The 140,875-nt window shown below is 45.2% G+C and overlaps 5 protein-coding genes across 7 annotated transcripts; 2 read left to right on the forward strand and 3 right to left on the reverse strand.

Annotated features, from left to right (window-relative positions):
• Nucleotides 1-39,088: 39,088 nt before the first annotated feature.
• On the reverse strand, nt 39,089-47,779 carry LOC118795684 (protein mono-ADP-ribosyltransferase TIPARP-like). Of its 2 annotated transcripts, none has more exons than XM_036554345.1 (6): nt 47,613-47,779; nt 45,305-46,210; nt 41,560-41,746; nt 41,229-41,416; nt 40,454-40,759; nt 39,089-39,920 (listed from the first exon to the last, which is right to left on the reverse strand). In XM_036554345.1, the coding sequence occupies exons 1-6, from the start codon at nt 47,642-47,644 to the stop codon at nt 39,473-39,475; spliced, it is 2,067 nt and encodes a 688-aa protein (XP_036410238.1). In that variant the 5' UTR covers nt 47,645-47,779; the 3' UTR covers nt 39,089-39,472. The 2 variants fall into 2 exon arrangements, with proteins under 2 accessions (XP_036410238.1, XP_036410239.1); XM_036554346.1 differs by having other exon boundaries at nt 47,597-47,778.
• A 5,214-nt stretch (nt 47,780-52,993) lies between these two features.
• LOC118795777 (translocon-associated protein subunit gamma-like) lies at nt 52,994-56,713 on the forward strand. The gene is made up of 5 exons (XM_036554505.1): nt 52,994-53,201; nt 54,012-54,138; nt 54,263-54,361; nt 55,309-55,440; nt 56,541-56,713. The coding sequence occupies exons 1-5, from the start codon at nt 53,069-53,071 to the stop codon at nt 56,605-56,607; spliced, it is 558 nt and encodes a 185-aa protein (XP_036410398.1). The 5' UTR covers nt 52,994-53,068; the 3' UTR covers nt 56,608-56,713.
• A 1,364-nt stretch (nt 56,714-58,077) lies between these two features.
• LOC118795742 (voltage-gated potassium channel subunit beta-1-like) lies at nt 58,078-94,396 on the reverse strand. Its single transcript, XM_036554447.1, has 14 exons — nt 93,893-94,396; nt 75,448-75,491; nt 72,371-72,408; nt 70,343-70,422; nt 69,466-69,510; nt 68,084-68,128; nt 67,066-67,109; nt 66,343-66,429; nt 62,975-63,060; nt 61,643-61,763; nt 60,739-60,833; nt 60,384-60,504; nt 59,737-59,825; nt 58,078-59,405 (listed from the first exon to the last, which is right to left on the reverse strand). The coding sequence occupies exons 1-14, from the start codon at nt 94,111-94,113 to the stop codon at nt 59,316-59,318; spliced, it is 1,206 nt and encodes a 401-aa protein (XP_036410340.1). The 5' UTR covers nt 94,114-94,396; the 3' UTR covers nt 58,078-59,315.
• Nucleotides 94,397-108,567: 14,171 nt separating this feature from the next.
• On the reverse strand, nt 108,568-118,415 carry LOC118795678 (GMP synthase [glutamine-hydrolyzing]-like). The gene is made up of 16 exons (XM_036554335.1): nt 118,274-118,415; nt 116,362-116,543; nt 115,731-115,845; nt 115,081-115,178; nt 114,665-114,768; nt 114,154-114,347; nt 113,341-113,506; nt 113,044-113,195; nt 112,630-112,803; nt 112,109-112,214; nt 111,532-111,647; nt 110,934-111,059; nt 110,459-110,574; nt 110,168-110,298; nt 109,829-110,001; nt 108,568-109,620 (listed from the first exon to the last, which is right to left on the reverse strand). Exons 1-16 carry the CDS (start codon nt 118,298-118,300, stop codon nt 109,519-109,521), a joined length of 2,082 nt encoding a protein of 693 aa, XP_036410228.1. The 5' UTR covers nt 118,301-118,415; the 3' UTR covers nt 108,568-109,518.
• Nucleotides 118,416-119,921: 1,506 nt separating this feature from the next.
• On the forward strand, nt 119,922-126,567 carry LOC118795723 (acetyl-coenzyme A transporter 1-like). 2 transcript variants are annotated; one of them, XM_036554417.1, is made up of 7 exons: nt 119,922-119,979; nt 120,938-121,691; nt 122,433-122,632; nt 122,955-123,139; nt 123,422-123,539; nt 124,194-124,409; nt 124,660-126,567. In XM_036554417.1, the coding sequence occupies exons 2-7, from the start codon at nt 120,947-120,949 to the stop codon at nt 124,822-124,824; spliced, it is 1,629 nt and encodes a 542-aa protein (XP_036410310.1). In that variant the 5' UTR covers nt 119,922-119,979; nt 120,938-120,946; the 3' UTR covers nt 124,825-126,567. The 2 variants fall into 2 exon arrangements, with proteins under 2 accessions (XP_036410310.1, XP_036410311.1); XM_036554418.1 differs by lacking the exon at nt 119,922-119,979 and adding an exon at nt 120,302-120,609.
• Nucleotides 126,568-140,875: the final 14,308 nt, after the last annotated feature.

Consider the following 140,875-nt stretch of genomic DNA (forward strand, 5'->3'; position numbering starts at 1 on the left):
ACATAATGTAACACACCCAACCCTTCCCCACACCATCATTCCCAACCCTTGTCTCAGTGTCAGCCCTTCTCCCACAAACTAAATGTCAAGCTTGCTCAGAGCATGGTGAACCAAAACATCCAACTGATGATTCTTAGCATGGTATGGTATACTACTTTAAATTTTTTATTTAATTTTTTACTTATTTGCTTATATGTGGTGGGCAGTTATGAAGATCACACTATTAGAAGAGTGCCGGAATTGCATTCACCCATGTCTGACTCTCAAAACCCATCAGCCCACGTTTGCCCAGAGGACACCATGATTCAGTCTGCTCCTTTTGATAACCTCCACAAGGCTGGAAATGATGAGCCAAGTCACTCCCATTGACTTTCGACGACTTGCAGACTCATGAAAATCTTCACTTAATTGCATCAGAAATTCAGCATTCTTCACATCTTGTTCAGCGTCAGCTGTTGCGAATCACCACAATGCGCGTCGGGGGTGATTTCAGTCATCTTTTCTCTCCCAGGCTCTCTCAAATTTGATTTAAGTGTCAGAGTTTTTGAGAAGAGATTTTCAAATTATCACAAATTAATCATCACAGTGACCTTTTCCAGGGCATATTAACACAGCTCCCTCTGAAGTCATGATCGTCATCTCTTGTGATATACATATTGTGTACTTGTTGTCTTCTTGCTATTGACCTACTATGCATTTGCTATATACTTGTTTTACCCTTGTTATTTACTTGTTATGTGTACGTTATGTGCTTGTTAGGAACTTACTACCTTCTTGCTAGATATATCTTTCCCCAGAATTATTGTGTTGAGTGAGTGGAAAACGTGCTGAACTTGGGCTAACGCACCATGAGTCATGCGAATCAGTTGCAGACATGACATCATCATCACACATCATGTCATGTCATGGTAGTGGCACAAAATGATGCATTTATCTATGGATTATGTTTTGAAATGTTAAAAACATATGTGTCTGGTATTTTGGATTTCATTTTTTGACGTGTATTCCTTTTTTGTGAAGTCGGGTCTTTTGAATGGAATTAGGCGTGAATTGTCACCCTGTGCTACACAATCCAATCATCTAATTATCAGTGTAATAACATTATTATCTGCTTGGAAATTACACTATTACAGTTTTTTTTGTTGGAAAAATGAATGAACAACTCAAACCATATGTTAAATATTACTTAAACATATCTAGGGTGTTGTAACATATTGTCGTTGGCTCTACAGTGAGATGGCTCTGTACCAGAGAAGAGGCAAAACGTCGGGTTTAGCACCTCATTTTGTAAAGATGTAATACATTTCAGTCCCATTTTTTACCAAACAGATAAGCATATCAAAACCTATGTCCTTGCAACAATACTTTAAAGTTACTTGCAGATGTCTGTCTGAGTTTGGTGTATTATAGAGTATTTTCTTCACTGGTGTTTTTCATAGACGGCTATAGGCTGAGAGGGAGAGGGTGGAGAGCTGGGAGGAGAGGGGGGGCGGGGCCGGGGGTCACTCATACTGCCAGCATGCTGACTGAGACCGGTTGCATCTGGTCTGATCGGAGACACATGCAGACCACCTCGCTCTGACCTAGGAGCTGCAGAGAAAGGAAAGCCAATAGATCACCCATGTGCAGAGCACTCGCACGTGGAACAAAGACCACACCAGCCTGATCTGACGCTTGATACAGAGCTCCCATTATTCATCCACTTGTTACCTGGCACCAGAGGTGGTCATTAGTTAGGCTCCACCCTCGGCTCTGCTTGTAAAGAGACTGGGACTCATAATAGTTCAGTCTTTTTTTTCTTTTTAATACAGCAGAACAAGCAAGCATGACATTGTGACGACGCCTCGATTTTCCTTTGAGTCATCCTAAAATAATTGGTAACAGGCACTTTTACTGTAGAGCGGAGCTGTTCCATTTTCCCTTAACCATTACCTGCTCGCTGCCCTATTTCCTTGTCCTGGTCTGGAAACTGTAACAAGCAAATCCGCAGATTCACACCCCTGCCCCCCAAACCGGCACTCAGCAAATCACTGGTGGCAGAGCATGTGGTTGTGGCAGGTTGTTTTGGACCTGGCAGCTCACCCTGTTAATATCGCTCAGAGAGATCACTGAGAGGAGCTGGAACACATGGGTCCAAGTGAGAACACAAAGGGCGTAGATATCAAGTTTACACCCTTAGGCCACTGATCTCCATTGTAGCACTGTAGATCAGGAAGAATCATTCCAGTGCTACTGGATTTTCATGGTCTTGTGCAATTCAGTGGTCCGTTGGTCCAAAATGGAGGGTTGAAGTCCTTCCTAAAGTTCTCTCAGGTGACCCAGAGTGACTGGTAAAAGCTGTTTGCTCTTTTATGTCAGTGCAGCCTACCTTTGGAGAGGGAGTGTAGAGGAGACAGGATCTGTATCAGAGGCTGAGAATCCAGGAAGTGTTTACAAAGAAAACTCAAAAGACATAGCAATCATATTATGTGCAGAGACAGGATAGGCCTAAGATTGACTGCAGTTCTTGAATAGCCTGCAGTGTGTGAACAGACTCTGAGACCCTGAGAGACTCAGGGCCTCTTTCAGGTAACTCAGCAGAGTCAACAGCAGTCAGGGAGCGTTCAATCACCTCTTCCACTTTGAAGTTGTCTCATTGGGTTTGGTGCGCACAGGGTAGTGAGGAGGACAGGCCATTTTTTCTGGCTCTGACTCGGCAGTGCTTCCAGACTAAAAGACACAAGCTGGCATTTATCAGCAATGATGCATTCCACGAATACATATATGAGTCAAAGAGAGATACGCTCAAACTGCGGAATGCCGCGGCCTTGCCCGTCCACTGCGAACCGTTCCACAAAGCGAGCCGGAAAAATTGAAAACATCTGGAGGTGGAAATATTTAGACTGTCACGCTTTGCAGGGGAGCAGAATGAATGGGTCAGTTCCACGGTGCTAAATGTGTTTTGAGTGCTTGCCGGGGACCACTGGAAAATTGGGCTACGGAGAGGCCGCCCTGGGAGCCAGCATGCCCATTGAAGTCGCATAATTAGATAAGCTCCAGCTGTGTGGCAACAACGGCTCAGCGCTGTGTGCTGGATGGTCAGGTCTGGTACCGCTCAGTTCGTCTGAGGTCCACAGCCCGTGCCAGGAATCACTATAACCCAACAGTGTGTTAATGTGTAATGTGTTGTTATCCATCCTTGTGTTATCAGAGAAGTTGTTGGAACCATACTGTTGCATTACTATAGCACCTTAAAGTGAGCACACACAGACACACACACGCAAACATGCACACACACATACACACACACACTCAAACAGGCACACACACATACACACACACACTCAAACAGGCACACACAGGCACACACACACACGAACAGGCACACACACACACCCACACTCAAACAGGCATTCACACACATACACACACTCACACCCACCCATACACACAAACACACACAAACACCCACACACACACACACACTCTTGAACACATACACATACACATACTCACACCCACACCCACACACAAACACGCACACACACACATACACACACTTGAACAGGCATACACACATACACACACTCACACCCACACCCATACACAAACACGCACACACACACATACACGCGCACGCGCAAACGTGCACACACACAGGCACACCCTCCTCAGTGGCTTGCTGTGTCCCTCCCTTCTTATAACCCCACAGCTGTTTTCCTGCTCTTTTAATGAGTTCCCAGAGCTCTCAGTGATGGACAGCAGGAAAGTGAACGCTTTGCTCATGGAATTACAGCCTGTCAGAACAGCCAGAGGTAAAACGCCATAACAGTCATTGCCTGGCTGCTGGCAACCCTTCACCTCTGCTCAGTCCTCAGCATCGCAAACCATGTTGTTCAGAGGTAGTGTGGGGGGTACACATAACTCTGCTCTCTAAGTGTGCTTATGGTCCACCACATATCAGCATGTGTGCTGTTGTATATATGTATGTAACTGTATATAATTTATCTTGTGAAGCATATTACTGGGAAGCTTGGTTTCAGCTTTCTGTTTCAACTGTGAACCTCAAGAGTTCACAGTTGAAACGGAATATCTTGTAAAGGTTTAGTGTGGTGATACTGGAGTTTGCAGCTGAAGCAGAACACCTTGCGCAGGTTTATTGTGGTTATGTTGGCATTTAACAGGTGAAACGGAAAACCTTCTACAGGTTAGTGTGGTGTTTTGGAGTATAACTCACCTTTTCTGGGGCAGCATGGGGCCAGAACAGGGAAGAGTTTCACAATCTGTAAACCGTGGGGCAGTCCTGAATGAGACTGGTTTGCGAGCCAAGGTCGGGGTGAACGTTGAGTGTGTAGCAAGAGGGGCTGGGGTGAGGGGTTCGTATCTGTGTTCTGAGCTGAGGATAGATGGCCGTTTGGCCATTAGTCTCTCGCACAGGAAGGCGGTCTGGGTCAGCGCACGGTGATCCCTCACCTGAGTCTTCCTCTCCCCAGGGAGCCATGGGCCAACTGCCATCCATCCTCTCATCAAATCGTAATGGTACGCATTGGCTTTCTGAATCGCCTCACTGAGGGTTCAAATTACAAAAAAACACAAACACAAATGACCCCGGCAAATGGTAGTTTTCAAATTAAGCTCTATTGATTAGTGTCCTGTTATTAATCCAGAAGGTCATCAACCATAATTCTTCTGGTCATGATATACATACACACTCACACACATACACACACACACACACACAGAAATGCCCACAACCCACCCCCGACCCCAACCCTCCCACCACCACCAGAAAAAAAATGAAACATGGTTTCTAACTAATGCTCCCCCATGGACTGCCGACAGAGGCCATGTTTTTACTGAAGCTGAGCTCAATTTTCTTAGCTTGCCTTTTTACACAGCGTTATGGGGAAACATCACAGATGGGGGCAAGGGGGTTCTTGCCAATTCCTAAACATCAATGACTACAGAATAATACAGAGATAAAGTTTTACAAATATAACCCAGAGAGCACTTAAGGAGCTGGAACCCTACCCTGACAGCAGCATATGTTTGTTATCTACCATAATAGATACATGTATCTGCAATGTATTTTTCTGTATGCGTGCAAATGTCTGAACTATGAAGTATCTAGAATGAAGTATATGTTTGATCCATGTGTGTGTGTGTGTCAGTGCTAATGCCCCCTAGCTGTACTGTTTTTGTTTTTCACAGTCCATGTGCATTTGTTTTCCTTGTGTTCTAGCCCTGCCCCGCCCCCCGCCCGGTCTCCACCCCCCTGCACACCTGCTTCCCATCCCCTCGTCAGCCCTGCCCTATATCTTCCCTGCATGTCCCTGTCCTGTTGCTTGCTCGTAGCAGTGTGATTTTCGCCTGTTTTGTCCCCGCCGTTTCTCATCTGTGTGCTGTTTTCCGTGTTTGACCTGCCCGTTATTGACCTGATTCCTGCCTGCCGCTCTGCCCTGTTCGCCCGATACTTCTGCCTGCCCGGTGTTTGACCCTGCCTGTTTCGGTTACTTATACCTGGATTTTCCTTCGGACTGCCTTCCTGGTTTAGAACCTGCTTGTTCACCAATTACGTTCTTGTCGGCGTTATTAATAAATTTGCCGGAAACCCGACGCTCCTGTGGTCTGCGTCTGAGTCCTTGCTCGAGCCCTGACAGTGTGTGTGTTTTTGGATATGTGTGTCAATGTGTATTTGTGCACAGGTGTGAAAGCATCAAAAGACACATTTGCCCACACACTTTATCCCTGTAAACTGCCTCTCTTTACCAGTTCACAACTTTGCAGGCTGAGTTGATGCAAAAGCAACTATACATCCAAAAATGAGTGAATACTGGTTGTGTCTCTCCTCCACATTCACACAATTCAGATGGCTAGAAACGGGTGTGCACGCAGTCCTCCCTAAACACAGGCTCTCCTGTAGTTACATCCCATCTGGGCCGATAGGCTGATTTATCCACACTGCCTCCTTGTGAAAGAGCGGCCAGCGCTCAGAGCCCTGGGGGCTCCTCATCTGTTCCGAATCGCAGGCGCGTCCCCAGCGCGTCCTGGCACCGTTACAGCGTGCCCCACCGCGTCGTGGAGATCCATTTCCCACGACGACCCACGACCACGCGGGGCTCAGCAAGCGGGCAGGGTCACACCGCACGAGTGTGGTGCCGCGAGACGCGTCTTGGTCAGTCGTCGAATGGCCGTAAGCTCGCCCTGGCTGAGAGCGGACGAAAAACATCTGTTTCTGTTTCCAGCTTTATTTGCTGGGGTATTCATCTTCCTGCTGATAGCAGGTATCAGAGTGGAGTTACCTTTTATGAGGAAAGGGCCCTTTGTAATACTGTCTGTGGGGGGTTGGGTAGTGTGACTCCCGGTTTACTTATGAAATCCTGAGTCCCTGTTTGACGTGTCAGGTCATTTCGGGGATATTTACACATACAATGCAATTTCCTCTCAAGCAGCCAAAAAAAAAATCAGTCGGTCAGTACCCTTAGAAGTTCTAAAATTAAAAAAAGTCTTTCGCGGTGTTCATTGTTCTCCCCACTGGCTGTTCTTTGGTCTTTTAAGGCGATGTTGGGCAGGCCTGGATGATTATGGATGGTAGTGGGGCGGGAGGGGGCAGGTGTTTGGAGAATCAGAGGAGCAGTTGTGGTTGCACCGTGTTCCCTGGGAAAGGGCACACTGAGCATTAAGGTAGCGCTGGGAAAAGAGGTTCTGACCCCCCCACCTTCTTACCGGGGACAGCTGCAATCATTTCAACTTGAAAGAAAAATCCTTTCGGGTGTGCTGAGGTTTCCTAACGGGGCTGTGAATAAATACCATGCTTTCCCCCCCTCTAATTAACGAAGAGAACAAATGAACAAAAAAGTAAAAGGAGGTCTCAAAGGCGGGGGGGGGGGGGGGGGGGGGCAGCCGCGGCCTCCACCATCTTGAAGGCATTAGAGACGTTGTTCTGGCAGTGACGAATCGCACGGCCTGTGTCGAGGAGAGCGGTATAGATAAATGCATGCACTAAGCGCTGTCAGAAAAAATACAACAATAGTTCCTTTGTTTGTCTTTATCCTGGAAGAGGGTGAAGGAGTCGACATTTGTGGGTCCGCCTCCGTGGCGTGGGCCACACGCACACACTTAACTGAGGGGGCGGGAGGCTACAGTGGGGATCGGCTGAGGGTTTCGGGGAAGGGAGGTTTTCAATCCCCCCCCCTTCCGCACACTCACACCGCAGGGGAGCCTTTGCACGTTTTGGCTGGTTAGCACCCTCAGGCGTGTGACTTCGCCCCCATAAAGCCCTCCATAACAACAACACCAGGGCATGCTGTTTCTGACCGTGACATCACACAGGCTGGCATTTCCTGTTGTGATGGTGGGGGTTGAGGGGGAGGTGTCGGTGCACCTCTCTGGATATTCCTATTGCTCATTGTTCGATATTTCTTAATTGTGGACAGATTGCCCAATCCGGGTGTCATAAACTGTCACTTCAGTTGCTTACCAGAAATCATGTGCTCATTCAGTATCTGTGTAACCAGAAAGGCTTCCTGTCTTATCCCTTTTTTTATAAATTGTGAAAATGGGGAAAAGACATAACCAATAAGCCTGGAGAATTACCACACACACACACACTCACGCAGAGATCCACATATATCTACACACCCACATGATACACACACATGTGTGTGCACATATCCACATAGTATATACGTATGCATCAACACACACAGAACATCTCAGCAGTGTTTAGATTTAAAACTATTTTCTCTTGATTAGATTTTACTTCGTCAAGGAATGCAAATGCAAAGACCATAAACAAAGAACCAGATTTTGACATCTTTCTTAGCTGTCACAGTTCAGTGGTGTTGCTTGGCACTTGATGTGTTTACATTGCTTTTTGGAGCATTTTTCTTCAATAACAGGCAGTCACAGTAATCAGCTTTATATCCTCTCCGTCGCGCTTGCAGAAGTTTGCGTAGATTTAGAGTGAATTGTGTAAACAAACTGGAGTGGCTGAAAATTCCCAGAATGCCTGGCAGGTAGCACAGGGGACGAGCGGCAGGTGATGAAGTCCATGTGTGTCTTGCATGAGTTCCAGACCTGTGACAGCGTGAACCCAGCCTGCCCTGTGAGGAGGGGTGAGTAGGGTTACACTCACGAGTGCTGGACCTCACATCCTCACCTTTTCACCCACGACACAAACACACATACACACACACACACACACACACACACACACACACACATACACATACACATACACACACATCCTACAAACACATGCACACAAATACATACACACATGTGCATACAAACAAACCCATATACACACACTCACGCACCTACACATCTACACTTACGCACACACTCTCACAGGAGCACTTTATGAAAAACCACCCATACACACAAAAATACACACACACATACCCATATATATATGCACACACACACAGACACACAAATTGACACACACACATAAATACACGCACATGCTTGCGCATAATTACTTTCAAAGTTTTGAATGATTAAGTGGCATTCCCAGTAAATGACCGGATGATGGATGTATCTCAGTAAATTATTGCATGATTGATGCATTGCAGTAAATGTTTCAATGGTTGATGTATCACATTAACTTACTGGATGATATACTGCTACTGCACAGGTCCCATCTGAGTGAAGCCCAGACTTTGCTGGAGTGACACAATACAACATAGCCCGTTTAAAGTGAGGCAAACCATGAACAAATTGAATGCTTTCAGAAAAATCTTATTCCCTACACTTTCAAAGCCAAAACAATTACTATTCCACAATACAGTGTAAGCGAGAGCTCTGACCAACTGCAGACATAGTGGTAATCAAATGAGCTTCACCATTGAGCTTCAGTACCACTCTATAATGTAAAAACACTGCAAGGAAGAAACTGAGCCAAAGTCCCAACGGAATATCAACTTCATACCAACAATTAAGATTACAAAGATTAAGGAATACTTGATCGATATATTGTGCTACAATTTAATTATAAAAATACTTTTCTAAGAATATTCATAACCTGAAGAGACATGGACACCACTGGTCTTGAATATAATTTTTTTGGGGTGTAGAGTTTCGGGGTGAAATATGTCAGCAGGATCGTGCCTTTCCTGATCGTGAAAACTGTATATGTGTAGTCTCCATTAAGTAAAATATAGCCTGTGCTAGCCAATCTGCTTCTTATCAATGGTACCTAAACAATCAGATTGTACCTCATGTTCTGGCCATTTTTTACACTATTCACCTCTAAAACCTTTAACAATTTTGATTATGTTTCCAGTGTCCAAATGATAAGTGGCCCACAATGAACTAGAGATACATTGTACATGTTAGAAGGTGCTTAATCTTTTCAACATTGTATTCCCAACATTTGGAATGGGAATGATGCTGTTTCAGAGGAATGCAACATGTTTATGAAATATAAACGATGTACTAGTCAAAGTTTATAGACACCCCCCCCCCCCCCCCCATAGTTAATGATTGCTGAAAATGATTACTCTCAAAAAACCCTAGTTTATTTGTGACACTCTTTTTGTGTCACAAGAATTACAAAGGAATACAGATGAATACAATTTAAAGTCAATGCCAATCACAGCCATAAAAATCTTCCCATATCAGAGTTATGAGTATATGTATGAGTGCAGACTGTGCTGAGGTGTGTTGAGTGTTTTGAGGGGTATATGAATGTGAGCTGACCGTATCAAGGGGGTATATGAACGTGAGCTGACCGCATCAAGGGGTGTATGAATGTGAGCTGACTGTATCAAGGGGTATATGAATGTGAGCTGACTGTATCGAGGGGTGTATGAATGTGAGCTGACTGTATCACAGGGTGTATGAGTGTGTGCTGAGTGTGTTGAGGGGTGTATGAATGTGTGCTGACTGTATCAAGGGCTGTATGATTGTATGTGAGGAGTGCTGACATAAGCTCTGTCACAAAGCCAGAGCATAAACCATTTACACATGGCCCAGGCAGGCTGTCTTCTGCTCTGACATGGGCCTCTCTCTTTCTTTCTCTCTTTCCCTTTGTCTTTTTGTCATCTCCTCTTTCTGTCTCAATCTCTCTCTCTCTACCTCTCTGTTTTGATCTGTTATTTTTCTTTTACTGTCTCTGCTCCTCTTTCACTGTGTTCCCTCTCCTTTTCACTGCCCCTCTCTCTCTCTCTCTATCTCTTAGACAGCTAAATAATTAAATTCAGTGAGGCTGGCTTGGCTTTGACTCCGGCAGGTGAGGCTGAAGGGCTCATTTGAAAGCTGAGCTGTGAAAAACCGTTTACTTTTTCACTGCTGATCTCGAGGGACCTAAGGATCAATAAGGTGCTTGTACAGCAAAACAAACTTTAAACCGAAGATTTCAGTACAGCTCAGGTACAGATATGGGGACACCTGCAGCTGAGAGATTACACCATCAAAGTAGAAAGTCTTGTTTGGGTGGGTGATTATGATCCACAAAAGGTTCCTGTAGCTGCAAGTTTATTTGATACCCCCAGCCCCTAATCAGAGCAGGAGGGTAATATCTAATTGGAATTGATTACTCAACAAAACTGACCCATTTGCTTGCCTCAGTTACACAACTGCCTCTCAGCAAAAGTTCAAATCAAACAGTAATTACACAGAAAAGTGAAGTGAAAGCCTGTGTTTCCCCCCTGCTGCGTTTTATGGTTTTGAGGGAGGGGTGCTATTTGCGTAAACCAGCACCCTCCTGGGGGAGGGAAACTGTACTCTCTCTCTAATCCGTTGCAGTGCTCTGGAGTCCACACCCCCGCCCCCTTCCCCCTCTTCACCCCCAAAAGCTCCATCTCCCTCATGCTGCTTCTTGTCAAGGCCTTGTATTCACTGAAGTCTCTCGTTCTAAAGGGGAAATTTATATGATGAAAAGCCTGAAAAAACATGACAGTGTACATAAAACAGGAAAACATTTCTATTCTGATCGACAGAAATATGTAAGCTGAACTCCCTACCACATTAAAATGAATAAAAGTGTGTCTGTGTATATCTGTCTGTTAAACCCAAAATCCTGAATATGACATATTTTTCATATTTAAAAAGTCTACATTACATTACATACACACTGCGTTACTAGTATACCCTTTCATGTCTGTATATATGAGATACATTTCCATTTTTCCACGCGTATTATATAGTCGTGAAAACAACCATAATATTGGCTGAACATCTGAATACAGCTCCAGGTCTTAGCAGCTGAGTCAGCTGTAAGCAGGGTCTCATGTCAGCGCTGTGAGGGCCTGTGGAAGACGATCACGGGCGAAGCCGGCACTGCCGTAGCACAAGGAGTCCTTTCTGCTGCCGTCATGCTCCCACACAACACTCTCCCCCTGGGCGAGGCATCAGCTCAGAGTGCATGGCTCAAGTAGCCCGCCGGGAGCCACTGGGCACAGTTCCCTCTCCTGCACTTGCTATATAGGCACAACTCTTGTTTCCTTTTTTAAAAACTCAGACGTAAAAAAAACCCAACCTGAAAAAACACAACCAGTTCCCTTCAGGCTATACGCCCGGTAAAATCGGATTATTGAATATTAATTTACACCTTTAGGAGACAGCTGGAGAGTCGTAAAACACTTGCACGCATGTTGCGGACCCAGGTTTGGTTCTCAGGTCAGCGATAGGTTGCTGTTTTACATCGACAACCCTGAAGTGGAGTCGGGATAATGTTCTCAGGCTCATGTTGACGTTGAATTAGCTTTACAGTTGTCAGCCAGAAGACTAAACTTTTCCTAAATTTATGAGGCTGTGGTTTGGATTTGGAGTTTTGATGTGTACAACTGAGGAGATGCGGAGAGTTGAGCAATACTGAGAAATGCATAAATTCTGTAAATCATTTGACTCTCAAGACACCCTTGCAAAATAGTCACATGCATTTAAGATATGAAATTCATATTGTGAACGATGCGTCTTGGATATATGTGTACACTGAGTGTATTACAAAATATGTCAGGCTTTGGCCATATTTAATGAACTCTGTCTGCCCTTTAAACAGCAACAAACAAGAGATACTGTGTAATAACATGTGTTAACTCAAATGTAATTTTATACATTTTTGTAGCATTTCACAAGCAAGTGAACAACAGATAACGCAATTCTCATTGTGACGTAAGAATTGCTCAGAATCCGCTATTTCTACACAGATGTTTTGCCTCTCCCATTCAGAATGTCTCATATCATCTTTCACTTCCTCTCCTCTTGTCCACGATCTGTTCTTTTTCATTCTTGAATCAAGGCAATTCAGGGCTTAAAGGGAAGACAACTGAGATGCCCCTTTGTCAAAACGCTTGCTAGGTTCCTGCAGTACTTCAGCTTGGCTGGGAATCAACAGGAAAATCAGTCTAAATTTCATACGCTGTGGGACGCAGTGGGGTATAATCCTTTATTGTTCTTTAACATTCAAACATTCCCCTCTCTGGCCCCCCCCGTTTGTCAACTCTCACCCAGTTTAGTCATTTTCATATTTCGCTCCATCCTAGATTTATGAGAAAAATCTTCAGAGGACCAATGGAGCCTTCGCCCTGTGATAAGCTTGATTTTGCCCAGAGGAATTCATTAAAGCTGAGGGCAATAAAACCAGTCCCAGAAAGGGTCCCCGCAACGCAACTGCGGAAGCAAAATGAATCATCACAGTTCATAAGCTGGTATATAAAAAAAGGAAACCCGACTCCCCAAAGAAGATGAAAAAGAAAAGGAAAGGGACAAAGGAAAAGGAGCCTAAATTAAGCGCGAGGTCACCGAACGCTCAAACAAGAGCCATCAGCACACCGCAGAAAATCTTTCATCAGCCACAAAAACACAAAAACAGAGTGTTGAGGTCAGCCCTCCACCAGAAGCCCCTGACACTGCGCCAAGCAAAACTGAAAAGTCAAGATAATACAAAAATAACACACTCGAGTCTAGCCATGAATGAAGAAGTTGTCATTTTTTTTAGGTTGTAAAAATATGTTGAAAAATGCTGTCAGCTTTTTTTGTTCAGATGTGAAATTGGATCGATAAAATAACTGAATTAACCACAACTGTGAGTGTTTATTGTTCATCTTTCCTGGAACACACACAGGATATTTTGTGGCTTGTGGCTTTTACATTTCTCCCTGGCTTTGGGGGTAAAGAGATGCACAGCTGCGCCCACCAAAACGAAAACTGCTCCCCTCCAAACGTCGCCCCGCAGTTAGCACATCCTGAGGATAACTGCAAGCGCCGCGTGCTGAACGTGCGCTGCGGACCCCTCACTCAGGCGTGCCGGCCCCCCCTGCGGGTCGGGCTGCACGTTCTCCATTTGTTCTCGGCGTGACCGTTCCCTAACATTCCCGGTTCCGCAGCCTCGTCTCTGCCTGTGGAATTCCAGGGTGCGCTGTCACTCCGCAATCAGCAGCAGGCAGAAAACGTGACTGTCCGTCACTCCAAAGCCAGAACTAGCATGAGTTTCTTTACATTACATTATTGACATTTAGCAGATGCTGTTATCCAGAGCGACTTACATAGGTTACAGTTTTTACATGTTATCCATTTATACAGCTGGACATTTACTGAGGCAATTATGGGTTAAGTACCTTGCCCAAGGGTATGGCAGCAGTGCCCCAGTGGGGAATCGAACTGGCAACCTTGCAGTTATGAGTCCTGCTTCTTACCACTATGCTACACTGCTGCTCCTTTTTAAAGTGCCACCCTCATTCCTACTGTATAATGTCTAATGTAAGAGAAAAGCTAAAGTTAGTAACGTAAATCTAAGATTTTTGGCTTGTGCTTGTAGCTCTATCTCTTACCTTGTATTTTTTGCACGTTTTTGCCTAGGTAGTATAGCGGCACTTTATTGTCCCAGTGATTGTATTCGATACATGTAACAGATCAGATTAGCTTTGGTTCACTACACCGACCTTGTGCTCAGCTTCAGCACTATCTGCATTGTATGATCTGTACACATCTTGCCCTTGTGCCTGTTTGCCCACTATATGCACTTTTTTATGTCGCTTTGGATAAAAGCGTCTGCTAAATGAATAAATGTAAATGTTAAAGCACACAAATTCTAAAATACATTAAGCAATATAGTTGTTAAAGTATGAGGTGGAGGAACACAAAAAGTGGCAATAGAAAATACCAAAAACAAAGAAAACAATCGCAGTCTTATAGTGAGATTTTAATAAGTGTGGTGTCAGAATACAGGAGCTAATAATTATCTGACGTGAAAGATCACAGAACATGCAATACATTGGCAATCACACATTAACACAGTCTTTCAGCCTATAGTCTTCAACTGGCAGCAACAACGCACATGTAAAATTTGCAATGGAATTTGCAAGATATGCTGTTTACTTGGACACATGCCAAAATAATTCTTTATATAACCTTATGTATTCTTCATTTTTATACTCTTACAAAGGCTATATCACTGTTTCAAGTGGGGATGTTGGCTGATATCCTGAATAAATTTATGATTTAATATGTTTTCTCTTTTTATTTGTCTTTCATAATGTTTTTAGCATGAAGCTACTGCAGAATCCTGGTTTATTAAGACCAGTCTGAATGCAGTTTTTTTTATTATACCAGAATTCAAGGTCAGGGGGTGCTTTTAAAAAAATGTAATGTTTCTTTTCTTTAGTCTACAAGGATGATGGAGTCTGGACCTCCTGGAGTCTGGACTGTCACAAGGCCCTGCTGCATAGCGTAATGGAATGTAACAGAAACGTTTCTGGGGCTTGATGTCACAGCGCAATGTGACGGGCCAGGAGCGGGCCGGTGTCAGTGACGCCTGAAGGTCACCCCGCTTCCTCTTGGCATACCGGCGCAGGAAGTATCCCCTTTCTCTGTCAAGGTGCTGCTATTTGGAGAAGGGGGAGGCCCCAGCAGGGCCACCTGCTGGCCCCTCACGCTGTGGGTTGTGTGTACCACTGTGAGCAGATGGACTGACGGAACAGCGTTGGGAGGGCGGGAGTGGGAGGGGTGCGACTATTGCCAGGACAACTGACTCAGCAGGATTCTTTTCAGAGCGGCTACATCTGGATTCTGCCCCATGATCAACCCTACATCCTCACCGCCACCACCTGCATCGGTCTGATCTGTCACAGTCTTTCCTTTGCCTCTAAATCTTCAGGTACTGAACTCATGGAGGTTGGAATGTGTGCATTTTATAGGTATCTACATGCACTGATGTGTTATTTCATCTGACTTCAAAATTCTCATTCTTTCCTGTCTCCTCTTGTAGCTGCCAGAACTATGTTACCATTGCACCCCTGGGACCACATTTATAATATGGTATTTTCAAAGATAAAAATAGAACTCAGCTGTGGCTAGTCCTGGGAATAAGAGTAAACCTTGAAATAAGTGTAAGAATTGGTCACACAGTTCATTATAAAGCCTCCAAGGCATTATGATTTCTTATGAAACAGCGAAATGTATAGGGAATGCCAGTAATATGCCAATGTAAACTCCTTATGACTGGAGTGCATTCAGAAAGCTGAGACTTCATATATAGTCATAAATGACCACCATTTCCAAACTAATTTTCACACTAACTCGCTCTGTAATTATTTAATATGATGATACCGATTAGATCAGACAGGCATTCTGCTAGTGATGACTTTAATTAGACTCACTGACATCACCGCCAAAAAGAATTAATGCCGCTCCCAGATTAAAAGAAAACATGCAACACTTGGCAAACATGTACAGTAGTTGTTTTGATGTGGTTTCTGTTTATATTGTACATTGCATAAACACATTTCTGTCCAGTTGCTGTTAGCAGAAACAGTGAATGTGAATTTATGTAATTCACAAGACATTCAAACAACACATTTTGTTTCACTTAACTAACAACCCACATTCCTTTGTGCAATTGTGCATGAACATATTTAGATGTCTACCGAAGCAGTTAGTGTAGACACGTTTATGGTGATACTTGAAATTTTCACAGGATGGGAATATTTTCACTGTGTTATTCCTTATAGCTGGCTGAGCATGGTTACAATTACTGCTGTTTCTCGTTAACATCGAAAGGAAAACCATACCTCCATGCCTGGAATGCAATGTCAGGAACATAAACTGGCTTTTCTAACAACAGAATGCAGATACCTTTCATCCTTTCACTCTCAGGTCATCTCTGTTCTCTATTGTAGGCAACTAAGAGCATCTTTATGAATGCACTCCATAGCGCAGTTTTTAGGTGATAATGGATTTCAAGGTTTAAGCTTAATATTTGAACAGAGAATTTTTATGTATAAAAACCTTCAAATCACATTTTTTTCCAAATGACTAAGATGATATAATATATGATGTTATAATACATATTTATTTAATTGATTAATTTTTTTTATTATATTGTTTCATGCTGTGATTGTATCGTTTATTTGTAGTCTATTCCAGCTGGCACAGTCAGTGACACCGAAATCGATGAAACAGGGGGGAATTTATCTGACCTGTAGAACGTTGTTCCTCTGTTACGCAAAATTTCCACTTGAGATGTAGAACTCATATTTCGATGTTTAAATTTGCCTTTGAAACAAATGATCCAGGAGAATAGTTTGACACCCACCGCCAAACCTTCTTGAACGGATTTTATGTCCTTGTCAATGACAGGCTGCATAAAGAACACAGAGCCTATATGTTTACAGTATAGACAAACAGCTCTTTGTTTGATGTCATCCAGCTAAAGTTAGAGGGGGGAGGGCCTATTGCTTATTTTGGTATGGCGATGCGTCGGTACAGGTCAGCGGCTTTGTTAACATGTGTTAGGCATTAGGTCTACAATTAGGGTTTACTGTGTTAATCTGAGGTCAAAGGCAGCTGTAGCCACGGGGTCGTTTTGATGCGTAAACAGAGGAAAACAGCAGAGGGGGAAGCACACTGGATCTGTGGGTCAGCCGGGGGTCGGTGGTACGCCTTAGACATGTGTTTATCGTAAGAGAGACCAGTAAACACCATAGCCAGAGTGAGCCACAGCCATAAGTCTCTGGATGTGAGGCACATCCCATCCCACTGGCAGCGAAGCCACAGGCCTCAAACAATGACCCCAAAGCCAATTGCAGAACAGGACTGAGGACTAGAGCCACATGCATAATTTTTTCCCCTCCTACTCTGGTACCAGATATTACAATCATCTAACTATGACATCTCCTTTAAATAATATATGGTGGGGTTTTTAATTCAGTTTTATCATGCAATTGTTTTTATGCAATAACATTGCATCATTGTCTTGAATTTGCACATTATTTGTTGCTATGAATTATGTGCTGCTATTAATGTTACCGCTTTGGCGGAAGCCCACAAGTATGGACACACAGATAAAGCCTAACAATTGAAAGCTATGTGACGCATCATCAATGAGATTTGAACAAGACATTGTGATGTTAACTTCTACTTTTATGTTGTTTACACATAGTGGAGTAGATTTCTTGTAAAATTCTAAGATGACATGATGTAATTTTCACAATCACTTGCAACACAACTTGACTGCTTTTAGATTATGCCTGATGCACAAATTATATGAAATTATATCTTTTCTTTCCTTGAGATCGTATCAACTATACATACCACCAAACCTTACAAAAAGGTCTAATGATGAATACATGAGTAGCCGCAAGACAGGGATTTACTAGTTAGCTATGCCTTTACTTTGTCAACATCTGTCTTTCTGGGCCTGGTGGTCTAGATTGGCTCCAGTTCAGTTTTGGAATGCAGAAGTAATTCTCAAGCACACAGGGGTCAACGTGACGATTGAAGTTCTTGTGGTTAAACACACGCAGAACCCTCTTATGAAATGGCTCTTCAGGTATTGCCTTAACCAGGGCAACCTAAGAATGATCACACTGCAAAACAGGCATTCATTAATTTTCTTTGGATATAATTTGGCAGTTGTTCCACAAATACCACCAACTATCATTTGTTTGTGGTTGTGCACCCTGACTGCTTGGTCCCATTGTTCTCAGTTTCACTTGAGGAAAATTCAGTTCTTTCTGACTCTCACTTTCACAAAATTATTGCTGACATACCGGCTCAAATCTATAGGGTTGGACTTCATCCTCCAATAAATTATGTTCGAAAAGATTATTTTCATTGACCCGGTCCATGGAACTCACAGGAGTACATGCCATTGTTGCTGTCCAAGAATTTTTTTCTTTCTTTCTTTCTTTCTTTTTGCTTTTTTTGCTGCATAAATATTGGTCCCAAAGCGCTAGGAAATTCCACCCTCATCTGAATTTTGTTGGAGGGTGCCGGAGAGAGGGCATGAGAACTGTATTGCTCTGTATCATGTGGACTCAAGGGTTCACTCAGTGTGCTCCCAATTTGAGATGAAATTTTATTAAATAATTTAATCATCAACTAAATATGGATATAAAAATGGAATAGACATTTTTCTAAGGTGACATGATGCACTTTATTTGCATGATAAATATGGTGTAAAGTAGTGAACATCATGAAAGTAGAATTGTTTGAGGTCTAGTGCAACATTTAAAGCTGAGCAAACATGGATGACAAACTTGCAGAGAGGTGTAAAACAATCCTCAAAGGGCTTATATATACAATGCTACTGCATTAGATGCACATAAGAACTTCTAGCACACACTGATCCCAGTGTGAAGATATATACTGAACATCTGGGCCTCAGAACTGTGGATATTGCTCACTGAAAGAAGTGACAGTTTATCCCAGAGATGCTTTTGTGGTTGGTGATCTAATTTTCACATTAGGCACCATCCTGTGAGAATAAACCACTGCCCATGTACACACAAGCATGTACTCATACGCAAGCATACACACCATTGCACATATGCACATGAGCATGGACTCACATACATATGTATTCACACTCAAGCATACACACGCACACACGCACATGCACGCACACAAAAACATGAGTATGTACTCACACTCAAGCATGTACTCACACACAAATATGCACACATGCACATACATATAATTATGTATTTACACTCAAGCATACACACACACAAACACATATGTATTCACACTCAAACATACGCACAAACAATTGTATTCACACACAAACATGCACACACAAAGAAACATGCACACATGCATACTTCAGCATGTATTCACACACAAATACACACACATATACAAAAGCATGTATTCACACATAAACATCCTAACACATACAAGTATGTATCCACACAAAAACATGTGCACACACACAAGCATGTATTCACACATAAAGATACACACATGCACAGATACATTCTCGATTGCCAGAGTTATGTACATTCTCTGCCAAAGCCAAGCTGGTTCAAAGGGAGTAAACACATGTTTCCCATCTCACCGTCCCCAGTCTTCACTATTAATTTACTGAGACCCTGCTGGGCAGCACATGCCTATTAATTACAAGAAATTTCGCTTTAACAAGCTTTTCCTTTTAATTGAGCTTGTATCGTTTCAGGCTGGTATTGTAGGGGTGCACACACATAAATGCATAAGGGCTTGATTACTGGGAATAGAATGCATTATCAAAAATCTCTACTATTTGGAGGCAAGAATTTGCTTTGTGGGCAAATTTTGTGCATTTTGTACATTCTTTAATATTCATTTTTTGACTTATTTAATTGTTTTATTTTGTGTAAGCCTATGGTGCTTGTAAAGAACCTTCGAATACAACCAAAGAAATGCATTAGGGTTCCATTGTTTGAGTTAAACCCTATAAACTACATACTTGCACTCATATTTATAACCTGTGTATTCATTGTTTTGTTCTGCAGCAAGCCTAACCTGGGGTTAGGCAATAAGGATGTTAGCTAGCGCTATACTTTAAAACAAGCTGAGAAAGGGCCAGTGCAAAGAAATTGTGATGCAGAGAAATAGACACTGATTCTGTGTGTAATTGAGTGCCATCTAGTGGTGTGAAATACGCAGTGAGGCAAAGCCTTGCACCAAAGAGTTCTTGCTATATGACTACCGAATGTCAGTGGTGAGCATTTAAATCAGTCTTTCCTAGTCCTGGTCCTGGGCACCCACTGTGTAATCTGATTTTTATTCTTCATTCCTCAAATAATTAGGTTTGATTGCTCTCTTAAATGAGTACTGATCTCTATTTGACTTCACTTAAATATGCTTTCACTTCTCTGGTACATATATCAGTTAAATATGTTTGTTCTCACAGAAGGATACATGTCAGATATTTCTGTATTTTCCTTCTATTAGGTTAAGTTCCTTAAAAAAGTATCAATACAAACAAGTATTCACCGTAATTTATTAAAAGAAATTAGCTAATACAATTCCCTTTTGCAACCATATAGCAGGCATCTCTGCATCAATACACACAATATGTGTTAATATGTACAATATAAATTGTCTACAGTCTGCCCATTTATAGCATTGAAAGTATCACTTTGTGGTTGAGTGAACCACAATCACATATGAATATTTACCTTGAGTCATATCCATTGGTGAGGCACAGTATGCAGAGTCTGCAGTCTGGAAACTGTTTCTTGACATCATTGAGCAGGGTAATTCCATGATTCAAGGCACATTGTGAAAGTGCCCTAGAAATAGAGGGTTATGAAGGGAAGGCAAAAGGGGAGAGCTGTACTGAACTGGGAAAGCCTCTAAAAAATCAGCATCATGATAACATTCTCTCAGCAATGCATACTGGTTCCTGTCTGTCTTTTTCTTTTTTCTTTCTACCAGGACTAAAATTCATGGGGTTAAAAAAAATCTATTTCACCTGTACCCAGTCATTTCTCTAAATGTCTAAACATGGTAATTCAGTGCTTATGGAACATTGTTACTTGACTGTTTTAAGGTCAGTTATGACTGATTGAATGAATCCATTAAATGTCAACCACATCCACACAGAATCCATAAACTTGATTTATCTAAACATATGTATACCTTTGCTATACATGTGCATTTCAAATATGACCTAATATAGCAAGTTGTGTTTCAACTGATGTCATGTCAATTATTCAAATACAACATCTTTGAAAGTTTATTTGGTATTGCCTAAAGTATACTATATGATATTCATTTGTAAACAGATGAATAACATTGCAGGCCAAATTACTTTGTGTGGATACCCACTATCGTATGATGAAGAAAAAGGTCCTTATGCTTAGAAAAAACACTGTGTGAAATGTTATCTGCACAAAAGGTTTCCAGCGTTTCTGTAAACGTGTGGAAAGTTTTCACCTCTCCTCCAAATGTAACAAGACCAATGACATGGTGAAAGTCATATGCAATGGTCCTATCCGTAAAGCAGCGGAACAGTTGTTTGACTGCCTCAATCCTTTTCATCGATTCATAGCATTCATTTTTCATGGAGGAGCTCGAATCCACAAGCACCTGAAATAAATGTGTAGATAATTCTGAGAAAATGCCCAGAAAGATCTAAAAATCAATCAAGCCTAAAAAACTGTAATAGAAGGGCAACAATAAAAACATATATGCAAAGTAATACTTCAAAAAAATGTATGCTTTATTGCTTGGAATAGTCAGCTTGGAATCTGTGTGTGTGTGCATTTCTATGTGTGTGCACTGCGCCTGAATTACCAGTATTGCCTCTCGTGGTACTCTGGTGGTTCTGAAGGTGTGGTCACTTCTTACATCCCTAAGTCTAAAATAAAAAGCAACAAAATGATCAATTTAGTAATTCTGAAATGATAAAATACAGTCAACACAATTTAATCATAGTGAATGTATTAGTATCTCTCAATTTACAAATGGTTAAGTACTAAGTTTCATTCAGTGTTGTTGAGAACTAGAAAAGCCCATTCATGTAAAAGTAATGGATGTCCATAGGATAGTGAAGAAATAAGCAAAAGTTGAAATACAAACCATGAATGAGGCACATCTTTGAAGACTCCCTACTATACAGCAACAATTACATGGCCACATCTGTCAAATTATGAACAACATCCTGCCGCCACTCTAGGCTGTCTTTTCTTTTCCCCTACATTTTTACATTGTTTTATAATAATTTCTGCTTACTTATAAAAATTCTGGGAAAATCTTCGAAGAAAAATGTCTTTAAAGTGAAAAAGTCCTCTACTTACTCATTGGCCAGTTCATCCACATTTACGGTTGTTTCTTTCCCAGTGAGACAATCAAAAACTTTCACTTGCTGTGGAGTCAGTTTGTTTTTACTGAGGTAAATCCCAATGTTATCTGAAGAGGAAGAAGGGGGAAATTTATTACAAGATAATGAAATAGCAGTAATATTCAATCTGAATTTCTAATTGTAACACCATTTTTTTCAGCTGCATAAACTGATAAAATTGTAACTTACTATGTAAGTTGTTCTAGATAAGTGTCCTTAACCACTGTGCAAACCAGGATCCCCTGTACTATAGCTATTATTGAAAGTTTAATTTTTTTTGCCTGTCATATGATCTGTAAAAACACAAAAGTCTCTTTGGAATTATTTGGTGTATTTAGTAACACATACTGAGAATATGTTGTATATACATGTTGCACAGAACTAAAAGCTAACGAGACTGACTGTCTCGTTAGCTTTCAAATAAATCCAGAGAAGACATTTGATGAGATGACTGAAGGCTATTGTCCAGTTCTATGCATTCCAACTTATGAAAAAAAGGTCATTTTACTGCTCCTGCATGCATTAAAAACAGTCAGTAGAGGGCACTAGAGTACAGTGTGTATGTCAGAACAGCAACAAAAAAGAAAATGGAATAAAAATACCATCTGACTATGTCTTTAGCCAGCTGGGAAAAGTTTCCCATTCTGATTGTAAGAAACAAACAGGGCAGGAGTGTGAATATAGATTGACTGCTGTTTCAGAGTTTTGTGTGGATGTGAACGCTAGCTGAGACATTATTTCCATTATACCAGCGCTGTACAAAGTCTGCATGACAGATCTTTCTCTCTCTCTGTCAGTACAGGCTAAACACTAAAATATTAAATGGGAGCATGACACTGACAAAATGGAGAATGCTTTTAAAAAGCCCGCGACTGCAGGCAGCTGACATATCCTCCCACGGTTCCAGTATCAGGTTGAACCGCCTGGTTCAGACGGCGGTCCCTCAGGCCAGGCTGAGGGGATGATGTCATCCACTCTTTGCCATCAGAAACATGTCAGGGAGGCAGACAGAATGACAGGAAATCTGTCAGGACTGATATTTCACTGATTCTACATCTCAGTGCTGTTCTGCGTCTACCAGGAGCACCCCCTGGTGGCCAAATGGAGAAACATTTAAAGTTAAGGCTGTTTCCACAACTCATTTGTCTTCTCGTTTATCTACCTCCCAACAAGATGGCTGGGTTCTTACAGTGGCTGAAGGACACAATAGCAGTGATCTATCTGGGAATTGAACCCACAGCCACCACAGATGGAAGTCCAGTGCTCTCAGTGGCATATGTGCGTGTGTGTGTGTGTGTGTGTGTGTGCGTGTGTGTGTGTGTGTGTGTGTGTGTGTGTGTGCGTGTGTGTGTGTCTCCATGTAGTCAACTGCCACAGACATTACATAGTTTAGATTATCAGATTAATTTTTCTCTTCAAATATAGCATTGACTTTCACAACAGTTTGCTTAAATAAGTGTTGCCACATTTGGTGTTAACAGGGAGGGGACTAATTACCACCCCTCAGCTGAAAAACAACATATAAATCCCAAAGCTAATTTTCCCCTGGAAGAAACATCCCCCCACCTTTACAAACATTGGCCAAGAACCACGTATCACCATGGTAATAGACAACACAGCCCTTCACTGTACAAACAGATGCAGGAGTTCCCAATGTTATGTTTGGGATGTAGCCTGTGTGTGCATGTGTGTGTTTGTCTGCCTGTGTTTAATGCGTGTGTGTTCGCAGGACAGCTGCAGCACGAGAGATCTTTGAGCCCTCGGCTTCACATAGGCCTCCCAGCACTCCTGGCCTTTACCACTCTGAATCCAATGTGTCTTTTCAAATGTGCCTTTTCCCGTGTGCCTCGTGCCATATCATACAGTCTTAACATTGCAACAGCATGAGCATGTGTACAGAGGATTGCAGTATCCTTGTGAAAATGTCAAGTGTGGGCTGGGTATGGCCAGTGAGGGACAGCATGAGAAGGGGCAGTCTCAATCGCTCCCTGTGTACCTCTCTTTATTACCTGTATAAAAAACCACATCACTTTTTAATTGTGTGATTGTCTCTGTCTGTCTCCCGCTCTCTCTCTGTCTTGGACATCTCCACTGGACTGCTAGTTGCTGTGCAACTAAATGTTAATGATTTGTCCACCAGGTCTCCCTCCTATTGGATGGTCAGTCTCAGACAGACATGCAGTGAGCTGCATGCTCATGCTGCTAGAGACGCAAGCTCCTCCCCGTAGTGACCTCCCTGCCAGACGCGTGGCATGTCCGGGCCCGGTCTGGTCAAACAGCTGAAGTCACTTACGGCTCCTGTGGCCACATCATAGCAAAGATCTGAGCTGCTGAGAGAGAGGGAGAAAGGGAGAGACAGAGGGCATTGGAAGACAAGGGGAGAGTTTGCTATGTCTGTCAGGTACTCTGTCTTGCTCTCTGTCTCTCACTCTCAAGGTTAGCTTAGGCTTTGGGCTGCTATATGGTCTGTTTCACTCACTCCGCCCTTCCCAAACACATACACACACCTCTTCAGAAGGAGACTGAGGAATGAAGGTGGAGCACACCACCCTCAGGTTCTATGGTTCATTTTGGTGGTTTTGTCTGGTTTTTCCTGACCCTGTTTGGTTCTGTATGATTTTGTTCTATTTTATTTCATTTGCATGAGAAGGCAGAGAATTCTCTGACACCTCAGTGCTTACCATCATGAAGTTAAGACAGTCAGCCAGATGGTGGAGTCAGTGAGTCATATCAACAGATACTGCATGTGAAAAAAGTCCTGTAGTCTTGGCAAGAAGACACTGTATACTGCATTTCTATTCTAACACGTTTAATTTATTCCTCTCCTTTGTCTTTCTCCCTCTCTTTCGCTCAGTGGCACCTAAATGACTGTTATTACTCATTCAAAACACATTCTGAGGAAAATTCACGAGGTTTAAAGTTTATGACAAGAAACTGTCATCAATTAAGAGGACTGCCTGCAATTTTTTCTCTCTCTCTCTCTCTCTCTCTCTCTCTCTCTCTCTCTCTCCCTCTGTCGCTCTCTCCCTCTGGAACTGTTAGAAAGATGCAGGGGTGTTCTGCAATCCAGATGTCAACCTGATTAGCATATTGCTGCTTTGGAAACGTTTCCCATGCTGTAAACAGAAAGAGGTGCGAGGGGGAATGAGGGAGAGGTGCACTCTGTGGATTCTGCAGTGGCACCCTGTGTGTGTGTGTGTGTGTGTGTGGTAGCGCAGCAGAGCAGAGAGGCTGACTCTGTGTGATAATTAGAGGGGAAGTCTCTGTGGTTCTGTAATGGGGTACAAACAGAGCAGGAATCCCAGGCACGCCAGCCCCTCTCCTGTCACACGCGGCACAACGGCCGTCGCCCCGGTAACAGCCACAACTGTGCGCTCGCGCAGCCTTTGTGTTGACTCCGGGATGTGGGTGAGCCAGGCAAGCTCTCATACATGCAAATGTGCATGGCGCAGTGGAGTATGTTAGCATGCTCACGTTCACACTACCATTAGAGGTCAGGACCCTTCACTGGCTGGAAGGGAAGGACACTGAGGCCAAGCGAGAATCAAGCAAAGAAACAACAGCCACTCTGACCCACCTCACAGGTGCAAAATTTACATCCCCATATGGAACTGAGGGGACTGCAAATTCTACAACTGTCATGGAGCCCCATCGGTAGTAATATTACTGTAAATCTACTGGCTCTGTAATAATCAGTCCCTATCCTACTGCTGTCTCTCACCCTCCCCAGTGTGTAATTGTGTGTGTGTGCGTGTGTGCGCGTGCAGACACGCGTGTGTGCAGTACATGATCCACACGTTGCCTTTCTAACCTGCTCTTTGCTCACACAGGAGATTCCCCCACAAACTATTTTCTGTTCACCTCAAGTAAAAGGATAATAAATGCAAAAACATAAGCGAATATTTGCATTTAGACTGAAACAGTGAAATAATATCCTCCCTGATATTATTAATCAATGCAAAACAGCAGCTGGCTTTAACAATGCAAACTGTTCTGCCCGCATTCATTTATTAATTTGCCACATGCTCATCTTTGACATTATCCTATTAAAAACATGAACAGGAGACATACCTGAACTCACCTGAAAGTGGAGCCTTTCTCTTTGCCATTTAGAGACACAATGTAACTGGAGAATAGGACACTGAAGCTGTGTGATTTGTGTGTAACACACTGCAAAATAGGACACTGAAGTTGTGTGGGGTGTGTGCAATACACGGCACAGATGTACCTTGGATCTTATTTCTCTCACTGCCTATGAACACACCCATATCTGATTTCCTGTAAGTGTAAGTGTAAGGGATAAAATTGAAATAAGGTTCTGTGGCTGTTATGCTAAAAAGCAGTCTGACATAATCTGACACTGCATCAAAATTCCAGGTCTAACTCAAGCTGTGAGTGATGCAGCGTCATTAGAGACATGTCTCTGTTAGTTAGACCCCTAACAACAGCATCATTACAGACATGTCTCTGTTAGAGACAGATTCCTAACACCAGCATCATTACAGACGTCACTGTTAGTCAGACCCCCTAACAACAGCATCATTAGAGACATCTCTGTTACACTCAGACCTCGTAAGACCAGCAGACATAGAGACAGACATGTCTCTGTGAGAGTCAGACCCCCTAACACCAGCCACAGAGGAAGAAGAGTGAAAACACACAAGTTTTCTGCTTGCATTTATGACACCATTTTGACTATGGGAACTGAAAGGCATAAAGAGCAGTATCATGGCTGTCACTGTAGGGATGGTAGAAGGCATTGCTGAGGGCACCCTGCCTGTGTCAGCCTGACACCTCTCTGCGAGGGGGAATGTTTTGCTGTGAAGCAATACGGTGATAATTGCCTTCTGGTTACTGTGACCAGACAAGTGCGAAAAGCTGAGATACAGAGGTGCATCCTTCGCACTGAAAAAGCCCCACTGTTCCATCTCCCTCACTCACCCAGCTGGGAGGTGGCCTGTTTATGTCATGTCAGCAAGTTGCGACTTGTAAAACGAACCTACTGTTGATAGTCTTCTAGCCATCTGAGGTACGAAAGAGTGTGCCATTTAAATTAGTCAATGCACAAGGTCCCTGAGCCTTAGAGTAGAAGCCAGTTAACAAAATGAGTAACACACGCAAAGAGAGATGCACATGGACAAACATAACCGCACACACACACACACACACACACACACACACACACGCACACACACAGACTGGGGATATTCTTCTTTGTGTGTGAAAACTTCTCTTGGCAGTGTCTTCCTGTCTCAAACTCCACCCTCTAAAGTTTTTTTAATAATGCTACCTGATAGATCACAGTTTTAAAAAATGATTTTAATAAGGGTAGGAAGCACACAAAGTTCTTTGGAACACCGCAGGCAAAAGATAACCCTTTGTGCAGCAATGGTTCATAATCTCTTACAGTAAATGGAGAAGAAAGAGCGACCGAGGTGGCTGGAACAATAGTGACTGATTGCCGTGGTTCACTGCAAGGTCACGGTAAGCAGCTGTAAGTGTGAAAGACTCATGGAGCCGTCTGACTGAAAGTAAGCCAATCGCAAAACTACATACCTCATTTACATATTCGCTCATATCAGGGAAAGGCAATAATGCAGTGCGGTTAGACCAGGTTCCACCCCTCCCCTGCACACACCATACACACACCACATAAACACACACACACACACACACCTGTCCCTGCACCTCAAAGCAGACACACCTGCCTCTCTACTACGCAGGTGCTCCACGCCACACACTGCACCTTAAAACTTATTTATCTGGCCAATGTTCTTCAGGCAACAATACAAAATCAGAAAAGATTACCTTTTAAGCCATTAAAGGAGTCCTCCTAGCAGTAACGTGTTCCTATAGCACTGTGTAGCTGCCGTAGGTTCCTGTAGTAGTATTTACCTGTAACTGTGTACTACATACCTGTAACTACAACACCATATGTGCTCCATCTTTTTGCCCTAGTAGCCTTGCTGTGGTACCTGCATACTCAGATCAGATGGTCCCTGAGGCTGCAGGATTACTTATTTTAATGTATTTCCTAGAAAATGCATGGAAACCTTTGTCTGGTGGGGGGAAGGGGGTCTGCTTTCTATCTGTATATTCACACCTCAATATGGACAGCATCCCACATGCACCACGATGTTCAGGAGGGCTCAGTTCCCAAAGGAGCTTGTATCACCTCTCTGTTCCCTCCACCAAAGGGTTCAAACATTTGTCAGGTTATGAATACACAACCGTGAGGTCACTTCCATTTAACAAATGGGACCCATCACGTGAACTGTGCTCACTTTTTTTTCCTGAGAGAGTCAGACAGGCTGCTAGGAGCTTGCTTGCTTACATTGAAACTTCAAGTCTTATTTTTAATGAACACGCAGGTGGGGATCATCCATCACTACTCAGCCAAGGATAAGACCTGACAGAGGGAAAAAAACACACACACACAAAGCAATAAGTCTGCAGGACAGTGAGGGGCGAGATCAGGAATGAGACAGCGGGGGGGACCGTGCTCTGGGCGACAGGGCGTGATGGAGAGGCTGGCGTATCTACGGTGACACGCGCTGACACCATCCATCACATAAATCCACCGCGCGCGACAGGGAGCGCTCATTTGGACACGGGCCTCCCCCAAACTCGCAGCAGATGTTTCACCTGGGGGTAGCCTGCTGTATGCGGGACGGACATTCCGTGAGTCAGGAGGTATGTACAGTACCACGAGCAGACTATGCAGTCATCTGAAGGGCCTTACTGTCCCAGGGCGCTTGGCTGGAATGACAAACACACACACACAGATGCATCTGTGCATACACACAAATTTACAAAGACACGCACGTAGGGCTTTGCTAAACTAAAACAGAACATTTTCTTCGGTCCTCATACACTGTTCCTTATCTCCAACCAGCCTTCTGCATGCTGAGTTCAGCTGCACCCCAGCTCCCCAGAACGCATGAGGAACCCTCTGTTCAGTGCTCAGACATTCATGCTACAGAATCTACCCTTTGAGAGGGGGACAACAAATGACATTTGAAGGCTTATTCTCCTCTCAAGCTATGCTTAAAATCCCGAATGCCTATTTGGTTGAAACAAACGCTCAGATGAACATCATTCTGGGAAAAGCGCAAATTGTCTCAGGCCCACCTGAGTACTTTGATGAGTGACATCAGAGAGGTGACCACTGTGGTTCCTGGATTTTCAGATGCTTTTGTCACAATCTGCACTGTAGCTCTGTGACACAGCCGTCTCTTCAGTTTCCCCAAAATGACCTGAAAGCCCACCAGCGCACAAGGAACTGGGTCAGGCTGATGCTCCCCTCTGCTCCCCCCCCCCCCCCCCCCCCCCGCCTCTGCACAGCGGAGCTTTATCTCCCACTTCCTGTTGTGCCAAATGTTGGTTTTTCGTTGTGAGTGCCCACTGCTGTCGGTCGACACCACCGGCATGCAGGGGCACGCTACACCACCGCAACCACCTCCCCCGGGGAGTCCTTTTCTCTCTCTCACACTCTGTCTCTCTTTCTCGCTCTTGCTGTGTGTCTCCCTCTTTTACCCTCCTCCTCTTGGCTCTGCCTGTGTGCTGTTTTCTTGTTTCCTTTGCAGTTGTTACAGTCTGCACGCTGGTCACAGCTTCAGTTTTGGAGGCGTCTCTCTCTCTCACGCTCGTCAGCTGTTTTCAAGAGAAGGAGAAACAGAGTGAGACAAAAGAGAGAAGAAAAACAATAAACAGAACATAATTCATTGCAAGAACAATACCCAGCACTGGCGTATGGCAGCAAAATGAATTCACAGAAGACTGTGAAAATCGTCATAGACAAAGTGTTTATTCCACACTCCATGAATCCAACTCAAAACCACAAAGGAGTAACAACCATGTGACAGAAAGGCATTATATTTTCAAATATATTTTCCAGCAATACATTAACAAAAATGGAATAGACTCATGACATTAATAATGAAGAACATGTTGTTTCTGGGCACAAACTAGAGTGGCAGTCGCACTTCACTGACATCTAAAACAGGAACCATTTAAGCAGTAACATTAATATTTCCTCTGTGTCCCACTTCCTCTAATGACCTGAGATACAGCAGCTGTGATCTACCACACAGCATCACGGGTGAGGCAGATAGTGTCCTGCATGCTTACACAAAACGCAACCACTGAAAACACACAAACGGTAAACCAGTTATTTTTCTTATTCTCACTCTCTCCACCTTCTTTCCCTCTGAGCGAGATGAGGGGCAGCAGTTTGCATCCGTTTCTGTTTCACCTTGAATCTGCTACATTTTCATTTGTATACAGCTATATTTAGCCTCCCCAGGTGTTTGGTCTTTTGTTTGTCTGGAAAGTTCAGCTGACAGGGACAGAGAGCCCCCCTGTACTCACAACACTACATCCTCGGCATGTTTCACATTTTTAGAATGCTTCCTCAGAATCCCTGACAGGCTATTATATTTATTTAAATCAGCCAGAAATACAAATAGTGCAGCATCCCCATTGCCGTGTTGAGATGATGCTAAGTCATGCAATTTCCATTACATTTTTGGCAGTACTACCTACATTAAGGTAGCAAGAACTGCAGTATTGTGTGTGTGTGTGTGTGTGTGTGTGTGTGTGTGTGTGTGTGTGTGTGTGTGCGTGCGTGTGTGTGTGTGTGTGTAAAAAATGATTGCCTTTGTGGATTTCACTCATCAGACATTCACAGCAGGGATCAGAGAGATCTAGATCACATCCCTCTGCTCTCTCTGTGAAGACCCTTTCTCACGCTCTCATTAAAAATTAAACAAACAGGGAGAACACATGGAAGTCTGCCCTCCCAACATAACAGAAAGAAAAGCTCTCCTAGAAAAGGCTGGCGTGTAGTAAGCAATGACCTGGCCTTTGAAATACTGGCAGAATAACAGCTTGAAATTGTTCTCGCAGTTGTGTGAAAATTAACTCCTCTTCCAGCAGAATCACGGGGGTATTTACTTTGCCCTTATTCCCTGCGCCTTGCGATGACAGAGTGTAAAGCAAAATAGCACTACATTTACGTAGTTTTACTGCGTGAGGGGAAGCGAGCAAAACATTAGCAGTCGCCCTAGACACAAAGGTAATTTCAGGCAATAGGACAGAGGCGTGAGCGCCTGAGTACGAGAGCGTGTCTGACGTCAACAGCCTGACACGCTAACGGTGACGAGATGAAAGTCGCTCCGTGGCGTACAGCATGTCTGACGAGGAAAATCACTCGAGCGTGTGACTCGTGTGTGCACATACTGTACTGTTGCATGTATCTGGATTGATTCGATTTTGTAACAATATCGGCAATACTTGAGGGCAGACTTCGCTCGAATACGAGGACACCCGGAGTATTCTGCTTCCCTCCCTGCTCCATTCTGTGAGCACTGTGAGATAACACAGTCAGCGGAACGTGTGTGGTCATGCTCTTGTCAGTGCCTACTCCACAGTCTAGGTCATTAGTATTTAAAATTATTTAATCCATTTCATTTTCTCATATTGCCGCTGTGAGGTCTATGGTAATACGATTAAATGAAGAAGAAATCCTCCAGTCCTCATTTTAAACGCTAAATCGGTGACTTAATGTACTACGAATTATACTACTAATACTAACACGACTAATAATAATATCATTCGGAACATCAAGTTCGTGTCATAATAGCATGACCGCCATTTAACCTCTGTGCTTCTGTGCTTCCACGGTTTGATGGTTATTTTGCCGCACGGAAGGTTTGCAAATATTGAGTCCATGTCAGGCACGCTATGCTGTGAGGGGAAGAAAGGGAACAGTGCGTCCCAGAATTACAGAATTATTCACGATTAGCCTACGGAATATTTCGGTGTATGCAGAGTTATAGTACTCCAGATGAAACTGTTACAGTTGACGTTTCATTTCGAAAATACTTAAAATGAAAACATCATTAGCCATCCTCATTCACTACGTTCGTGTTAATTTACGAGTGCGTGTTTTCATTGGGACTCCAAGGCACAATTTGACAACGAGCCCCAAGGACTTCTTGTCCCCCTGAGAACCTTGGCATCAAATGGCCCTGGCGGGCTCAATGCACGCGAATTTTGTCGTGCATTTCGCGTGTAACACTTGTCAACTCACGGTAATCAATCAAGATGGACTGCCGGGATATCGCGTCTCACGTCTGACCCTTCCCAAGTGGCAGTTGCGTGACTGACCTGCTCTCGCCTTATCGTGTGTTTCGTGAGAAGGAGTTATGAAGTGTTCTCCACTCTAAGTACATCTGACGTGGTCCCGCGGCTGGGCTTTCCTGACAGAGGCACAACTACACGGTGGCCTAGTTACAGAAAATAAACGTTCACATATTTACCGTTACTTATTTGATGTATTTTTTACACGACTGCATTAGGGATGGGAGCTCTGGGTGTCGTAACAGTGTGTTCAGTTTTACAAAGCTATAAAACGGACTTTGCACGACAATTGATGTAGGCTGCAAGGATCCGTTTCCAGATTATTTTTTTATCGATGATGTGATACGTTATCAACATCATAAATATATTTCTGTCTTGTTTTTAAAATAACATTTGGTTTGTCTCCCCTTCAATTCACCCGTGATGTCACCTTTGTCTGTATGACAAAGCAAAAGAGATCCATCTTATCAATAAATGCTCCGACAACCTCTTGTTGCCACGTCACAAAGTGACCTATAGTCGGGGTGACTAAAGAATCGTTTATTTTGAACGCTTTGTTGGTCTTAAAAAAAGAAGGACCCCGTTTGGTCAGAAAGCCCCCAGTTTAGGACAAAAACGACAACATAGACCAGTTCAATGACCACAATGCGACCAAAAGCAATGTTGCAACCAGCGAGACTGATAGATCCGGACCAGCGACAAAATGTGTGAAAATGTGTGCAAAAGAAGAAGGTACATGCTTTGGCACATGTGCATTTTCAGCCATTAATTGCACACGTCCCTAAATTCTCACACAATACGATGAATAGATTATTATGATTAATATTACACTAGGGTATTGTTTTACTTTAAAAGATGGGTATTCAGTCGTTCAGTGACTACGACCACGCGTGAGTCAAGGAAATCGGAATTCGGAGAGCGTGCGGGAGCGTGACGAGAGAAGTGAAACCTCACGGAGGAGTCATGCGGAATGCGTGTCTGACTGCCTCGCAGTTCGGCGCGTCACGAAGCCAGTCGCTCAGAAAGTATGAACTGATTAACTGACTCGCCGAGCAGCGGCTGCGGCCCAAAGCCACGGTCGATACCGTGTCTCACCCTCTCTCTCTCCCCCCCTCTCTCTCTCTCTCTCTCTCTCTCTCTCACCCCCTTGGGCGGCAGGGACCGCATTTCAGGAAATTCTTGCTGCGAGAAGCAATTAGCAGAGTTCACTCGCCAAGCGGGTTGCGGCTGAACTCTTGACATTACAAGCCCAGATGTCACGTTTTACTCGTTTTTTCGTATTTATGAAACAGCTCATCCTTACACACACACACACACACACCTCGTTCCTTTAACCTGGGTTCCTGTTTATATTAATGAATATAACAACATGAATACTTACATACATATTGGCTGTTATATAAATATAATTAATCTTTCAAAAAGGGTCTCTATGACCCAATCAGATATAACGAGGCAATATCAAGGAGGGGCATGCCGGCAGTTTCACTGGACTCATAAATTCAATGTTTTTTTACACGGTTGTTACATATTTGTATTTGTCAAACAAATCATGAATTTGGCTGTTCCTGAAATTAAAAAAAATGTGGTGTGGTGACCCAAAAATGTAACGCTTGCCTAAATTTATTTTTCGAAGTTGAGGAAAAAGCTTGCTGTATTTAAATGGAATCTGGGCCCTAATCCAATCGACCATAAAAAGCATACAAAAAACTACAGTTGCTGCATGGATGAAAACAGACGTAGACCCCCACTAACTGGACACTTAGTCCACCTTGTCGATTGGAAGATTTAAGTGACTGCCCTTAAGGATCCTGTATACAGGCTTCTGTTGCTCGTAGGGTCAGAGGTCATCTTGATTTATGTGTGGTGTGATGCAGCTTGAAGTACAAGCACACCCTCTGGAGAGGATGTCAGTCTATCATTGGACCATAAGCTGTCTGTCTCTTTTAACATCGACTGACAAGTAAAATGCAGTGGGCAGCATTTTTAACGTCTTTGGTATGATTCAGACACTCTAGCAACGAGGCCACTGAACTGGTAATAGTTCATACCACCTGGAATTTCCTGGCAGGGTAATATCTGAGTTTTAACTAGAGGCTTCTTAGCTTTTGAGATCAGACAAGATTGGACAAGTTCAGGGTGGTATGGCAGTGAGCCAACGATTTCTCTGTATGGCAGAGAAATTTCTCTGTACTTGACCAAGAGTGCTGTTCATCTACCTAAAAAGTTGCACACTTACATGTAGTCTTCACATGATGTTCATAAACACTGCTGCTAAAGCTGTACAGCCACCAGTTATGTAAATAACCAAATCAGCTAGGAAAACATGGTACAAGCCTGTGGGAATCGACATCCATTGTCAACTGTGCAGCCACAATGAAATAAAAAATACACAGTTGCTTGCGGACAGGTTAGTCTGATCTATCGACTATTCATTTGAGGTGGCGCAACGGCATTCTGTGTCCATCAGATTTCACATGCAGTATAATGTAGCCAGAAAGATTTAGAAATACTGCATTCTTCTGTGCTCCTTGTGTCTTGTGGCCACATCTTCTCCAGGGTATAAACACTCATTGCACCATGAAAGAGAGAAGCAGAAACAATAGCAGGAGTGGTCCTCTGTCTTCTCATATTATCCATTTTCAGCTGCTTTGAAACAGATAAGACTCATAGGGTGGGGTATTACTTTCTCAATGTGTTTGAGTAGGCAGGGCCTCTCACCTGATGTGTTTGAGTAGGCATGGCCTTTCTGCAAATATGTTTGAGTAGGCGGGGCTCGTCTGTCAATGCATTTTGTGCGCGCAGAGCTTCTCTCCCGAGGTCCTCGAGCAGATGGGGCCTCTGTCTTTCCACGTGTTTGAGCAGGCGGAGCATCTCTCCCAATGTGTTTGAGTGGGCCGTGCTCCAGATCCTCTCCATCTGATTGGGATAAGCTTGCTCTTTGCTGGGTTATCTCCTGCAGGACCACCCCAGGCGAAAACACACCCCTCCACTGATTGAACACAGGGCTTTTCACACAGACGCCAGGTCTATTTATTTGTAATCAATATATAAAGATGGAGAGATAGACATGGGTGAATGCATTTTTAACGACTGTGATCTGATAAAGAGAAGGGACAACATAACACACAAGGTCAGGTGGGTCATTTGTGCTGCAAGGGTGCATATTTTTTGTCTGTTTGTTTTGAATGTCTTCTTTACTCTGACATCAAAACTTTTTCAAGTGCTAACAACAAACATTCTCACTGGCTTCTCCTCCAAATTTTGCTGGATATGGTTACATGAACTCACCTGGCAAGCATCAAAATGACCTGAAATGATAACACAGTGCTGTGGGTAGGATTTGGGCTTGGTAGAAGCTGGGTATGAGTATATAAGTCTGTTCAGCAGACCCCCTTTTCCAGGGCAAACTGCAGTCCACATTTTTATATTGCTGATATTTAGATAAAGGACTCCAATGCCCTATCTCAAAACCTTAACTGTTGCCCTGACCACAACTGCACACTGCTGCTGTGATTGCTGCTCTGTCTGTGTGTTGAAGGGCTTGTGCTTTGGTTTTGTGTGTGTGTGTGTGTGTGTGTGTGTGTCTGGGCATCTTGACCACAAAGGTTCCTCAGAAACAATATAATCTTATCAGCCACAAGAAAGTGCCCATTCCTAAAAAGTAATAAACTTTCAAGTAAAAAAACATATAGGATAATAAATATAAGAAAGCTATTTGGAAACTAGGAGAAGGGAGAGGAGATATGGGGGCTAGAGGGAAAGGGGAGGGAGAGGGAGTGGAGTCGCTGGAACAAAGCCAGGCACTTTGGAAATCGGTAGACGAGCAAGTCTCAGGGATGGTTCCCAAGGAAACAAAACAACAACAATAACAACAAACAGCAGCAACATGCCTCACCTCACCACAACACAGCAGCAGCCGCACAGGATGGCCCAGCGGTGCAGGGCCAAAGGGGGGAACACGTGGAGGTGGTGACACGGTCACATGCTCACACTCACGCACACATTCACCCAGAGACACACTGTCTCACACACACTCACACACACACACACACACAAACATACACACACTCACTAACAAACTCACACACACTCTCACACATAGACACACTCTCACACAGACACATCACACTCACACCCACACCCTCTCTCTTTCTTTCTCTCTCTCTCTCTCTCTCTCTCTCTCTCTCTCTCTCTCTCACACACACACACACCCTTTTTAATTTCACAGATCCTCACATTATCCTCCTAAAGACAAAACCAATCAAACACAAAGACTCCAAAGGCTTTCCCATGAATGATTAAAGCACTGCTACTGGAATATCGAGGATATTTCCCTTAATTCCTTTTTACACAAAAGCCAAAATGTTTCTGAGAACTGATTATCTTAGTGCATTTTCCTTCTGGTTAACAATGCACTAAGACACACATTCACATGTGCAGTTATACACATACACAGCTCTGGGCTAGTGTACCACACATTCTCTATTCTATTCTCCCACTGCTTTATGAAACACATTAGCACACAGTGGAAAGAGATTTCCTGCAGAATACCATATGGTAGACATAATTTTGGCTTTTTCCAACACTTACCGTATGTGACTGCATTTTAACCATTTATTGTACAATCTTCCTCTGACAGCAAGAGGAGACTGCAGGCTGTTACCCACTCAAAGCTTACTGAAAAATAACACAATCTTTTGCTAAAGGCGCAGGTTAATTCACCACTTCAAATTTAAAAGCTCCTCAACTGCCTCCATTTTACGCATTTGCCTCTCTGAGCACATTCTGTCACAGCCCACACTCCCACTCTGCGGTAGAGCACATTCTGTGGGCTTCCCCTTTAAGGCATTTTTGCGCTGTAGAAGAGGAAACGTGCGAGTCGTGCAGCCCTGTGTTCCTCTCGTGTAACGTGCTTCCCGGGTAACAGCGTGATCCTGTTATGCCCGTGTTCCACCAGCCCCAGCCTGTATGCAGCGAGGAGCTCCACTCTCATGCGCGCCCCCCCGTCCATAAACCACACAGCAGCCACGCGTCGGTTTGTGTGTGCTCGAGTGCTGCGCTGTATACGAGGGCCAGAGAGAAGTCCCCTTTCTGCTGTTTTTATCTCCACCTGTGCAGGGCAGGAATGCATCTCGCCCCTCCTCCACCTCTCCTTATTCTGACACTAATCTGAAATCATTGATAACATTCAGCGCAAACCAAAGTCCACAAAGTCCAGCTAAAAGCCTCTAAAATTCACTCCTCAAACTATCTAAAAGCCCAGCTCCATGCTTATGCTGGTAATATGTCTCAAAGAATTGCATTCTGTAAAGATGCAGAGATCAGATGTAGAGGTCATCTAAAGCTAATGACTACATAGGTTTCATCCTGATTGCCATGACAGTCTCATTACCATTAGAGCGGGGGTCAAGTACATTTCAATTCAGTCAATTCAATTCACTCACTGAAAGATCTTTATAGAAAATAATGGTCAATTTTTCATTTCATTCTCTAAATTGAGTGAATTGAAATGGAATTAACTTCCGCTCTTAACTCCAGCATTCAGGTAACTATTGAAATCATAGAATACGCAAGCCAGAACGAATAAAACCAAGAATAAATTCTTTGGTTAAAAAATTCGGAGTGCCACTTTCATGGAAGATGAAGCTTACTTTCACACTCAAAGACATTGGTTTTCTGTGCAGAGAAGGGCTAACTTCAGATCAGTCCCTCCCTGGAAAAGGTCACTCACAAAGCAGACTGCTTTGAAGGTCAGTAGGAGTTCAGAGCACAATCCTTCCCAAACTCAGCAGCCTGAATACTTAAAGGCTTATGGCAGAAATTTGAAAACAGTAGACCTGGAATGTTCATTGTTTGCATCTGGGCATAATTAAATGGCTTCAACTGGCTGGGCAATGGCTGAGACACAGAGAGGCATCCTGGCACCCCCATCTGTCAGGGCCCCGATTGAAAAAAATGAACAGATATATGTAATCAGCCATTATTCACTTTTTATTCAGCAGGTTTGCCCTTGCTATATTGAGGTCTCCCCTTCCTTTTTGGCCCCGAGTAGTCCGTATTATTAAGACCACAGTCGCATTCATGGATTTGCTGAACAGGAACCTCTTGCAGGGTGAGAGGTACTGGACCGTTAAGGTGCATTACAGCAGGGGAAGGGGGGAATCGCACACACTCCTGAATTTAAAAGCCAATCAATGTAAAACAGGAGTCTTGGTCCCTGTTCTGAGTTCACAGTTTCAGCAGGCTGACAGCCATGCTTTTCTTCCTCGTGGCTTCGCCTCTCCTCTCCTCTGCGCTTCCCTCCTCTCTGCTGTCTCTGCCGTCCGGCCCCATGAAGGACTGAGGCTGTTAGCCAGATCATTCCACATGGGCAGTCAGGCAACAAATGGGCCTGTCTTCCTGTCCGCTGTGAAGCTAAAGGATGTTGGGAAGGTTTCTGAACCGCCTCAAGGTGGAAAAAGACAGAGAGGCACAGAGAGAGCGAGAGAAGACCTGCAAGGGGAGATGCCGACCTGCACGATCTTGCTTGCACACAAGGAGAGGAGAAAAGCGCGCAGCGCTCAGAAGCAGCATGGAAAAAAAAAAAGAAATCAGCAAAGATGCTGACAGCAAAGATGCTAGATTTTCTTCACAAGGCTGTTACCCTTTTGTGATATCACACCCTGAGTTTCTACGACAAATCTACAGCCTTCAAGCCAGCTCACCTCAAGGTTTAAAAACCAAGTCTCAAATAAACTACAATATTTATAACAAAATTTTTTTTTTATTGTGTTTTTTATTGTTTTTTTTTTTTTACTGTAAACATAAATAAACACTTCAGGACCATAAAGGCACAGAGCAGTAATAAATGAAATAAAATGAAGGAAAAAAAATGGACTTCCAATTAAATTTTCATTCCAAGGAGGCAGGAGATCAAAAAAAAAAAAAGAAAAACAGGAATCTACCCTGGACGTGCATTTAGAGAAGACTGTGGACATACAGCCACACCACTCAGAGCACAGAGATCAACAGATCAACAGCCTGTGACAGCCCCACCCCTGCTACTTACATCTCTACCAGTCTGGGGCATGCAGCTACACCTCCAAGGAGCCAATGCTCCACCCCTATGGGATAGCCCAAAGTGCTTCCTCTCACACTGGACTCAGGCCAGGAGACTTAGAGGGGGGGGGGGGGCAGGAAAGGAGGGTCATACTAGTTCTCCACCTGTCGTTGTAGCACACAGGAAGACTGAACAGTTGAAATTCACCTGGGGTCATGCCAAAGTCTCCAGGTAAACCCCTCCCACAGTACAGTTCAGACAGACACGGTGTTGGAGACCTCCTCGTACTGGATGATGAAGTAGGGGTAGGTCTGGTCGTCGTTGAAAATGACGAATATTTGCGGGTCGACCCAGTTGTCCACGCACGAGTCGAACAGGTCACTAGAGGGGTCGCCGAGGCGGAGGGCGGGCGGACGGCGCATGGAGGGGTTGCCCAGCGTGAACCTGCCCGTCAGGACCTTGGCCAGGAACATGTAGTGCACGCCCTTCGGTGAGCGCCGGGAGAAGTTGTGGGAGTAGATGGCCTTGCGGGCGAAGTAGCTGCCCTGGCCGAACATGGTGGCGTGCTTGCCGCACACGCGGGGGTCGAAGTTGTGCTTGCAGATGCCGTCGACTGCGTCCTGAGAGGTGCCATGGAAGAGGTGGCGCTCGTTCAGGCCGCGCTCGGCCTCCGTCATCCTCCTGGACATGTACTCCTTCTTCCTGTGCAGGGAGAGGAAAGGCACGTTAGCATCGGTAACATTCTAGAACCCCTCCTGCTCAATTATCTGACAGTGTGAGCCTAGAACATTCCGGAACTCGGAATCTCAAGTAGACCGGCTGCTGGACAGACAGAGGAGGGGGCAGTTTTTTGAGGTCACAGATGATGATCTCAGAAGTGCAGGGGATAGTATAACAGTCTCATGCAACAGTTCCCTCCGGACTTTTCATGCCACTGACAAAGAGATTCTGTCAAAGACTTAGACAGATTGTTTGCCTTCATGCCCATCCATATCTAGACCAATGAAGGATGGGGACATTCTTCATCTTGCAGTCTTACACTATTACATTACATAACACTACATGCATTTAGCAGACGCTCTTATCCAGAGCGACTTCCTGCACAATAGAACATACATGTATCTATTCAATTTAAATGAGCAACACACAAACTATAAGGTGACCCTGAACCTTCCCCGTTTTAACCTCTCCTAAGGACAGACAGCCACAGCCACACCCGCAGGCCTCTCCCTCACCTCTTGTACTTCTCCCACAGGAAGGGGTTCTGGACCCGCAAGATCTTCAGGATGCGGAAGCGGGTCTCCGACACGGTCCTGTGGAACAGGCTGTAGACGGTGCGGTAGCTCCGGTCCTCCGAGGACACGGGCACCTGGACGAAGTCCTGGCAGGATCCCATGGGCAGCCAGGTCTCTGGGAACACCCGCGGCGTGGCGGGAAAAGCTGGCGTAGCGGGAGGAGGCAGTGCGGTGCGTGGAGCCAGTGCCATAGGGGAGGGGGGTGGTGAGCTAGAGCTCTCTGTAGAGCAGAGACCACCGAGTGTTCTGAGGGGGGCAGGAGAGATAGACAATGTCAACCACAATACATATTTTACAGCAACAAAGTACACAGCAAAGCTATTCCCAAAAGATGACTTCAGCTCAGACTAAATCCAACTGATATTCACTTTATTATTGAATTTATGTCATGAATTCATTATTTTTTGCATTCAGGACATCTGGCAATGCCTACACAGAAATCATATTTATTCGTTTTGAATTTTTGCTGGAGTGATGTAGGTTGAGTCCCTGGCTTAAAGGCACAAAGCCACAGTAGAATCCTATCCAGGGCTCAAATTTCTAAACCTCAGTCATAGAGACCAGTGCCCTATAAACAACTGCACAAGCAGCACTACAGAGCTTTCCTATGCACAGCAGAGGAGAAACACTAGCACCAGGACTGCACACACTGTTGGCCGTTAATAATTATGTGTGAGGGGAGGGTACGCTTTCATTTTTGGGTAACGGAACTCACCGCAAGTAAGGCGTGAGCAGCACAGAGGAGAGGAAGAGCGGCCTTTTCCTGATCTGCCGGCGGAACCCGAAGACACCATTTTGCTGGAACCCGTCTCGGATGTTCAGGACATACTGGTTCTGGTGTGTGACAAAGCGAACTTCCTTCAGACCACGCCCACTGGCCTCTTCAATGAGTCGCACCACCGGCTGGTCACCATGGCAATGGTGGGGGAGGGGGAGAGAGAGCCATGAGCCAAACCTCCAGCGCACCAAAAGGTTCTCATTTTTTGTTAAACAAATCCATTTTTGTTTGACCTCCTGAAATATGAGCTCTGTGGCAGGTGTCTTACCTCAGAGTACTCTCTCCACCCCAGGTTATCTTTGCAGTAGTACTTCCACACTGTGTGGTAGCTGGCGGCAGGGTTAGCATCAGGTGGTGCGGTTGTGGTGAGGGAAGGTGTGGAAAGGCGCCTGACCTGGTCAAACTCAAGGTCACGCACCTGCATGGTGCTGAAGTCCAGCATGAACACACGCCCCCTGGAGGCAGAAAGGGAACATAGCTCAGTCACATGACATATCCCAGCACCTGAATACAACTCATGCTGTTAGATTTAACTTTTAAATCCATATGGAAGGAAATATTTTTTAGAACTTTCTACTAGACTGAAAACTAAAGTAAAGTATATCAGAAGCAAACAACTTGATCAAACACTACAAGCCATTTTTCCAGGCACAGTTCAGGTTTACAGGATGTTTTTTCAACTCAGATATTCAGAAGTGTGTATATGAGCTGTGGTGTATATGGATTAGGGCAGAACAGATCTGACATCAGTCAGAACACAGACATCATGCATACACAAATACACACACCCAGCTCACACATCATCCTCTAGCAGTAATTACGTCAGGTTCGAGAATAGGCACACACAGTTCCACTTCTCTGCCCCGTCACAAGTGAGCCACACCCACTTCCCCTCTGAAAGCCTGGCCCCTCAGTTTCACATGGGAGTGAGGGACAGAGAGTGAAGGAGCGATACTGATGCTGACTAATGCCGAGTCATCCCGGCATACTTCACAGCTGAGTGTCTCTTGTCAGCGTTTTTGGGTCCCTCTTCGCCTCGTCATTCTGAGAGAGAGCTTCCTTACTGTATCACGCCAGGAGCCTGACCGGATCTGTGTGCTCTGGCTGTGACATAGAGCTGACTCACTCTGAGTATAGAGGAAGATAGAAGCTTCTGTAAGAGAATCTGTCTCTTACAGAAGAGAGGAACAGTTTGGCTTCACCTAAATTCCCTCCACTTGTCACAGTCGCTGCCATGTTTATGGAAGTGTGTGACACATGAAGGAGTAGAGATATTAGGAAATTTTATTTTGAGGGCAGTGAAGGGGGGCCCTTCTGTAAGTGTGTACGTATGCCAACACATCTATGCGTGAGAAAGAAATACCCTCTTCAGACACACACACACACACACACACATACACACAAAGCCTTGACTGACAGTGTGAAGTGCTTGAGGGCTGTGTGTCAGACTGTCAGGTGATTACACAGCCACCAGGCAGGGCGTGAGGAGCACCTGAGCCAAGATGAGACAATCTGGGGCAGGGGGTGTGACATGGGACACCTTACATGTTTTTACCATGGGGCTGTCCCTTTCATGACCCTCATCGCTCAGGGCACAGGGGAAACAAGTCACCCTCCTCAAACAACCAACCGCCATCACTGACCAATGACTCCATCTACCACACTTATTCACCTGCATTCTGAAAACCAAACTTTGCCAGTTAAACTTGTGCACAGAGGACTTTGGCCTGCAGTCCTCATGCTACTCCCCCTTGCCTCAGTGACAGAACAGCCCTAACAGTCACGAACTGCTATTTCTGAGCTGCTACCACAGACTCATGTCTCTCTGTCAACCACATCAATGAGAGAGGAGAAGGAAAGCCTACAGCAGAGAACACTCACTTTACCCCGCTCAGTGTTGGTGCGTTTCAGATGTCGCTCTGTTAAAAATAAAAAAAGAATTCAAGACTAAAAAAAAAAGGAACCGAAAATAATTTTCATTTGCCGCAAGGCAACAAATCTTATCTTAAAGTCTGACTTAAAAAGGAGTGTTAAAAGGAGTTGTCAGTGTGGTAGAAATGGAGAGACAGAATATTTCTGCAGTCTGTATGAGAGTGCTTCAGAGAGTCTGCAAAAGCAGCAGAAAGAGTCACATGGGTGGAACTTTCATACAGCCCTCGGATGGACCTTTCACACATTGCCGAGGAAAGTGCACAAACACCAGTGTACTGCTCATGGGCAACAGGTGTCATGGTGACTGTTGATGTGGCTTTCACCTGAGCCAATGTCGTCACCATTGGCAACGGTGCCCATGGCGACGCGCAACAAGCAAAGATGGGCATGAGCCTGCAGGACGAGCCTTCCAAAGCACTGCCTTCACCTTTTAACTGCCAAATGAGTTCAGACGCAAAGAGCACTGTTAATGTGACCCAGCATGTGTAGAATGCTATCGTTGCAACACTGCTACGACATCATGGAAATGCTGTGAGAACTTGGCATGTCGCTCCCTCCGACTCTCTCGCTCCAATTTCCACGACCGGTGTATTTCCAAGAATAAAACCGGCACTTGGTGTCCTGCAACTGTACGCATTGTTTCCTCACACATTGACACCAGGAGACTACGGGACTACGCAACAGTAGCAGCAAAGAGGAGCACTTATGCTCAACCACAGAAAAAAACCATTCGCAAAGGTTAGATCAGTGAACTCTGGACTAGAGCATTACCAGCCTGAGTCCTGCTTGGGGAAATGATCCTTGAGTAAGTCATTACAAAGCTTAGAGTACAGCTGCACTCATTATCAATGAACTGCAGCAGTTCAGGTGAAGCACTTCGCTGAAGGGCACAACAGAGTTAAACACAGATTACTGGCAACAGCGAGGGGCCAAACAGGGCCGTTGCCGTGCCAACGGTGAAGTGTAGCTGTTTGTTTGCAAGCCGCCGCAGCGCCGTTATCTGCATCTCGTTACTGTGGGAACACAAATGGCTCTGGTGGTGCGCTGCATGTGTGGAGAGCAGGGCGGGACGGGACGCCCAGGCGAGGGGCAGGGGGGTTGAACGTGTGGGAGCGACCGTTTTTATCGTGAAAAGGCAGGTGCCTCGGGGCCCCGAGGGAACACGTTCGGAGAACACGGGCGCAGCGCTGTGTCACCACGACCTCTCCGGAGTGCCAAAGGAGGCCGCCGCAGATGCAGAAAGGAGGCCGAGGGAGCAATTACGAAAAGCAACACTGGTGTAAACTCAAAAATAGGTTTGAGCTCAAAAACAACGCAAAGCTCACCAAAAAGGATCAGCTGTGCATGATAAGATAAAGGTCCACTACCGGCTGGAGGCCTTTCTCAAGCTACTCACTCTACTTAGACAGTATATTCAAATATATCCATACTCTGGTAAAATAAGGTTTCTAATGCAAATAAGGTTTAATAAATCATATAGAAAGGAACCACACAAAGAAGTGTACCATCAGCCAGTGTGTTTGTGTGTGTGTAACCAAGGTCAGCTGGTTGCTGAGTGGGGTATGTCCATGCTCCCACAACCATACTTCCTGTTTTCAGCATCACGCAGTAAGTGCAAGTGAAGCCACAACTTCACACAGAAAGGTCCCCTGGGGGCCACCAATAGAGAAGAGACTAGCAGTGATCAGCGAGGTTTTCCAGAATCTGACATTTTAAAGCGAGGTGACTAACTGCCAAACCGCTGTACGAGTATGACTGACTTTCAGAGCCTCCTACGTTTCCAAAACGTGCAGCTGAATCTGAAAACCTACACAGTCTAAAGATCAGCACTCTCACAACCAATTCCAGGTCCCTGGTGCAGTCGGGGCCTGCTAGTCATGACACGGCATGACATGGTCAGCAAAACTAAAAATCAGTGTCACACATTTTGGGGGCTCGTTTTTCCATTTGAGAGCACTCATGGGAGTACGCCTTTTGACCCCAATCGGCTCTGGGTGAATTAACTTTTCCCTCCCTAGTGCAAACACAAGCATATGAGGGGATCCAGTGACCCAGATGGAGTGGAGAATGAAGGTACTCACTGGTACTTGAGTCGGACGTCCTCGTTGTCCGGGTTGCAGTAGAGCCTCTCCAGCTGGTCCTGGGAGTCGTCGGACACGCTGTGCCAGACGGCGGTGTCGGCGCGCCGGATCTGCCAGTGGTACGGCAGCACGGTGTGGTGGTGGGCGCAGTCGCTGCCGTAGGCGCATGCCCCTCGCAGGAAGTCCATGCAGATGGGCACCGCGTCTGCCTGGTGTGTGTGGTACTGCAGCTGGGTCAGGAGGTCGAACACCAAGTCCAGAGAGGCCTCCTCGCTCTTGCCCTGGAAGAGCCCATCTCCCGGGCAGCTGGCATCCGTCTGCGGTGCCTCGGCCGTTTCCCGCACGCCGCCTCTGGTGACAGTCACCTCGCCCCCCGGAGACGAAAGATGGCGAGCGTTAGCCACCGCTACCGTCCCACAGCCTCCGTGGAGTGGCTGCTCGTCCCCTTTGCTTAGCCCTGAGGAGCAGAGCTGGCTGGCTACGCTCCTGTGTCTGTCCCCAGATAACAGTCCCGAGGTTGTGGCTTCGCTCCTGGAGCACGTCCGCCTTCTCCGGGGTAGTTTCTGCCCCGCGGCCGAGCACAGGTGCCTCTGCACCCTCAGTGGCGTCTGAGGCACGAACACCCCGTCGCCCCCTACGAGCGTGTCCGAGCCCAGCAAGGACGTCAGAATGGTGTCCAGCGCCCGCAAACACTTGGTGTCCACCTTCCTCTGAATGAGCTTCTTTTTTAGGTAAGGCTTGACGAGGGGGATCCGGTCTGGCAGTCCCACCGGCTCCGCAAACTCTCCGCTTCCCGCAGTAAGATCCGGAGAGGGTTCTTCGTGAATCTGCTCCATGCTCTCCGCCGGCTTCGGAAGGGGACCCGAAGCTTTCTCCATGGCAACACTGGAGCAAGACACCTCAGATCTGTTCAGGTACAGAGAGGGAGAGACATGCTATTCAGGTATTCAGAGGGAGAGAGATGCTATTCAGTTATGCAGAAGGAGAGGGATTCTATTTAGTTACACAGATGCTAAAGGGTATGGGTACAGGGAGGGAAGAGATGTTTTTCAGGTAGAGAGAGAAAGACACTATTCTCTTATTGAGAATGACAGTCATGCCATTCTGCAATTGAGAGGGAGAGTGCTATTCTGGTAAGGTGGGAGAGGTATATGTGAGTATGGAAAGGTGAAGAATTCCTATGATGGCAACAAATTCTGACAATTTTAGAGACAAACTTGGAAGTGTCAGGACTCCCTCTGTCCCACATTAAATGCCAGATATAGAGAAAGAATGAATGCAATTCTCCATTGTTTAAAACACACTCCCACTCCCTTCACACCTAATTCTGCACTAAATCGGGTTATAAATAGAAATTACGTATTTAATCCTAATTCCAGGTAACCATATTTTACATACTTTACAATGTTATAGATTCACCACATTCATTTATGAAAAAAATTATATCAGGAGCAACGTCTGCACAAGCGACTTGAACCCACAACCTTTGAGACGACGATGTTACCTCAAAAATTAGTATCAACCAAATAATACACACACGCACATACCATATCCCAGGCTATCAGGTGCACGACATAACACTTCAAGAAATTCAATGTTTTACTATACAACATTCTACATTACATTACATCATACTGTCCACCATTTGACACAAAACATTAAAGAGATTAATTTAGTCTTGTCGCTGGTAGAAAAACATGTTCAAAACTAGCCTCTCAAATATGTGCGCTGCCAGCCCGACGCGCACTGCATGTGACCGATGATTAACTTGGAAACAAGAAGTTAGACTGAAACCAAATAAATCAGCCGCCGGCTGCTTCTGCAGAAATAACTTTTCTTTCTCTCACGGGTGGCATGGTGTAATTACAATCTGCGTATGCGGACTGATACGATCTCTGCTCAGCTGTAGCAGTCTGTCCCCACGGAGTATTTTGATCGTTTTCATCTGATACTCCGAGTTTGAAGTGTACGTGCCAGTTACAAATCGCTGCTCGCGCAAGTTTGCACGTATGTCCTTTTGTTAAAGCGATCCCCACGTACTGCAGTTCTGATGGGCATTGCGGAGCCTTCTCGAGTAGCCTATCTACTAGCCTACCCCATCGCCTTTTAACACAGCTTTGTTGTACGAAATCGTACTCCTGCTGCAAATGTTGCATGTGACACAAGTCGATATTTGCATGACTCCGAACTCATCTGTTGGACGGCTACAATAAAATGAACACTTAATTATAATGTGTCTGTCCAGTTTATGTTTAGGCCTAGCAATCTGTAAAAGCACAAAGTCAGAGCTACCTGTCCTGGAACGAACCGAGTTGTCTTTTCCGTTGTCCGCCTGCTCATAGGGGAATCGTGACCTCCGGTATCCGCTCTAATATGTACTGAGGTGCGGTTCGTGCGTAACGAGTAATCCCCATTCAGCGCACAGGCTACACCAGCTCTGGTGGTGGACGAAGCTCAACCACAGATACACAGCTGTTTAAGAGGACTTTCTGTTCCCTTTCTCGTCATCCACTCAGAGCGCCGGGATTCCGGGCTGGAGGCGGGCTTTGACGCTGAAATGAGAAGAGGGAGAGAAAAGAAACCGGTCTATCAGTACTGTGCCAGGAAGTGGCTGCCCTACGAGAGCAAGATAACTACGTGTGATTGGGTCTCCGGACGGGCGCTTCAGTTTCGTTCTCGTTTGCATCAACTAGATCGTATTCAAAACACGTTTTCCCGTACAGGAAGAACAACAGCAACTGCAAGGGGTTTGTATGTGTATGTATTGGGGAGAGGGGTCGGAGAGAGAAATAGCCCTTCATACTATTAAGAAGGTCATGAATACTTGTTGCAGAACATTTTGTGAAATAAATGTGTATGTGCATTTTACAAAGCAATTTTGAACATTTCTTCCCAACCACTAAAATAGACCACCTCACCTCTCGCTGTTCAATAAGAGGAAGAGTTTCATCGCAAAGGCTTTCTGTAGGCACACTGCATCAGATTTGCAAATGTAAGTGTTTTATTTGGTTACTATGTGAAGAATTAATAAATAAGCAGAAGTAGTGTTGGCATAGACAGATATCAGTGAAGAATCTGAAGCCACTTTTATCCTTTGAGTATCTGAAGAAAATGTCATAATCTGAGCTCTCCCATGCGTTCTGCATCATATGCAAACTTACAGCCTGAATTTAAATAAAATGCCTATTGCAGCTGAGGTCACTGAGCCGAGGAAAGAGTCCTTTGCTAAAGGTCATCTACAGTGAGGGAAATCTCAATAATGGACACATTGTCACACAAATTAGTGAAGTTCACACCCATGAAAGGTGAACTAGGGTGTGAAAATTGAAAAACTCTAATAACATATACTGTGGTGAATCCGCTGCTCTTCTATAAAAATGTGTGCCACTTTTGTGTATTATATTTGTGTGTGTGTGTGTGTACGTGCATGCGTTTGCATGTGTACGTGTATGTATGTGTGTGCGTGTGTGTGTGTACGTGCATGGGTCGTGGTGGTGGGCAGGGGATGTTGAAACACAAGCTCACAGTAAATACGACAGAAAGCCGTGCTGAGCGATTCCTATCTATGTGCTCTGAGAGCCCAAGGTTCGCCTCCCTGACAAAGATAGACGATGGACAGGAGCCAACACGTCATGCTGAGGCACGAGGGAGAGTGAGAGAGAGTGTGTGAGAGAGAGAGAGAGAACTGTAATGAGCCTGAAACTCACTCAGCAGGTTGACAGTGGTGTGGAGTGCAGCAGATGTTTCAGCGTTGAGTGATCAGAATGAAAACGGCACAGCAGTTTTGACATGACTGTCTGTGTAAATTAATTTACATCTCGCAGCGCAGCCCACCAGTTGCCCCCACTGACCTGATGCATTCTCTCCCCTGGGTGTGATTTGTAAGCTTCTGTATTTCAAGCCTTTTCAGGATCAATGACAGAGAACATGACATATTCAATCAAACTGCAAAAGGATCCCAGCAAGGGAAATCCAGACACCTTTCAGGCACCCCATTAAAACCTACCACTACAAATGCTCTCCCTTGTTAAATATCAAACTGCATATTTTTCACATAGGTAGCCCCCACCACTACCAATACATATACACACACACACACGCACATACACACACACACACACACTTGCTGATTAAGTGTCACACCACCTGTGTGTTCCATGTCACAAACAGGCATAGCCTCCTGTAATGACTAAGTTGAGCTCATGACCTTTGACCTTAACCCTGATGACGAGAGTGAGACTGGAGTTCAGGGAATGACTGTGATGGGTGGGGGAGGGGAGGGGAGAAACTGTTAGCTTTCTTCCTGTGACTATGGAGCTCAGGAATGCCTCTTACAACACAGTGCAAATCAAGACTGTGCAACAGCATCATCTGCCACTTGTGATAAATCTGTTTAGCTTTCAGTAGGTTTGAAGTCCATCTGCACCTGGTTTTGCTGAAACAGAAAAAAAATCCCTAAAATGAACATTTCCCACTTGCATAATCTGCACTTTCTAAGTGTCATCAGACTGTATTGATTTTGACCACCTCTGTTCTTTTATAGGAAACCAGAACTTTGCATGTGCAGAGAAACTCTTTAAGTCAGTCAGGTCAGTTGATTTGGCTCTGTTCCTGTACACATCATCCAAGACTTCCTGAAAGTTCGCCAGAAACCATTCTTCATGATGGATTCACTGTACAGGTGGGTTTCCATTCTGTATGACTTCAGATGATTCCACACCCACCCCTAACACACCATCACACACAATCATAAGCATACTTGCATAGCCAACCACCCTTTGACCTGCAAAAAAAGCACACTTCCCAGCATTGATCTCAATGAAATATAACATGATGGTGTGTGCATTGCTCTGGGCAATGTGTTATCTTCTTGTTAATGACTATATGACAAAATGACAAGTGTGGCAGTTCTTAGGCCCACTGCTATATTGCTGGCCAAAGACCGTCTCCAAGATAAAAACTGTGCCAAAGAGGGCGTTCGTGTGAACTGAAACTGTCACTGCCACAGGCACAGAGGTAAAGGCAGAGCAGCAGTGCGGCGATAATATGCATATCTCACAATATGTGTGGCACATGTTTGGATGAATTTATATATTTCTATATCCCTTTAACTTTATTCTTCATATAGGTGCGATCTGATAACTGTGGCATTGTGTAGCAGAACTCCAAACAGACGTGAGTATTCTGAGAGCGACTCTGGTAAATCCGTTTTTCCGGGCTGAATTCCGTCAGTGGGTGGAGAGCAGATACCCTCTCTTCTTCCTGTCATCAAAGGAGCTGACGTGCAAGGAGACCGACAAAAGGTCCCCAGATAACACAATCTGGTCTGGTGTCACCTGGACTACCGCACGCAAAAGGAAACCATTTTGCAAATAAATACGAAGTATGAACGTAAAGCATGAACAGATATCTGACATGCGATGTAAAATGATATGTTGTTTCTCAGTGTTATGTTGTCTTCATGAAAGAAACCCGTTAGTCTTTTTTGCGTGTGAGCGGTACCATTTGTGACGCGTACGTAAAGATGACAAAAGCGTCAGTTCTGTCCCACTGGTCGCCTTTGTTAGTGCCTCTCGAAACCCAGGAAACATGAAAGAGGCGAGAGCTGCGGGGCATGTAGTAACGAGCGCGTCATTTGCTTAGAAGCCGCTCCTAAACGCAGCTGCGCTGACGTTGCCCCGGGTGGCGATCGGAAATCACGCACTCCCAGCACGTTTCTATCATGGTTACAGTTCTGAAACTTTATTGAGTGGAATTGCAAACTCGGGGATGTATGTTCATTTAAAAAAAATAATTCTAATGGAAACAGCAGGAACTAATTCCAGTTATGATACATTTTAAAAACTGAACGTCCTAGTTATCCTGCGCATGTCGTTCAGACTACAGGGCGGCAAATCAAACCGGACACTTTCACTGGCAGACAACAACAACCTTAAGAGCCCAGAGGGAGAACAAAATAAAAGTCCGGAACAGAGGGAGAACACAGACTGCTTTTAAATGAGGACCATCGTGTGTCGCCAATTTCCGAGAGCATCAGACGCAAAGAGGTCAATTCAGTTTAGATGTCTGAACTCAGAGAAGCAAACCTTGACTGACACTGAAATGATCTCCTTTAGTATCAGTGTTACAAGTTCGCAAAGATGCACAGTCAGTACCCATGCAAAAGCAATGTGTGCTTGCACTCAGGATCTGAAGGAGAAAAACAACACACAGACATCCTTCGTGTACCTTCCGGCCAGGTCTTTTGGTATACGTAGGACTCCGCTACTAGACTAAATACTTGGTCCACGATACCAAGCCCTGTCGAGACTATGGCACACAGGTTCACGGTATTTCACATCAGCCAGCCACTGGGGGGCACTAGCGGCACTGTCACATGTAATAAAGTGCAGACACTACTGGCGCGGAAATTGTGCTTTCATTCATCAATTACTGTATCAATTAAGAACTGGGGTTAAAATTAGGATCAGGGTTAGAGCAAGATCTGAAATTAGGTTTAGGGTTAGAGTTAGAGTTGAAATTAGTCATAGGTCTGAAATTAGGGTAAGGGTTAGAACTGAAATCAGGGTTGGTTTATGGTTAGGTTTACTATTACTACTACGATGATGGTAACAGTTGCGTTTTGATTACAGGTTAGTTACGACTAGGGTTAGGGTACGATTTAGTCTTACCTTTAGGGATGGAGTTAGAATTAGGATTAGACGCACACAATTAAGAAGGAGGAGCCTTTGGGAGGAGCCTCTTTGGCAGAGTTCGTTAACAAGGCTGGGGTAGTAGTTGGTTGTACATGCTAATATGAAGATTCTGGGTGCATAATAATGGGACAGGGGGCTTAACAGAGCGCTCCTGAGGAAATAAAAAGAGAGAACAAAGGGCATAACCCAGGTGAATTTTTGGTTTGGTGGTAATTTTAGGCCTAGGGTTATGATTAGGGCTGAAATAATGTTTAAGGTAGGGTTAGTGCTAGATTTAGGGGTTGGACACTATCATAACTGTAGCCCTGTGTTGAACTGAACAGTCAGTTGTAGGACTTTGTTGTTATCTTTAATTGACTTGGTCCTGAGTTGATGATTTGTAAAATCAATCCATTGTTGTTTAACTGCTTCCACTTTTGTGGGTCATCATCAACCCGTACCGTGACATTTATACACTAACGTCTTTCCACTGTTGGGCAATGCTGTCCATGTATCTTTATTGTATGTGCAGATACCCCTTTCTTTTTGAAGTGGCTCGGTTCAAGAGTGCTTGCTAAATGACTGGAAGTAAAAAGCATTTGAGTGTAGATGTCTCCCTCTAGTGGAAATGAGTCTACATCACACACTTAAATGAATGAACTTTCAATAAAGAGTCCTCTGATTTTCTAGAGTTCGTTGTTCAGTCAGAGACAGTTTATCGGTGGCGAGAGCACACGGTCTGCTTCAGGAGTTTCAGTTACTGAATGGTTGAACCTAACCTAAGGAGTCGTGGTGATGCCACAATGAATCCACAGTGAATCCACAACTCAGTCGCAGAACCATATCATGGTAAGTGCACACAGAGTATGTGCTGCAGTACGATACAATAGCCGTCTTGCAATTGCTGCAGTTTTAAGTACAACATTTATGGTATCCGGTCGAGAGTTTTCTACTTCCGGTTTTGTGCTGACGAGGCGGAAGAAAAAGTTTCATTCAAACTCTTACGTGTCCGCCGGCTTTACACACGCGGAGTCGGATCGCACGGGTGGTCATTAGGTAGCTAGCTGGCTAGCAAGGTGACTGTCTGAGCATGGCGCCAAGAGGCAATAGTAAGCAACAGTCGGAAGAAGACCTCCTGCTACAAGACTTTAGCAGGAACCTCACCTTCAAATCTTCGATACTTTTCTACGGCAATGCCCTCATCGTCTCCGCTTTGCCCATATGTGAGTAGTTTTTAACTTGCTGTTATATTTATTGTGAGCTAGCTAACTGGGTGGCATTGGCCGATAGAGATGCCATGAAGCAACAGCGTTATCTGACACTGTGTTTTTGGCAAGCCTTTTAGCTAGCCAGTTGTCTAACAGCATGCGTACGTTACATTTGCAATATTATCTACATTTATAGAGTGGTGACTGCGTTGCTTGTAGTCTACCTATCAAATAGCGTACTCTGAGAAGATAGCTGGTAGTTAGATAACTCGTTTAAAGTTCAAATTCCAGTTCTCTCTCCTGAGAACATTGTGGCTTGTTGCTTAAAAGCGTTTAAAGTTTTTATCTAGCTAGATTAGCTATGTTCCTTTGTTGATTACTACCTTAATGTCTTTGGTGGTCAAAAACGTAGTAGTAGTAATATTACTAATATTAATAAAATGATAGTTGTGGTTGTGAAACAGTGAGTTGGATGGGTTGTTAAGGAGAGCCCCCACTAATTAGTTCACATACAGTACTTTTTATTGGTAAATGAAGTGTGCTTAGCTACATAGGCAAGTTAGCTCAAGTGTGCTGAGTAAACGTTGCAATGTTCTCAAAGTGCATTTCTACCTTTGTTAGTAAGAGCAGTCATGGTACGCATGCATGTGCAGACCCATAATACAAACACTAGAGGAAACTGTAGGTAGTTCACTTTGATATGTTGTTCAGTATAAGTAGCTAAGCAATTCTGTTTCAAAGAGTTCATTGGTCAGGGGACGGAAAGTCATTAAGTGGGCAGTGTCTGTGAGCTTGGTTATCTGAACTGTGACTTTAATCTGTCAGGGCTCTACTGGAGGATATGGCATATGGACCTTGTCCAGTCTGCAGTTCTCTACAGCGTCATGACCCTCATCAGCACATACCTGGTTGCCTTAGCTTACAAGAATGTCAAATTTGTCCTCAAACACAAGTAAGTGTTCAAAGTAAGAATTTAAGGAACACTTCAGAATCTAAATACCATTATGGTCCCGGTTTTGTTGGACGTTAATGTTTGTATGAGGGTAACGAGTGTACCTTCTCTCTCTCCCTTCAAGAATCGCCCAGAAACGGGAAGATGCCATTTCCTATGAGGTAATCCGCAAGCTGTCGGAGGCAGACAACAGGAAAATGTCCCGCAAGGAGAAGGATGACAGGTTGGGCACTGTGATTGAAGAGATTACAACTGACTGTTCTTTGGTTAGACATATTGCTGAAAACAGTGGTTGGTTTGTATGAGAGAGGCTATTGATCCTGGTCCTGATTGGTGAGATTGTGGATTTTTTTGGACTTCATCATTGTGACTGAACTGAGGAGTGTAAGTTTCTTTGTTTTGCAGTATGAAATCGGCCTGAACAGGCCAATTTCATACTGCAAAACGAAGAACCCTGCACTTCCTCTGATTTGATATTATCCATGTGATACTTTTGACCCATCCAAAGATTCAGACCAGAATTACTCATTGTTCAGTACTTCACAGGGTTGCCATGGATTGGGGGGTGTCACTGATTGATCTGTATAGGTCCATTTGTTCTGTTCTGTGTCTGTGGTATAGAACTCCTGTCACCTGCTGGGTTTTAACCTAACATTTCTGAGCAGAAGACCACAAGAACAGCATGTGCTATAAATGCATTTGTGTGCTGCTGTGAAACAGAATGTGGTACATTGCTGTTTGCAGTTTGCTGCTCATTTATAAACATAACAGGCCTTGCATGCTACATTCATTGTATTACACAATGTATGCCTGTCATAGGTCAGAACTAATACCTGCTGTCCCAGTTGCCACTTCCACTCAGTTTTAATCATATAATGTTTTAGTCATTGTTTCATCCATTTTTGTCGCCAGCTGAAGGAAACGGCCCTCAAATGGCACTGTCACCCACACAGTGTCTGGGCAGCTGCTGTAGTAGCAGAATTTTACCACTAGGGGGTAAGATCAGCAAAGATCAGCAAAGTACTGTAGTTGCACCCCAAATGACCAGTGGCTGGTTCGGCTCTTGTTTAATAGACTTAGAGGCCATGTTTATAATTGAATGGCTCTCAGTGTTGTGGGGGGTGAATAACAATAAATGGATGACCCTGTTCCTCTCCATTCCTCCAACAGGATCTTGTGGAAGAAGAATGAGGTGGCGGACTATGAGGCCACAACTTTCTCTATTTTCTACAACAACGCCCTCTACCTCATCCTCATCATTGTTGCCTCTTTCTTCTTGCTGAAGAACTTCAACCCCACTGTGTATCCTTTACTGCCTCCAGGTCCTTCAAGCAACGTATAAAACATTTGCATACAGTATGACGTTGACTTTTCACATTCACCCCGGAAGTAGTCTGGGTATATGCTTCACTGCACTGTGAGTCCATCCCACCTGCTAGTGCACTTTATTGTCAAAATTAACCAATTTAATATGGGAAAAGTTATCAATAGCAATGACTTTGTAGATTTCTGTGTGTAATTGAATGCAAGCTCTTAAGTGTCACTCTTTGGAGGAATGCACAGCAGACAAGGGTTGACTATTGTTCTGCATCAGATGCACGTTTCAGGCACTAGCTTAATCTCTGGCAGGTGTATTAGCAAAGTGTGTTCATTGTGGCATTAGTGATGCAGTCAGTTAAATCAGTGATTTTGTTAGTGGATAGATGCGTTTCAGTTTGGCTGCTCTTTTGAGGTGGTTTCCAGGACGCAGACGGTAAGTACTGTCACAAGCTGGAGCTGGACTGGTTTTCAGGGGCCTGTGTCTGTGAATCTGGAGTTGGAATATGGTGCTTAGCCGCTCAGCTAGGTGCTGGCTATGGGATAATTCAGTTGCCCTGGCAAAGGGAATCTGCCAGGCAACACAGCAAAACCTTATTTTACATTTACATTTACATTTATTCATTTGGCAGATGCTTTTATCCAGAGCGACTTACAAGTGAAGCAAAGTACAGCACCAGCAAAAAGCCATATAAAGAGTCAACAATATTAGAAACACTGCATGACCTACTTTCAATAGCCAGACAAGGTACAAGCTAGTAGGTAGGGATATGAGTACATTCATTTTAAATAAGAAAAACAAAGTTTAAGACTTAAGAATGTGCTTTACGTTGTAGTGTTTCAGGTGATCAGGTGGGCACAGAAGAGCTGTGCCTTCAGATGTTTCTTGAAGATCGTGAGGGACTCAGCGGAGTGTATGAAATTATTTTGAAGGCTGCCTTGTTTGTACTTGTATGTAGATTAACAGTATGAGTGGGATAATGTTGTTGTCTTATAAGCACGGTGTGGCAGAGTATCAGTGTTCTCTGTTCATCGTTGTGAGTGTCACTGGATTTAAATCATTTTCCTTGACAGATTCCTTCCAGGAACTACATCCTGTCTATCAGTACTGCATCTGGACTCATTGCCCTGCTGTCCACTGGCTCCAAGTGAGCCCAGAGGGAATTTGTTCTGAAAGTTGAGGGTTAGGAGAGAGGGGATTTCTTTTTTGGGGGGAGGGATGGGTGTGGGTGTGGGTGGGGGTGCTGAGCTTGGATTCCAGCCATGGTCATAAACACAGAGATCACTCCAAGGCAGTATGACAATAAAACGTATTAAACTTTCAAGAAGTTTTGTGTTCTTTATTTTCCTTCAACGGCTTTGATTCTGTATTGGTTGAGAGGATTTTGTCAATGTTCTGGGAAAGTCAGACTACCAATGACCAAGAAAATAATGAGAAAAAAACATCTGCAACACCATAACTTTATTTAATCAAGCTAAATAATATACATTTATTTATTTATATTTATACTGTATATATTTACAAAAGCTGCTGTTTCGTGGCAAAGAAGATCCAAGAGGTGGTAAGAGACAATAATGCTTGTTTGTTTGGTAGCTGTTTAAAACAGCCCAAAAAGCCAACATTTATCAATCTTTCATAAAAGCTGAAACTTTTTAGATGACATATTAATCATTTAAAAGAGCAAATTGGTGTAATTTTAGTCTTAGGAGAAGCACAGAAGACAAAGAATTTCAATAACTTCCGTTTCCAAAGTGTTTTTCATGTTTCCATTTCCGAACTTCAATGATGGAGATATTTCAGAAAACTCAGATTTTTTTTCAGATTAGTCGTTTGAATCATTCATCTTTGGCGCTCTTCTCAGAGCAAGTTGCAGTCTTGGATTGTGGGTGATGGAGTTTGAGGCTGCTCACATCATTGGCAGAATGTTTTTACACTAAATCCCAACAATGCATGAATGAAAAGAATACTGACCTTTGTCATACAGTGGGGTGTGTTTTCATGCTAGGACCACAACTGAACCTCAGCAGAAAGAGAACCACTAAGAACCAATCAAGAGCCACAGAGTGTAACAGAAATGAAAATCTCTGCCCCTGTTGCAGGTGTAAATAGTGACCATTACTTGCATTTTCATTTCACCCCAGAATCCTTTGCAGCAAGACTGGGAATCTTGCCCCAGTCCCCACAAATACGTATACCCCTTTTCCACTCAGGGGACTGTGCTGTGCCAAGCCATTCTGGAATCTGCAGTGTATGGGCCTGCCTGGCAAGGCTTGGTTGGTTTTCCATTACAGTACCCGGCCACAAAAAATGAATAGCTATTTGCTGTAGACTCGTAAGCTGACAAAACATCAAGATATATTGAAGCATCTGTTTTGTTAATATGAAAATTTGCTAGCTATATTTTATAAGAATCCCTCTCAGAGCGGGGTCACTTTTGGATCCTCTGTAGGTATAGGGTACATCCCACCAACTGGTAAGTGATACCTATCATCCCACAAAGGATAGCAACAGCTGTCTATGTTATCAATGATAAAGGGCAAATTAGTGTAGCTTTAGATAGCTGTAGCCGTGACATACCTGCATTGCTTAGGATGAATAAGCTAATATTTGACAAAAAAAAAGTCAAGTCAACTCAAGACTGCTTAAATGACAGCTACAGTCAAGCATTTAAGTCCATCAAGGTTCTTATAACATTTTATCCCTCCTGACAGCTTTGGAACTGAACAATACAACACAACCATTTAGTTTGCCAACTCTGCTTCTGATCTGCTTGTAACACAGCCAGCACCAGAAAACCTCTCCAGACTTGGTGAGTCAGCCTGGTCCCAGCTCTACAGTGGAAAGGGGCCTGACTGCCCATAAGGGAGATGCACCAGGACACCATAAGCATCACATTTCACTTCACAGCTGCATGAATGTATTTTGCTGGTGCTTTTCAATTTTTGTAAGAAGTCAGCTGATCCACAAAAACTGAGACACACTCAAAATACTACTAGTAGGACCCACAAACTAAGATCTGAAGTGGAACCGATCGTCACGTCAGAGAGGAGGCAACAGACACTTTATTTAAATATCTAATATTGCATTTTCATGAAGGAAGTTGAGTTTTAGCAGATCCGACCCCTCAGAGAGTTTTATCTTTTCGTGTTGCTATATTTGGTCTGTATTTAGTTTCAGATACGGTCAGGCATAGTAATAATCATTTGGTTTTCAGTTCTCATTTGTTATTTGTCATGTAGCAGCTTGTTCCCATCACTTCATCACCAGCTGACACTCTTTGCTAAGCACTCTGGCAAAGGCAAAGTTCCCTTCAAAAGAGATCCACAGAGCGCTTTGCCCTCTTTCAGTTACATGACAGAACTGTAGTTCCCTAGTTGGCCTGAGGGGGGAGACACACACAAGCAATGACAAGCGGATCCATTCTCCTCAGGGACGCAGACTCCACTTTACTAGCATCAGTGATCCCTCACTGCCAAACAGGAAGTCCACTCCAGGAGGTCACGCAGGGGTCACGGTTCACACTGACGCACAGGGTGGGGCTAGATGAGCGGACCTTTAGAAGGTAATACATCAGAATAACACAGTACGAGGAGTTACACTGCTTGGATGAGGATTTGTTTTCCAGACACTTTTTTCTGTGATTGTCTCTTGGTTTGATTTGCTGTATAAACCCATTTAGGACGCACATTATGACCCCTCCCACAAAGGCATGCATTTGTCGCAGAGGAGCTCAGCATGAAATGTGGAGTATTTGCAGGATCTGTGTTGGAGACGCATAAGATCACCATGACAGGGGAACACGGCGGGGGTACAGGTACCACAGAGGGGCCCTCCGCCCCCCACCCTGGCCCCCAGGGTCCTATGAACGGACATCCCTCTTGCTGTGGGGCCTATTCCCCAAGATGTGATCGATGTCGGATGCCACGTCAGACGTTATCTTTGGAAGCACCTGAACAAGAAAACATTGTCACTTGACCTTTAAAGACGAGGCACCGGTGCACTGGCTCTGAAATGTCCTCTCCCCCATCTGTTCATGTTAAGACATGAGATTTCACACTTCAGTTTACAATGTGGTATCTCAGCTCAGCAGCTAACTGTACCCCTCAAGCATTTGAGATTCTCATGAGAGTCAGGTGTCTTAGAGGTTAAGGCACAGAAAAATGAGGAGAAAGACAGGAGGGCAGGGATTGTCAAGGAAACACACAGCTACCGGTGTCAGGAATCAAAATTTAAACAAATGTAATTAAATAAAGCCCAGACCACGAAAAACAGACACTCACCTGTATAGCGCCCAGGTTCTCTGTCAGCTGTTCTGGGTTTGATGTTCCCAGGAGTACTGAGCTCACCCCCTCGTTCCGCAGGCACCAGGCTGGAGAGGTAAGTGACAGAACATGGAGAACAGCAGATGACAGTATTTCTACCATAGGAGAACTTTCATTTTTTGGAGACTTATGCTTGAGACATGCATCTTTGTAGACTGGCGGCTGCCGTGTGTCATAATTATGGGGGAGGTGGGAGGGGACATTTGTCGGTTCTGATTGGTCAGGTCCAGGGCTTGGGCTAATACTAAATGTTCTCACAACACCTCCACAGTCTGCAGTAATGGTTTTTAGCTGCAAAAATCAACTAACTATTCTCTTTAAATGCACCACAGAGAAATTACACCTGGTGTCCAGTAGATGACAGCATGTGCATAGCAAGAGCTATGGATCTGAGCAAGAGGAATCACTGGAAAACCAGAACATGCTCTGTTGCATGATGAAAACGAATCTCCTCAATGGAAGCACTAATTACTAATTTCCACACAGCACATCCATGAGCAGTCCTTGAAATTACTGCTAATGGCTACTGCTAGGTGGCAGCACACAGAATGTGAGTCAACCATGACAGCAGTGAGTAGACATTCTGCTGTGCCCCTTCTGCTTACCCACAGCCAGTTGAGGAAGGGTGCAGCTCAGCTTCTCTGCGATGTGGGCCAGCTCCTTCAGCTTGGCCTGCTGCTTCCTCCCATCCTCACTCACGATCTTGTCCTTCAGCCACTGGTATGACTGGGGGGAGAGAGGGTAGAGCTTGAAACAGACCAACGATAATGACCCAGGATAGCAATCTAACTAATCTATCAAAAGAAGAACGTAAAGGGCCACAATCCAATGCTATCAGTGCACTTCAGTGCTGTCGGAGCAGCAAACAGGCAGAAGCAATCAATTCCCGCTGTAGAGTGGAGGTCACTGCAAGGACAGTCAATGAGCAGGCAGAGGGGTGTCAGCTGTTTCCCACCATACCTTCATGGAGGCCCGGGAGGATTCTGGGACGCCGTTCTCGTACTTCCCCGTGATGATTCCGCAGGCCAGCGGAGACCACGAGACCACGCCCACACCTGCAGCCACACACACACACAACCACAGGTGAGACGGGAGCACCCACAGCCAGGAGCGGAGACGCACCACAGGTGAGATGACGGAAGAGGCGACGGCGCAGGAAAGACAGCGCACCGCAGCGCGCGCAGGCCGAACAGCACCTGCAGCGCAGAAAGGTGGTAACAGAATGCGACACGTCGCTTTGACCAGCTGCTTCAGCATAACAGGGATGCACCGAGTGTGTGAGAGGAAACACAAAGCCCAGAGCAATGCGTTCTCAGTCACAGGTGTGCCTAACGCAGTGCTATTATAGGGAGCTGAAGAGCAAAACTCCTTTATTCTTCGTGGAAAGGCGCAAAGGCGCTCGGCAGCTTGTTTAGGTATGCTGATTTCTTTATTTACATCTACATTTACATTCGTTCAGCAGACACTTTTATCCAGAGCGACTTACACATCAGAGGGCATTCTTTGCATACAAGGAGTGTAAATACCAACTGTAAAAGAAACATCAGCAAGCAACATTTCAAAGAGCTGTTAATACATTCATAGCAAAGAATCCTTGTCTGTGAAAATATGACCCAAGGCTACTTTACAAGTATAAGAGTATTCAGATTTGAATCCCCGCTGGAACACTGTTGTCATTTCCTAGAGCAAATGGCTTGAAATATCCAGCTTGAAATATGTAAAAACATATGTACAGTATAAATGATAATGTGTAAAAAATGTTATATGTAAATGTAATCTGTGGTGTCTGCCTTTTTCACTGCCTCTGACTAGCGCCAACATTCAACACCTGACACCCAGACCAACAGCTTTGACTGACACCTGCCTATCTTGTGGTAGAGTTCGGGCAGCTGCACCTCGACCTTGTCCCTCTGGAAGAAGTGGTACTCGGCCTGCTCACACACCGGCGGGATCATGTTGAACTGCCGTGCCACGGAGTACGCCTCCTGAAGGGGCAGAATGGGGGGGGGGGGGGGGGGGTGTAGAGGATGAGAGAAAAGTAGACAAGGGAGAATTTCCTTGAACACGACACTTTTTCTGTGAATTATTCATGCCGTTTCAAGAATCCAAGAAGCCCAGATGTGCTTTTTAAGAAACTGCAGAGGCACCGGCTTACCTCGGAATCATCGCAAAAATACGAAAAAGAGACAAAAAGACAGAGACACTCTTCTGATGATGTTCCAAATTTCCTTCCAATCTCCCGCAGCCTTGATTATTTGATTATTTTAATTTGTGCGTGATACCCCCCAGTTCTCTTCTCTCCAAAGCCCTTAAAACCCTCAGCAGAAGTGATTTTTATAGCAATTTCCATTTAATCAGACAATACAGGCAGTCCCCGTTTCGCGGTGATCCGGATCCAGTGATTCTGACATCTATAAACACGCTGCCACGCATTGTTCTACACGAAATTTCCCATTTAAAACATGAGAATGGCTGGGGAGCGAGGGCGAGCGCGGAGAGAGCAGAGACCAGCGGTGTGAGCAACGGCGTGAAAAACAATCTGTGCCGCTCTTTCTTATTTCAGTTTGGTGTTGTTTTGTATGCAGTGAAATCAACGGGGGACCTAAGGAAAATGCATCTCCTGCATCTTCTAAGTGTGTCCGCTACATCGCTCGCCCAGTAATGAACATCTGTGATCATTATGCGTCTTGATATCCTCCATCACAGTGCATGCCACAGTAATGAACATATTCAGGACAAACTCATTTTGACCCATGGCACTCTTTCATGCTTCAAAAACCTTTGAATAGATGTTAATCACAGCGTATGCCAGGACATAATTTGCATTGTATATCAGAATCCATATGCATATTGTGATACGTTGGTTATTTTCTAAATACATATGCTATATGATCAAGATTGAATGGTAGTCAGTGTGGAGAATGAGCAGACATGTTTAAGCTGTACAGTGGTTGTATTGTGGTGGAGTGTAGGGTTTGTGGGAGCTGTACAGTGTTAGTATTGTGTTGGACTACAGGTTATGTTTAAGTTATACATTGGTTGTATTGAGTTGTAGTGTATTGTGAGTAGTTGTTGTGTTTAAGCTGTATAGCGGTAGTATTGTAGTAGAAGGCAGGTTGTGTTTAAACTGTACAATGGTAGTATTGCAGTGGAGGTTGTATGGAACTTGTGTGGAGTTGTGTTCAATTTCTCTCACCATAATCTCCATAGCTGTCCACCGAGATGTCCCCCAGTACATGGCCATGCCTTGGTTTATCACATAGGTCATGGCTCTCACAATCTCTGTAAAGACAAGACAATCAGTCAGCAAACCTATTTATCTGGCTAGCGAACTAGCTATTAATGAATCTTTTCATCAATCCCCATATATGAAAATATCACAATTAATAAATATGAGCAAGAAAAAGCGAGATACTGTAATTATATGAAGATTAATTAGATATATATGGAGAGTGCAGAAATACAAGCAACATGTTAAATCCATGCTGCATTAAATCAATTTGTACTTATTACACATTACATTCCAACAGAAGAGAGTGAAGTGTTTTCTTGTTTTTACATATAAAACAGGAGGCATGCGGTAGATATAAAAAGTCTTCTGCGGGGATGTAGACAGGTATACAACAGCAGGCAACGCTTCAGCTCACTTCCTCTTTGCTTAAAACCATGGAGGGGCTCACCGCTCGCTCGGAATTAAAATATTCACTTTGATCACCGCGAGCCATTCCACAAACCGGGAGAATTAAGGGATTTGGGAGAAATTATAATTTTTTGCAGACAGATTCTCATCGCATTAGTGCTTCTCCACTGAAAACTGGGCGAAAAAAAAAGAGAACAGCCTTGGAGCTCCTTTGTGTTCCCCTGGGGCCAGCTGTCACTCTGCCTTAATGTCACGTAATTACACAGAGAAGGTCTTAAAATATCCGGCTCCACGTGCGGCGGAGGGAGGAGGAGAGAGGTCCGCAGCACGTACGCGGAGCTACCTGAGGGGCCCGTGTGAGGCGCGGGCTTTGCGGGTGCGTCTGAAAAGCACCCCTCCTCTCCGTTCTCAAAGAAAGCCAAGGCTCTTGAGTCTCTGCTGTGCAGAGCCCTGTGGACAGGTGTGGGCCCCGGTCTGAGTAGAGTGAGACAGACTGTGAGCCAACAACGGTAGGCTTGAATCCCAAGTGAGACTGTGCTGTTGTACCCTCGAGCTCAGGCCTTGATCACACAGTTCTTGTCCTGGGGATACAGCCCGATTTTTGTTCCTGCTGCCTTTAGTTATTTTTGAATGAGATGTTGAATATGTCCTGATCTGGTTTTGATGTCACCTGAAAGGTATCTCCTTCGGGCAAACGAGAAGAGGAAGGGTGTTGTCAGAGGTGCGTTCATGTAAAATTATTTCTGACCATTACTGGCCCTTAAACAAGACTTGCGCGGCTGTTTCAAGCAAAAATAAATGATAGTTTAATTCATTGTTTCAGGCCTGAAAACATTTACTTGAACAAGTAGTTAATCTTATGCAATAAAGCTGAATGCTAACCAGTATGACTTATGTGATTAAGGGACAAATTGTTATTAAAGTTACTTGTGTCTTTTACAAGCACATTAATCACAAAAAACAGTCAGTATTTCACAAAGGACTAACAGCACATCCAGTCAAGTGATGTCAAATCCCAGAACTGAATGAGGACCAGGCTTGGGAACCATTGCTCTTCCTGATATGCTGTGCATGTGTAATAAAAATGAAGCAGTGAGAGGTCCCCTGGAATGGTGTGTACAGATAGGTAATAAGCTGTCATAAGCTCCACTAGCCAGGGTCAGCCTCGCTTTCATCCTCTCGCTCCTCCGAGGTCAACCGGTACCGCACCGAAAAAACAAGAGGTTAGCTCAGCACTGCGACGGGGAGCAAACAAGAGAGGCAAACATATTTCAGTGTCGCACGGCGAGGGACAGCAACCTGCCTTGCGGAAACAAAAGACGAATCTGTGTCAGGCTGTTCGGAGAAAAAAAGTCTCTTTCATTAAAAACTTGTTTTCCGTGCTAAGCGCTGAGCAGTGCGGGAGACAGGGAGAGTGTGTGGGCGTTGCAGGTGCGAGGCAGAGAAGAGAATCGGTCCGGCGTGTTCGGGCGGCACCTGTGCGCGTGGAGAGAGCGAAGCTTTTCAGCAGGAGGTTATCCTCTTACCATCAGGTGCCCCACCTGCCCTCACAGGAAGGAGGAAAGAGAAAACGTCACAGAAGCCTTACGATGTAGCCTCTGTGTTATGGCAACCCTGTGGGAGCTACACGTGTTGGCAAGGGGTGTACGAACTGCCAAGGGGTCATGCAAGTCTGTTTTGTTCTTCTTCAAAGACAGATGTAGCCATCCAGGAATCATTTCACCCAGAATCTCAGTTACCTCAGGAGACCAAACAGAAAAGAGCCCGCGCTGAGACCAAAGAGGAAGTAAAGAACACTGACACCAAACAGAAAATAATCTGTAGTTAGACCACAAAGGAATGAACCAGTAACGGGATCAAAGATGAAATAATCATCACCAATAGTATACCACGAGCCAGTTTCTCTGGAGTCAGCAACAGCAGAGAGGGAGGCCCTGTAACTGTCACATGTGTGTAGGAGGGAGAGAGGCTGCAGGAGCTGCACTGGGATTCAATGTCCAATGTCTGAAGAAGAAATGACAGTAATGGGAAGAGGCTTTATCCCATACATCATATACATCATGCTGCATGTCCCCGGGGGACTGGGCACTGTGACACACCGTGTATGTGTGTGTGTGTGTGTGTGTGTGTGTGTATGTGGGAGACGGGGGTGAAGCCTTACAATACATACACACACACGCTGCGCAGGAGCTGAAATAACACAAAGAAACACAATCCCCTTGCGTCTTTAATTAGCCGCTGTGAAATTTCTCATTGAGAGAAGGACGCAGCGTCAGGCTCACTATCAGCAAATCTACCTTTTACACAGACATCTAATGGAGCACTCAACATTTACAGCAAAATGCATTCACTCAAATGACCTGCAACATGGACCCGCGTCCTCTTCCTGTTTGCGTGGGCAGCCAGCTAATGACAGCATTTTACATGCATGGCACAGCGATAGCCGAGGGGTGTGTGTGTGCGTGAGTGGGAGGGCGATGATAACACTGTTTGATTTGATTCAGTGCAATAACAGTCTCCAGTCTCTCTACCTACTCTGTATAGTGAGCGCAAAAGGTCCACGTCTGGTCCAAACAACTAGGCTGATGTGGGATAAATGACGGCAGGGGAGTGCCCATAGGTCTCCAGTTGGTGTTAGAGGCGTTACTTAACATTGAATGCACTTCCTTTCCCCCACCAACAAAATCCTGTCTCTCCATACTTCTGAGTGGCTGTTAAGACTAGCTAAAAATACCCAGCATCCCCTTGGGGGGACTCTAATCCAGAACATCCCGTTTTTAGCAAAGCGAGGTGACACACTTTACCCAGGTGCCCTGTACGGTTCTGATGCCTGTGACAGAGGCCTGGAGCTCTCTCAGCGCAGAGCGGGAATCGTCACGGCACCGCGGGGCGACAGAGCAGGATCACCCCCCGCCACCACTTACCCTCCATGGGCGTGTTGTTGTCGGGGCGGTTGGCGAAGACGACATCCACGTACTCCAGCTGCAGCCTCTGGAGGGAGCCCTTGAGCCCTGAGGAGGTAGACAGGAGCACAGCGCTGCTCACTGAGCCTCTCGCTACACCTCAGAGCCTGCCCTCGCTGACTTGGTGCGTCACTCGAACTGTTTGTGACACCGTTCTCTGAACTATATGTCCCTCTGGACAGATTTCTCCTGTTTAATTGTGCTGGCTTCTGGCCCTACATTCTGACAGCGTCTGGGGATGGTGTAAGTGTCAGTAGATGCCTGACTGCATGAAGCAAGCTGTGTGTGTATGTGTACGTGTACGTGCGTGTGTGGGTGTGTGTGTTTCATCTGGCTAAGCTCTCCTTGAGCTATCATGTAATCATAATCAGACACCACTGAGGTGTTGTTGTCATCTGGCCATCATTAACGCAACACCACAGCTGTGCCTGAATCTCTCACAAGACCAGCACTCTCTCACAAAACAACACAAGACCAACACTCTCGCACACAGCAACATGAGAACAGCACTCTCTCACACAGCAACACAAGACCAGCACTCTTACACAAGGCAATACATTAAGACCAGTCCTCCCTCACAAGGTTCAGATTATGGCAGAGGGCGCAGAAAAGTAGGAAGAGAGCGAAGGACAGAAAGGAAGTAGGTATGGCAGGAAACCTCATCCAAAGAAGAAAGAGATTTACCTTCTATAATGTGCTTCCTGGAGAGTCCTCTCTCTGTCTCCGCTCTACAAAAACAAAGAGAGGGAACACACGCACACACGCGCGCACGCACACACACCCAAAACACACACACACACACACAGACACACACATACACACACACATACACGGACATGCATGCACATACAAACACACATGGACATCAATGTACATCCACATATATGAACATAGACATATAGACACACACACACACACACACACACACACAGAGACACACACATCATTAGAGTGTTGCAGCAGTCTCTTAAGAGGCTGATTGAGCAGTGCAGAGCAGACGGCAAGCACAAAACCAAATCAGCACCTAGCATAAAACACACTTGCTCTGTGATGTCTGCGAGCCCTGCTTAATCTGTCACTTCAATCTGACAGCATGCTGTTACCATTCCCTGTGCGCTTTCAGAGTTTATTTATTTATTTTTACTCAATCTTTTCATTCTCTTTCCGACAGGCGAAGGCGTTGATTCTCATGGAGAGAGGGAAAAGGAGAGATGAAATATGTTTTTTTCCTCCATGCTATCCATCCCCACAGTGGTGCTTGTGCTCTTTGTACATTGTGCTGCAGGAGTTTTATAAGAATGACAGCACTCGTGATCAGTGTATTTTTGGACTGGAACAGGGTAAAGAATAAGGGTTATGCCATGCCAACCCATAACTTGGTGGATAGCATACCTGTCATCCCAATACAGCTTTTCGTGGAGCGAGGTTAGCAGTGAAAAGTGGAGGTTAGGGTTTAATACAAAACCTGGAGCAGGTTTAGCAGTGAGAGTTGGAGGTGGGGATGTATATGATTCAAGTTTAGTAGCGACTAGCGAGAGGTGGAGGTTGTGTATGGTGCAGATTTAGCAATGAGAGGTGGAGGTGATGGGCATATATGGAGCAGGATCAGTGGTGAAAGACGGAGGTTGGAGCTGTATATGATACAGGCTTAGCACTGTTAGGAGGGAGGTGAGGTTTGAACACGACCGATGGACAAACTTACTTTCCCCCCCAGTACAGTTTGGTGGTGATGACCAGACTGGACCTCCTGGCAAACAGAGGGAGAGAGAGAGAGAGAGCAGATCTGTTCAGTGTGGTGGAGACTTCCCCTTTTACTGTACACAGAAAGTAACTACAATGAGCACATAGATCACTGGCTGTGAGCCAAGCTGATCTGAGCTAAACAAACATGCCACAATCATACTCATACATTTTCACTCAGAAACATCATGCCATTTTGGAAATTGTTACACCATGGGGATAAGGAGTGCACACATACACCAGCCACAGTATCTGTGATTACTGTGAAGAAGTAGGAAGAATAGCTGCACAGCAAATGATTGAATATGAATATCGTTAACTGAGGCATTACATCAGTTTGTGGCTGATGTAATGCACAACCCATGTACACATGCATAGCATATAACAAAGACTTAACACACAAATACTGCACATGTATATGCATGTACATAACACACACTCACATACACACACATGCATTTAATATTCATTATATTTAAAAACTATGTAACTTATCTTAATTACCAAACAACACCAAGGGACATGCATTTCAAGCCGGTGCAAGTGAAAACCAATGAACCCTCGGAGGGGATTTTAAATGAAAGTCTTGTGATGGAAGGAGAGCAGCCATAAATTAATTATCTGGGCCTTCTAATCCCAAACATGGAATAAATCAACAGTGGGTAAATGGCTTCAGTAAGGGGGACAGCAGTTAAATAAATGAGCCTGTTTAGTGAGTGTGATCTTCTGCGGAGGAGCATGTCTACAGCTGATCCCCCATGCGGCAGCCCCTGCATCCCCGTGTATGATGTCATGGTCTTAAACTCTATATCAGGTTGTCTGATGTCATCACTCTAATCTCCAGATCAGTATGTGTGAGGTCATGGTCTTAAATTCAACATCAGCCCTGTGCAGCCTTTTGTGTCAAACTTGGCAATCATCTGGTTGCCACAGTTACTGTAAAAGACCTATATAGAGGTGAAGCGAAACAAAACTGCTGGTGTTCATCACTTCACAAACTTTTAAACTGGTGCCACATTAGAGCAGCAGCACAAACACATGCATGCACAAAAACACACATATGGCACACGCACTCAAACATGCCTACATACGTTTAGAGATACTGTACTTACACACACACACTCACACACACACACATACACACACACACGCACACATGCACACACACACTCACACACACACGCACACACACACACACACACACATACTCACACACAGGGAGCACACATTCAAACATAAACACATATACAAACATGCACACAGACATGCACACTGACACACACACACACACACACACGCGTGCGTGCGTGTACACATGCAGATACACGGTAATAACAGCAGTACCTCCAGCACTTCTTCTTGATAATGTTCCCAAGGATTATCTCAGCTCTGCAAAGCATACAGCATGAGGATTAAACTGGGTGTTGTTCATTTTATGAATGCATATATTTTTAACTCCTATTATATGTCATTTCCACTATACATCGTACAAACCTGTACTAACATGACTATTCTTATAATATACTACAAATCTACATAATTACACATCATTTTTTGGACGTAACACATCCTGTTTGTCTTCAGAAAAATAACTGGTTAGATTCTATGCATAAATATTTACAGTCATTCCAAATCACTGGAAATGCCGGGTGTGTAAAGTGAATTTAAGCATGCTCTGGGCCTTCATTCGGCCTTAGATTCCCCAAGCAGCCCAAAGGGAAGTTGCCTGTCTGAAAGAACATCTCAGAGAAGCAGCACTAACCGCCTGAGCCAACAGATGGTAGCGCCTGAACTGATTGATGAATATTTGGACAGCCACTGTGCTGTGTGAATAAATGCCAGTTACCTCAGCAATGGGCTTTGGGCTCAGATGGTCCTGTGAATGGTCACCATATAGTTATGTGGGTTAAGGCTACTGAATTCATGGTCACTGTGTAGTGATCTGAATAACAGTGGCTGAGTTTATGGTCATCCTGTGGTGACCTCAACTTGAGGCGGTTGAATTTTTTTACCCTGTGTGTTCAGATTTGGGTCAAGTCAGTTGAGTTCATAACTGTTGTGTTGTCATTAAGGGTCACATGGTGACTGTGCTGCAATTTGCACTCAGGCATTTTTTGTTTTATAAATATTCTGATTTGGGTCAAGACGGTCAAGTACACAGTGACAGTGCTACGGCTACAAATTTGAGCTTGCATAGTTGAGTTTGGACAGATTGACTCACTTTCCGGCGGAGTACACTTCTGCAGTGTCGAAGAGGTTGACCCCGCTCTCGTAGGCGATGGTCATGAGCCGCTCTGCCACCTACAGGGGAAAGAGATACATTGCAACAGAGTTCCTTTCCTGCATGTGCTGAACAATGCTGTGCCATCTACAGGAGTAACAGGAATAATACAGAAAACAGAGTAACACTCCTCTCCAGCTGCACAGCACCCAATTTTATTCACACAGTTGCAGGTTTACCAAAGTGATTGCAAATCAGTTTCCTCAATAAAGGCTCTGCCTACAATTCAGCTTTCAATGCATAGTTCAACCACAGCACTTACCTTGTTGCTGTATATAATACCCTGTGCTATTGTGCTATTCCTACCTATAACACCTATATGTCTGCCTATAACACAAAATCCCATAAGGCAGCTCAGTATTAATTACTTATTTTACTTTCTGCTTACCCTTTTCCTGCATTTTACATTTTATACTTGATGCTTGCCCACTTGGTTTTTCATAATTCCTGTACTCTCTAACACTCAAGTGAGAGTACAGTGGAATAGTAGAGAATCTTGCACTGAAACTAATGACATTGTGTATCTCATATAACTGCAGTTCCCTCCCGAAAAAACTTACTGTCAGAATGGAGAGTTTATATGTAGGTTGTGAGTAAAATCTCTCTGTAAGCAGCTCTGTCCAACAAGATGTATGTACCAGGATCCTCTAATGTGCCTCACGTGTGCTACAGATGGACTTCCCTGCATCTTAAATCGTAAATCAGCAGGAGCAGTCAGAGAAATCTCTCCCCGTTTCACGCGCCATCGCAGGGCTGTCAGCTTTACTGCCCGTCCTGCTCCACGAATGCAGGTTTGCTCCTTACGTGGGAGATGACTTTGGAGGGAAAGTCATTTACTTGCAATACAGCCCAATCAAATACCGCTCCGCTCCTGAGCGATTCCCGAGGCCCGCTGTGAGTTTCTCACGAATGCACTGCAGAGCCTGGCGGAGCTGCATCGAGGTCGAGCCGAGGAGCTTTAGATTTAAAATCCCAGAGCTGCTCGGAATGGATAATGTTATGACTGCGGTAGCCTCCTAAATGCCGCGCATTAGAATGAGAGAGTGATGGGCCGTTCAGGAGAAGGATCTGGGCTGTCATTCACAAGGGATTTCAGATGTTACAGCTGAGGACTTCAACCATGCGCCGAACATCAGAGTTCTGCTAATCCCACACATCACTGAAGTTAAAAAGATGGTCCCCTCCCCCAAACCCCAAGGTCACCTCCCCCTCCAACTGAAAAAAGAACATGAAAGTTTTTTTTCATGTTCACTTTTTTACTCATCTATCATCGATCTGGACTGTTCCTGAGATCGATCTACTTGCCCTTCATGGTTTTGTGAATCGTCTCACAAAGGCCGTCGTCTCCCATGGACGGCATCACCGGAGGGACGCTCTTTCTAATGCTAATCGTAGCGCCCGCCCTCCTTAGCCGTCCTGAAATGTAACTTACGGCCCCGCGGCCACGGAGACACACGGTAAATGATGATGACAGCGAGTATTTTGGCCGTCGCTTCTGTGAGCTTTCACCGAGCGGTGCCGAACCTCAGGGGACAGCGCCGCAGGGGCGCGTTCTCAGGTGGGGACGGATGCGCGCTTAAGGCCAGGCCGCTGCCGTGAGCACAGCAGTGCCCCCCACTGGGACGGAGGAGCCCTGCAGGTGGGCCAGCGTCTTCACGTGGAGGGGAGTTAAATCTGGCACAGACTGACTCAGATTCGTCAAACGCAGCAAAGGTAACACCTCACCTGTCAGCTCAGCAAGACTCAGACGATTTTTTTTTCTTTAACCAGACAAATCCATCCACTTATTTGTTTAAATACAACTTTAGATTTAAACACACAGTTTTAAAACAAAGTCATTTGAATTTTGCTAATAACCTGTTGATCTCCACATCCCTTGGCTGTTTCTAATTTGACATTCATCTAGGGTGACCTCTTCAGTATCTTTCATATTTTATCAGTTGTTGGTTTTTAAATTATTTCTCTTACCTCATCAGAAATTTGACCCCCAAATGTCACCCAAGTTCCTGTGAGAGAGAATGAGAAAGAGAAAGAAAGACGCTTTTAAGTATTGATCCTTCAAACAGAAAGAAAAAACACATCATTAAAGATAATCAGCTCTTCCAGAGTGTGTGGACTGCCTTTCTTCCATTGAGTTTGGGTGCTCATTTTGTTTCATTGAATTTTCACCAGAGAAATTAAGAACTTACCTTTCATAATAATCTCTGACAGTCATGCATGGTCATCTGGATGAGCACAATGCACAGTGCCTCACTCAAGGCTTAACCCCACTGTACCTTATCCGGGATTCAAAACCACAACCATCTGTAGCAACTGCTTTGCTATTGTGTGTTTGCATAGTGAGCACACATCCCCTTTGGCATATTAGAACCGCAATGAGGTTAAAGGTTAAAGCGCAATGTATGACCTGCAGGGACTGTTCTAATGAGGCTCCTATTCATCTCTCAGGGCGTTCTCAGAGCATGCTGGCTCAATGAGTCAGTGCCCTCTCTCCCAGTTAGATTTTACCCATGATTCACCACCCCCAGAGCAACCATTCTCTCTGCATAATATACGCCCTGACCATGTCATACCGTGTCGCATACACCCCCCATCACAATAAAACAATGAAGAAAGAGCCTGACTCACACTGTCATCCCCAAACATCACGTTCCCCCTCTCTCCAGGAAATCTAGCCCCATGTTATTTTTCTACATCACTCTTTCCTTCAGGAAGCCAGATATCATGCTTCTCCTCTATGTTAATTTCCTAAAGGAAGCAAAATACCACCTTCCTCCTCTCTCCACACTTCCTAAAGGAGGCCAAATATCATGTTCTTCCTGTATCTTAATTTCCTAAAGGAAGCCCAATATCACATTCCCCCATCTTTCCACACTTTCTAAATGAAGCCAAACACCACGTTCCTCCTCTACTCCTGATTCTGTCAGGAAAGTAAACATCATGTTAACCCCTCTGTCCTTCACCCAATGGGCGAATCTCTATCAGTGCTCATTATTGGGGGCATCTCTCGCACCCGCGTCGGTTGTCCTGGAGCCGTGACAGAGGTGGCCCCGAGGGGCACACATGCAATATGCATGCCATCAGATAACCAAAACAGGCAAGTCTGTCCCTGTTCTATTTCCACGGCACAGAAATAGAAGCATAAGCACCAGGAGTCGTTCCCTTGAGCGATTCTGACACTCAATGAGCTGTGACTCCTTTCTCATCATACAAGATAAATCTCCCCTTTTTTCTTTCCTCCCGTCTTTCCCCGTTTCCCCCTCCTTCAATCACTATTCCATTCATTGCGTTTTTCCTTGTTTCTCCAAAATACCCCTCCTCTCTCCTTTTTTTTTTCCTTTTCCTCTAAACTCCAACCCTTCTCTTTTCAGCTGGTTCCCCCATCACCTCCCCAAAGACAGTGGTGCTGTAATCTCTCTTCCCTTTGCTGCAATCATTCCACCGAGTGCCCTCTCCCCCTGACATGGCCACCACACATGTTTAGCAGATGCGCCTGTTCCACAGGTAACCAGAAGCAATCAGACACAGACGTTTGCACGGGCAGTGGTGTGTGACCGCACAATCTGACCATTTAGACCCGCTGACACAGGCTAGCCTGAATTCTGAGAAGGAAAAAGACAATGTGATGAACAATACTTACTCATAAAACCAAAGATAAAAGCCAGTTTAACCTTCTTATACAATAAAAACCTACCTTATGCAAATAGTCGGACAGTACATACTCCAAACTAAGTCTTTCCCCCACGTATGTGGGGGATGTAAGCATTTGTATGCATTCACGTGTGTCTGTGTTTGCGTGTCTGTTAGTATATGTAAGTATGTGCATGCCTTCATGCGTGTTTGTGTTTGCGTGTGTATGAGCATATGTAATCATATGCATGCATTCACTTATGTCTGGGTGCGCATGTCTGTGAGCGTATGTAAGCATGTGCATGCATTCGAATATGACTGTGTCTGCCTGTCTGGGACCATATGTAAGCATTTGCATGCCTTTTCGTGTCTGTGTGCGCCTGCCTGTGAGGTATGCAAGCATGTGGCTGCATTCGTGTACGTCAGTGTGTGTGTGTCTGTGAGCACATGTAAGCATGGGCATGGACGGCCCTCATTCCTCACAGTCCCGCCGTGGGCACGGCGCATACGGAATGAGATCACAGCGGCCATACGCCTCAAGAATGTTTAGTACATCCCTTCATTCTGGAATCGATTGCCATGCAGTCTCCCTCGGGTGTGTTGTGTACTGTGACAGTGGAAACACCGCATGACGAATGTCCCACAATCCGCCATCGATTAGCCAGCCTACAAGTCTAAAGTCAGGAGAGTCGCCTGAGGACAGAAAAGTTTCTGGTTTTCGTTTCCATTCTTTAAAAGTGTGTTTGGTCTCAGGCTTGTTCCGCATTGACATGTAAGGCAGGATGATGATTCAGTGTGTCAGTATCGGGTTTGGCACGCCTTGTTTTTGCTCCTGGTCGCGATTTGAAAAATAGTGGAAAAAAGGAATGCAGATTGCAAATGGAGATCAAATAGGTTTTCAGATCATAATGTGATCATGTTATTATAATATCTGTATTGTATTATTAGTATTGTTATTAATAACAATACATGTTATTATAGAGCACCTTTCTATATATGTGCTCAGAACACATCAAAGCAATAAAAACACATAGATAAAACACGTGACAAAAAAATTAAGATAGATGAGATAGTAATTAAAAAAGATTAAGATCACTGTAATATAAACCAGGATCTAAGGAAGTGTTCCCATATAACTGTGAGTTTCAGTGTTCTTGGAACATTGAGCATTCTAAAGGAGAGAATTCTGCTGTCTTGGTACAGCAGCACTGAAAGCTCTGCTGCCACCAGAACGCAGTCTGGGTTTATGGTGCTCAGGGCCTGAGTGAAAGCAAGAGCCTGACTCTTTCACCTGCTGTACCCAGACAACATAAGAGATGTACATGAACTGCTTTCCTCAAACACTCAATAGTTCCTCAGCAGCACTGAGACAGAGCTCCACATGAAGAGGCCGGTGGGAGTTGGAGTGTACTCACCAAGCCCTAAACATGACACCCGCAGTCCCGACTTCCCCAGGTTCCTGCAAAGGACGCAGAAGGACACTGTTAATATTGATGGCTCCTGTGAATAATGCTCTGCTGGATTAACAAAGACGAGGGTTTCAAACGCACAGGTCGGCGAGGGGAGAGAAGAGAGAGGAAGGGAGGAGGCAGAGGGGGCGGGGAGCAGGGAGCAAGGATGCAGGCTGAGAGATGGATCTGAATCTTTGTGAATGGTGACGGCGGTGCGGCGCGTCTGCGCTGGGTGCTGACTGCACCAGTCTCTCTGTAGCCGGCGCAGAGAAACGTGCCTGGGATACAGTGCAGGTGATTATCTCCAGGTGAGAGCGTGTCCAGGTGGCGAGTGGGTGCAGGTCACTGTGAGAGTCACTGACCATCTCACAGCTGGTGCGTGCACACACACGCTCATGCACGTACATACATACATGCACACAAGCCCACGCACAAGCACCTATGTGCGCACCTGGTCTCATGCGTGCGCACACACAATGTTCACCCATGTGAGGGCACATACACTCTAACACACACACACGCATACCTCCACACACACAAACACAAACACGCACTAACACACACAGGCCATCAGGATGCAGAGACAATCTCTGCTGCAGACCAGAATGAGAATCCTCTGTCAGAGCTTCTGTCTCATCTCTACACCCCAGTCAGTTTCAATGACACTGTGTTATTGACCGTGATATGCAGAACACGCGTTAAATTGTTCTCTGTGAGAAGCATTTGTCACCCCACCACCACAGTGCTGTCTTCTACATCTCAATAACGGCTTACCCTGACAACCCAGCAATCTGTAATGCATTTCTCCCTCCATCAGCTCCTCTCTGAACGGGACCGTGTTCAGGATCCACGACTTTTTCTAAAGCAGTTTTCATCCGGAGCTCATTAAAATGAGCTGATCCTCGCCTGTATCACCCCCCCCCCCCTCATTCATAAGGGAATCAGACAGCATTGCATAGATTCCCATTACGGCCCATACAAGCCTGCATAATCCTCACCGCCACAGGCTCATCACGCCACCGCTCCTGAACAGCGCGTCAGCCGCAAAAGGAAAGACAAAGGGACACTTTGAACATCTTTTAAATTTTTCTCTCTGGTCTGGCAAACGAAACGTGTCCCTGAGCTGGAGCTTTCTGCTTGTGGGACATCTGCTGAATCGGCGGGGACAGCTCCCTCTGTCACCAGCCAGCTCCCCGAAACAGGACGGCAACAGGCTCTAAAGGTTGGGAGGTGTGGTGGGAGTCTGGTGGGCACGGCAGGGGGTGGGCACGTTTCCAGGGGGACCCCTTACTGCGGCGCACTTGTTTGCCTGCGCAGCATCACATTCCGGGCCCCGCAGAGCCTGCAGGCAGTCTCTGCAACAGGGAGAGAGAAAGAGACAGAGGAGGGGAGAGAGGAAATAGGAGATGGAGATGCAGAATGACAGAGAGAGAGAGGGGGAGAAGAGGGGTGATAAAAACAGAGATAAAGAGGGAGATGGAGAGAGAGGAAGAAAAACTGAAGGGTCAAAGAGACAGAGAAAGAGAAGGACAGTAAGCATGAATATGAGAGATGGATGGAGAATGGCAGGGAGAGGGAAAGAAGGGTCGAGAAAAAGAGGAGTTCAGAATATGGGAGAGAGAGAGCGAGAAAGAGAGACTGATTTGGATATTGATAGTAGTTTTGGATCAGAAGATGATGATGATCCCGAACATTCGGCAGGCGGAGGCTCTGCCTCTCTGTCCCTGACACAGGGGAGAATGGGAGGGTGGGGGTGGACACGGCTCCGTCACTTCTCATTGGCAGTCACATCTCTCTCACTGCATGATCCTCGGTAATAACCTTTACTGGGGCGGCGTGGCTGTCGGGAGGGTGACACAACATCCCACACACAGAGGGAGCGGACATCCCGCCTCAGGGCCACGGGCCACGTCGAGCTGGACAGTTCAGCTGCATCATTTATGAGTTCAAACTACAGGAATCCAGACCTGCTCTCACTACCTTCCTGCCTTCCACTACACTGGGTTTCGCCCTGCATCTCTGGACCAGGTGTAGCGCCATTAACTGGACTTGTCATTCCGTCTCTTCAGGCTGGGGAGCGTGGGACGCATGTCCTTTGAAGTTAGTCACGCAAAATGAAAGTGCAGGAAACACGTTGGCGGCTGTGCTTCAATCAGAATGTATGTGGCCACCATGGGAAATGGTCATAAAGACATGGAAATGAATGAAGCAGCATTGATTACGCACCGCAGTGCCGGCTGGGGAGCGTTCCCAGTCTGTGGCGGTCTGCTGTTAGTGTCATTCATTTCAGCTCTAATGGCTTCACTGTAAAGCTGGGGATACACACATCTGTTGGTCAGTCAAAAAACATGTTTGGTTGACCATCACCTGCAATCACTATGGTGCGTCCCACATGTAATCTGTGGTCACCTGGAGTTGATTGCCATCGTTCTCAATTCAATATGTAGAGTCGTCAGTGAGAGTGTTCAACAGATCCTGAGCAACTATATTATTCTGAGCTCCTCATCTGACCGTTGGGTGTGTGTATGCCTATCTTAAGAAACACACAAACTTCACACCTTGCTTTGAAGTGTAATCTACAAACAAATTATAGGATTTGCTCTGATGTCAGATATAATTTACAAACAGACATAATAATCTGCTATAATGTATAAAGAGTTACCTACAGACAGACCCCACAACCTGCTTTGAGCAATCTATGGATTTCACAACCTATTTGTAATGTCTCTAAGTAAGCAGGGGCTAGAGCCAGACTTGTGTCTCTGTGGGCTGAGAGAGTTTGAGGAACATTGGAGACTGGTCCTGGGTCATTAAGGTGGCCCCTCCACAGAGCTATTAATCACTGCCAGCCAATGGGCTGATAAATAACTGCAGCAAAACAAGGCAAACAGAAGGCAGTGCTAATGAGACTGAGGGGTTACAGCTGTGCAGCACAAAACTCACAGGGACTGGATGATAATATTCTGCAACACTGGGGTAGACAACCTCAGATTCTCCACCACGTTGGGGTAGAGATAGATACTCCATGGCTCTGGAGTAGAGATAGTCATGTTCCTCACAGTGCTGGGGTAGACATGGTCGGATTCTGCACATCACTGTGGTAGATACAGTCAGATTGGCCACAGCACTGAGGCTGAGATGGTAAGATACTCCACAGAGCTGCAGCACAGACGGATACTCCACCAAGATAGGGCAAAAAAGGGTAAACATGGAGTAGGTGTTGAATTTGTTTAGTAAGAAGTGTGATGCATAAGGGACTTCTGGGCGAAGTGTCCTCGGCAAGGGGAAAACCTCTGAGACGCAAACCGAGCGTGTTCTCCCACCTCGTAGGACGAGGTGGATTTGGAGCTGATTGACTTATCCCGGTTTATACTGCGGGATTAAAGAGTCGATACCGGACCCGGCCTTGGAATTGAGCCAGTGGTTGTGAGGGAGGCGTTGCTGATTGGAGCTGACAGAGCCTGAACTGAAATTAATTTGGATCGGGAAGGTGGAACAGAACAAGGACACCGAACGTTTTCACCTGTGGCACCGCGCTTCCCTCGAGTCTCCAGACTCCACCGGGAACCTCCTCACCATTCTTTCCACACTTCCTCACAGCTCAAAGAAACACCTCATTTTAATTCCCTCTTCTTTCTTTCAAAAAGGGAGGAGAACCCCGTGGTTCTGTTCTAACCTCGTTAGCAGATCCATCCCCTGCAGTCTGCAGACATGTGAAACACAGACAGGAAGTGTATGAAAACCAAGGCAAACATGCATAGGGTGAGGGGCAGAGCTTTCTGGGTAGATAAAATTTGCATGCCTCTCCATTCACTGGATAGTGATTTGTTTCGTGGTGACCGTAACCTGAGTTACGTACAGAGAGTTTTTCCTGTTGGGGAAAAAGCTGGAAAAAGCTTACAGCCTGCACCCCCCACCCCCACAGGTCAGATGATGTCAGAAACAAGCTCTCCGAAATGACCTCCACATTTCCACAAAATTTCAGACCAGCTCGATGAGTCACACAAAACCAATCTGTGATTGCAGGCTGTCCGAATTCTTGAAAGTTCAGGCTGTGACTCTGTAGGTTTTGGTTGATGCTTATTTCCGCACCAGTATTACCAAGACCATTAAGTTGGCTACTTTTTGCCTTTGTCAGAGTTTTTTTTCCAGTTTAATCAGGTTTAAAACTGGTCCCACCACAATGGGCAATTAATTTGCACTGATCCGCTAGTCTTTATCTGATACTGACGCATCGGTTTACGGCAATCATCAATTTCTCTCTATCCAGATCATATAACGATTGATGAATCAGCACCTGCTCTGAACTGACACCCCTGACAGCACAGCTCGTTAGCTGGTCTACAAGGCCTGTTTCTGTCTTCCCTCAAACTCAAACTGCCTGCAAAATTTAGCATCTCAAGCAGCCCAGTTCAGTGAGGCTCAGCCAGCTTAAAGCATCAGACCAAGGGCTAAATCTCACCGTAAATGCAAATTTCAACAAAGTGTTAACTACCTAATTTTTCATCAGTAGCTCTAGTTGCTGGGTAACCACTACTTTCCAATGAAATTGGTATACATGCAACACAGGCACTTGCATGTAAATATTTTATAACTATGTGCATGCACTCATTTAACGGTACTCTGAAGCTTTGAACCTTTATTCTTGCTAATTCAGCGATCATATTACACTGCTTCTCAACAATCACAGAAAAATCCAACAGTCCAGTGTAGTTATTATGCTGTAACACCATTTTTACAATTCCTGTGTCCAAAGCCTTGAATATGTAAATAGTGCTTTATTTTATGTATATGAGAGAGGGAGAGGAAAGAGAGAGAGAGAGTGAGAGAGAGAGAGAGAGAGAGAGAGAGAGAAGGGAATGGGGGACTTTTTCTGGTTAACTTCATAATTATCTGGCAACTCTGCTCCACTCTCACGCATGCATGAATGCACATTATGATTCAGAGTGGGTGTGCATGCACTCCTGTTACCAATTACAATTCACACGGACCAACTTACTCCCCTGCCAGTACACTGCAATGTGCTCTCCACATTACAGAGTGGTGCTACAACATCCATCCAAAACACTCTCACTTTGCCCCTCCCTGGCACACACAATGGAGATAAAACAGCTTCAGCCTTGACACATGTCTTACTCTGCTGAACCCATATTCCTTTTTCAACAATCCCAGGACTATTCGGCTGCGAGTTGAAGGAAAAAACAATACAGTCTGAGAAAGATAGACAAAAGCCTTTGTGTATTGTGAAAAGTTGGAGATTCGCATTGCAGTTAAATTGGTTCTAAAAATACCAGCCTCCCTCCTCTCTCCCTCTCTCTCTTTCTGCATTTTAAATAACACAGTCTCCCAAGTTCTGAACACTTCATTTGCTGGCAGTATTGATCGGTCATGATTTCAACAACGCCTCCTGCTGGTCAAAGGTGGAGCTGATTTTGAGCCCTGCTGTTCTTCCCCGCCCCTCTCCCCCTACTCGGTAACATGGTGTTCTTCCCGGTGAAGCATGACGACTCCCGTGCTGTTGACTGACAAGTGAGCTGTAGGAGCAATGCTTTGTGCACGCGGCTATTATCGAATGCGAAAACTCGTGCAACAGAAAGGAGCGATGAGTAATTGTTGCAGAACTCCACATAATACCCGGGCCTGGCATCATTTATTCATGCCTTCAGCCGATGGTCTCACCGAGGGAGCGCTGCTCCCTGCTCCGCTACTCCGCTACCATGACATACATTACCCACGAGCTCCATATGGCCACATTCACAAAGCAACACACTAAAAACATGCTACGCCAAACCTGTGGGCTGTATATAAGAAATATGTTAATTATTGCCACTTTCCTGGATGTGTGCTGTTGCATACGATATAAAGTCGCAGAATACCATGTCATTAAATGGCATGTATGAGAGTGACACACATTTATGCATTCCTTTTGTTGTGTACAGTGTAATTAGAACAGGATAGAGGTGAATCCAGAATTGTCAGGTGCTGGAGTGCAGGGAACACAGAAGCACAGAAGGGTTAGCCACACGCTGGAGTTAAACGCTCTCACAAAAAGTGTAATGTAAATAAAAGATTTCAACAGAACAGAAGAGCGTTTAATTCTAGTGTGCAGTCACTCTCCCTGTGTACAGCATTAGACACAAATGTTTGTGTTAGAGTAGGCTCTGCTGGGAGATGTTGTTGTCTGATGGGTGTGTGTTCACATCAGACAACATTCCCATCGCCGGTGATGTGATGCAGTTAAATGGTCTCTGGACAGTCAGCTGCTGGGGAAGGTGCTGATCGCTCTGTGCCAGGCCTGGCACTGAGCCCTGCTGGAGTCAGTCACCATGCAGACGCTTCTGGCAGGTCAGACAGGAACCCCTGACCACAGAGAGCCCCATGTTTCATTAGCGAGACCGCATGCCTAACGAGCCCAAGTTTCATCAGTGAAGCGGCATTCTTAACGAGTTTATGGGTCAAGGGATCTAATAACTGCTGAGTGATTTGAAATACCACTATGGGGCAGAAGAGGAGAGTGTGTGTGTGGATGTGTATGTTTGAATGTTGCAAGCATGTGAATGTATATTTGTGCATGTGTGCCTGTGTGTGTGTGTGTGTGTGTGTGTCTGCTTGTGTGTGTGAAAGAGACAGCAGCAGCTCCTCAGTGACTCAGTGAAGATAGAGTGGAGAGGTCAGGGTGGAACAGAGGCAGTGGCTCACCCCTTATGCTGTGCATGCTCCTCCAGCTCACCTCTCAGCACCCCTCTCAACACGCTCTCACAAGGCTATAGCACTGCTAAAACCTAACAGCAACAGCAAGAGAACATCATGCACTAAGGGGGTTAGCAGAACACACCTCCTACGCAGCTTGTCCTCCAGCATGATCATGCTCTCTTACGCAGCATGAGGGGGGTCATGAGTTCCAGACCCTGCACTGAAACTGCACAAATAAGGCATTTAACTTTAAATTGCTTCTCTAATGTATAAAAATGTCTTCTAAACAACCAACCAAGGCAGTACAGTTTATGTAGTGAGGCTGTCATCAGGGATTGAGTGTTTGTGTTTACAACTGTTTCGTGGTGCATCTCTGCTGGCAGATAGCTGTGTGAGGATGCTGTTCTGTCTGCGCACGAATGTCCACAGTGAGCAAAAAAAAAAAATATTTACACATTTTACTTGTTTCACATGCCCCACTTTGCCTCATATGCGCTACTAAAGCCGGATGGAGCCTGACAGTAAAAATGACTCACAAAGAAAGAACCCTCATGCCAAAAATCACTGTCGTTCCCTATACACGTCCACAGACAGCTCGCTTCAGCAAACGTTCCTGAGTATTTTACATAAACAAATAGGAGAGAGGGGAAAGCTACTGTCTGGAAAATTGCAAATATGATCAAAGAGAACACCTTAATGGCATGGGGAATGGACCCTCAAACCTGGCGATTTAAAAATTCAAATGTTCTCCCCCGACGCTGGGAGTTGCAAACGTCAACATAAAACTGGCGACATCGAGAGGAAAACAGCTGCAGTGTATTTACAATCCAGGCAGAGAGGAATAACAGAGAGATTTCACTTACAGCCACTGAAGCAGGACTGACTGACATGCCTGAAACCATGCGTTACTGCCCTAAATGAAAGGCAGATATGGAGATGGAGAGAGAAAAGGAGGAATCAAGGGAGACAGAGAAAGAGGGAGAGAGTGATGGAGAGGGTAGGAGGGGGATAGAGAGCTACCAAGCTCACAGGTGAACACATGCAGAGTAGAAGGTCAGGGAGAGCCCAGACATCCCCAGAAGGCAGAGGGTTTGCATTGGTGGTGGAATAACTGCTGTTATTGTGGCCCTGAGAGCAAAGCACTAGGCCTGGACTGCTTCTGGAAATATCCAGATGTATAAATGTGCATAAACATATAGAGATATAAGTGCATAAACGTGCATGAATTGTTCAAATGTGTGCATAAATGTGTAAAAACATGTAAATATATAAAATTAGTATACATGTATAAATATGTATTAACCTGCACACACGTATTAAGGTGTGTTTAAATGTCTGCAAACTGATTTCAGTGTTGAAACCCCTTATGCAAACCCTGCAGCTGCTGCAGAAGCTGTCTCTGGAGAAATCAGATCAGCCATCGCCAGCAGTGAAGAATGTAGAAAAGATGGAGTAAATCTCTCTGAGCAAAACAAGGAGCCGGACCCCTCTGTAAATTATTAACACCGTCCCACAGAAGCAGCAGAGGTATTGCCTGCTAAGATTCGCCGATACAAATATGTCCAGTTATCGCCCGAAGAAGATTGGAGTCACAACAAATTATGGTCCAAGCGCCCTATAGCCCTTCTGAACCAATATTTATTGAGTTGCTTGGTGAGATGCCTGACACTTTTGAGCTGAAGGACATCCTTATTAAACTGACAATTCAGAATGGTCACCCTGTGTTGTTCTATGAGAGATCTCTTCTTTACATTAATATACTGCATTGCAATGCCAAGCTGAAAACCACAGTTCCATGACCACTATGTGTGAATGCACATACATTACACATGCACACTCACACGCATGCGCACCATGACTTTAATTTCACATGTGTGCATTGTGTCAGCTCACAAGGGCTGGATCAAACTGACGTCCTTTGAAAAGGAAAAGAAAGACAGTGTGATGGAGCATTAATCCTATTCTGGGACGCAATGTTAGGATAAGATTATTCCGCCTGGACTTGAGGCCTTTTTTTCTGCTTCGTGCTCTATCAAGTCAATAGATTTCACTGCAGCCTGTGATTTACTGTATGGGTTGTGCTCCAGTTGTTGGTACTGGTACTCTGGCCCAAGCACACAGGGGTGAGGTTGTGTGAAGGCCACATCCAGTACTTCATCACCGCATCAGATGAGGAGATGCTGACGGTGCTGCTTAACAGCATGCATAGGCAGAGGAAAAAGGCCACCCCGCAGTGAACAGCTGGTGCCATCATACATGCATACGCACATATGTACCCATGCCTGCACCCACGCTCAAAGCCAACCCCCGCACGCATGGACGACACACACGTGCACACACGCAAGCTCACACACACAAGACGGTTCAGGGTTGGCTGAAGGGTGAAAAAGTCCAAGCAAAGTCCAAAGATTTCTGCTTGTTGTTGTTCTTTGGTGACATAAATAAAAAAAAATGTTCCCTCAAGTCCAGACTTGAGTCAACACTTTTAGCTGAGCTGAGGAAGCATGATGGATTAAGTTAATTCCAGCGTAATGGCACCCTCAGGACAGGCTTCCTATAAAGCATCTTCAGGTGAACACAAAACTCGCAATCTACCCTCAGGGGCTGTAAGGAGAGGACAGTGGAGCCATTCAGCTTTTGCTGAAATATGGGGCCCCTGCCCAAATGCAAACCCACAGGCTGTGATACGTCATTTCCAAGAAGAGCACAGGAAATATGAGGTTAGAAGCCATAAGCGCCAAAGAAATGTACTGACATCATTTATTACTCTGACTGAAATTACAAATCTCAGGCTTCTATATTGTCTCCTTGTCAAAATAATTAGTATGTGATGCTTTAAACACCGGCTGAAGGTCTCCCCTGCCATTACAGCAGAGTGCTGCTGGAGGGAATGGGATGAGACCACAAGCACACAGGCACACACACACACACACACAGACCCACACATACACATGCACACACACACTTACACACACAAAGACACACACATACACACACACACATGCACACGCAGACCCGCACATACACAAGCACCCTTGTACACACACATGCACACATGAATGCACACACATACACACACACAAATTGAGAAGACTGAAACCTACGCTAGATCACTTTGCATGTACCAACTGTTCTCGCTGGAATTGCCCTTAAGGTAATCTTTTACTGCAGCGTTTGGTTTAAATTGATTTGCACATGGCTTGTGCATCAGTAGCATTATAGCCTTTTTTAATCAAGGTTTTTTCTTTGGATTTGGTTCTCTCTAACATTGTGCAAGTACATCGCCCTATTCTATTAACCTTTGGAACAACACACCTCTGGCTTGCATATACAAGGTATTTGTTGATTGGTAAATATTCATACCTCCGCCAATGGAGGGTCATTAAGGCATGCAGAACAGAAGAACACTGCGAAGTGTACTTGTGCTTGTTTTTTTTACCACGAGCTCCTTTTTAAATTTCGCTTTTAAAAAGCTCCTGCCGTGTTATTTTCCCCTTTCTGTATTGCTGTGGTTTTAACCTTCAGAATATTAATCCTTTTGTGTGAGGATCGACTAGCCCTCTCACACACCGCCCGATGAAACAGCGGAGGCCGAAAGACTGCAGTGCACCAAAGTGCAGCGGAGCACAACGCCGCCCCGAACACACCACCGATAAACGGCCGGCATCACATCCTAATGGTTAGGGCTCAAAGCCTTGAACCAGTAGGTTACAGAGCCAAATCCTGGGCGGTGCAAGGCAGAGCAAGGTATTTTGTGTGGTTCCTTATATTCAACATACAGCGATATTAATGCGCAAGATGAAAGCTGCTCTGGACGATAAGTAATACTATCCTGGTGAGGACCATGAGGGTCTCAGGTTTTTAGCTGTCACTGCTTGGCCTGAAATCTACCGACAAACTGTAAACAGGAATCTGTGCAATGCGACTTAATGCAACTTCAGAAATGTGCAATGCGACTTAATTCAGCTTCAGAAATGTGCAATGCGACTTAATTCAGCTTCAGAAATATTATAAAACAGATAGCTGGAGTTTAAAAATAGAACTGGGTGTATTGAGGAAAAGGTTTCTCTTAACTCAAGAGCCAGGACTGCTTAGTTTTGAGAGTTTAGAGTATGGGGATTTCCACTGGTAAGCATCCAGAATGTTCTCTAGGACACTCCTTACACTGCAGCGTGTCATAAACTCTGGATGAGCATCAGGGTTACCATGCACATGAGAAAGCACTATGACAAAAAACTGTTATTCATTATTCATGAGCATATGCTGCAAAACAAATCATCTAAACACATTGTCATAAAAAAAAACCTTTTGTGTTCATTCCAGAAATTTAGAAATCATTCCTCCCCTCATTCAGGGCCACATGATGTGTCTTGTGGGATTGTAATCAATGTGCTGATTGCCTTTAAAGCTTTAAATTGAGGTGAAAGAACCATGCGATTGAATGGACAAAAAGATAGATTGGTTCCAATATTTTCTTCTAGACGGTTATAAAATGCAGGTTGGGGGGTGTTGTAATACAGCTCATTATGTGCTCTGAATACAGAGTTTGTTCGGTAAGCCGACCACATGTCCTGTAATCAGCCTGGAGGCTTGTATCCCCTATCAGTAATTAAGATCCCTTCATAAAATTCAAATACGTTTTCCATGTTTTCTGCAGTTTTACTCATTTGCAGCTTGTTTTCAGTTGCATTACAAAACCAAATTAAATGGAAATTGCAAGAAAGGACAGTTCCCAAGGACAGCGCTGGAATGGGAGAATAATCGCATGCAATTGGGAGCACTTTTAGTAAGACAAAGAAGTAACAACAAATTTGAGATGAGTTCATGCAGATTCATGCAAAATGCATGCCCTACTCTGAAAAGAGAATGGCGAGCTGTGAGTGTCTCATTTATCCTTCTGGGAGGAGCAGGGGAGGGGCCTCCAGGTCGAGGCCTACATGCAGACATATCAAGAGAGCAGTGGTTAACAGTGCATGTGCCACTATTCCTCCATACTGACACACTGAGAAAGTTTGCCTATGGTAATGAGTGTCAGTCACCGACAATGATGACAAACTGCTTCCTCCACAGTTTAGTCAGATTCCCCCTCTAGTAAAAGCACCTCTTGCAGATATGCCAACCAGCGAGTATCACCACAAACAGCAAAACATGCAAATGAGATCTTAGCCGAAGAGACCGACAAATATGCAGAGACTCTACGGTCTCGAAAGCCCCCATTAAAGCGGAGAGCTGAAATTTGTAAGGCTATTGCAAAGTTAATGCTGTTTCTGGCAACCAGAAGAGCACACTGACCCAAAAAAGACATTGCAAGATTCAGAGGAGCAGGAAGGAGAAGCTTGTTTTTATTCAGTCCCACGCACAGGTGGTGACAGCCCTGTGGACCTAACGCTGAACAACAGCGAAGGGCAGGTCGATCAGTCCTTGTGCTCAGGGAATCAGGGTATAAGAGACAGGCAATGCAGAGACCAGAGGGTTCACTGCCTGCACATGTGGTGATATTTGTTTAATTGTTTATGTTCTGCTGTGGTGTAACAGTGTTGCAACATTCATTCACTGCGAGCCCATGATGAATCTGCCCTCAACACTCCACTCTGTGTTCCCTATAGCACTGTGCTTATATTTGATGACCTGTCAATCAACTTCCATCTCCCCTGAAGTTGCTGTCAGCCTTTAATATGTCCCTTTTAGGGCCTGTTTATATTTATTAAAATGTTGACAAGCTATGTTACAATATACTAATTAAACATGATGTTTTTACATGCAGCCAGGGGGTAAACAGGTCATACAATTTGCCCCTGGGTTGTTGGCATACTGCTGTTGCCTGGTGGTGGCTGACTTGTACTGAGTTGTAGGTATGAGAAGCTGAAATTAATTTCAGAACAGCAAATCTGAGCATACAAGGAGAGCATTTTCAAAACAATTATGTCTAAATAGTCCCAGCTTGGAGTAAAATGGAAATGCATCTCCCATTTACTGTACAGTCACTATTTGTTTGCTAACTAATTTAAAAAACAGGCTGGTGGGTGGTGAAATCTGGACAATAGTAGCTCCCCCTACTACAGTCCCCTGCATCATGCGCTAATGTGCAAGAATAACATGACCTTCCGGTGCAATTGGCATGCAAATGTGTCCTCACCTTATGCACTTTATTAATTAGAACTGTAACATTTCTGGTTTGGATAAATCAATCAGCAGTAATTATGGCCGTGGCAGGGTGACGGGGAGAGGTGGGCGAGAGGTGTCGGGAGTGATTTGAGAGGGACGTTCGGAGGGATGTCAGCCAAGCTCGGCCTCTTGCCTCTTGCTTTTATCGCTGCTGAATGCAGCAAAAAATGTGGCCAATTCTGGCCTGGCCAAATGTTTGGGAACCTCTACAGCCTAGTCAGAGATTGATGAAGCTGTCCTATCACACTGCATTCATTATAGGAACACTTCCCTTTAACACATTGCATCCATTACAAGGCTTCCCTTTCACACACTGCATCCATTTGCAAGGCTTCCCTTTCACACACTGCATTCATTATACCAAGGCTTCCCTTTCACACACTGCATCCATTTGCAAGGTTTCCCTATCATACACTGCATTCATTATACCAAGGCTTCCCTATCATACACTGCATTCATTAGCAAGGTTTCCCTATCACACTGCATTCATTATACCAAGGCTTCTTCTCAAACTGTAGTCATTAGCAAGGCTTCCCTACCGCATGCCATTAATTAACTAGGTCTCCCCAACACACTGCAGTCATTAACAACCCCCTCCCCATCACACTGCAGTAATTAATGAGAGAGTGAGTGAGAGAGTATTTTTCACAGTGAGCACCACTGCTTATCTTCTAAGTACTGTAATTCAGATCTCCATGGCAACTGTAAATGAACCTGAGCCTCCCCATTACCTCACCTTATCATGAGGCCGTTAATCTCTCCCCACACACACAGAGCCATGTGATGCACAGGATGATGCATTCCTTGGGGTCACACTTTGGTACGTATGGCTGACTATATTTAGACCATGGGCCGAAAGCCTGGACCACACAACAGGTCACAATAACCTCAGGCTGACTACAGTTAGGTTCTGATGTGAGGGAAGTTACGGCAAGACACACCCACGCATATGCACACACATACACGCACATGTTCACAACAGAAACACACACACACACACTTACACCCACACACACAGCCACCTCAGGCACACATGCACGTCCACTCTCTCTCTCATATACACACACACGTGCACACACATACACACACACACACACACACACACCTGCATACAGCCCTGACCATTTCCCCATACGACAGCAAGATCATGTCCTAGATTCCGTCCATAGCTCCGGAAGATTCCATTCAACTCCACGCAGGGAAAGCCATCTCATGACCACAGAAAGACAGGCAAGGATAGACAGAAAGAAGGTGGGAGAATTTATCGGTTTCAGAGAGGAAGAGCTTTATCTGGCATTCCACCTCCTGTGAAAATAAATAGTTTGACAGTGAATAAATGCTGTTACAGTTTCTTCTCTTACAGTGCTGTAAGAGGTCCAAAAAACTGGATGACTGTCGCTTTTTGTGACACCATATAAGCGCAAGCGGAATTTGACAGCAGGTGTTGAATTCACCATGCGTATCAGGGGGGCTGTGCGGAGGAGTGGAAATGGAGTGCTAAAGATCAAAGGTCAAAGGTGATGCAGGGGATGGAGGGGGATGAACAGGAAATGGAGATGCCCCTGAAAAGAGTGACCGCCAAGGGCTCTCTGACCAGCGGCTGCTCCCTGTCAGAGACGATTATCCTAATTGCAGTTAAAGACAGCTAGTGACGAGCTGTTGGTAAATGACAACATACAGCCAGGAGAAATGTCCCCTATGCCCTCGGTGGCATCCTGCCACTTCTCGTTATATCACCAACAACATACATCGCCTCTGATTCATCTGGGCAGCCACATCACAAACGAGGGAAAAACACTAACCAATCAAGCAGAGAAACAGAGTGAAAGCTGCCAATAATCATGTATGGACCCTCATGAAAGGAGGACTGACTCTGAAGACCAGCTAGAATCCAACTGCAGTAAAGGGTTGGACTTTGCCAAAAAGTCAAGAGCAGTCAAGAGCGTTGCCCATAATGCCTCTCTCCACTTGAATACCATTGAGCCAAAAACTTTGACCAATAACTTCCCCTTGCAGATGTTAAGATTTTAAGTAAGTCCAGCTGTTGCATAACAATGTGATCTCAAAACAGTATTGTAGTTACAAGGTACTGACAACGTTATTACATTGTTACAAGAGCAGCCATTTTTGCCCCACTAAGCTGAAAGAGAAAGACAAAGTTTTGGATTTGATTTAACATGCAGCAATGCTCTCATGTGTGTAAAATTTTTTTGAAAACCCTGAGATTATTATTTCACACGTTGTCATGGAAACTGGACGAGATGCCACAATTGCAGCAGACTTTATTGAAGATATTTTTTTTAACTAAATTACTGTGAGCATCACTCACATGGAGAAAATAGGAAGTCCTCCTCTCTACATCATTTCTTTCACCTCATATTGCCCTCCTGGGGCGCCATGAGTCTAGCACTGGGCCACAGACACTGCTGGGCCTCTGTATCTATGTGACATTAGTATACTGAATGGTATTAGTGCTCCATGTGGTATTGGTGCACTGTGTGATATCAGTGGTCTATGTGGTGTCAGTGCACTGAGTTGTACCAGTGCTCTGTAAGGTATCAGTGCACTATGCTGTATCAGTGTCCTATGTGTTATTAGTGTGATGTTAAGCATCAGTGCTCTATGCAGTACTGGTGTACTGCTGAGAGGCTCCAGTTCTCTTTGCATGCTGTTCTCTCCTCTCACACCTCTTCATACTGCAGTATCTTTGAAAGGACCTCCAGCTGCAGTTATAACCTTCCACACACTCGCCCCTCTAATCCCTTCCCAAGCATTCAGTGCCTGTCATTAATCCTTGAGTACATTCAGTGTGCAGCCATGAGATTTCTGCTCCCCGCAAAAGCTTAGCTACAGCAGGCCAGCAGTGTAGGAAGGTGACATCAACGCCGCTTGTTTATTCTGCCCTGCATAAGAAAGCTGGGTCTGCTGTCTACTGTAAGTCTTTACAGTCTGAAACACACAAGTAGCAGTGAGTGAATAAGAGCGTGTGTTCAATTAGCAATGAATACTCAATAACTGTCTCTCCATCTCTAAGGTGACAGCACCACACCGCCTCCTACAGGTGACACTGAGTGCCATACCTGGGTCCTGTGGAAAAAAGTTAAACTGCTACATTACATTACATTACATTACATTACGTCATTTAGTAGACGCTCTTACCCAGACCGACTTCCAAATAAGTGCATCACTATGCTATGAGTAGTTATTGAGAAGTATTACAGGAGGCCAGTAAGTTTACTGTCTTCACACACCCTATAAAATATCTGTTTAACTTGAGGTATCATTGAATATATATAACATATGTATGAACAGTGGCCTATGTTCTTATTCTCCTAAGTTTTTTTTTACATAAAATTGTAGAAATAGAACAACTGGTAATACTGCTATTTGCCTCTCCATCAGGGAGATATCAGAAATTATAGAAATCCTTAAAGGACTTACAATGTGTCCAGAGTCGTATAATTTGCAATGATAGGTAGTATGCAACAGTATGCATTTCAGGCATAATGCCACCCCATGTTATTGACACAGTGCTTAGACTTTACTGTAAACAGAACCCCCAGCACCACCCCCGCCCCCTACCCGCCTCACCCCCAAAATGGCATTTTTTGCAGAGGAGCAGATGGGTCCTGTTTTTACATTGTACATGCCCTCAAAGAAGCGGCTAATTAATTAAGCACAGATGGGAAGAGCGTGAGACAGGGGAACAGAGGGAGAGAGAGGAGGGAGAGAGGAAGAGACACAGACGAGACTTTTAAAGACTCTGCTGATCGTCCCAGACGGCGCAGAACAAGTCTGCCTTTTTCAAAACTCCTGCCATGGCGGATTTGGTTATTCGGATCCGCGAGGCGCCCCGCCTCTGACGCCTCAGTGTAACACATGCACACACACACACACACACACACACACACACACACACACACACACACACACACACACAGGTTATATGGCTGTGTAATGCCTGTCTTTCATCCTAAATGTGGTGAACCGGAGGAGATTTGTGTCTAAGTGGTGGACAAGATGGGTTTTCCCTTCTCTGTATGTATGAGTACATATGTGCATACACACACACACACACACACACTATGCATGCTATACATACAATATATACATATATACACATGTGTGTATACAGTATATATATATATATATATATATGTATATATGTACAAAGCGAGAGAGAGAGAGGTGAATAGACAGACAGATATGTTTGAGAAAGCCCTATAACAGGTGCTTTCATGTTGCATGTCAGCATATAAGTCGGTGCAGACGGGGAGGTGAACTGAAACATCAGTGAATGAGTACAGCGAGGATCCTGCCATGTGGAGTCCATCTGCAGCATCCCCTTCTGTGTTTCCAAAGTGTCACAGAGTGAGACGGACAGCTCAGAAGAACGACCAAACGCTGCCCTGACTTCAGCTCCCCGCGTTCACACATCGTCGCAATTCCCGAACACAACACAGGAAGCTACAGCCGGAAGACGCGGACGCCCGAACAACGGCCGCTCTTAGGACGACAGCTGCAGGACGGGGGGAGGCGGAGGCACTGGAGCCTCCCGCCGCCGACCGCGGGCCGGAGAACGAGAGGAGAGAGGGAGAGAGAGAGAGAGAGAGAGAGAGGTGCTGTGTGACACGCGGCACACTGCCATGCATCTGTTCTCTCTGCGGATCCTCCACCACGCGGAAGCTGACGGACCCGCTGTCCTGTACACCTGCCGTCCCCACAGCCTGAAATCCGACACACACATCCATCCCGCCACTGCAGTGAGGCGGATACCCGATAACAAACACAGCCAGGTACGTAATATTACAACACTGATATCTGATGCCAGACATGTTCTGATACCTGGTATCAAACTCATACCCAGTACCTCATACCTGATTGAAAGCACAGACCCATACCAAATTTCAAGCTCATATACTGGTACATAATACCATGCAGAGCCTGACACCTGATTTCAAACACAAAAGTGATACCTACGTCCAAGCAGACTATACCTTACTTCAAACAAAAACTAAGTGATTTCAAACTAATACAGTGACAAGGACATCAAGCTTAGACTGATACCTGAATTCAAATAAAAGACTGATACTTGATTTCAGACACAGTCTAATGTTTTTGAATGAAGGACAAAAAAATCACTGAGTTCCACTCATTCCACACACATAAAGAAGCAATTCCATGAGCCCATCACTTCCCTTCAGCACTACATAAAGAATGTTCCAGTGCAGCTATTGGAACACAGTACATTCACAATGAGTCTGAGCAGGTTGATGCACCTTTACAAACAGGATTCAGACTAAACCAACACTATACCCTATAGCTGAAGAGAGCCAGGAGCTGGACCCAGAAACAAAGACAGAACCAGAACCAGAGCTAAGTCAGGAAAGCTGAAGCTTTGTTATGAGGCATGGAGTTGAAATTTAGACTATGACACCAATTTTCCAGCCCCCTCGGGCCTCTGTTACACAAGCAGAGCTCTGTGGCCCAAGAGAGCTGGCCACCAAGAGAGACGGAGGGGTTAAACGCTGACGGGGCGGGACCAACGCACCGATACTTCATCCCGGTCAGCTTGGCCGTGGACTCCTTCAGGGAGATGTGGTGCCGGTGCGTGAAGGAGCCGAGACTGCGGGCGATGAGGGCCACCGTGCGGAACCTCGCCCGAGCCGCGCTGCCCGAGTTGGGGCTGGTGGCGTTCTGCTTGCTGTGCCGGTCGTCCCCGTTGCGCGGGGCCTTCAGGTTGTGGTCTGTGCAGGCGAAGGACACCTGCATGTCTGCTCCCCTCTGTGGTGGCCAGTCAGCTCGGCGGATTCACTTTTTTTTTTTTTTATGTACGTGCGATTTCGCTCATTTAATTGTTGAAAGAGAGCGGCGGGCGAAAGCTGAAGAGGACCAGATTCCTGCGCCCGTCTGAGTCCCTCTGTCCAAAAAACAGTCAGAGCGCTCGGCCAGAATGTTCCTGCGGGTTTCTGGGCTGCTGGAAGGGGTCCAGGGAGACACTGGAGCAGCCTTGCTGGGTGACGGCTCTGAATCCCTGTGGTGAAAGCAAGTGACAGAAAACCAGGAGGGACGAAACAGAGGGGGGTGGGGTAAGGGGCTGGGGTGGGGGGTGGAGGGGGGGGGGGCGCAAGGCAGAGCGGGACGTTATGTCATCCAGGGGATCTCAGTGCTTTTCAGCAATCGGCGTAGACCCGGCTCTCTCTCCCCACCTCTGTCCCTCCCGCAGTCCTCAGAGCTCAGGGCTCAGAAGCGTCACACGCGTGGCTCTGCCTGCCGATGCTAATGTGTGTCACCAGTGTGATCATGTCCCAGTTCTCTCCCGCTCTCGTCGGTCTCCGGGAGAGAAGGCAAAGTCCCGGCTCTGCAGCTGTGCGGTGGAAGGGGGTGGGGGGTGGAGGGGGGGGCACGATGAGGCGACGGTCAGGCTCTGCGTTGGGGATCTCTCTCAGCTTCGCACTGCTGCCAAGTTTTCCGCAGGGTGGCAAGCGTAGCGGACACACACACACAGGCGCGCGTGCACACACACACAGGCACAAAGGAGGATCCACAAAAGGGGCTGACTGGCAGATGGACTAGACGGGCAGGAAACCCGAGACGATGAATGAGGTAACGTCGCCAAACTTCGCTGAGCCGCGACGCTCCGCAGCGGTGAGGGATCCCGGGCGAGCGGACTCGTTCCCCGTCCGGAGCGCACAGAGTCAACAAACACTTCTGAATCCTGCGGTCTTTCCCCTCAAACTGCTGCATCCGTCAGAGGGGAACACCGCCGGCCCCGTGCCACTCAGACGGAATCAGGTCTCCCGAAAGCAGAACTGTGGAGCAGAGAGGACACAGACCTGAAGAAGAGAGAGGAAACTAGAGGACCTGCGTGCGTTTGTACTGTAACTATGAAAAGACGAGCAGAGAGAGAGAGAGAGAGGAGCAAATCAGGAGATTGAGCTGAATGAGAGTGAGAGAGAGAGGGAGGGAGAGAGAGACACAGAGAGGGAGGATCTGTCAGCTACTGCTGCAGGGTGGGATAACACTGCCTCACCAATGGCACCGATAACTCAGAAGATCCGCAAAACACATCCGTACAGTATGCGTGTGTGTGTGTGTGTTTGTGTGTGTGAATGTGTGAGTGTATGGAGAAGGGGGTCTTGGATAGAATGAGACTGAAAGCTTGTTGATGAATAAGCTCACAATACAGTGCTATGTGTTTGTGTATTTGTATGTGTTTGTGTGTGCGTGCATGTGTGTGTGTGTGTGTGTGTGTGTGTGTGTGTGTGTGTGCGTGTGTGTGTGTGTGTGTGTGTGTATGTGTGTGCAATGAGGCTTGGACAGACACTGAATGAGACTGAAAGCTTGTTGATGAATAAGCTCACAAGACAGTGCTGAGTGTTTGTGTGTTTGTATGTGTCAGTGTGTGTGTGTGATTGTGTGTGTGTGGAGAAGGTGGCTTGAACAGACGTTGAATGAGACTGAAAGCTTGTTGATGAATAAGCTCACGGTATAGTGCACCATTTTTGTGCAATCATATGTGTGTGTCTGAGTGTGTGTGTGTGTGTTTGTGTGTGAAAGAGAGAGTGGGAGAGAGAGAGATGTTTCTAAAAAATGAAATTAAATTGAGGACACAGAGAACACTGCATTTTCCCAGAGAGAGCAAAGACTGATTACATGGAGCTGCCGAGACTGATTAGGTACACAGTAATAGTAAACGGCTCATTCGCCCCACAGCAGTCAACCTTTCCAATGCACCCCCTCCCTCTCTCTCTGTGACCCACCCCCCAAAGCAACAGCGGAGAGGTCTCTGCCCTCAGATGTGATTGATTGCTCAGTCAGATGATGACCATTGAACTTTTAATGCAGATTTTCTCTATGACTCAAGAAGCAAAACTCCCCACCCAACATCTTCCATCCGTCCATCATGAATCAACCGATTCCTACACCAGAAACCTCAGTACAAAAGTCAATTTTAGAGGTGGAACTGAAATTGCACAGAATGTTCCACATTTACAAAAAGGAAATTAACTGGAACCAAGTTAAAGATGCATTCTATCCATTGCACAGCCCTGTGGTACTTATAGAGTATAATGTAGAGGGCGAGGGTGTGCTCTGCCGATTTGGTTTTTATGCTGACCAGTGGGCGCATCATTGCCGGAGCCCACCGTGTCATCTTCATTTCCCATAATGCCTTGCTCCTCTGACAGGCCTGCGTGAACATCCTCCTCAGAGAGGCAGAATAATAAACGCCAATTCTCCGGTTCACTTCACACCAGAGGGCAATATTCTCCTTATTTATATCTATATGAATATACATAATTACCCGTATCCAACTCCTCTGCTTCCCCGAGGCTTTCTCTCTCTCGCTCTCTGCACTTCTCACCTACAGTAATGTAAACAGGATGTGTTTAGCGGCGAGTGATTCCCGCTATTTTCACGGCTGATCGGGTTCCACGAAACGACCGGGCGGCAAAATACGTTGTTCATCATCGGTCGCCGTTATCATCACCCTCTTTTACCCAAAGTGCACCTTTCATAGTTGTGCCATTATGAGATTTAGTGAAATCGAGCTGGAATGAGAATACCTCAAGAATGACGGCTCCAAACCAAGGCTTTGAGGGCTAACTGGCTTGCACTCTCACCCAACACTTGACTGGGATTTTTTCAGAATGAGAAAGCAGTTAGCCCGTGTGATTTAACAGCAATGCTCTGTAGAACACGTCAACATAATGTAATAATATTATTTCCATGCTAAAAACAGTAGCAACAGTGAAAATCAATACCTATTCAGAACTGCTTCTAATCCCCCATGCACATGGCTGGCAGCAGAGAGGTGATTGATGGATAGTTTTCTGTTCCTGACAGTGATTGAGTGGCAGTGCACAGTATAATTCACATACACTCTCACAGAGCGGCAAACAACACTGCACAAAATACTGCTCCCTGGAACCGGTTAAGTCCTGGTTCTGTTTGCAGTGTGCACACTGGTGCGTGTGTGTGTGTGTGTGTGTGTGTTTTTAACCTTGTATGTGCATGTATGTGGTTTTACACTGTATATATGTGTACGTATGTATGTGTTCTATGGTGCAAGAGCTTGATGTTAGCCTGACTGCTGTGGAAAGTGGTACAACATTGAGGACACAGTGAGGGAGAGAGGTTTGTAGCTCGATCTCAGGAAGTGTGGGGAGCGAGAGCGGCGGCACCCCCGCAGTGACGGCCACACGCTCTGGGGAAACGAAGGGTTAAATAGGTGACACAGCCCGCTGCACCACGCACAATGATGGATCGGTGGATTAAAACTCAATTAGGTGTTAATTAGGTGAGTGTGGTTTGCTCCAAAACTGTACCTCCCGCTCCCACCATAACCATCGCTCATACTGGGGATGGGATGTAGGAGTGAGGAGCACAGATCTGGGGGGGGGTTGTAGTAAAAAATAAAAAATCCACCCACTTTCTGGGTGAAAACTCTAAAACATCCAAAGTGTGTCATTCAAACTCATTCACCGAAAATAATTGACACAGTCTGGTTTGGAATCCCAGGCGGGACACTGCTGTACCCTTGAGTACGGTACATTATCTGCTCCAGTACAAATCTATAAATGGCCAGTAGAATGCACATGGCATCACATCCTCCAGGTATCACGGATTCTGCTAGGGAAAGAGGCTAGGTAAGGTAAAAGAACATTAAGCATCCCGCAACACTCATCTCAAAGTGCAGGGGTGATAACCTCACCGCCAAGCCCCAAAAAGCCTATCAGACTCACTCAGCCTGGACTGAACCATCTTTGATTGGCCAAATAAATCACCATCCAAGCACATACCATGTCAAGGCTCTCATACAAATGACCACTTTGCATCGCCCAGGTGGGGAGAACTGCACAGTGGTGGAGTGCGACATGAAACACTTGCCTTTACAGCCAAGCGCTTTAAGATCTTTGGATGAAAGGCGCTATGTAAATGCAAATCGTTCTCACTTTAAAAGACTTCACTCCCTCAAGCTGCGGTGACGCAAAAAGAGGGAGATCAACACCGGGAGGAAGTACTGAGAGAGCGTTAGAGACCAAAGTCTTATTTAACGTCCGAGGGGCAGGAGCAAGTGAGTGGAGAATCCGCCAGGCTAGCACATTTCCCCCTCACACTCCAACGACGCTCTGCAGGGAGGGAGCGGGCCAATCAGAGGAGAGTGTGCGCCTTATCAGAGAGAGGCAGGAGGAAGCTGCCTCAGCCACTGCCGGCAGCGTGCCCTCGGTCTAATTCAACTTTCAACAATGGCTCCTTCAACATAATCTCCCCTGTCAGGGATTACCTCCGGTCTGAGAGTCATTATCATTCACATGGTGTTTCGAATCATGTGAAATGTACTACATAACACAGTTTCTCTCTCTCGCGCATGTTTGTTATCGGAGTGGCCGCAATCCAGAGTGCCTGTGTACGGTCCAGACTGAATCGGGACTTTTGGAAAATCCAGGCTTTGTTCTCCAAATCTCGATCCACAATGCATCGCTGTTGCTTCAGGCCATTCTGTGGATCTCAGTTTATTTTGCACTGCGTCCGTCTCCTCCACACCTGGCCCTGTGTTTTACCAGTGTGTGTTTCCTGCCCCTGGACTTGCTCATTTTATTTCTTTTAGCACTGTATGTGAGTGTGTCTGTGTGTATGTACGCATGTGCATATACATATGCAGCACACCTGGGTGTACGAATGCCTCGGAAACTGAATTTGCTGCAGTCCTGAACTTGTGTGCGAGTGAGATATGTGGTGTTGGTATTGATGATTTAGCTCTCATTTCTTGCCCCGGGTCCCCATTTCAGAAATGAAAGCACCGCAGCGCCAAAGAACAATGAATCTGTATTACTCAGGGTCACTCACAGCCCTGTCTGGCCCCGAGTGCTTACTTTATTCCCCAGTTGGGCGCACTCAACCGAGAATGAAAAGATTGCCTAAAAGAGGTATGCCTGGGTTCAGGCTTCCTTCTCACTGGTAACCAGTTTCAGAGAGCGAATGACACTCTACCAGGTGACGAGGGAAACCACAGCTAATGATGAAAGATATCCTGCTGAAAGCACAGACAATTTCCCACTGTTGGCTGTTCTACACAAACAGACACAGGGACAGACTCTGGAAAGAACAACACCATGCCATTAGACAGCAGAAGGCTGGTGTAAGTTAACAAGGCGGGAGGACAGCACTGTAAATCTGCAAAGGCAATAATAACACACTGCAGCAAATAAAAAGACTGGGCTACAGAGGGGTCTAGAGAGAGGTGTTCTGTATTTCTTCCACAGATATCTGTCTCTGCTTTCTGAGGCCGATTCTCTACCCGCGCCTTCCATTACACTTGCAAAGCATTAATACTTCAAATCCCTTTTAAACGCAATATTCGCAGTGCCCTTCCCCCAGGAAGGAGCTCGGTGGCATTTAAGAGATGGAGATGCAGAACGCCTGCCCGTCGGTTTCTCTCTCTCCTTTTCATTCCTGTCAAGAAGCCCCCCGGAAGAGACAAAGAAACAACCAAACGAGGCGGTGCATTTTTAACATTTTTTGCCCAGTGTCCAGTTTGTGTGGTATGGTGAAAGTATGCTGCACAAAGGAAATTTTCTCTTTGCGTTCAGTCAGAGCTCAGAATTGACAGGGATGGAATTCTCCTGGTGGATTCCTTCACCCACATTCTGTTCCGTGGTCCCTCAGAACTTCCAGATGGCCATTTTTTTGTGAAAGCTGCCTGGGGAATTTATTACCTTCTCTGATCTGTAAATGCATTTCTATATCAATAAGTGATCACCACACAGGGAGTACTGGATGGATGAAACCCAGAAAACAAACATTTTCCAACTAATGTATTAGACATTCCAACTGACATTAACCTCAATATGTTGCAGACAATTATTAATGACTGAAGCAATATTTTGAAAAAAATGGTTATGTGTTCCCGTCACTGTAAAATAAGGTGCTACTAAACTACTACTACTTCTACTACTACTACTACTAACTACTACTAGAATCATGAAACTTAGGGCATGAGTTAAGGACACACACACACGCACACACACACACACACGCACACACACACACACACACACACACACACACACACACACACACACACACACACACACGCACACACACGCACACACACACACGCACACACACACACACACACACACATATTCCAGTTCAGAGCTACCCTAGGGGCTTGTCAGTATCAATACCCCAAATGGGAATAGAATCACCTGAACAAGCACATCAAACATTTTTATTACACTCACACACAATACATAAGCAATATAAGCAACTGATTTATTCTTACTGCAAAATGTAAGACCTGGTTAGAGCTGATTAGAAAGTCTTCGTGTTTGGCAGCCTGGGAAAGAGGAGGCTGTGATGGAAATTTATGATGAAATCATAAACTAAATGCATAATTTATCCTAATGCGGTATTATCAGAGTTATGGCTCCCTCTAGTGGTTACACACAGAACAGGCTTAAAGAAAGAGATGCATGCTCGAGTCCCTCTTCCCTCTCTTTCGCGCACACACACACACACACAGATAGATTAATTAGATTATCTCCCGCACACACACTTACATTAATCTAAAAATGTAATCAAATGTAATAAAAAAATATTCGGACCTAATGCTATAGCTTTAGCAACTAATATTTAGGGGGATCAGACAGGCACTATGTCCACATCACCTCTGTGAACTACTGGAGGAGCATCCCTTTCTAAATTTGACAAATACCAACCGAAGTTTCTGTCGACAGTGCAGGAGAGGGGTGCAGGGCAGCCCACATTGTCGCTTTGATGCAGCATAATCGTCTCAGGCGATTAAGTATTTAGTGGGACACCTGCCGAGACGCTTTAAATAATTCATGATATTTTCCGGGATGAATAAATAACCTGCATTCGGCGCAGCTGACGGTGCTCAGAGTGTGTTTACTCCAACCGCGTTCCGCGACAGCAACTTTGTAGGCAATTTGGTGCCTGACGAGCCACACGGCTGATGAAAACAACTGAGCGCGGGATAAGACGTCCCGGCAGAGTGCAAGGCAGTCATGCCTGTTACCGGCTGCGGGACCTGTTAATTCAGATAGCTACGTGTTTAAATCCGCCGTTCAGACCAACTAAAAGACTCAATCCCAGCATGCACCTCTCTAGGAATCTTAACGTTTCCTTCAGAGATATTTGTCTGGGAGAAGCCTGATAAAGACCCTTGTGATGCTGGTTTAACCTAGTTTCCCCTCTCAATTTTCTCCACCACTTTCGGCCTGTTATGTCATGTCTGGAGTTTGGGAGAGGTGTTTGTTCAGGTGATGCTGCGTCTGTGACAAAAAGCGGATTGACGTCTGTTTCATGGATGCCCACCCACCTGAGTGTCACATAATACCCAAAAAAGCCTTCTGAAAAGATCACTGAAATCAGTAATCAACACATTGCATTCACCTTAAAATGTACAGCTGACAAGATCATTCAACAACAAACATACTGGAGAGGGTGCTCTACTTTCATTTCTCTTATAGGTGTAACCTTTTTAAAAAGCATATCGAAATTAACAAAGGAAAAATATTAATTATCTATGTAATTATATCTAAGATAAATAACTTAATTATCAACAACTAACGTTTTTAACAAACTTCAACCTGAACACAAGATTAACAAATTAACTACAGCGACAATGATAACACTTGCCAAAAAGATAACAATTCTCTCTGGTGAACAGATATAGCCTATCACTGTACAGCAGGACAATCAGCACCACAACTAGATTAACCTGTGGCCTGGAAGAACCATTAAACTATTATGCTAAGTACTATGTTAACTACTCTTAGCATAGTGATGCACTTATTTTGAAGTCGCTCTGGGTAAGAATGTCTGCTAAATGATGTAATGTAATGTAATGTAAGTGGTGTGATCGCTCCAAGGGTCTCAGCCCCATCCCTTATTGCCTTGAGATAACTAGTTTACCAGTCCTCCAAGTTCTGAGAATGTGAGTCTTCAAGTCAAGCTGGCATACCTGCTGGACTAAAGCCCCCTGAAACCACCTGAGCCCTAGTGTTTGAGCAAGTGCGGGCTGTTACCTGTAGGGCATCCCGGTCCGAATCCTGACAGAGTCCCGCAGGGCGAGGTTGTGCGTGGTGAGGAACTCCTCCAGCTGTTTCAGCTCCCAGCGGGAGTCCGGTCTCACCCCTGCCCGGCAGCACACCCCTGATGGGCACAAGCTCTGCGTCCGGAGCTTAGGGGGGACCCTCTCCGAGCGCAGCGCCCCCCTCTGCCTCGGGGTGGGGATGTCGCTGCACGAAGCCCTGTACAGGTACATCCCTTCGGCTGTGCCCAAGGCCTCTTCACAGGATGCAGCAGTGAATTTCACGTGGATTTCACACTAGTGTCCCTGCCAAGATGAAAACGCGTCAACAATGCTACAAACGCAGCAATGTCTTTGACCCAAAGGGCAGGGAGAAGCTGATCTGTGCTGATCCTGTGCGGTCACACCTTTCTGCTGCACCTGTAGAGCTGAAGCTTGCCCGTCTGCACAATGACCGTCACTTTGTGTCACTGTCCAATAAATAACATGGGAATCGGGAACAGTTCTCACACCAGCCCTCTTCTTACTCCCTTTCCCCACCCCCCGCCCAAACTCGCACACACTCTTCTCCACCCCTCTTTCTTTCTCAGTCTTTCCCTCTCAATCTCATTTCCTCTTCTTTCTCTCTCACGGTCTCCCTCCCCACCCCTCATGCCCTCTCCCTTTCCCGCCTCGAAACTTCTATCTACGCTTTCCTTTTCGTCCCCCTCCCATTCCCTTGTTTCCTCTCCCCCTCAGTGGACGTGGACAGCAATGTGCATGTGATAGCCAGGACAGCTGTGTCTGTTGTTCATAAGCTCTGACAAAAAAAAAAAAAAAAAATTGATCCTGAATGTCAACATGGGTGTCAGCTGTGGTTACGTAATGTCATGCCACTTGTTGGGAATTTGAAAATTGTATTTTCAGATGATTGATAAGCCCTTGCCGGGACTATCTGAGCTCCTGTAGGCACCAGCGTGAGACGGCCATGAGTTTGCAGTTAAGCTGGATAACATCGCTGATATGGAGAAGATATTAATCCAAGAATGCATTTGCATCTGGGGGTGACAATGAGCCCATTCCCAGATTCGATCAGAGGCTTGGATATTTAATTCCCCTAACAGGTACATGGGCAATCTCTGAGCTCTCTCGCATGTGGACATAGCAATTAATGAACAGATTACAAACAGATGACAAAGAAATGCACAAAGTCAGCATCAGTAAGATTTACTGTTAACCCAGGCTGCTAAAGGGCTTTCACTGTATTCTTGCCACAAAGACAGCGCGCCGACGGTTTCAGCCAGTGAGTCATGACCAGGAATATTCTGGGATCAGGGGTCGTGATCATCGCCATGCTCCCCTCTGGCGGAACAGAGCCATGCTCCTTTCTACTCATCTGTCCTCACCAGTTATGTTTCATTACAAAAGACCATGTCAGACCACGCACCTAAACTGGTCTAAAGACTAAAGGGCTTTGATCTCTCCCCAAAACTGGTCTCCTACACAAGTATCCAGTCAATTCATTCTCTGTTTAAAATGAATTCATAAATTCTGTTTGTGTCCAAAAATGGTTTGCCAACACCTGCTAATGCTTGTCATGCTAATAAAGCCAAATAAAATTGAAATCTTTGAAACCATACCTAGCATTTCCAACTGTGTAAAAACTGTATGGAAAGACAAAAACAAAACTGTTACACTGGTGGTTTCCACTCAGATGAAGAGCATGAGGTAAAATTGGCAAGGAAAGAGTCCAGATCTTTTCTGTGGCCTCACTTTCCCCTTACTGTGCTGCAGATGGGAGACTTGATTGAACACAGCTGGTCGCTGATACCTGTGAGGATTCAATCCAAGCCAGCACGTAACATTCCCGCAATGTTCCTCCAACGTTTTGCACAACATTGGCGGCCAATTTATGCTGCACCGTGTTCCCCAAAAGTCACACACCAGTTTTGCCTCCTCCTGCACTTGTCAATGAAAACCTGACTTGCTGATAAAGAGATAACAGATCACAGTTTGAGACACACCATAAGACCACCGTATCCTTGGAAACTACCTGATAGGTAAATGGAGCAATGACCCCAAAATGAATTATTTGCCATGATGTTATGAAACAGTTACCGGTGTTTGGAGAAAAAAAAAGCAGTTGTAAGGAGAAGCACGGAAGGAGACGCACGCATGGAGACAATGCACACTAACACACATATGTGCACACTGACAGGAAAACAGCATGAACACCATGGGGCAGAAAAGGTCAGCAGCGGATTCTAAGAAAGGGAAGATCAGGCCTACATTCGACAAGGCAACCTCCCCTCATCCTTGCTTGAAGCAGGCTTCTTCTACAAGCATATGGCTGCAATGTCAATACAAGACTTTGACTGACACATTAAAAGAAACCAAGCTTGGAAGTAATTTGCATGTGCTTTTCTGACTATGCCTCTGTGCTCTTTAACAAACCAGCCGCACACTAGAGGCTTATCAGTCTCTGCCTGATTGGCTGAACTCTCATTGCTTCTGCGCTGATTTATGTGATTGAAAAGACAACTGGTATTTTATCTTATCGGCTCTTTTATTCTGTTAGCACGGAGCCGAACTGCCATGAAATGAAGAGCCAGTGAAGGATGGATATGAGTGCTCTGGAGATTAGTTTTTATTTTTGGTTATGTGGGTGAGTTTCCTTCTTTGGCTTATTCAGAGCATCACTCTTTTAAAACCTGTCATCTGTCTTGAAATCTGTGTAATCATGTGGACAGCCAGACTCCACTGCAGACCCAAAAAGAACAGCCCTTCAGCTTGGTTCTGATGGGTGAGGGAGCCAGTACTGCTGGCACTGGGATCTGGTAGAACCAAGGGGACTGGACCCTGCAACCCTACTGGATCCAAATGACCCAAGCTTTGGGGAGTGCACTCTACATTAGGTATCTTTATCACTACATAATATCAAAGGAACTATTGCTTGTTTACAAAAAAACCTAAAAAACAACTAGGAGGATATGTGGGGGGCTACATTGTACCTTTGAGATGGGAGAATGAATCAAAAAGGGCAAATTCTGGATACAGAATGCCAGTCCAATCCAACCATCGTTGTCAGAGAGCTCATCTTTCATAATTGGACAGTAAAGAAGGAATAGGGATTTGGACAGGATTTCCCACAACGCTTGCATCTAAGCTGTGACATACCTACTAATGGGTCACAGGCCCTGTGTCGATGGCCAGTCCCCTGCGGACAGGGATGCTGTGACAAGTCAGGACAGCTGGTTCCAGTCTCTGTAGGAGGGATCTGAATGTCCTGGCTAACCCTAGCATCCCATGGAGCAGGAGTTCAAGCTAAATCAAATAGCAAAAAATGGCCACAGCATCCAAGACAACTGTCAAAAAACAAGATTCAACTGCATATCGCTTTTTTTGAGAGCTGAAAAACTGACTAGCTTTTAAAAAGATGATCTGGAGCTAGGCAACATGTTTAACCAGTACTAATATTTTATTAGGATGGTGACTGAGATTTAAATTTCATACTTTCTTTTCCATAAATAGCAGGTACCAAGGTTACTGTAAACCTCAAACTTTTCTCCAACTCTGGAACAGAGGGATCAGTAAATGTATGTGTTGGCTTTCTGTAGCTGCTGCTTTTGGAGGGCTGTCACTGGAATAATAGGCCAGGTTATCTTGCATAATCAGAAGCAATGTGGCCGCTAATCAGACGCAATGGCCTGAATTTGAGTCCCCCCGAAAGGAACGCACCACACCCTGGGGTCTCTATTGACAATGGCACATAAACATTCCTATCTGTCGCCGATGGTTACAAATAAAAGCCACGGCAACACTTTTGTTTTGGTTGGTCTGACCCCAGCGGAGCACTGCTGGCCCACGGTGCAGCAGTTGGGGGGGTGGAGGCCGTCAAACCTGCCCGGCCACTCCACAGGCAGTGCTGTCAGTCACACAAGGGTAGGAGATGACCAGCACAGGACATCCAGTCAGACCAATATTAATGTCTGCCTGCATCGGACACATGGTCAATTTACATAACTGGATAATAACAGAGAAATGTTATGGACAGGTTAAACACCCTGCTTTAGGACACGAAGTACACAACATACAAGTATACTGACATCCAGAATCTGGGGAGTATACTGACAACACAGAATGCATACAAATATGCATTATATCAGTTTTCAGCACTTTCATATAGGCACTTTGGTTCATTTATTACACTAAGAACTGTCAAATGTTTACAATCCATCCATGCCTTTATTTGACTGTACAGTCTCTTTTATTTAGCCTTGCCATGAGGGGGATGAGTGGGAGATGATGTAATGGCTATTTTGCCAGACATGCACTGCAGTTCCTCTGCCTTTATGCCTCTGGTGAGGTGACAGGGATAACCTGACATTCCTTGCTCAAATGGTCCATCGGTTCCTCCAATGCTGTAATGGCTTTCAATGTATTTCACAGGATCCAACAGTGACATTTTTATCATAGCCTTACACAAAGCTGTGATACATTATTTTTGTCCTTCACACTTTCAGGGGCCACAAACAAAGCTCTAAAGGGCCATACAGAGTGAAATTCAAAATTTAAACTGAGCAGCCCTAGATGACCAAGAAATTAAGAACACTTGCAAGCAATGAAAGGCTGCAAGGTGCTGGTAAGGCTACAGTAAGATGCTTGTAAGGTTGGAGTTAAGCTCTAGGATGGCTGGAGTAGATATAAATAGGGATGGAAAAGGGCACTGGTCAGACTGGAGTATGGTGATGTTAAACCTGTAACCTGGTCGAGTAGGAGCAAGGTCCTTTTCAGGCTGGAGCAGAATGTTGGTAAGGTTGGAGTACATTACTGCACTGGAAAAAAGATATCAAACATAAAAATGTAGTACTACACACAGCCAGCTAGTGGAGTACACAAGATGCTCATATCAGCTTTCAACACCGTAAAGAAAACAAGCTTTCCGAAGCGTCAAAGCTCTGTTTACACTGCAGCTATGTTGCTGAACAAGGAAAAGAAAGACAGTAGTTTTCATTTACTTTTTTATTAAAGATTGTTTTTCATATTACAAAATTTCAATGTTTAAACAGCATGCAGTGCTACTGGGACACAGTCATGGGAAAAGCTTTGTTCCTTTAAACAGCATATTCTCACATGGAATAGTGGCATAAATTAAACTTTCAACTCAATGAAGCAAATTAACCCATCTAGTGAACTTGATCACCATTTACTGTTGGCCCATCTCCAACAACAATGCTATATGCTCAAGTGTACATAAAATATACACTGGGCAAAAATACTATGAACATGTCTTCTTTGCATTGTGTGCTTGGCTTTGTGATTAACGAAGACTTTGCAGTGGAAAGTACAAAGGCAATAAACACCAAGAGAAATTCATAGTGTCATGGTATAAAACTAGCCTACATCACATGTTCTTAAGGCCATGCGGCCATTTTCTCTAAACTCAGAACCACGCTGGCATTTCCTGCTCAAATTATCCTGAAAGATGACACAAACATTTCTGCTGCTGAGGCAACCACTTGGACAAAATATCACATTTGCATCTTGAATCAGGTTTGAAGAAATAACCGATTGAAGTTATTCTTTTGGCCATTTTTATACCTGCCGAGGCTTCCTGTTAGTGTTTTAGCCTTTTGATCTGTGAAGCCACAGTCTTGTTTTCGGTTTAATGTGGTTTGTGTCCCATTACATTAAGCTGTGAGATCCGTCAGGCACGCATCCAAAGTCTCCAAATATAAAAATAGGAATCTTCGTATTTCAGAAACGTCTTTTTTATTTTTCTCATTTTCCACTGAAGATGTTATACAGGTCCCACTGCACAAGTGCAGAAATTGAGGACAATCTCCTAAACACTTAAGGTACAAATGTATAATTGCACGTGGGTGTTCAGCAGATCAGAAGAGAGGCTGGCGTCGACTTCTGAGAAAATCCAGAAGATGGCAAACTTGCCAGAGCATCTGAGATGGACGTGCTAAAATGGGTGGCCTTCCACAGAGTATGACCCGCCCAGGAGAGAGCAACCGGAGGGTAAATCTCCCCTCTCCTCTCCTCACCCCACCTGCCTGGTGTGTAATGAAACACAAAGGCGGCCTGTGACACACAGGCATGCAAGTGTCACAACCAGCCTTCTGCATCCCCTCTATCCCCGCCCCCCCCCCCAAAACTCTTCACCTTTAACCTGGAAATACTCTCCCCTCCAGTACAGAACACTGCAAAGCAAGGGCGGAAAGCTGGTTGGAGAGAATGTGTGAAATGTAGCTCAGCTTACCCCACGGATTCCATGGGTAGGGATGATTTGAGTTTGGATATACACTGAAAGCACTTTCACCACCACGCTGCCATTTTTATATCACAAAATCAGTTACTGGAAAGTGGAAAAACACCGGCACTGTATCCACTCTCACAGGGCACAAGCTCCAGGATATGCCCCATTTTGTGCACAAACTACGGGGGAAATTCCATTCTGAGCACAAAATCTGGAATTTTTCGTTCACAACTCCCAAACCGTGCACTTTGGAATGTCCTCTACAGCCACAAGTTAAAGTAAAACTTACATTTTCTGATAACTGCAACCCCTGGCCTAATGTAAACAGCACCTTTCTGGGAATGCGTGAGATCCAAGACCTGGAGGTCATTAAGACCAGAAGTAACATCAATTTCCAATGTGAGCAGTTGGCAAAAAGTATTAAAATCACAACTGGCTCACATCTGTTCATTTACAGCTGCAACAGCCTTTACCTTTAAAACTGTTTCATGACAAGGTCCTGAAGCTAGGATGAATGCTGACAGCTCACTGAGAAAGAAGAATAAAATCAGGGTAAGTATGCACAAGGCAGAAAGCACTGGCACTTTGAGTCCTTTTGTCTGTTTGTAGGTCGCTGTATGCGCTTCTCCATGTGGATGCAACGAGTTCATATCTGACCTCACAGAGGATGTAGCAGTAGCCAAACATCCCAGATGCATGTTCACAAAATGGCAAAAAAAAAAAAAAATTGAAGAAAAAAAAAAAAAATTCAACCCCCACCAAGAAAACAAAGATGAGTGAAAGAAGCAGCTGCAGGTCTGAGTTGTGTGGGTCACAACCCTACCTGCCAACATTAGGCATTAGAGATGGTGGGGGACGGGGTAGGGGGTTGCTACTCCCACTCCGTGGTCCCTGGGGGCTTTGACGTCAAGTCAAACATCACCCGCGATATCCCAGGAACCTTCCTGATCTCAGTCACCATCTTCATCACCACCTGTCACAGACCACGGCATAGAAAAGGTTAACGCATACATTACCTTCCGAAATACAACCAACACGACTAATACTCCTTATTTTCTACTGACATAAGTATCCACATATAGGAGAAAATGCTGCATAAACCACCTGGGGTGACAGATCGAGAAACCTCCTTGCTGATATATCTATAGCTACACCCAGAGGGACCACTGGCCCTGACTCACCTCTTCAGGGATGTGGTTGCCAGGTGTGGCGGGAATGCCGGTCATGAAGTCGCTGGTGATGAAGGTCCGAATGACCACTGACCGCTGGCAGGAAGGCTGTTTCTGCAGGGAGTCCCGGTCAAAGTGCAGAGGGGTCAGGATGACTGGCATCTGGCTGATCTTACCAGAGTAACCTGAGGAGAGAAGCCTCATATTAACACATCAGCAACAGAATTACAACGCTAGTTCCTGGATTAATATAACAGTATTGGGATTTACACACAAGCGTAGAGACTGACAAACTGCGTATTGCTTCCAGCACACCCTCTATTAACACACCTGATCAATGCCAGACCTCACCTGATTCCTGCAATACAGAGTGGGCTACGAAATCTGCCTGTCTGAGCGTGCTCAGTACGCCCGTGGTCAGGAAGGTGGGCGTGATGTCGGTGGGAGGTTCCTTTACCTGAGGTCCAAATACGTACACCACTCTGAGGAAAGAGGGAGCAGCCATTAAAGAGGCAGAATGAAGCAACAACAGGACAGAAATTATACTTAAAGCATCAGACATGGCAGCATCAAAGAAAGTGAGTCAAATAGGTCCACTTGGTGGCTTGGGTTCAGAGGTCAGATGCCAGAGGTCAGCAGTACCTGTTAATGGTGTGGCACATGCGGGGGATGAGTCTGGCCAGGAACATCAGAGACTCCCAGTGGGGGGCCTCCTGGCTGGACAACCCGCACACGTAGCTGTAGGACCGACAGTCACCCTGCGGACAGAGAGGGAAACAGGCCCCTGCTCAAACACACACGCATAATATCAATAGAGCCACTGAGCAAAGATGTACCAACAGAGAGTATATGAAATAGATGAATTCAGTAAGTATTACTTTGTTTAATATCACAACCAGTCGTTTTTCTTGTGTACATTATCTAGATTACAAGCACACAAGTTATTACACACAGATATTTGAACATGGTCCAACACACAGCAATGAAAAGACTATCACTACTCCCCCCTGCTGGCTAAAATCAGGCTGAATTTCACCATTCCCAACCAATAAAAAGACAGGCGCAGAGAGCAGTAGATTCATCCCTATCCCTGTGACATGCCCTCCTCCCCTCTCACCTGCACCCCCACGGTTTTGATTGGCAGCAGGAAGGCGGAGAGTGAATGAAGGCTGGTGATGTTGATGAGCATCTCCTGCTCCTCCTCAGACACGCATGACTTCACCTTCTGCAGCAGAGCCTGGGGCTGGAACACACCACACAATGAGTTAAAGGGGCAGTGCGGTGCAGTGGTGAGAAGCAGGGCTCGTAACCGAAAGGTTGCTGGTTTGACTCCCCGCTGGAGCACTGCTGCTGTACCCTTGGGCAAGGCACTTAACCCAGAATTGCCTCAGTAAATATCTAGCTGTATAAAAGGATAACGTGTAAAAATTGTAACATATGTAATTCGCACTGGATAAGAGCATCTGCTAAATGTAATGTTAAGGATGGAAGAACTCGCCACGCAACCAGAAGTTTGCAGGTTCAGCTGCCACATGGGGCACCACGATTGTACCCTTAAGCTATGCCAGCTGACCTGGATGAGTCTGTAATTTACTGTTTTAAAAAAAAAAAAAACTCGCCAGCCAACAGTTGGTCCATGGGTCAGTGGGCTCCCAGCCCATGTTACAAATACAGGGACATTTGGGCCCTGAGCCAGCACGAACGGACCCTCTCACCTTTCTGACGCTGGCTGAGAAGTCTGCAATGATTTTCAGAATGTTGTTGGTCTCGGCAAAGTCTTTGCAGATGTATGGCTGGTCGGCACATATGACCCGGATGGCGAGGCCTGGACCTATGGGAAAACAGACAGTCCCTTAATCCCTCAGCGTCTGTCACACAAACACTGGCTCTGACACACATTCACAGAGAGATACTTCAGGGGAAGGATTCTGCTTTTAAAGAAATAATTGCAGCACTGCCTTTGAAATAATGAGCTCACCTTGTTTGTGTGCGACAACTGATCAAACATTGTAAAAATGAAAATATTTAACAGCTCAAACAGCTCATATTATCGTGGGAAATGGAGAACTGGAGCAGCAACTGGAAACTCTTTTGTACTGAAATGTTATGACGTGTAAGAAAAACATTAATCATCTCTGAAACACCACCATACAGTGGTGGTTGGTTAATGCACTCTAACCTGACAGGGCATCAACTCAACCAGCTCTGTAACATTTTTGGGGGTGTGATATAACACTGCTCTTACACCAGAGAGAAAGGCAGGGTATTTGAGCTCTGACAGCAGGGCCTCACCTGGAAAAGGGTGTCTAGAGACGATCTCCTCAGGGAGCCCCAGCTCTCGCCCCAGCGCCCGAACCTCATCCTTGTGGAAGTCTTTCAGCGGCTCAATTACTCTACCCTGCAGACAGGCAGCACAAAGCGTGAGGCAGATACCCATACACGCACGCGCACACACACACACACACACACACACACACAGACACACACATGCACACATATATTAGGGCTATGCTGTAGCAGGTAGTCAAGTAACTGGACCAATTATTCTACTAAAATGTTGCACAGGTTAATTGGACCAAAGGATCGAAAAGAACCAAGATTCTGGTCATCCTTTTAGTGGGTAACAACGAACACAGATGCATACAGACGCACAAAGATGTACACATAGACACGCACACAGACACACACATAGACATGCACACAGCCACACACGCGCACACACACAGAGACAGAGACTGAAAAGGAGACACACAGACAGCCACAGACACAGAGTAAAGGCCAGGATGCTCTGGAGCAATGAGCTCTGCCCGTACTTGGTCGCGCAGCCGGCGGATGAGCTCTGTATCATTGTGGTGCGTCTTGATGACCTCGGCCTTGCCGCTGGCCATGAGCGAGGCACTCTCGATCAGATCCGGCCTCAGCGTGCCCTGAGCCAGGTACACATCCTCTGGCTTCAGGTCCATCTCGTCCATCACCTCGTTGGCCACCTGCCGTGATCAATAATATCAGTAATACCTCTAGCTAAACTCCACTCACCCACATATCCATCATTCTGCCAGTTCATCTGGTAATGCGGCAGAGATTCCTCTGAGTGTGTGATGTGTACATTACCTGTATACCCTCACTGCTGCCACTCAACCATCCCGCAACCTAAACACAATCCCACATGGTACAGTCATCAGGTTGAAATCGCCAGGTGACTCTGACAGCGCCGCAGGTGCACGCACCTTGACAAAAGTGTCTCCGATGATCTTCCTCTTCTCCTCGGGATTGGTCGTCGTGTTCAGCGTTTTGCTGATGCGTTTCCTGGGGGTCTTGTCCTCCTCAGAGATGGGCAGGGTCGTCGTTCCATTATAGAACGTGTGCGCCGCGTTCACGACTGGAGACGGAGAGAGGGGAGGTACAGGGGGAGCAGAAAGGAGAGCGAGAAAGGGATGCAGAAAGAACAGTGAGAGGGAACACTGACACACACCGAACTGTAAGGAAGACCGGCAGGCGGAGACCGGGTGGCAGACGAGGGTTACCCTTGACTTTGATGCCCAGCTTGGTCAGGGCCTCCTCCACGCTCTGGCTCTCCCTCTTCCTCATGAAGCCGTTGTCGATGTGGACGGCGATGACGTGTTCTGGGGACAGGGCCTTGTTCAGCAGGGCCGTGCACACAGTGGAGTCCACCCCACCGCTAAGCAGCACCTGCATGGAGAACATGAAGTGATCACACAGCTACCGGTGAAACGGATGCCAGGAATTCAATGGATTATACAACAGTCAGTCAGATAGATATTCACGACAGTCAGTGTGTTTTCCAGGAGCATCTTAATCACTTTTGCCTGGGACCACAGAATACATGCTCCAGTTATTCCCCAATTGGCCCTGAGCTGACTTGTTTTTCACATGAAAAATGTGCTATAAAACAAAATCAATTTTGATTGACTGAACACATAATTAGGAGACTGAATTGAATTGAATTTTTATTTTAAGAACAAACAAAGCAACCCGAGTACAAAACAAAAACACGTCACAGAAGGACAATGAAACACAATGAAATATGCCAAGTCAAGCATGCTGGATCTGGACAAATCTCTCCACTCCTCAATGTATTTTCTTCTGTGCATATTCTTTAACGCACAGAAACCATTATTCTTAAATTAATGGGAACTAAATTATTGTAACTGTCTGAAGCTGTTAGTAAAATGGGCAGCTGGTTTCACCACAATCTAGCCACATTACTTGGTGACAAAGTCTGAAATGGATTTGGTCTCTCAAGCACGTGAATGATAAGCAGTCTGGCGATAGTGTTGAGCCAGATTCGGGGCGGTACTGAAGCTCTGCGTTCTCACCAGGACTTTGGACTTGCCCACCCTCTCCTGGATGTCGCGGATGCAGGCCTGCTGCCGGTTCTGGACGGTGAAGCTGCCGGCGCAGCCAGCGATGTCGAACAGGAAGTTCCGCAGCATGTCCATTCCCCGCTCGGTCAGGTCCACCTCCGGGTGGAACTGTGTTCCGTACAGCTTCTTCTGCTCATGGGCGATGCCTGAGACAACACGCCCAGCGAAGCAGTAATCACAACACTGACCTGAGGGTTGTGGGATCACGGCCCAGATGGGACACTGCTGTTGTACCCTTGAGCTTCTACACCAAAATTGGAAGTTCACAGAAAATATTTTTGATTCACAAAATATAGGATCACAGAATGTAGAAATCACTAAAACTGAAACTGTTACTGCACATAATAGATGTATCAAATGACAACAGTGAAGTTGTTTGGGTACTCCGAAGGATATGAATGTAACTGTACAATGACAAGAAATCGGCAGTTGGCTGGTTGCTCCCTCTTGTTCCCACCCTCACCTGCTATGATGCTCCCAGACTGGGCCACCACCTTGAACCCATCGGCCACCTTGTCCACGCTGTCACCATGTGTAAGCAGCACCCGCTCCTCCTTCTGGAGACCCCTGCAAGACACACACAGACAGGTAGTTATCAGCAGGAGTAAACAGTTAGCATTAAGAGATAGAAGCTCAGCAGGGTGACAAAAACAAAGTCCATAACGTAAGCTCTTGAGGTCACAATCTCTACTTCTTCCTAAATTCCATTAGCAAATGAGTCAAAACTCGAAAGCTTTATTTGTTAAAGTTGAATGTATAATATTAAACTGATAACACTTTCTGATAATTACAGATAGTATCAAACCAATAACATTTTCTGATAATTCAACACTCTGAATAGGAACCACTGATCCACCATCTTGTACTTCATAGACCTACCTGAAAAGGGAACAGGACGTGTCCAGGCCAATATTGAATACCCCATCTTCTCTTACACTCTTCCTATGAACAGTTCCTCCAAAAACTTTATTCATCATCTGCAAGGAATTCAGGACAGACAAAAATGTTCAAAAAGCCAATGTAAAGGTGGTCATGGTGCTGGGATCCAGATCAGAGGGCCATGTGTCTGAATCCTAGATTAGGCACTTCACCCAATTCCTCCAGCAAAAATAGGTTCAGAGAACATGGATTTAGAGAGTACATGGAAGATGAAAGATCTTGATAAGATTTCACGCTGGTCTTTCAGGTGTACATTAGAAATGAGTGATGAAATACATGAGACATGTTTCAGCCTGTTTCATATCTTATGCTGATTTCTGTGGTATGAGCTCGTCACATGGCCTAAGGGCCCCTAATCCATTTCATTTAATACTGACTGCCAAGCTGACAGGCAGTAAGCACCATTGTTAAAGACTCATTTTTAAACCCACCTGGGGGGTGAACCCAAAACCTGCTGGGGCCACTGACCCTGTCAGTGACCACCTGAAGGTGAAACCAAACCCTGCAGGAGCAAAAGACCTGAGGTACCAGACTCATACAGTGAACGCTGCGTAATAAACTCTGCATTTTAAAGGGGTTTCCCCTCTCACCTGCATTCCATAGCAGATCCCCAGCACTGGCACCCCCATGGTGAAAATGGCGGGGTCGAACCATGGAGCGTCCTCTGCATACACCGAGCTCGGCCCCCCAGAGATGATGATAGCCCTAAAAAAGGGTGGTGACAGTGTAGCATAGTACTTAAGGAGCAGGACTTGTGACCAGGAGCTTGCAGGTTCAGACACTTCAGGAACTGCTGTTGCATGGTTGAGCAAGCTATTTACCCTCAAGTGCTATACAAATGGATATGTCATATGCAAGCTGTGTGTGCCTTTTCTGTAAGTGTGTTATTATTATTTATTAATGCTGGTCACAGAGGAACCGACAGCACTTGACCCAGCTCCACTGCCCACCTGCAAACGGGTTCCTTTTAATGTTCTCACCCAAACAGGACTTGTGACGTTATGTGCGGAGAAACAGTAATAGGAGAAACAGAGTAAGTTTTTGCCGTGATTTCAAACCCAAACATGCTGCATCTGTAAAGACAGGAACTGTGCTTCTCCAAAGCTGTTGCTCTCAGTACCTCAACAGTGAGGGCTCCTCTGCCTGCCAAAAGTTCAAAAATCTGCCAATAATAATTTTCACCAGCAATATAACCACAAAGCGGACGCTGCAGCCTCTCACCGGAAACCCTGCTCCTTGATGGTGAACGCTGGCGTCTCCAGCGGCAGCACCTCGGACCGCACGAGCAGCTCTCTCACGCGCCGGTCGATCACCTTCCCGTACTGAGCCCCGGCGTCCAGGATGACCACCGCGTCTTCGTCGTGGCACGAGCCATTCTTGGCTTCTCCGGCTATGTCCGGCTGCTTCTCAAACAAGAACGCCACAACAACAAACATGAGTCATTTGAGCCACATTACTTTAACAGGTAGTCCCACAGACATTCGCAGTTTCCTTTGGCCAAGACAGTCGGAACGCAACAATGACAAACAGACTTTGTTCAAGTCCCTTGAACTCAGACCTGTTCCTGTTTTTTTGTGGTGTGAAACAGGCTGCTGTTGAAGGACAGTCTGAGACACCACCAGCATCTCTTTTAATAATGACTGTGAAGCAGCTTTTGCTTTATGACTCACCAGATAGATGAACCTACAACGAATTGGGTCAGGGAGCACACTAAGGCCCCTCAAACACGTTACAAACACACCATACATAATGATAATCACACACAATGAAATTAAGCACCGTGACAAGAGGCTTTGTCATTCATAATCGCCCCTAAAGGCTGGAAACAATATTTGGTGGCAGGTTTTAAAGCAAGAGCATTCATCTGTCTTGGTGAGAGTCCAAAACCATCTGGCAAGCTTCCCACATGCTCAAATAGTGTGCGGTTTCCTGAATAAACAACTCATTAGCGTCCTTCTACGAATTAGGGTGTACATTAAGTGAGATTAATCTATTTTTACGATTGCCGAGCTACCGATGAAATGATTTACGCACAGCTATGTGAATGCCACTTTGGAAGCATGACACTGACTAAAGTTAGCTGGCTGGCTAGCTACACCCCAACAGAAACACACACACTTAAGATGTGTTTTGTGACACTGAATTGTCATTTGCTGACTGTATTTGCAGCTACTGATTTCTGTCATGCCGATGTTATTGCGAGACGTGTGCCCTCCCAATGTTGAGCTGGTAATTCGCTAGCGTTAGCTATTTGATTTCAGTGTTGTTTTCACCCCTGCACTGCCTTCGCACGTGGCGTGAGATTTTCATTTCCGGCACGTAGAAACAAGCCATTCGGTAACGCACAACGCAGTTCAAAAATCCCTGAACTGCACAAATTACAGTTTAAATTGACATTGATATTAATCATTCGGGATACAAACATTAAAATCAGGGAAGTCGAAAATGTTGCCATTGCCATTAGCTAGCTCCCATGCTTTGCGAATTCTTAGCTTGCTGCTAACTAGCTCGCCAGTTAATTAGGCATGTGAAACTGAGTAGCCGGAAAGCAACGTTGATTGTCAAGAGTTATCGGCATACGTAGCCAGCATGGAAAGAACATAGCAACTGTACGCAACGCAACTCATCAACGCTGTAAATGTACAGACACATCTGTGAAACTGGATATTATCATGGCAAAAATCAGCAGTCCTTGTGTCAACCCCTCTGGATAAGATGCTGCCGGGATCAAAGAGACAAGAGCTCAGACAGGAGTGTCATGTTCCACGCGGCTTGAGCCAGCAGTATATAGTCTTTAGCCACTGCCAGCCATCTAGGTAGCTAGCAAGCTAACTAGTCGGTGTGTGGCTTGTTAGCTAACGTTACCTTGAGTGCAAGCAAGGGAGCATACTTGCAAACCTCTACAATTCACATACATCATGACAGAAATGAATGTAAACTTGGCAGCCCACACACCTAAACCCTCTTCAACTGAATATGCTGTATGTTTACTGAACAGACAGTTTCCAAGCGATAAACACAGGCACGAGAGTTGTGTTCCCACATGGGAGACCCTTCAACGGCGTCACTGTGGAGCGCTATTTCTCTTAGCTAGCAATCGGCGAGTTTCGGAGTCTCGGCGCGGCATGCTAACCTTAACGTCTCCATTGCGCAGAGCCATGCGTGGCTAAAGCTAAACTGCGATCTTCAGCTTCGCGATTCACAGATAAGAAGTTGGGTACAGGTTTCGCGCGCCGACCACAAGTCGCGAATGCGAGCTTTGCAGCAGCAGATAGCAGCTCAATCCCAGAATGCCGTGTCCGCGTTGCTTCCCACCCCCACCCCCCTATACACGATCTCTCCGCCCATAGCGAAGTAGCCCTGGGCATCTTATCTCATGTTGTGACTTCAGTGCCAGACCACTTTGTATTTTACCCCAGGGATTTCATTGTTTGCATTAGTACATTATTAAAGAGCGCAGCAGCGGTGTCTCACCTGAGCGTTGAACTCGCAACCCTCAAGGTGCAGACCCACCACTGCTACCATGAGTTACACAGGTCTCCTGCGTCTACAGATCAGTCAAATATGAAGAGTAAAACAGTAAATGTTTGAGGCTGCAGTTACATTCAGAATAGACAGCAAATTTAGAGTTATTGTGGAAGGTTGCCGTTCACCCAGCCAGTCAAGCGTGGGTTAAGTATGAGTTGTTCTCATGTCGAAAGTTAAGGGTTTTACAGCTGCCAATATCACCCCAGCACCAACTGAAACCAGCCCTACTGGAATAAACAGGTAGTCGAAACGGTCTTTAAAGGAACACAATTAAAGCCTGTGCTGTTTTATGCCTTGTGACCATTAATACAAACTCTCTGCAAGAAAGGTTCAGACTATGTGGGTGGATGCAGTCATCAACACCACCAACCATCAATATCAGGAATTATTTTAACATTCATTTAAATACAACTAGAAAAAAACAGTTTATGTTACCATAGCCCTGGGGTATGGTATTGGTCTTTTATAAATATTAAAAAAAAAAAAAAAAACAGCATGCCTTGACTTTGCAAATGTTCCTTTCGAATTAAAAAATAAAAATGGTTGTACAAAAAGCTTTGCAGTAGTCCAAACAGAAAGTGAAGCATGAGGTGCTCTAATTTGACATAATTCACAATGTTTGCATTGTAAATCAACCAAATTTAAGAGTTATGACCAAAGGGGAGGTCTGTTTTTAACGTTACCTTCCTTACAGAAACACTACTCATCTGAAGAATTCTGATGCAATAATAAACATTATGTTGCTAGAGTCTCTGGAGACAGGCGCACAGTCGCATAAGTTATTAGCTCTTACCTGAATTATATGACCAAACAAATCAAGCCTGATGGAACATTCTGCTAATTTCCTAGCTTTGATTATATTATGAATGTGACATATACATGACTGCAATGTTTTAAAGGTGAACATCTGCCGAACGCCGACGCGTAAACGTTTTGGAGTGAGCGTGGCAATTAACAGCTGTCATACAGGACTTTTTTCTGTGCTCAAATTTAATTATTTTGGGATATCCCCTATGTCACACCCAGTCATAATGCAGAACAAACAGACTTAACTTATTGCCCTAGAGAATATAAATTACAGTGCTGGGACTCTCTCTATTCCATGTTAATGTAACCGCTCGCATACAATTGCGACTGCCTGAAATCTAGAACCACTTGCTTCAGGTGGAGGTCGCTATGCTGTAATGTGGAACTGAAATTAGCAGCATTTTTGACACGTCAACGGGTCCATGCGGAAGTTTTTTAGTGTAACACCACGACAGGCTTGTTGGCTTGGCTTGCAGCCGAGCCTAAGCACCGGTATTTGTCAAAGTAAGCTAACGTTAGCTAGTGTAAATCTACGTACCAAGCCACCACTGGCAGCTCAGGGAATGTGCCTTATGTGTTTGTAATTGACTAGAATCTGATCTTTTAAAATCACTCTCTGTAACTGTGTGTTAGACACGTTGGTAGCAATCCATTCACTTTCTTTCTCGTTCTAATGGTATTGTAGCTTGCTACCTAGCTACAGTCTGGATGAATCATTGTGAGGCATCCCATGTCTGATAACTAATCGTATTAGCAATTCTGTTCTTGCTTAGCTGGTGATTTGTTTTATTTTCATTATTTTTGCCTTTGGTCGTATAGAATTAATTTTGTGCTATTTTATCTAGCTAGCCTGCGCGTTAGCAAGACCAGAACACAGCTAGTTCGTATAGCTAATGGTACATGTCTCCGCATAGGTTGTCAGTGTTAATCAGGTACTTGTCAAATAATAATCAGCTAGCTAACGTTCCCTAACGCTAGGTATGATTCGTTTTGATTTCTTTCAATCGTTAAAATGTTAGAGGCCATGTATTTTCTGTCGTAAGTAAGCAACCGCGGTTAGTGTTGAGATCTTCTGAAGGGGGGTGTCTAGTGTGGGGGTGACATGTGATTCCGTGGGCTCTTGGAGGCATCAAGGTGATGTACCATGTTTAAACAGACACATATTATCTGTGAAAAGATAATATCCTCAGTTGGATCCTGTTGAGGTCTCCAGTAAGCTAGGGAGAAAATGACCTCTAAGATCTGCCGTTATTGGTCTTAGCAAGTGGCATCATTAATTATGATGATGTTGGTGATAATGATGGGTATACCAAGGAGGTTTATCTTTAAACCAGTAAACTTCCTTGGTAAGATTCATGGTCGCTAACATTTGTGGCATTTCCAGGCATTGTCATCTACAACAAGGTAAACGGACTGTGTATATTTTTAAGGCTCCTGAAAAGCCTGTCTTATTGGTGTTTAGGGAATCGCCATGGAATTGTCGGATTCAGTGGGACACGGGAATGGAAGGAGGCGGAGGCCCGTGGTTTCAGCGGACAGGAGAGACGGCGAGGGCGTTACCCGCTCCGACTCGGAAGCGGAGGAAGAGCCTTTGCTGCAGGGGTCGGATGCAGATGACGGTCACCCCGCAGTACGCCGGGGCATCAGGGGGGAGCTGGGGGACGTGTCCCTGCTGCTCTTCCTCTATGTGTTACAGGGAATACCCTTGGGGCTAGCGGGGAGCATACCTCTGATCATGCAGAGCAAGAACGTCAGCTACAAAGACCAGGCCTACTTCAGCCTGGTGTTCTGGCCCTTCAGCCTCAAGCTGCTGTGGGCGCCCCTGGTGGACGCCTTGTATCTCCAGCGGTTCGGGCGCAGGAAGTCGTGGCTGGTCCCGACCCAGTACTTCCTGGGCCTCTTCATGCTGTACCTGTCGGCCACGGTGGACTCGCTGCTGGAGGGCGACGGGCGAAAGGGCCCAGACGTTCTCGCCATCACGGCCCTCTTCTTCGCGCTGTCCTTCCTGGCCGCCACGCAAGACATCGCGGTGGACGGCTGGGCGCTGACCATGCTGTCCCGGGAGAACGTGGGCTACGCCTCCACCTGCAACTCGGTGGGCCAGACGGCGGGCTACTTCCTGGGCAACGTGCTGTTCCTGGCCCTTGAGTCGGCCGACTTCTGCAACAAGTATCTGCGGTTCGAACCCAAGGACACAGGCATCGTCACCCTCTCAGGTATGCCAGTTTGACACAGACACACACACAACCACACCCCCGTAACAGGGAGACATCTGCTGCAGTTTTCAGCACACAGTCCTCACTGTCCATATGGCACAACAAGAGGTATGATTAGCTTGATGAGCTGAAGACCTTCACAAGACACACGTGCAGAGGAAAGTGTTCCCTGTGATTGTGCGTCGATCTTAATGTGAAGACTCTTGAGCCTATGAAATACATGCATTTGCAATACCATCAGTGTTTAATTTAAATTATTTAGGTTCAGCTCAATCCAGAACATCAGCTACATGCCTAATAGTTTGACCCACAGGCAGTATCGATGAGTTCTGAGATTTAACTCAGAGAGACAGAAGCCAATTGTAAATGGACCTGTTAAGAATTGCATTTTAATGCTTCGTTTAAATCAGCCTTTTGAAAGCCATTTCATTTTGTACGTGGTTGGTACTGTAAGTCTAAACAAGTTCTTTCCATGGGTTTCATTTTCTAATGTGCGTTGAGTTATTCCAGGGAAAATACACCTACAAATAGATCAATGTAGTCTAACAATGGTAGAATCTTGGAGCGCCCATTTCTCAGAGGAATACCTTCGGTGCTGTTTAATCTTTTTTTGCCAAATAATTGCAAACAACGCTGTCACATAAAACGAAACTGCTGATTTTTATAATGTATAAATAAACCAAATAAAATCTAGCTGATTTATAAATAAAATCTGACTGATTTTTTCCACTGTGCTCTCAGATTTCCTGTTTTTCTGGGCGGTTGTGTTCATGGTGACTACCTCGCTGGTCGCTGTCCTCAAAAAGGAGGACGTGACGCAGCCAGCAGGACAGAGGTTAAGGGAGGAGACTCAGGGGGTCCAGGAGACCTACAGGCTGCTTCTCTCCATCATCAGAATGCCAGCTGTCCTCACCTTCTGCTGCCTTCTGCTCACTGCCAAGGTAAGAGCTACTTACCTCTTTTATGATGTAACGAACACCCTCCGTAAGTTTCTGCCCATCGCCAAAGTAAAAGCTCCTTACCTCCTTTATGATGTAACAAACACCCCTCGCAAATTTCTGCTCACTCCATAGGAAAGAGCTGCCTGCTCTCTTCATGATGTAACAAGCACCCATAAATTTGGCTTGGATTTGCAGATCTCCACATAACATAAGAAGCTTTATGTTTATGTCTATGAGTTTTGTCATGTATGAAAAAACGAGTATTGAAAACATTGATTTCCAGTCCTTTTTATTTTTATTTTGTGTGTATGCGTGTGTGCAGATGGGCTTCTCAGCAGCGGATGCAGTGACGGGGCTGAAGCTGGTGGAGGCAGGTGTGCCCAAAGAGAGGTTGGCACTGCTGGCGGTACCAATGGTACCCCTTCAGATCCTGCTGCCCCTTATTATCAGCAAGTACACCGCTGGGCCCCGTCCCCTTGACATATTCTACAAGGCCTTCCCCTTCAGGTGAGGAAGAAGGGTTAAGAAGGAGGAGAAGGAGAGGGAGAAGCAAGGGAGAGAGGGAGGGGTAAAGAAAGAGGGTGGAGAGAAGAAAGGCTTAGGAAGGATAGGGGGAGAGGGAGGGAGAGAGGGAGAGATAAGGTCGAGAGAAGCAAGGGTAAAAAGAGGATGGGGAGGGAAGGAGGGAGAGTAAAAAGGTAGAGAGAAGCAACGGAGAGTGAGGGTAGGGGGAGGGAGTGAGAAAGTGGACTCCAGACTATCTGGCCATTTTTTCCCATTTCCTCGCAGGTTGCTGATGGGGCTGGTGTACGCTCTGCTGGTGTGGTGGACCCCCAGAGTGAGGCAGGAAGGGGGCTTCCCCATATACTACTATGCTGTGGTTCTGCTATGCTATGCTGTCCATCAGGTAAGTTCCTACACTGCCTCTGTGTCCTGTATTATGAATGGGGGGCCAAGAACATACTTGTTCTTATTTTTACCATCCAATGGTGATTTCTAAACACCCAGTCAGCCCATATGGTGCTTACTAGACACATGCTACGACTATAGAAATTGATTGAAAATCTCATCACAGATATATATTAAAATTATGAAAGTGCCACAGGGATCTGCACCTTTGCATACATATCCCCCCACCCCATAACATATGGCTTCTGATATTAGATGGTAGCACCATAGTTTTTTCAGCTGTAAATAATTAGCATATCACCAAAAACATCTCATAAATCAGTGGACCAATTCAAGCAAAAGGTGGTATGCATCATTGGTGTTCTGTAAGACACAAGAGTTGTTAAATTCAAATATTTTCCTGGTTTGTAATTACAAACCAGGAAAATATTTAACAGCTCAGAACTGAATAAACACTATGTATAACTATGTATGACAGACAACTGTGTACTTAATCCCTCCTCTGCAGTGAATGGTAGCGCATTGAGCAATATATTTACTTTATGATCTCAAGGTCACCAGTTCATGTTCCTCCGAGGGATATGTTGAATTCTAAATGTTTTCAAATGTGACTTAAAGCCAGTAATGACAAAGGGCAACAATCCTCCAACAGGTGGCGCTGTACAGTATGTACGTGGCTACAATGGCTTTCCACGCCAAGGTCAGTGACCCAGTGATTGGGGGTACGTACATGACCCTGCTGAACACCGTGACCAACCTGGGGGGGAACTGGCCCTCCACGCTGGCACTGTGGCTGGTGGACCCACTCACCACAAAGGAGTGCCAGGGGCCTGCTGGACAGAGCTGTGGAACACCAGGGGAGGTCGAGGTGTGTGTGTGTGTATCTCTGTTCCTGCATGTGTGTCTGGATCTGTATTTTTATGTGTGAAAGCTCAGACTATCATTTGGTATTTGTCATTAAGAACCCATGTCCAGTCTCCAAACCACAATTTGTCTCTGTTTTGCCACATCTCAAGGACTAATTAGAAAAGTGAGATTTTTTTTTTAAATAAAAAATTTCTCTCTCTCTCTTTCTTTCTCTTTCTTCCCCTCCCCCTCTCTCTTGCCCTGCTCCTCAGCTGTGCTCTCAGGAGGGCGGTGTGTGCGTGACCTCTCTGGATGGTTATTACGTGGAGTCAGTGGTGTGTGTTCTGATCGGCTTCGGCTGGTGGTTCTGGTTGGGGAAGAAGATGAAAAGCCTGCAGGAGGAGAGTCCCTCTGCTTGGAAGTGCCGGACAGCTTAGTGACCCCCTGTCCTTTGACCTCTCCTCCTTCTCTCTCCTCTCCCCTTCCCCCTACCCCTTTTTTCCTACGTGAAGGCTTTAATAATGCTGCTGGACAGTAAGCTCACGAGGACTGTCTCTCAGGAAGGGAAAGGGTTAAATCCGCCTGATGTTACCACGTCTTCACCTTCGCCTGTCTTACTGTTTTTGCAATCATTGACTGGAAACCGTAGATGGGAAAGGCTCCCATTCCTCTTAGCACAGATACTCTACTCCCCACAGACCCTCTGCTCTTAGCACAGATACTCTACTCCCCACACAGACACTCTGCTCTTAGTACAGATACTTTACTCCCCACATAGACCCTCTGCTGTTAGCACAGATACTCTACTCCCCACACAGACACTCTGCTCTTAGCACAGATACTCTACTCCCCACATAGACCCTCTGCTCTTAGCACAGATACTCTATTCCCCACACAGACGCTCTACTCTTAGCACAGACACTCTACTCCCCACACAGATACTCTTCTCTGTATAGACGCTCTCTCAGACTCTCCTCCCACTTTATGAGCTGGAAAAGTTCCTTTAATTTTTGTACACAGTGTATTCCACTGCTTGGGTGGAGAGCATTTCTCATGTGCCACAAATGAAATATGTTAAGAATAATGTCTATATTCAAAAACACAGAAGAGGCTAGTTTGATCAGTGTTAAGTGTGCCTTTGAAAAAGAAGGAAATGAATATCTGTGCTGCTCTAATTTGACACTATACCAGTTTAAGGATACCTGCTGTTTTGTTAAATTTTTAATGGAAGTAGCCATATTGTTGTAGGGTTTAATTGAATCTGATTTTGCTTTTTAGATCTATTTTGTGGTTCACGGTGCTCTTTGAATACGAGCTGAAAGGGAAACGTGTCTTTGAGCTTTTTGGCACATTTACATTCAGGCATTTGGATTTTGTGCCGAATATCAGAACTTTTTTTTCACTTTCTGTAATTATCATCAAAGATTTAAATCAGACTTGAATTTACTTTTTTTGGTGTTTTTATTATGGTTTAAATGAATTGTAACTGGGGTATTATTCGGTTCCAGGGATGTTAGTTCCCATAATACCATAATACCTTGGAGTAAGTGCTTCTTCAGTACAGGACAGAAAAGAATAACAACTCATAGCTTTGTTTTATCATTGCAGAAGTGCAGACGACAAGTCAAACTGAGTGTAGGAGTTTGCTCATTTGTATCAAAGAGTGAAGGACACACGCCCCCCTCCTCAAATGTGTATGAAACCCCTGATTTAAGGAAGTAAGACTGAGTAACTAAAGATGACAATACATTGAATGGAAGTGTTTGACTGTATGGTTCACCACTGAACGCAGAGGAAGGGGGTGTGTGGTCATGGGACTTAACAAAGGTGCACTTGTACAGATTACCTGATTGGTCAGAATTCCTGCTTGATTTGCTTCAAAGTCACCCTGAATAGACCAACGGTATGTACGCAGCACTTCAGAATTAATGCTGCTGTTATCATGGGTTAAACATTACATTAAAATTGTAAGGACGGGATGCTGTCTGAGTCCAAAACGCATTAAGTGAGAGACAGCTCCTCTGATGCAGTAGATTTATTTAAATGTCTAAAGTGGTATAGAGTATCAAAGTCGCGTGCCTTTGGGAATCGTGTCAGGTGACCTTGTCCTTGGAAAGAAATGGCAGCTGTTACTTAGGAGCAATACTGAGACTGATCTGTATATATTACACTACATTATGAATCAGCACTAAAGAAGATTCTATACTATGTCAAAGATGTACAGCAGGATCACAAAGATTTAATAATTGTACTGTAATGTAATTAAAATATACTAAAAAGATGAATGTTTCTGCTGTCTGTTAATCTCTGTGACAGTGTTGATTCACTGCAGTGTTCATGATAAGTCTCTTACCATTTAAAGTGCAATTTCACTATAAATTGAAAATTTGATATGCTGTTTTGTATATGGCTAGTTAATATAGTGTACAGTGTAATGTAGTTACTATGTTGCTGTAGTAAATTGTGGCATTAATTTATATACTTCCTTTGTGAAAACATTGTCTTGCTTCTGAATATCAGTTTCTTGCAAATGTTAAGTAAAGGAGAGCATATTCAATTTTAGAGTTTTAGTGATGTTACACTTTAACAATATTGTTACTCTGCATTGAAAAGTATGTGCAGGAAACAACTTTTAAATAAATGAGACACATTCTTCCAGAGTAAACCACTCAGTCCACCCCATTTACAGTGGAGTCACTCTAAACCCCACAGCAGCCAAACATGTATGTACAATAAAATCTACTTTTTAAATTAAATATTCCAGGGGACATGAAATTAAGAGGCTGCTTTTTTCAGCTTGTTTTCAACCGGCCTTGTCAGTGTGTATGACCCTCAAGAGGGCGCTGTTGGACAAGATAAGAGATTTTCAGGCGGCTCCTTTTAGCAGAGAGCTGAAGAGTCATTTCTGTAGAGAGCAGTATTTTGCCATAAAGAGAGTGAAATGACATGTCCCTCAACTAAAGTGACATCTTGCTACTTGGTCTGAATTAGCAACTACAGAGTGTCTCTTCCTTTTCAATATTTCAGTATTTCTATCAGCCAAATGTAACCATTAGAGGGCTTTTTTCCATCCAAAGAGAGAGAAAAAAGCAAAAAGGCCCAGATGAAAAGCCTAGAGCAAGGAAGGGGGAGAGACAGTGAAATTTAAGAACTCAAACCCCTCCACCTGGGAAAAACACTATATCAGAGGGGCGCCCCTGTCACTGCCAGAAAGAAAGTGGTTTTCCTTTCCCCTGCAGAGGCTTACAAGGAGTGATTGCCTGATCATGTCTGGGTTTTGCGCTGGTAATTATATGTTGTCATCTCTTTTTGTTAACCGACACGGAGATGCAAACATGCGATAGCTGCAGACTCTCTCGAAAGACGGCCTTTGTTTGAAACGTGAGCCTGTTCCCACGAACAGAGCGGAGCAGACACCCATGAGTCAACTTGCCCAACCTGCCCTTCTGGAAAGTAAAGGGAAAAAAAAATCATGCTGATAGTAACGGTCTGCTGCGCGTGTGTGTGTCGACATACTGTTCCCGCTGCTGGAGACCTGTGGAAACAAGGAGTGAAGAAAAGGTGAGAGCGGGAAACGGGTTGAGCCCAAAGAGGACTGTGGCAGCGGGTTACACAGCTACTAAACCACCACAACTCCTTTACATCTGACAACAACTTCAGTCATGAGAACAAACAGTAACACAGAAAATGTAATACCATGATGTCAAGGTCAGAATAAGTTTCATACACAACCTTGTGCCAAAAGCTAGCCTGTACTTCATCCATAACTTATTCATACTGTTATCTTTTAAGTCTTTACAAATACCTCTCCTTCCTGTGTTGACCTCCTGAGGTCACTGTGGCCTAGAAGGTGGGGTTCTACTGTGACAAGTATCATCTGTCTAAGTAATATAATAATCGCAATTATTCTGAATAATGTAATATTATTATGACAAGTATAATCTGTCTGATATCATCAACCTGTGTTCATAAACCCTGACCTTTTTATTCTCATGCATGAACCAGCAGGACGTGAATTTAGGAGGAACAGTCATATGGCACTGTGCTTTCAGAGAAAACTACATGTCCATATACATGCCCATGCCCGCTCATGTGTGTCCTGACGCAAAGTAGAAAAGAACAAGCTTACTTTAAATATTTTCAGGAATAGTAGTCTGTCTTCTGTTATTCTGTCACCCTTCGGTAAACTGAAATGAACCCGCTTTATTCAACAGGGCAGTCGCAGAACTCCATGGTTGCTAGGAAACCACAGCATGCACCTCTGCTTTCTGCATTGGCTCTCCCCAAAAACTCACAACATGAAAAACACAGCAGAGGAGGAGGAAGAGAAGGAGGAGGAGGTGGTACACAATCTCTCAACACCAAAACACAGCGGAGGAGGAAGAGGTGGTGGTGGTGGTACACAATCTCTCAACTTTAAAAATGCAACCTGGAAGTCATCGAGTCTGGCTGTTGTACCTTGTAGGGGGTTCAGGCACATCAAGCGCTGTCACTGAACAATTACAAAAAGGTTTTGACAACTTTCTTTCAGTAAAGATTCTGACAGGAAGATGGGAATTCTATACGACTGTGGTGGATATAGATTTTTGATATTGATCGAATGTTTGACAATAACTCATTCTCAGAGATCTAAGGTCAACCTTGCTGGTGGAGGTTGGGTTGTGTTGAGTGGAAAGAGGAAGGTTTTGGGGAAGAGCTGGAGATTAGATTCAGATGGCAGAAGTGAACACGTAGGACAGAGCATTTAAAGGAGGAACCGATACTACAAACGGGTCCCCACATGTGACCGCTGCCCCATCTGAAAAAACCAGAGACAATAGCAAATGCATTTCTGGGGCTTTGCTTTTAGAAACCTGGGCAGGGACCTTTGGTGGCTTGGCACAGCTGCCTCCCAGCCAATTGTACACAGCTAAAGGAGCCACAGCAGCTCCAGAATGTATGAGATAAGAATGTAACCCAGCACTTGGGAGGTATAGTTGGTGATAAGGAAAGAGGAAGCTTGGCTGGGTAGAGCCTTGTCAGCCTTTTACATGTTACAGTTGTGATGTAATCTTTCCTTTGAATGCCTCCGGCAGTAGATAAGGCACCCGGTCATTCTCATTTAGCTCTTACTCAGTCTTCTCCTAGTGACATTGGCAGTCTACTTTATCAAACTCTTCCAGCAGGGAGTTTTGATTGCAGTGTTGATTCCACACCAGCAGGGGGCGCATGGAGCACAGTCCTGCATCTCTGTGAGCAGGAGAGTCTGACTGCAGCTGTGCTCACATACAGCTTGTGGCTATACTGATTACCCTCCTGTCTTTGAATTCTGTGGCATACATGAACATCAAATCACACTTCCATCAAGATGGCAATGAATAATGCTCCATCAAAAGTGGCTTTCCGGTGTGGTTCCTGGTTGGCTAGCCAAGTACCGCTCCTCCTTAACTGTTTTAGTGACATTAATAGTTCAATAAATACACCCTGTTAGGAGAGTTACCCCACTACTTGTTACTTATTCACAGATATTGTTTTTGAGTAGGTGGTGTGTAGAGTCCCAAGTCTTTATGTTAGATTTGTGTATTAATCTAACAATTTGTTGCTCATCAGTAAACATAAGGAACTAGCACCGCAGTACAAAAACAGATTTTTTTAGCCTGGCAATTGAGTGTTTGATTCCTCTGTCAGGTCTGTTCCTGAAACACCAGTCAGCGCCACGAGGAGGAAAGCCGTGTTTGTTCCTCGTTGACAGGGCGATTAAAGAGAACATGATTGCCTTTTATGCTTTTGTTTTGTTTTGTTGTTGAGATGCCATCTTCTGCAGCATTGTTTCACAGCCAGGCATCGCCAGGCATTCCTCTCGCATCAAAGTCCCGGAGAAGAAGAACAGAGGAAGTTTCGCGACAGAGCCGCTTTGTTCGTGAGCCCGTGGGCCGTGAAGCAGGGCAGGACAGCGGTACGTACAGGAGGGCAGGAGGGGAGGTGAGGGACCCCATCCCACCTGTGAGGTCTGGCCCGTTTAACACGCACTGACCAGGAGCACTTTTCCGTCCTCAAGTGCAAAACGTCCTCACCAGGACCCTGGTGTGGGTCCTCATTGGACACCGACAGCCAATCACAGAGTAGCATCCATTACGTTACATTATTACATTATTGGCATTTAGCAGACACTCTTATCCAGAGCGACTTACACCAATTACAGGTTTTTTACATGTTATCCATTTATACAGGTGGATATTTACTGAGGCAATAGTGGGTTAAGCACCTTGCCCAAGGGTACAGCAGAAGTGCCCCTGTGGGGAATCAAACCAGCAACCACTTGTGGAGGAGAGATGCAGTGGAGATTGCAGCTTACTGAGACAAGAGAGGGAAACAAGATGAGACTGAGCATAAACTGCCCTTCTGACCTTCATTAAACAAAACCTTATTCTTTACATGGAGTATTATTTTCGTTTCCCTTATTGCTTTTCAACAGCTCCAAAAGTAATCAATCATAAAGGGAAAGTTCTGTCATGCATCAGTGCAGTGTCACGCATTTTACATTTCACAGAGATGGTGATAAATAAACTTTCCGTGCAACGTTACATCACCATCCTTCATTCCTCTCAGATTTTGCGCTTCGCCTTATCTCTTGACATTTCCTAATGTGCTGGCATTAAGACAGAATGAGGGCAAAGAAAAGAAGAGAGAGGGAAATAAATCACATTACTTTTAATATTCCAGGAACAACTTTACATTAATATTTGAATTTAAGATCATTTTCAAAACATCCACAGAGTAATTTGTTAATATACGAGATCACCTCGAAACAGACGATTCTCATTTGTTTGGAGAGAAGGGGTGAGAGACCGAGAGAGAGGGTGGAGAGATACACATTAGGCCCAATGGGGTTTTCATCGTTGTTTAAACACCAATTGATCTTCAGGGACAGAAACATGTTTTCCCTGACATGGTGCCTCCTGTTCTAAAGACTTACACACTAATCATTTCTGCATTTTCAGTTCCCTTCATTTTTACGAAACAGATTTCCTAATTTCGCCGTGGAAGTCACGGCGTGACTGAAAAGAATAAACAGCATCACGTACACGCCGAATGCGCCGGAAGGTTGCACGGGGACAGGGCTGGCGGGAAACGCTCTCTCTTCCTCCCAGCTAATGCAGAAAATATTTTCGCAACGCTGTCCTAACATTCTAGGAACATTATTGGTGACTCAAAGCATGAGCTGGATAGGCACTTCCAGACTCTGATTAGTCATTGAGATTCACGCTCATTGCAGGGTGTCCGCATTGATCTGGATGTAACCAGCAATTTTGTGATTCAGAGCAAACTGGAAGTCTAGTTTTCGCGTATTGAGTCATACTGCATTTAATCTGTTGATCGTGTCTTTACAGATCTGTGGCTGCTGGTAAGGGTGTGGATGGCCTGGAGCCTGAGCTCCTGTCGGGAGTGCCTGATTGGCTGAGTGGGTACTGCACAGTCAAAGCTGGTAGCATTCAAGAGCATCAGTGCTGCACAAAATCCTCTCACTGATCTTTACATCACTCGGATGGCTCAGCCTGTTCACGGCACCCATTAAATCAGTTGATCCATGCGCCGTAATGATCGGTGGTTCTGTGCAGAATGTTGCACAGCTCTGTTACTGGGCATAGAGGGGGAATGACTGACTGCACCTAAGCAAGCAGTCAGGATTTTCAGCTATGGCCCTGAGGGCAGCCAATAAACAGAGCCAAAGAGAAGAAAATTTACATCTTAAAAAAAGCAGCAGTGCTTGGGGGAGAACTTGCTGCAGATGAGGCGGTCCCTGAACAGGAACACTGCCCGCTAGATGTCTGAACGGGACTTTACATGTCGTGCGGAACGGTTTGCAAAGTAGGCAGGCAAATTATAGAGAGGAAATTCTGAGGAACATTCTGTCAGAACCTGCTCTTTGGCTCAACCCTGGAGCCACTGTTTTCCCCCGTGACATCACTAGGTGGGAGGAAACATGCATTTGTCCAGCCCATCACTGGCCAGACTGTGTCAAACTTCTATCTTTTACTGTGCATGCAAAGTTTTTCTTTGGCTGAATTAGATCAAACACTATTTGATTTTTTTTTTTTTTTACCAGCTTACTAGCTTTGTTACCTGGCTATGGTTAAGATCTGTGCAGACGTTCTCAATGGCCAGGCCATGCTCACTCAGTCTGTATTAGGGGTTTACTGTCACTATGGTGCTAAAGTTTGCTCGTGTTTTTGTGCGCCAATATGTGAAGCAATGTTGTGTGCTGTTGTGTTACACTTAAGTCGACTGGCTGACTTCCGCTGTCCCACCTTAACTGCACTCTACTGTACGCAGCCCTTGGTGCTTCTGACGCCTCGTCACACGGCATCCGAGTTGTGCAACTTTTGTTTTGGCAGAAAAGCGCACAGCAAGAATTCCAATCGCATCACTCTCTGTTTAGTCACGTCGGGAAATTCCAGCTTCTTCTACGAGCATCCACTCCGTCAGCAATGTCATTGTGGCTGCATTGTGGAGCTTTTGTTTTTGTTGCCGGTGATGTTTCATATAAAGTAGACACACATACACACGCTCAGAAAGGCTCAATTCCGCCATCTTACCTGTGTGACAGTAAGGCCATGTAAAGGCAGGTGGACTCAGACACCACGACATCACAGGAGCTGTTTGCTGAAAGGTTAAGGTGATGATGTCAGCGGGGGACAGCCAATCAGGATGGGCAGCCGTTTCAGGATGTGACGCTGGGATGGTCAAACGGTGCAGAGTAAGGCATCACCCTTTACCAGAGTTTCTTCTGGCCAATCAGCTTTAAAACCAGATGTCACACCTGTCTTTATGCTCAGGCGTGGTTCAGGAACACACATGCAGAAATGCAGACAACACTAGCAGAGAGAACACATCACAACACAGAACCAATGGTTGACCTCTTAAGGAAGAGTACAACTCCAGAACTGATCCCGCACGGCTCCATATGACACGCCACCAGTCTACAGTGTGTCATATGGACAGGACACACACATTTACCTAAACAGGTGCCACACATAGCAAAGAAAATAATCAATGGAAATGGCATACAGTGCTATCCGTACACCACAAAACTGCTAAAAGGTAGCTTCCCATCATTTAATGAAAAAAGTCAAAAGGATAGGCTGTCTGTTTATTTCACAATGCTCTAGAAAGCACCCTGTTCAGGAGGTGCCACAGTCTGTGTATATCATTTCTGAGCACCACCAAACCCCACTATGACATCAAGTGTGAATTGAGGGAGGGACAGTAGAGAACCCTAAATACAAACTGAATATGGGAATAGATTTTATGCATAGAGACAAATAGGGAGGTGCATTCTGACAATCTGGAATCCTTCTGTGTCAGAGAGAAAGATGGATGGGGGGTAGTGGACAGAAAGAGAGAGAAAAGGAGAGCTGTTGATTATTCACAATCGGCCATGTTTGTTCTTTCCACAGTGGCAGCTCTGGTGCTTGCACTGAGCTCCAGAACACAGTGTATCCTCCCGTCAATTCTACACCCACACTGGGCCATGACTAATCCTCCCCCAGCATGTACAGCAGTGCATTCATACACACACACACACACACACGCGCACACACACACACACACACACACGCACGCGCACGCGCACGCGCACGCGCACACACGCACGCACGCACGCACGCACGCACGCACGCACGCACGCACGCACGCACGCACGCACGCACGCACGCACGCACGCACACACACACACACACACACGCACGCATGAACATGACCACAAGACATGCACATACCGTATGCAAACGGGAACACATGCAAATTGAATACACGCCCACCATACCACCCACACCTTGACAGACACACTCACACACATATGCATGCATGAACAGGATCACAAGATGTACACATAATGTACGCAACCAGGCACACATGCACAATGCATACACGGCCACCACAACGCTCCAACTCCCACACACACACACACACACACATCTAACAAGCACCCATACATTCACACATACACTCATATCAAACATGCATACATTCATTTATTCTCTCCCTCGCTCTCTCTCTCTCTCAAACACACACACACACACACACACACACACACAGTACAGATTATTTACTCTTCTCTGATGTTCCTGTGTGGGGGCTGGCAGCAGCTCTCTGAGTCTCCATCTCTTCCTCCCACCCAGTGTTCTATACGCGATAGACAAAGAGCAGAAATCTATTTCAGTTCTCAAATGAAAGACATTCGTTCTCCGATCCCGGAGTGACTCACCAACTGACACAATCTTAATCCTGCAGGCTGCAAGGCACAAAGCTTTTTTTCCCCCTTCAAAAAAAAAATCAAATCAACTCTCACTGTACAGAAGTAGAAACTTCAATGTAGCAGAAGCTCTTAAAGAGACACTGAAAGGAAAACCATTTTGGTCATAGCATTCATCCCTTAATTGTGTTTGAATGGTCAGAACAGAGTACAAAGCCCAGTGCAAAATGTTGAGTTCTTCTCATACTCAACATTGAGGGCAAGGGCTGCCCAGAAGAGTGGAGAGGATATGTTGAGGATACACTGACCCAGACTAAGGTATGGAGGGCACCATATTCTCCACTCAAGGTAAGTATGATTCAACCCACAGCTGTCAGATTACGAGCTTCATCACTACGCCCCAGTGCAAAGTGATGCAGTCTCTGCACTATGCACTGGAGACAGCAGTATGGCCTGTATAGTCAGTATGGCCTGCCCCACAAACCAAAGTCGCTACCTCACTAATGCTACCTCATTGAACAGGGCACTGCTGTCATACCCTTTAGCTCAATCACTTCAGCCACCAGGGCTGCACTGGGACCAGACGTACCAAAGCCCTAATGTACTAGGATGGAAAGTTCTAGATCTTCACTGTACCGGAATAGGAGGAGAGAACAGCCATGCTATCTGGTGCACTTAACGGAACTGTTCTTTCACCCTACTGCACTGAGACACACGCAAGTATACAAATACTTTCCCTCACACACACATGCTCACATTTATCCATTAACACTTGTAAACACACTTGACTAATATCAAAATGCATGCTTGCACATAGAAATGAGCGATATATCATCCCGCAGATGGACACAAGTATGGGCAAAAAGTACACTCACATATGTACTAACCTGTAGCAGCAGATGAGCAGCTGCATTTTATGACAGAATGCCATAGCAGCACAAATTTTCTGTTTATTCACATTTTAAAACCTAAAATCCATACCTTTTAACTGCAGACAATGTCAAATAGAATATGATGACCTTAACACAGAGAAAACTAAATAAATCTTTACCAGTAAGTAAGCAAATAAGTTACCACTTCCTAAGAATATCACAGGAAGTGAGGAGGGTAACAGACTTCCTACTTCTGGGCCCCATCTCCATGGCAACATCTCACTCTCATTTACTGCTCCTCATGTCCTTGTACTAAAGTACCATAAGAGTTTTCAGCTCAGGGCTTAGAAGGTGTGGAGAGTAGAGCGCAGACAGGAAGTCCTCAATTTTGAAATCAATTTCTCCGTACATCTCTGGCCCCAATGTACTTCAAATGAAATTGCTTATTTCCAATCACTATTCCCATTTGTTATTTGGGACTAGAATATTAAACTGCGTCAACTAAAATAAATGAAAGCCTTTATTTAGTCCGGGGAGCTTCCTGACACTTCCATTGCTCTTAATTTACTGTCTGTGTTTGCAGCCTTTGATTCTCATCAAAGCTGGCCCCAAGAATCCATCACTTTGTTCGAATCCCTCCAGGACGACTGACACCCACATTGTAACAATTAGAAGTAATCCATGATAATCCTTGAGAGTTCTGAGGGGCATTCACAAAAATACATCAACTGAATTCTGTCTAACTAGTGTCAGCGTGATGACAAACTTCTCCCTTGTGGTTAATCGAGTCTGAAGTCGTTTATATGAAGACGTCGGGCTGAAATCTCCATAAGCGTTTTTCGAGGGTCTGCTATGACTGTCACAGACATGAATAAGTCTCGCATCTTTGCTGAACTTCAGTATAAACATAGGTAATATCACCCAGCTGTTCTTCATTTCAGCTCCTTCACAACACAGAACAATGTCATCACCAGTGACCTGCGTGAAACCAGAACCAGGTGAGTTATAATTGTAAGACAATGTGGTGGATGTGCTTGGTCTGGTTGAATCTCCTCGCTGAGCCTTACATTTGGGACACTAACTCAGATAGAGTCTCCCAGAAACCTCCTTCAGGGTCAGGCCAGAGACACCAATCCCATCGCAGCCATGTTTAAAATCCAAGCAGGTCCACACCTCCAAGGAGGTGCCAGTATGCGATTAGCCACACAGCATATCAGTGTTTCCCGAATGGGCGCTAATCTCTGACCGATGGAAATGAATACAGTGATCTGCATTTGTGAAAAGCCACCTCATTCACAAGCCCTGTATATCTCCACCTGCATTACCCATACTAATTACTAATCTCCTTACTGATACTGAGCTGCTGACATCTGTAGCAAAGGACATTTAAAAGAGTCACTTCGCCTGCTCTCTGCTTGTAACGAACCTTTTCGGACAGTCAGACCTTAGTGCCCGTGGAGAACCTCTCACTGCTGCCCAGCTGTCTGTGTGCTGTCCACTCTTCCTCTCCCTCCTTTCTCTCCCCCTCTCTCTTTCCTCCTGCTTTCCCTCCCTCTCCCTGCGCCCCAGCTCACGCGGAGTCCCACATCTCATGTGCTGCTTTATTAATGCCTGTTAAAGGTCACCGAGAGACAGGAGCAGGATGAAAGGGGTAAGGTTTGCTTTCCTAGTCGCTCGTTATCAGACCATCTTTGAGGCAGGGGAAAAAAACTGTTTGCCAGATCGAGTGAGTGAGCATAAGGCGGTCGTAACCACAGAAAAAGAAGGACCTAAAGTGGTCTCCATCTACCATATAAGTTTGACTCTAGAGTGGCCGCCACACTATATGAGACATACAGAACTTTTAGCAGGTGAGTATGTGTGTGTGTGTGTGTGTGTGTGTGTGTATCTGCGTGCTATTCAATTAGATCACAATCCTGAAAAATCCGGTCTCCTTGTATAGCTTGCCCTGTGAAGCACACAGATTGACAAAGATAACAAACAGCCAGAGGACAGTCTCTCGTTCCCCCGAGAGGGGAGTCTGGAGTGGCAGTGGGGGGGCGGGTTGATAAACCACCATGCCCATATGGCACTGGGGCTTAATAAGAGCACAGTGTCTGAGATGGAGCCAACAGCATCCACATCGGGAGCAGAGTGATCCACTCTGAGTGGAACAGGAGGCCTCCGTTATCATGTGGGAAGAGCGGGACGAGCCGTTCTGATAAGGGGTCCCATTCAGAGCCGGCTGCTTAAACACCGCATGAATAAATAACTGTGGCAATGAAGTTAGTGTCATATGATCCGCCTGCTTCTCTCCCCTAATGAAATTACACGCCCAGCGCAGGGAGCTATCAAATACACCACAACCCCTCAAATTCCTTCTCTCTCTCTCTCTCTCTCTCTTTCCATCTCTCTTCATTTTACTCCTCCACCTTGATAGTCAGTTATAGCCTGTTAGCACCAATTAAAGCACCTTGATCAAGCTTGATCTTCAATTGAGGTGCATCTCTGAAGAGGCAGTGTCTTAGAAACCATTATTTGCATGACGCTGATTCTGGAGCTCCTTCTTTCCTTGAATGGAAAAAAAAGAAGAACTGCCCCCCCCCCCCCCAATCGAATGACACTCAGGAATTCGAAACGACTCTCTGTCCCTGCGTGCGAGACGCAAATGAAGTTACACATTTGCCAGGAAAGAGGATCCTTCTGCCCCACACACAATCACACATTCACTCTGCCCCCCATCACCTCAGAGATAGAGACAGGAAGTCCCCGACTGATCCACCCTTCCTTCCTGCCGCAGCACTGGGTTCCCCAAGGCAGGCTGCTGTGATGCAAAGAAACACAGAAGCACAGAGCACAAGGGGGCACAGAGCCACAGAACACAGGCAACACAGCGCTGCCGCAGAAAGCACAGGGTCTAAAAAGCACATATGCAGCACACAGATCAAAGGCAGAGGGCAGAGGGCAGCCAAGGCAAACTCCAGGTGGCCATACAGACCAAAGAACAAAGTGACATAACAAAACTTCTATGTCAAAAGGTCACTTCTGCAGAGATTCTTTACATCTCTAAACTGGTCACATCCATTTCCGGACCACAGAAAAAGTGTTTACAACTGTTAACCTCAGCAACCAAGAAAAACCACAGGAGTTTTGTTTTCATTTTTTCTTTTACAGGCTTTGATGAAGAAGGAATGTAAACATTTATTATTATTATTATGTCTTATTTACTCCTTTTGCTGCATTAAGAATTTTGGTGAGTAAAAAAACGCTGAGCCACAATAGACTAGCATTTCAACAGTTATGTAGAAAGTTTTTTTTTTTTAATCTAAACTTCCTGTTGCATGGCTTATGTGCCCAACGAGATATCCTGTGACAATCTCAGCTGGGTGAACAACACAGGAAGCTCCCCCGAGGGGCTGATTTCCCCTCCTGGCAATATGATAGCATCTCGCAGCTCGAGGCGTTATTTCTTGGAAAGATGCAAGATTAACGTACCAAAGTGGGGGTGTACAGCTGTGATACCAGCAGGCTTCTTGACTGACCTTAACGTGAAGCCTTAGTCCTTCAACCAAGAGCATCTCCAGCGAGAATAAATGCTGGTTCCATTGTAGGGACAGGACACCCAAGACACTGCTATATTATCAAACAAAGCCAATGTGTCACTGCAAATTTGCACATCCCTAAGGCTTTTCCCCCACCTCTGTCACCAGTAAAGTGTTCTTTTTATACATTTCTCTCGGGCCGCACATTAACGATGCTGATGAACAGGAGATTAAATGATATTTGTGCTAATTATCTCTATTATAGTAACACATTTATTTAAACATCGTTGTGTGCACTGTCTGTTCGAGACATTTATCATGCCTGTCTTAAGTCTAAACACCAGACTCAATTAATAGCACCTGAATACATTCATACATCTAATGGATTAGACCTAATTAGACGCACCTCAACCACATGAACATCAGATAAGCGGCTTTTTATAGCACAGACCATCTGTGGTGCAAAGCTGAATAAAAACATAAAAGTTTCAACCCTCTCTCCCTTCCACAGGGGCAGAACAAACTGGCACAAAGGATGCCTTGCTGATTTGCAGAAAGATGACCGATGACATCAATAAAACAGACAGATTAATTAAACTTAATTAACAACTGACTTCTCCAGTCACCTAACCCTGGAAACCAAACACACGCACGCTCACTCATGTGTACACAGAATCACACACACACAGGAAGTCCATGACACGAGATACTGGTGGACAGTTCAGATCTGGCATGGAGCTAGATGTCTGTCTGAGGGTTTTAGGGAGTAAAACAACACCTTGCTTCTCCCCAGCTTCCTTTATCTCAAGGTCACTGACTGATACACGCATCTGTTTACACCAGGAATATTGCTCTCCGTTGCCATGCCATGATGTCATCGGGTAGCTAGCCAGCGCACTCCAAGAAAACAGGGGTGGGTGCCTATTTGGCAGCAAGAGCCAGGGACCAGATTTTGTTTCCATTCCATTCTGTTTCCATTTACACTTTTTGGGCTTCATTGATTCCTCTGAGTTCAAATGGCACTCACAGTCATCTAGCCTCTCTGTCAGAGGTACAAAAGTAGTACTAGATTAATTTACATCTTTACACTATACATGTCATATACCTCCATAAAATATCATTCATACCATGCCAGTGACAAATGACTTCCTCGTCATCATCTGAAAATTTCAAACATAAATACATTATCCATCAAAATTTCTTCTGAGTATTGCTAAACTGATCCTAAGACTAAAAGGCATCATATGACCACAACAGCCTATAGCAACATAGTTGGCATTTCCTGTTTATAAAACAATGAAGGAATCAACCTTTGAAACAGTTGAGAAGTGAAAGTGCGGGGGCTGTGCTCATTCAGGGCATGGCGGGGCGTGTTGGCCAGCTGGAGTCAAACAAGCCGTCGTAAAAACCATGCTGTGGGCGTGGCCTTGTGGGGAAGTCACATGACCCTGCTCCTAAAAGCAACGGCCATGTTGGTCTTTCCGCCGCTGCAGCCGTTCCGGACGTGGGTTTGAGGGCGCATTGTTACAATACTTCCTGTTTCTCTACCTCTCTCCCCCGTCTGCTGCATCTTATCTCCCTGTTGCTGCTGACTCCACACACACACACATACACACACACACACACACACACACACACATACACACATACACACACACATACACACACACATACACACACACATACACACACACATACACACACACACACACACATGGGAGGGGACATTTAACATGCTCATTCACCTCGTATCTCAAATTTCAGACCGATCCCCTCCCCAAATGAGCGATAAACTACTGGAAGTCTAACGTAAGAAGGTTACAAAACATTTGGAGTAAGGGTAACACACATACTGAGGTGA

The sequence above is a fragment of the Megalops cyprinoides genome, chromosome 20 (assembly GCF_013368585.1).
Source record: "Megalops cyprinoides isolate fMegCyp1 chromosome 20, fMegCyp1.pri, whole genome shotgun sequence".
Classification (NCBI taxonomy): Eukaryota; Metazoa; Chordata; class Actinopteri; order Elopiformes; family Megalopidae; genus Megalops; species Megalops cyprinoides.

Coding starts and splice junctions, on each gene's coding strand:
- LOC118795684 (XM_036554345.1), bottom strand. CDS start 47,644: ATGAGCAGGCGGACAACGGAAAAGACAACTCG. Junction 41,747..45,304: donor GACGTCCGACTCAAGTACCA/GTGAGTACCTTC, acceptor TTCTGCCTCCAG/GGGGCGTGTGTTCATGCTGG. Junction 39,921..40,453: donor CTGTGGGAGAAGTACAAGAG/GTGAGGGAGAGG, acceptor CTCCCTGCACAG/GAAGAAGGAGTACATGTCCA.
- LOC118795777 (XM_036554505.1), top strand. CDS start 53,069: ATGGCGCCAAGAGGCAATAGTAAGCAACAGTCGGAAGAAGACCTCCTG. Junction 54,139..54,262: donor AAATTTGTCCTCAAACACAA/GTAAGTGTTCAA, acceptor TCTCCCTTCAAG/AATCGCCCAGAAACGGGAAG. Junction 54,362..55,308: donor CGCAAGGAGAAGGATGACAG/GTTGGGCACTGT, acceptor TTCCTCCAACAG/GATCTTGTGGAAGAAGAATG.
- LOC118795742 (XM_036554447.1), bottom strand. CDS start 94,113: ATGCAGGTGTCCTTCGCCTGCACAGACCACAACCTGAAGGCCCCGCGC. Junction 68,129..69,465: donor ATCAAGAAGAAGTGCTGGAG/GTACTGCTGTTA, acceptor TCTGTTTGCCAG/GAGGTCCAGTCTGGTCATCA. Junction 61,764..62,974: donor GGACAGCTATGGAGATTATG/GTGAGAGAAATT, acceptor CTGCCCCTTCAG/GAGGCGTACTCCGTGGCACG.
- LOC118795678 (XM_036554335.1), bottom strand. CDS start 118,300: ATGGCTCTGCGCAATGGAGACGTTAAG. Junction 116,544..118,273: donor TGCGCAATGGAGACGTTAAG/GTTAGCATGCCG, acceptor TTGTTTGAGAAG/CAGCCGGACATAGCCGGAGA. Junction 110,299..110,458: donor ATGTGCCACACCATTAACAG/GTACTGCTGACC, acceptor CTCTTTCCTCAG/AGTGGTGTACGTATTTGGAC.
- LOC118795723 (XM_036554417.1), top strand. CDS start 120,947: ATGGAATTGTCGGATTCAGTGGGACACGGGAATGGAAGGAGGCGGAGG. Junction 121,692..122,432: donor AGGCATCGTCACCCTCTCAG/GTATGCCAGTTT, acceptor CTGTGCTCTCAG/ATTTCCTGTTTTTCTGGGCG. Junction 123,540..124,193: donor TATGCTATGCTGTCCATCAG/GTAAGTTCCTAC, acceptor ATCCTCCAACAG/GTGGCGCTGTACAGTATGTA.